The 139403-nt window shown below is 49.1% G+C and overlaps 5 protein-coding genes across 8 annotated transcripts; 4 read left to right on the forward strand and 1 right to left on the reverse strand.

The window, feature by feature from the left end:
• The first annotated feature begins 6538 nt into the window (after positions 1-6538).
• On the forward strand, positions 6539-34331 carry RGS8 (regulator of G protein signaling 8). 3 transcript variants are annotated; one of them, XM_054286303.1, is made up of 6 exons: positions 6539-6625; positions 8147-8673; positions 10390-10491; positions 11382-11446; positions 23872-24038; positions 26701-34331. In XM_054286303.1, the coding sequence occupies exons 2-6, from the start codon at positions 8648-8650 to the stop codon at positions 26881-26883; spliced, it is 543 nt and encodes a 180-aa protein (XP_054142278.1). In that variant the 5' UTR covers positions 6539-6625; positions 8147-8647; the 3' UTR covers positions 26884-34331. The 3 variants fall into 3 exon arrangements, with proteins under 3 accessions (XP_054142278.1, XP_054142277.1, XP_054142279.1); XM_054286302.1 differs by having other exon boundaries at positions 8147-8316; XM_054286304.1 differs by lacking the exon at positions 10390-10491.
• Positions 34332-42056: 7725 nt separating this feature from the next.
• On the forward strand, positions 42057-50160 carry RGS16 (regulator of G protein signaling 16). Of its 2 annotated transcripts, XM_054286299.1 has the most exons (5): positions 42057-42234; positions 43570-43671; positions 44420-44481; positions 46333-46499; positions 47919-50160. In XM_054286299.1, exons 1-5 carry the CDS (start codon positions 42155-42157, stop codon positions 48117-48119), a joined length of 612 nt encoding a protein of 203 aa, XP_054142274.1. In that variant the 5' UTR covers positions 42057-42154; the 3' UTR covers positions 48120-50160. The 2 variants fall into 2 exon arrangements, with proteins under 2 accessions (XP_054142274.1, XP_054142275.1); XM_054286300.1 differs by lacking the exons at positions 42057-42234; positions 43570-43671 and adding an exon at positions 44131-44302.
• A 10273-nt stretch (positions 50161-60433) lies between these two features.
• RNASEL (ribonuclease L) lies at positions 60434-64974 on the forward strand. Its single transcript, XM_054286081.1, has 6 exons — positions 60434-61844; positions 62584-62672; positions 63626-63816; positions 63929-64049; positions 64349-64470; positions 64839-64974. The coding sequence occupies exons 1-6, from the start codon at positions 60434-60436 to the stop codon at positions 64972-64974; spliced, it is 2070 nt and encodes a 689-aa protein (XP_054142056.1).
• A 3856-nt stretch (positions 64975-68830) lies between these two features.
• Positions 68831-87691, reverse strand: RGSL1 (regulator of G protein signaling like 1). The gene is made up of 20 exons (XM_054286083.1): positions 87608-87691; positions 87058-87141; positions 86727-86801; positions 85961-86090; positions 85113-85217; positions 84333-84494; positions 83237-84183; positions 82743-82805; positions 80454-80685; positions 79702-79788; positions 78164-78177; positions 77793-77894; positions 76682-76914; positions 75914-76165; positions 74723-74861; positions 73332-73456; positions 72637-72773; positions 69873-69968; positions 69678-69735; positions 68831-68837 (listed from the first exon to the last, which is right to left on the reverse strand). The coding sequence occupies exons 1-20, from the start codon at positions 87689-87691 to the stop codon at positions 68831-68833; spliced, it is 3132 nt and encodes a 1043-aa protein (XP_054142058.1).
• On the forward strand, positions 86024-102568 carry GLUL (glutamate-ammonia ligase). Its single transcript, XM_054286297.1, has 9 exons — positions 86024-86152; positions 88873-89000; positions 92701-92917; positions 98114-98304; positions 99507-99668; positions 99934-100080; positions 100497-100624; positions 100786-100985; positions 101858-102568. Exons 3-9 carry the CDS (start codon positions 92784-92786, stop codon positions 102174-102176), a joined length of 1281 nt encoding a protein of 426 aa, XP_054142272.1. The 5' UTR covers positions 86024-86152; positions 88873-89000; positions 92701-92783; the 3' UTR covers positions 102177-102568.
• The last annotated feature ends 36835 nt before the right edge of the window (positions 102569-139403 follow it).

The following is a 139403-nucleotide window of genomic DNA, read 5'->3' on the forward strand; positions in this document are numbered from 1 at the left end:
GAGCTGTGCTGAGCCGAGGCTGGAGATAAAACTGCAGACAGCAGAGGCATGTGCACCCTTTGGGGAAGAACCAGCAGGACTGGGGGGTTTATTTTGCTCCTGTAAATTTGCTGCTGTAACACCCCCACAGCCGTGAGGGTCAGCTCCTTGCTCTCCCAAGGGTGGGGGAAACAAGCTGGTTATGTGGCACAGCTGGGAAACAAACTGGTATTTGGCACAGCTGAGAAACAAACCGGTTATTTGGCAAATCCAAGGGGCCCGTGGTGCTGGCATCCTCTCGGGCTGCTGTGCCCCATCCCAGCGGAATGCTGTGGAATTCCTCCCGCTGGGGAGCCCACAGGTTGCATAATGAGCGGGCTGAGCTTCCTCTGCCCTGCTGGGCTGCCCTTCTCTCATCCCTGCAGCCCCCAGAGCAGCGCTGTGACAATCCCGCCCTGTCCCCCTGCCACTCTGTGCCCCTGCCATGCGGCTCTGGGGACATTGCCCATCTGGGCTTTGGCATCTCCCTGCAGCCTGGCAGGGCACGGGCACTGCTGGCAGCCACTCTGCCGAGGAGAAGCTGCTGCTGGATGCATCAGACATTTTTATGAAAGAAAAATCTGCTGGAGGAAGAGGACGAGCTCATCTCGCCCGCCTCATTTATATTTCAGCTCAGGCTACAGCAGCAGCCTCCAGAGATGGATGAAAGAGAAATCCCAGCTCACCCTGGTGGCTAGCTGTGTTTGTATTTCATCCTGGGTGAGGTGTTTAAAGCTAAGCACGTGCTCAGGTGTTTTGCTGTGGTGGGAATGACCTCCCCTCGGCTCAGCTGTGTATCCCTGGAGCAGGGAACGGCCCCAGGAAATCCTTGCTCTGGGACCTGGATGCCCTGCAGGCCCCAGTCTGTGGAATACCAGCAGATAAGAGCAGAGCAGAAGCAGACCTTGTCCATCATAAATGGCTTTGGGGCTGCAACCCCGAGCTCTGGGGCTGGTTTTTAACGCTCAATAAACAGCTCGTTTACAATAGTCAGCTCACAGAACGCAGGCTGCTTGCGAGCACCTCGGATGATCCCCCAGCAGAAAATTAACCTTGTCTGTCAGCAGGGCTGGCTCCCTGCCCCGTGCTGAGCATCAGCTCTCCATCAAACCCTGCGAGGCACGGGGCAGTCCATGGCAGGGCATCGCTGTGGAGCTCTGTCTGTCTGTCTGTCCGGCGGGGTGGGTCTGTCCCAGCTCCCCAGCCGCGCACAGCCGCTGCCATATTGACAGCAGAGCAGTGATGCTCAGAGCTGGGAGGGCTCCAGGGCTGCACAGAGCATCTCTGTGTCAGCCCCAATCCCTTCTGCCTCCCTGATCCTCACTCTCAGCATCCTCCCCAGCGCTGCTTTCCGCGGAGCTGCCTCTGGCCACGGCAGCGTTTCCTCGGAGAGCAATTATGAAATTGTAATAAAAGTGCTTTAAAGGGGAAATTCTTCCCTTTGGTTCCTGCCTGCCCTTCTCGGCCTGGAGCTCCCTGCCCTGCTTTGCTGTTGGTTTTGTGTCCTGCCTGCCTGGAGGGGCTGGGAAGGAGCAGGGGAAGCATCTGCTGTGCTGCAGCAGCCACCGAGCCCAGGAGCCACAAGCAGGGCCAGGAGACACTTTTGTCATTGACACAGGGGACAATTCAAATAGCTGAGCCACAGACACATCTGCGGATCTCGCTTTATGTAACTCGTTTTTATTTCTATTTTTGAACGTGTGCTTTCATTTTCTAGGGGAGTTTGGCTCGGTGGGTGTCTCCCATCTCCTGCCCTGTCTCACAGAGCACATGTGAGATGCTCGCTCTCCTCACCTGTCCATGAAACTCTGGCTCTCCTTCTTTCGCCTTTTGGGATTTCCTGCCTGCCAGGCCTGACATGGAGAATGATTTGAGATTTAAGAGGAACAGATAAATCAACTCCTTAAAAACATTCTGAGCTTCATCTGTGGGTGAAGCATTCTGAGCTTCATCTGTGGACATTTCCTGCTGTCCACACATTACCTGAGATATTTTTGATATTTTTTAGAAGGGGGTTCTGTCTGCAATTAAGACAAGTGTGTGGTTTGTTTTGTGATCTACACCAATCATAATTCCATCCTTGCCAGGCAGTCACCTTGTGCTGGACCAAGTGTGCTTTCAGACAAGGCAGCCTAGCACAGTGAGCAGAGCTGGATGCAAGTTCCAAGTAATTTTTCCTTCCAGGTTTAATTGCAAACAGTGGTGGAGAAGAGCATTCTCTGGACAGTGATTAATTAATTACTAATCTGAATTCCCTTGGGGTTGGGCCCTTATCAGTGCCACTCTGGATAAATTTGGAATGACTATGAAGGAGAGCAAATGACATTTTATCTTTTCAGTAGTGCAGCCAGAGCCCAAATCCCTCCTGGGTTCCAGCTGCAGGTTTGTGGCTGAGCCTAAGGCAGGTTTTGCAGCTCACCTGAATTCCCAGAGCCAGGATTGCTGTGGGAGGCAGCCAGCCCCTGTGATTGGCATTCTGCAGCCTCAGAGCCCACACAGAATCCCAGAAGGGTTTGGATTGCAAGGAACCTTAAAGCTCATCGAGTTCCAGCCTCCTGCCATGGGCAGGGGCACCTTGCTGTGGCTGCTGAGCATCCTCTGGAAGGATCTCATGAAAACACACCAGGGAGTGACTTCACCTGCAGGGATGGAGCTGCCCAGCACCCCAGCAAAGGGAAAAGTGCTTTTCTTGGCAGGAGGGAAAATCCTCTTGGACCAAGAGGTCGTGAAACTTGAACAAGGCCGTTGGAGCACGACCATGGAACCGATATTTTAGTATAATATTATACTAATATTATACTAAGCTATATTAAAGAATACAGAAAGGATATTTACAGAATATGAGAACAGCCAGGAGAGATGCTGCCAGAGAAGAAAAATCACAAAGTAAAAGCAGCTGAAGCTGGTGGAACTGTTTGGTCTGGATGAGATTTTTTGGATAAAACCCATTTGAGCCGTGATCAATGCTCAGAACACCTGGAATAGGCAGGGAGGCACTGAAAATAAAAGAGATCCTGGAGAGGGAGATGACAATGTAGGGAAGAGGCTGGGAAATGCACGTGGTCACTGCTGGTGTTTGCTGCTGCCAGGTTAGGAGGAAATTGCTTTGGAGTAATTTTTGGAGAGATTTAAATTTCTGGATGGGATTCAAGCCTAATATCAAAATGAGTTATTTTATTAAATGCATTTAAATAGAAACTAAAGAGTGGTCGGAAGCAGGGGGGCTGTTTTAGAAGGAATTTGCTATAAACCTGCTACACAGAAGCTTTCTAAAATATTACCCTGTAAAAACCCCGTAATTCTCTTTATCTGCAATTTAATTACATTTCCTGTAGTGCCTGTGTCAGAACAGTTCACTTACTCTTGTTCTCTATTAACTCACACCTGCCCCAGGAAACCAGAAGGAAAAATTGTTGGCATTCTGAGTCATTTGTGTGTTTTTCAGGATCTCATTGAGCTCACAAAAAGGGTCTAAGGAGGTGCTGGAGAAGTAGGAATTGGGGTTCTCATCGTGGTGATGGCTGTGAGATGGCAATATCTAAATATGTATATTTATAGAAATGTATAAAAGATATATTTATATATAAAACAGATATTTAGATAAAGACATAAAATATGTATTTATATATTCATATTTATAGTTATAGTTATATACACATAAAATACATAAAATAGATAAATATGCATAATATATATCTTTATGTTATATAAATTAGAAAATATATAAAAATATAAGTATATAAGTATAGAAATATAGACATATATTAGAATTAGATATAAAATTATATATAAAATATTTATATATAAATAGAGAAATAATTATATATTATATATTATATAGCTTTATATATGTTTTATATCTATACATACACATAAATATTAAATATGAATATATTAAATAGGTATATATAAAAATATATAACTTATAAAAAGATATAAATATATAGAATATAAATATATATAAAATATATACAAATATGTAAAAATATATAAAAGCAGAGGGAGAAATGGGAGCACTCTCATGATCCAGGAATTTCTCCCATTCAGTGTTGATGGACCAGAGTTTGATCTGTTTGGGACGGCAACAAAAAAAATCTCAAAAAATCTGAATCCTGGAGCAGAATCACCCCGAGCTGTGTGGGTTGAACACTTGAGTGACCTCCTCCAGCCCACCATGCGCCTGAGAGTGAGAGCTCAGGGATGTCCTGGCACTGTTATGAAAACCTTGTCACTCGTGACCCCTGCAGTGCCCAGAGGGCACCTGGGGGCATGGAAATGCTGTATTAAACCAAAAATGACAGGTTAGAAGTTAAATTTGGCCTGGGTTTTGGGGCAAGGGCTGCAGCTGACTGTTATTTAACTCGGCCAAACCAGCCTGTGGCAACAGAGGCAGAGGATGGACCTCAACCTTTGACTGTGCTCAGAGGAGATTTTGCTGGCCAGGGCATTTTTGCAATGCTTGTCTTCTGATAAGTGGAGATGTGAATAATCCCAGCCAGGACGAGCTGGGCTCTGCCAGGGGAGGATGAGCACAAGGCAAACATCTCCACACAGCCCCAGGCAGGGCAGGAGGCACCCAGGCTGATGGGGAGCCGGGATCTCTGCTGCCCTGCTGCTAATCCCTGTGTTTTTCCAGGAGGTTTTGCAGGACTCTGCCTCTCCCCAGGGATGGGGGATGCTGATAATGTGCTATCTCAAGGCATGTTTCCTGCTCACAGCACCAGGGTGCCAGGGCCAGCAGTGCTTGAGCAGACAGGAAGGTGACTACAAGTATCCAGGGAAAAGGCAGTTATTGTATTTGCAGGGATTTTTGTGGTAGGAAGGATTTTATTTTATGTTTTCAGAAGGTTAATTTATTATTTTATTACATTATATTGAAACATTATATTGAAACATTATACTGAAACATTATATTATATTATATCATATTATATTATATTATATTATATTATATTATATTATATTATACAAAACTATATTAAAGAATACAGAAAGGTATTTACAGAATGCTAAAAAGATAATAATGAAAATTCATGACTCTTTCTAGAGTCTTGGTGTAGCTTGGCACTGATTGGTTAATGAGTGAAAATACAGCAGAAACTAATGAAACAATCACTTGTTGGATAAATAATTTTTAAATACATTTTACATGAGCAAAACAGAGGAGAAGCAAATGAGATAATTGTTGTTTTCATTTTTCTCTGAGGCTTCTCAGCTTTCCAGGGCAAAAATCCTGGGTGAAGGAATTTTTCAGAAAATGTGAATGTGACAGGTGATGACTTGTTAAACTGCAGGGGACTTTTTTATTATGGTAATTCTTCTTCTTTCTGTGTTTTTTGCTTGTTTTAGTCAATCTAAAAAAAAATCAATGGAGATCCCACTGGCTGAGCTCTCAGTGAGGCTGTGTCCCTATCAGTGCTGCGTGACACGGGGCTGTGCTGAGCCCACACCTGGGGGATGTTGGTGCCAGGGGTGAGGTTGTTCGGGGTTTGTTACAGCCCCTGTAGTGCCCTGGACATCCCAAACCTGTTCTGTGGTGGGTGCAGGAGGAAAAGGAGGATTGCAGCCCATCCTTTGGGATCAGGGCACCGAGGATGCCCAGCCCAGGTGGGTGCAGGCTCCCTGCCACACCACTGGCTGCATTTTCCCTTCTGTCCTGCTGTGCCCAGCAATAAACCCTCCTTTGCTTTGTGCCCAAACCTCCTCCCTTGGCCCTGCTGGCACCTCCAGTGGAGCTCTCCCATCCCTCCTGCCTGTGGCAGCTCCTGGAAATGAATGATTTGGGGGGCCCCAAAGCCCCGGGAGCCGCTGGGATGGACTGGGATGTGCTGGGGTGAACTGGGGTGAGCTGGGATGCGTGGGGATGCACTGGGATGAACAGGGGTGTACTGGGATGTGCTGGGATGCGTTGAGGTGTGCTGGGATGCTCTGGGATGAGCTGGGATGTGCTGGGATGCGCTGGGCTGAGATGGGATGCTCTGGAATGAGCTTGGATCCACGAGGATCCGCGGGGAAGCGCTGGGCTGAGATGGGATGCTCTGGAATGAGCTTGGATCCACGAGGATCTGCCGGGAAGCGCTGGGATGAGCTGGGATGTGCTGGGATGCGCTGGGAAGCACTGAGATGTGCTGGGATGGGCTAGGTCGAGCTGGAATGTGCTGGGCTTCGCGGGGATGCTCTGAGATGTGCCGGGATGTGCTGGGATGAACTGGGGTGAGCTGGGATGTGCTGGGATGAGCTGGAATGTGCTGGGAAACGCTGGGATGGGCTAGGATGAGCTGGGATGCGCTGGGATGAACTGGGGTGTACTGGGAAGCGCTGGGATCCGCGGGGATGCTCTGGGATGCGCTGGGATGCGCCGGGAAACGCTGGAATCCTGAGCAGAGCCGGCTGCGCAGCCGGGCTGGGGCTGATGCGAGAGCGGCTGTGGCTGCGCTGCTGCCGCTGCCAGGGGAGGGAGGGGAGGGGAAGGGGAGGGGAGGGTGCCGAGGTGTGCCCGTCACCCCGAGCAGGGGGCTGGCCCTGAGCAAGCTCCGCTGTCTCCCCAGAGCCGCTCTGAGCACGCTGTCGGCACGGACCCACCGGCAGGGAGGACGGCTCAAAGGCAGTGAGTATCTTTATCTCGGTGTCTGTCCGTCTGTCTGTCTGTCTGCAGTGCCTCCGTGCTCGGTTTTCCCCCCTGGCTTTCTCTGCATGTGAATGGATGGTCTTAATCTCCCGAAGCCCCCCGAGAGATCTCACGGTTTGCTGTTCTGTTTATTTGCTTGGTTGGTTTTTTAACCTTTGTGCTGCTGGTCTGTTTTTTTTTTGTATTGGGATGGCTTCTTTATCTGTGCCCAGGTGGTTTGATAACCTGAACGTCCTAATCACAGCCCTCCCTTGCTGTCTGTCAAGGAGAAACCCCCAAAACTCATCCATGATGAGGCTGGTGGCTCTCCTTGACTGGATTCCTTCCATTGGAGGGGGAGGCAGGATGAAGGATGGAGCGGGGGGGGGCAAAACCCCTCACCAAGACCTTCATTGCAATTTGCCAGACACCACAGATTACATTTTAAAGCCAAAACTGACTGGATTTATTTGCAAACTGAGGGAGCATCCACGGGGATGGCAGCTGAGCATTGCCTCCATGGGGAATGCAGGTCCCTGCACCCCTGAAGTCAGACAGACTTTGGGGTCCCAGGGAAGTTGGGTGCTTGCTGTGGGGGTGAGTGGGGGCAGTGGGGGCCAGCAGGAGGCTCTTTCATAACAGAACCCCAAAATTCATGCTGCAAGGGAGAGGGAGGGCAGATGGCTCCGCTGGAGCAGCAGTGGGAAAGGGAAGCAGGAGCTGCTGGAGTCTAGGAAGTCATGTGCTGTGGCCCTACATGGGGGTGAGGCTGTTAATGAGGAAATTTAGAGGGGCTTAAGGAATTACAAGGATTGATTTCAGTCAGAGAAGCAGCCGGCCGGGGCGAGGATTAAGGGAATGCACTCACTGGCAGCGCAGCACAATCCCAGTTCCATTAATTTAGTGGGGAAGAGGCTTTGTGCCTTTTTAATGTAATCAGGGTTTAAGAGGGATGGTGCAGTGGGCAGCCCAAGCTCCAGGGTGTCCCCCAGCAGAGCAGGGTCCTGGCTCCTTGCACCCCCTCTCAGCTCTCATGGAGGGCACCTGGAGCCTGGCAAACCAGGAACGTTTGCCTCTGCTCTTTTAGAATCCTGTTCTCTGTCCCCTGGCTCTCCTGCCTGCTGCATCTCACCTTCACTCTCTGCTGATGGGAGAGTTGTCAGTCAGTGAGTGCCAAGGCTCACGAGGAACCCAGCATCTCCTCCCTCCCTTCCTTCCTTCCTTCCTTCCTTCCTTCCTTCCTTCCTTCCTTCCTTCCTTCCTTCCTTCCTTCCTTCCTTCCTTCCTTCCTTCCTTCCTTCCTTCCTTCCTTTCTTCCATTTCCTTCCATTTCCTTCCATTTCCTTCCATTTCCTTCCCTCTTTCCCTCCCCTTTTGCAGCCTCTGCACCTCCCTGGTGTCTCCCACCACCCCAACGAGGCCCTGCTTGCTCTGAGTGGTTTCTGTGTGAGTGCCTGAGCCCTGGTGGCGCAGGAGCAGCCCCTGCAGATGTGTGAAGTCCTGCTGTTGTTCTGTTTGCAGTGCCAGCTCTCCCGTGATGCCTGGCCACTGGCTCCAGCCATGACCTGCAGGGACAGACACAAGATGTAGTTTGTGACCCTTCCTAGCAAGGCCAGCCTGGAGCTCTGCCCCTTGAGGAGAGACCTTCAGAGGATGAGTGGGATAATCCAGCCAACTCCTGCTGCTCCCTGGTGAGCTGGGACACCAAACTCACCCTGCTTCACACCTGAAGCTGGACTTGGCCTGGTCCTAGAAGGAAATGCTGTCTCTGCTCTGTGGCCACCCCTCAGCTCTCAACGTCTTCCATTGAACAGTTGACTTTCCACTCTAGGAGGGAAGGATCAAATGGGTTGAGGACAACTGGCCCTTCTTGGCTTTGGCAAAGAGGATTCTTTGGAGCTTTTTAAAGTGCCAGGACATGAAACAGTAAATCCCTTCTTCTTGCCCTCCTGCCTCCTGCAAGCAGCCCTGACTGAGGTCCAAGCCAGCCAGTTAAAGGGTTAACCATAGCTGGATGCCTGCATGGCTGCCTTACTGATCCCACGGAGGTAACTGGAACAACCACAGTGCATCCCCACCCTGCCACCCTGTCCCTGTCCACCTCGTCCAGCAAGACCCTCTGCCCACTGCAGTGTCCCTGCTGCCCTTCCCTTGCCTCTCCACCTCCTGCACACCCAATTTCTCTCCCCTTTTCTCTCCCCTGTGTCCTGGCTTGGAAGTCCTGTCTGAGAGAAGTGTTTTCCATGAGGAACCAGCTCCCTGCTCTGATTCCCTGCTGCAGTCCCTTGATCTCAGGCATCCCAGGGGAACGGGAGCAGCGCTGCTGTGCTGACGCCTGTCACACCTCTTGCTGGGAAATTCGTGAGCAAACAGAGCAGGGCACAGAAAGGTGGGGGTAGGAGGCATCTGGAGAAGGATCCTGCAGTGGGTTTGGTGTCCAGCTGGGAAGGTGGCACTCCCTGTGCTCTCCTCTGGAGTTTGTGCAGTGCCCACGGCCGTGGGGCCGGAGTTGGAGGCTGTGCAACAATTCCTGTGGCTGAGGAGTTCCTGGGTTTTGTGCTTGTTAAACGCTGTGAGCTGCCTGTGCTGCACCAGGGAGACACTCGGTGCATTTAATTAACATTTAATTTGCTTGAAGATTACATTAAAATGTGCAATAATAGAAGCTCTCCGAAGGGCGGGAGGAGAAGGGGGAAACAGGCGCGCCACAGATTGGCTCAGGCACTGGTGCTGAAGTGTTCTGCAAGAATTACAGATGGAAGGGGAAAAATGCTCTACTTGTGCAGCCACAGAGAGTGTTGGGCATCTGTTTGGGAGCAGAGCTTTCAGCAGCTCCAAAGGAGGTCCAGCAGCTGGGAAGGGGAGATGGGGTCACTGAATGTTCCTCCCATGGTCCCGAGGAGGGAATGGCCCAGTTTGATATCCAGGGAATCTCCAAGAGGAGACACCCTCGGGCTGGAGAGGCAGATCACAGAGCCCATGCAAACCCAAGAAGCAGCCCCTACATGTTTTTGGGGAGAGGGTGGTGCCAGTCCCGTGCAATGCATGTGTTCCCTCTCCCTGTCCCTCTGTCCTGCCCATCCCGGGTTATGTAACGAAGGATGCTGCGGCTGCTGTCCTGGGAAGGGGCTGGGCAAGGACACCAGGGGCTGGCACGGGGCTGAAGGCTCTGGGGCTGGGCTGAAATGTAGAGGAAAAAAGCTATAAAGCCATTTTCTGCCTGGGTAAGCGTGTCAGGAAACAGCAGTTTGATCCTGCTTATGTAATCCTGAGTCTAAAGAACCGCTCGGGATCGATCCTGGCTGGGAGCTCAGGGGGCTGCAGCACAGGCTCACCTTGCAGGTGCCTTCCTACCCCTCTCCTTCCTCCAGCCCCCTCCACCTCAGGGATCTGTGCTGGTTTTGGTGCTGCTGGAACGTGGTGACAAATTTCTTGTACTGCTGCCCATTGCTCTCCTCCCACACCCAACCAGAGCAGGACTTTCCAAGAAACCATCCCAAAATGCAGCCCTTCAAAGCCTTTCTGCCAGCCTGGTGTGAGGGAGCCTTCAGCTGCTCTGGTGCTGTGTTCACCCATAACATCCGCCTGGAGATGTCTCAGGCTCCCTCTCACTCACGAGGGAACCAAGGACACAGATCTGGCACAGAGGTTTTTCTTTTTTTGGGTTTGTTCTTTTTCTTTTGCCAAGCTGGCTAGACTTATAATCATCCTTGTTCTTTGGTTTTCCCCCTGCTAACACCCCTGCTTCCCCACCTCGACCACAGGAGCAGAGGGATGAGGACTCGCCTGGGCTGCCTGTCTCACAAATCAGACTCATATAATGATTTCACAGCTATTCTTCCGGACAAGCCCAACCGGGCTTTGAAGTGAGTATAGCTGCAGCATCCCACCCAACCCCACTCCTGCCCTTCCCCACCCCACCCACCACCTCCCCCCTGCAGTATTGTCCTCCTTTTGTTGTGTTTTGTACCAGCTGTGAGTGCTTCCAGCAGGAAAACAAACTGATCCAGCAGGAACAGCTCGGGAAATTCCTGGATCTTTGGTTCTGTGAGAGAGGACGTGCTCCCAGTCCCCACTGCTGGGTGTGGGACACGTCTGCACCTCTTTTGGGATGTAATTTACACCTCTGCCATCACAAATCAAAGCCTGAGCAGTTGGCTTGGTGTAAGAGGTGACCTGAAATTTCAGGTCATCTTCAGCTCAGTCTTGTATTTGACACTGCAAAAATTCGGGTGATGGTTTGCAAAATGCTCGAGGGAGATGCTTCAACCCCTCCAGAGTCCTGATTTGAGAAATGTGGGATGGGACTTATCTGACCACAAGTCCCTACTTCCACCTGAGATAAGATCTGTCCTTCCCCTGAAAGGCAAGCAAGAGAAATAAACACTTCTGCAGGGCTGAGTTCCATTTCGCCTGACTTTTGGCTTTTACAATGTAAATGTCTGCATCTGAGCTCGTTTCCTGGGCCTCTGCTCAGAGTCAATGAGGAAAAATTGGTGCCTTTTTGGGCATGATTCATCTGGCCTATTTTACCTGCCTGCCTGGGGATGTGAGCTGAGCAGAGTCCCTGCAGGTCCCTTGGGATCTCCTCCCTGATTCTAAAGCAAGCCCAGGGTCACTTGGCTCAGTTCTACACCCTAGATCTCCAAAATCAGGTGAGAGGAATCCCAGCCTTCCTCGGTGTCCTCAGCAAACAGCTCCAGAGGGGATGAGCAGCTGTGGTTTGTCTGTAACTTGCTCCTTCCTTTCCTTACAGAAGACTGTCAACAGAAGAAGCTACAAGATGGGCAGACTCTTTTGATGTCCTTTTGTCCCATAAATGTGAGTAGAGATCAAATTCTATCTTTTTTTTCCCTCCATTTCCCTTAACCCCTGTCCAGGGGCATGGTCCCTCGGAGCCACCATCCTTTAGGTAGGAAAAACGAGAATTTTGTGTGTTCCCTTCACATCTTTGCTCCTGCCAACAAGGAAAACCACACCTGCTAAAGCCATCAGCCCAAGGTGCTGCTTTTTCCAGCTCAGCACCCTTGACCAGCTTGCCCTGGCACAGAGGAATCCCCCTTGGTCCCCCTGAGCTGCAGTTACCACAGCAAACCCAAAAATTTCACATCCAGAGCCCTCATGCCAACCTATAATCAGCAACCCCTGCTCTGTTCAGTCCTGTGAGGTCTGTTCTGCAAATATTGCTCTGCTTCAGCAGCATTTTCACACTGAGAAATTATAAACAAAGCAAAGTTCCCAGTATGGGTTCATTCATGGGCTTCTATTGAAGCAAAAAACCCAAATGAGTTGAGGTTGGGGAAAAGCCACCGTGGGTGCTGAACTCTTTCATGGCAATAAGGAGCTGTCTGGCTTGCTTAGAGACTCAGGTTTTCCTTACATTGTAAAATGTAAGTGTAAATTATGTTATTAAGCTAATTTGAAGGTAATTTTGCCAGGTTTCTACTGAGATGACAACAGTTTTGGCAGGGAATTAAGTGACAACTTTAAACAGGCAGGCTGACCAAGGCAGGAAAAAAGCAGGATGTAATTTTAGCAGCAGTATCTAGTTGAGATCATTGCTCTTGCAGCCAATAGGGGAAAAAAATATATGGTGTAGCTGGGTATGGCTAAAAAGGAACGTTTCTTTTGTGGAAATTCAGAACAAGAAGGGGAAAATACAGCAAGGAGATTACAGGGTACCTGGGGGATGGAGAAAGGGGAGGGCAGGATTGTCACACCCCTGTTATAATCCTGAACTCAAACCCATTTCTTCTTCACTGGTGTAAAAGTAGAAATTTTCTTTATTAGACTGCAGAAGAAGGGCTTGGATTGCAAACCCCGGTGAATTTACCCACCTGTGTCCTGATGTTACACAGATTCTTCCCTCTTCAGCTGACTAGTGCAAAAAATGCAAAATCAAATCTCAGTTCAATGATTTTGTCCCGCAGCCTCCACGAGGCTGTCTGGTTTTATTAATAAATTAGCCTTAGAGAGTGATAAATGAATTATCAAGACCTTTCCCATCTCTTGGAATGGAAAGTAATTCTGATAACTCTCTGGCACTAATGAAAAATATTCAGTTTCTAATGAAAAATATTCAGTTCCTAATGGCAACAGAAGGTGATCTTTAAAATTTAAATTAATCTATTTTTATCAGCAGTCACGGTGACATTGCCTGGTGATTGGTTGGTGACAAAATTTTGTTGTTTAATAAACTACTTTCTAAAGGAATATTTTATAACTGCTCTGCACCTGAAGTTTCTGGAATTGCCAGCCTGGCAGTCAAGGGTTATAATGATGCAAATACAAAAAGTTCTGTTGAAACAGAAGTGTTATTTCAGTTACACGGGTTTAAAGGAGAGAACAGCACATACTCATGGAATTAATTATATTGTACAAGTTGCATTTTTGCTGTTAGGATGTGCTGATGTTACACAGGTAAGGGAGCCTTGTGCCTTAACTGGCCAAAATCTGGGATTAAATAAAGCTGTGCCTGGCCTGCTGGCATCTGTCTGTGAGGGAAGCTGCCAGCAAAAATTCTGCTTTGAGTGCCAAGAGAAGGACAGAACTGCTCCAGTCTAATTTTCCCAGCATTAGCCAGGGAAAATTGGAATTCATGCTCGGGGGCATGGGCTCAGCACCAGCTGGGCTCGGGGAAAATTCCCCCTGGGGCTCACAGCATCAGCAGGTAGAGCACTTGTGCTTGACACATCTGTCAGAAAGTGTCTTCACTAGATGGACAGCTCATTTATTTTGGGAAGGGGATTGTGATTTCAGGGGGTTGTGTGGTGCTTTTGCTGCAGGCAGATGGATTCAGTGCCTTCCAGGCAAACTGTTCTCCAGGGAAAATAAACCCCAAAGTGCTGGAGCAGGGCTCAGGAGCTGATGGGGCAGCTGAAAACGGGGTAGATCTTGTGGGAAATATTGCCAGGGGTGGGACTGAAATAGGGCTCTCCCAGAGCCAGGTCTCATGAGCTCTTGGAGATCTGTTTCACACCCAAGATAGTTCAGCTACTTTAGAAAGCATAAAATCAGTAGGATGGCTTCTGTGGTAGTGCTGGAAACAAAAAGGTTTAATAAAAGGCAAAATAATAAACTCTTTATAGAAAAAAACTGATTAGGTGCCAGAGGTTCTTGCTCCTCGTAGAACACCGGACAAAAGCAATTAGTTTCTTTGTTCTCTTCTTTTTCTAGTAAATTGTTCAGGTGGGACTTTTGGCTCCTGTCCAATTGGCTATCCTTAAGTTTGAGGTAAAGTTCCCTAGGCTATGAGATGCTTTTTCACCTAATTGAGGAGAGAAACTTCTGAGTTTATTTCCTTTCTAAAAGGCCTTATTTCCTTTCTCCATCAACAAGAGGCACATTCCTATATTGGACTAGTGGCAAAATTACTCCAAGGAGCAAGAACGTGGATCAGAGCTCCCCAGGAGGGCTCCAAAGTGCCCAGCTGAGCAGGTTCCCTCGTACACAGAGCAGGTTCAGAGACCTGCAGTACTCTGGGAGATGGGAAAAACACTTTCTATTCCCTTCCTATTTCCATGAGTCTCCAAAAGCCTTCCTGTTGGATTATACTGATTTAGAGATGGGGTGACTTAGAGGCATTTTAAAAACTTTTATTCCATTTTCAGTCTCATGTGAAGGGTGAGACAATGCAGGTGTTATAATTCACACCATCACAATCAGAAGCCAATTATGTCTTAGAAGGAAATGCTGTCTCTGTGGCCATCCCTCAACTCTCAACATCTTCCTCTGAATAACTGACTTTCCACTCTAGGAGGCAAGGACCAAATGAGTTGAAGACAACTGGCCCTTCTTGGCTTATAAACTTATATATAAGCTTATAATGCTTATACATTATAAGCATTTCTTGGCCTATCAGCCTTAGCTATACCATGCTGTAAATGCCTTAAAGCAAATCATCTAAAATTACCCCTTGTGGGTCCTACTACAATGCATCTTTCATAGTTCTATTTCTTCAAAGTATCCAGTCTTATTTACAAAACCATCCTTTGAAACTTGTTCCTAGTTCCATTTTTCTCTCAACAATATCTATCTTATTCTATAGCATTTCTAAATCAGCATTTCTTCTCTCAAGGTTTGCATTCAGATGCACACTATGTGAGCTTTCTGTCAGACGTTGAGAATTCTTTACAAATCCATTTCCCACAGTTTCTAACAGAAGTGACCTGAGCAGTGTCATGCGTTACACAGATTCCATGGAGAGTCTGTGGGGATTTGAGCCACCTGGTCTAGTGGGAGGTGCCCCTGCCCATGGCAGAGGGGCTGGAATGAGATGATTTTTAAGGTCCTTCTCAGCCCAAACCATTGTGTGATTCCATCATCACCTTTGCCAGACATCCCTTGAAGTGTGACAGCCCTGGGGAACCCCCTTGATCTCCCCTCACCCTCCTGAAGAAGGAATGACTGTGCAGGTAATGTTTGATCCTGTTGTGAGAAGAGGATTGAAATCCCTTGGGATCTGAAGCAGTTGTTTTCTCCCATGGCAGAAGGGTTGGAATGAGATGACTTTTAAGGTCCCTACCAGCCCAAACCATTCTGTGATTCCATGATCACCTTTGCCAGACAGGCAATGGTGTGCAGGTAATGTTTGATCCTGTTGTGGGAGGAGGATTGAAATCCCTTGGGATTTGAAGCAGTTGTTTTCCCCCATGGCAGAGGTGCTGGAATGAGATGATTTTTAAGGTCCCTCTCAACCCAAACCATTGTGTGATTCCATCATCACCTTTGCCAGACATCCCTTGAAGGGCTGATGGCCCTGGGGAGCTCCCCCTGCTCTCCCTTCTCTCTTCTGAAGAATGAATGACTGACTGCAGGTAATGTTTGATCCTGTTGTGAGAAGAGGACTGAAATCCCTTGGGATCTGAAGCAGTTGTTTTCTCCTGGGTGATTCCAGGCTGGGTGATGCCCTTGTCTCTGCACAGACTGGTCTGATTTGAATTTCTTCCCCGAGCCATTCAAAGGATAATTTGAGCTGACAAGTTGAGTTAACAAGAGATTGTGAGTAGGAAATGCAGGAGGGCTCTCCCCACCTCCCTTTTGTGCTGGCCCTGGGACTGAATTCCCTCATCCCTCCTGGAGTGAGCAGCGCTGAGCAGCAGGATGCAGCAGCTCCACATCCATAGGTCAGTGCAATAAAATCCTAATTGTTAATGGGCAGAGCAAATAAACTCAGAAACCCTGGGGTCAAGCAGACAATCCCTATTCTACATCTATTTTACACTGTCTGAGCTCACTGACACGTTCCCTGGGGTCAGGGCTTCGGAGCAAGCAACAGGAGAGGGGAACCTGATGCTGTTCTTGCCAGGGAAAATAAACCCCAGAGTAAGAGACAGAGGCAGAGTAAGAGGCAAACCATGTGCAGCATTTCCTTGGGTGCCCAGGGAGGAAAAGCAGTGGTTTTAACACGCTGGATTTTGGCAACTTTCCCCATTTTGTGCCAGGGAAGTGAGCTCAGCGTGGTCCCCATGTGTGAGTGCATGCCTGTGAGTAAGTGAGGAGTAATCCCCTCCCTGTGCCCGTGCCCAGGAGGCTGGCCAGATGAGGATTTATCCTGACAGCCTGCTGGAGGGAAATACAAGCCACAGCATGTGTCATTCTGCATCCCCCACAGGGTTGGACACACAGATTTTTGTTCCTCCAGCATCCAGCAGGACAGTCTGTCCTCAACCCTTGGTCAGCTTCTCACCCCACACCAAAAACATTCATCCTGAATTGTCACTTTTATCTCATGGGTGATTTTTCTCCGGATTTTTTTGAAATCTGGAGGAAAAGGTGATTTTTCTCTGGATTTTTTTTTGTGATCTCCGTGCTCTTCCTCCCAAACTTTATTGTTGTTCTCCTCCTCCTGTTGTCTACACATTCCTTCACTTCCTACACAGCACAGGAATATCCCAACCTACTCCCAGCTCCTTCTGAGCCAGAAGAGCATTAGCATTGTGCTGCTGACAGGCAGCTGAGATGAAGGGAAGCTCTGCTCAGCAGCAGTGGGAGCACATTTGTGTGCTGTGCAGAGCAATTGTGACCTTGTCCCTCCAGCCCTGCACCCAACACCTTCCAGGGAGCCAATCCATCCCTCCACCAGCCACAGGGACCCTGCCTTTACTCCCTGCTTGCTCAAGGAGTGAAACACATGCATTAAATAAATTACTGGAGATTGCTTTCTTGCTCTGACAGTGGCAGGTGCTTGGTTATTAAACTGCCTGAATGATTTAGGCCACTAATCTGGGCTTTTCCTCATGCTGATGAAGCTTAGCTAAGCCCTGTCTTGTGTTTTCTGCTCCCCATCTCAGTCCCTTCTTGCTGAAAGGATCCACTTTCCATCTTCTGAATGGGATTTCAGGTTCCCTGTCCTCACATGGTCATTGACCTGCCTGGCACTGCCCATTCATAAACCAGAAATTCCTGTCACTGCCTAACTCTGCAGTATGGGGGTTGTTGAAGGAGTTTTGAGTTAGATCTCTGAGGTTTTTAGATGATGCCATTTATTTTTCTTATCTTCTACACAGACAGGATGGGTGAGTTCAGCTCACATCTTCACGGCATGGTTCAGAAGGTCACACGACCCCTAGTTACAAGCCCTTTTAAAGATTTATTGACCAATAAATCACTGCCAACAAGGATATTTATGTTTTTGATCCAATCCTTCAATATTTTGTCTTATGGACTCGTGCTACAATGTAAACTTTCAAAGCCAGTCATGTTATGACACACAAACCTACAGCACTGCATCCTAAACTCCTTGTTTACCTTTGTTTTTTCTATATCTTAAACTCTAAAGCTGTAAACTTTCCTCTTCTTAATTTAATGTGTCTCTGCTTTAAAATCCACATTCTCACTTCTGGCACCTAAGTTTAGAAGCCTTTCCCAAGGTCTCAGATCAAATCCCGTGTTTAATTCTAAGCTTTGGCTTACAGGCTCTGAGAATTCCCTGCATTTCAGATTCCAGCAGTGCAGGATCCTGAGCAATGTCTGCGCACTTGCACAATCCCCTCTGCACGTTCCTCAGTCAGTCTGAAAGGAGAGCAGGGCATTTTGAAGCTTAGATTAATACTGCAAAAGTAAAATATCAAATGTCTGCTGTATTCTCCCTCAGACTCTCAACACCCAGTAAAGAGCTCTGCTTCTTTGCCTTCCAATTTATCTGCTCCACCAGCATCAATTTCCTCTTTTGGCTTCAAGCAAAGGACTCTTGAGGCAAATTCCTGAATAATTGTCCAATAGTTGTCCTGAAGGGCTGTGCAGCCACAGCAGCACATCCTGTCCTCCTGAGTGGCCATGCCTTTGGGGCTCACGTTGGGGATTATTTTGTGCAGCTGCCTCTGCAGAATTCTGATCCTGCTTTTAATTTCTGTGCTTTCTAAAGCATCCCCCTGGAACTGGAAATTGGGATTTTTCAGGAGGTGAAATCTCTCTCCTGCTCATAGTACAATGCACTCCAGTGGTCGTTGTCCTGGCAAAAAGATGTCCAGTTAATGAAAAAGTTAAAAGTTGTCCAGTTAATTTCTCTGCTTTATCTGTAAAGCATCTCCCTGGAATTGCACACTGGGATATTTCAGGAGGTGAAATCTCTCTCCTGCTGGTATCACACTGCACTCCAGTGATGATTTCTCTAGAAAAAAAAAAGATGTCCAGTTGTCCAGTTAATAGAAAAGTTAAAATTTCTGTGCTTTCTCTGTAAAGGATCCCTCTGGAATTGCACAGTGGGATATTTCAGGAGGTGAAATCTCTCTCCTGCTTGTATCACATTGCACTCCAGTGGTGGTTGTCCTGGGAAAAATGATGTCCAGTATATTAAAAAGTTAAAAGTTGTCCAGGTAATTTCTGTGCTTTCTAAAGCATCCCTCTGGAATTGCACATTGAGATTTTTCAGGAGGTGGAATCTCTCTCCTACTTGTGTCACACTGAACTCCAGTGGTGGTTGTTCTGGAAAAAAGATGTCCAGTTGTCCAGTTAATTGAAAAGATAAAAGTTGTCCAGTTAATTTCTCTGCTTTAGCTGGACTTGCACACTGGGATTTTTCAGGAGGTGAAATCTCTCCTGCTTGTATCACACTGCACTCCAGTGGTGATTGTCCTGGCAAAAAGATGTCCAGTTGTCCAGTTAATTGAAAAGTTAAAATAACTGTGCTTTCTCTGTAAAGCATCCCCCTGGAATTGCACATTGGGATTCTTCAGGAGGTGAAATCTCTCTCTTGCTTGTATCACACTGCATTCCAGTGGTGGCTGTCCTGGAAAGAAAAGATGTCCAGTTGGGTGGGATGAGCTTTGAAATGCTGATCATTCGTGAGTGCTCATTCCTTGAAAGCCTTGAAGGAGAGAAGCAGGTTGAAGTCAACATCCAGGTCAAATCCCAGCTTAGGTGGTGGCAGCTCCCACGTCCAATTGTCCTCCTGCCCTTCCAGTCACACTTGTCATTGCTCCATGACAAACTTCAGGCAGTGATTGCCCAAACCTGGCTGTCAGGCACAGCTGGGAAGGCTGGCAGGCAGTTAAGGGTTAAAGATGAAAACCATGGCAAACCAGGCAGTCAGGGCTGAGCTCTCCTGCACCCAGAGTGTCCCAGCAAGGCCCTTGCAGGTTCAGCCTCACCATCTGCAGCTCCTCCAAGGTTCTGGGGACTGCATGACAGGAGTGGATAAAAAAAGCAGAGAACAGCCAGACACTATTATTTATCCATTCACTGTCTAAACTTATTTCAGGATCAAAAGGAGCTGATTGACAAGAGAGCAGGAGGCAGAGCTCATGGAAACCTCCTGGTCCCAGGGGAACCTGCTGCAGCTGCTCTCTGGGGCAGGGCTGTAGCAAATGCCTTTCTCTCCTTGTCACTCATGACATTCCCTTCTTTTAGCAGTTATTACATTTGTCAGGTATTTTATTTTTTAGGTATTATATTTTTCAGGTATTGTATTTTTCAGATATGATATTTTTCCAGGTATTTTATTTTTCAGGTATCATATTTTTCAGATATATTTTTCAGGTATTATATTTGTCAGGTATTGTATTTTTCAGGTATGATATTTTACAGGTATTTTATTTTTCAAGTATTTTATTTTTCAGGTATTTTGTTTCTCAGGTATTACATTTTTCAGATATGATATTTTTCAGGTATTTTGTTCCTCAGATTGTTTTTTTTTTCTCAGGTATTATATTTTTCAGATATTATATTTTTTCAGGTATTTTATTTCTCAGATATTTTATTTCTCAGGTATTGTATTTTTCAGATATGATATTTTTTCAGGTATTTTATTTTTCAGGTATCATATTTTTCAGATATATTTTTCAGGTATTATATTTGTCAGGTATTGTATTTTTCAGATATGATATTTTTCAGGTATTTTATTTTTTCAGGATTTTGTTGCTCAGGTATCCTATTTTTTCAGGTATTCTATTCTGCATCAGTGTCCTCTTGCAGATGTGGTACTTTCATGCAACATTGCTATTCCTGCAAGTGCTCCTCTGTCAGTGCTGCACCTCTGGGGCTGTTGTAGAGGAAAAGGGGGGGAAAAAAAGACCAAGGCAGAGACAGGAGAGCAAGACCTCAGCAGAGACTGCAGAGACACAGCAGTGTGCTTGTGTGCTGGAATATTTAATGTCAGGCATGCTAGGAGCTGATGATTGATAAAATGACATAGACTTCGAGGAACTGGAACTTTCTGTTTTATTTCCTTCTTTCTGAAATACATCAGCATGCAAAGACTCCTTGCTCTGCTTTCCAGTCCTTCCCTTGCTCTCACGCAGGCCCTCTGAATTTTACAGGCACCAAGGGGGACACAGCTTTTGGGAAATGTTGCTGTGTCCCAGATTTCAGGAAGGGGAGCTGCTCTACCTTCACCATATTTACCTATCACCATATTTACCTGTCCGGGGTGGATAATAGCAGGTAGATAACAGCAGGACAGGTGCCCTGCTCCTTTGGCATTCTGCTCTGGGGCTGATGTCACAACGTTGCCCCAGGCTTGGACCCACAATGTGCAGTGTCACTTGGATGAGAGGCCCTTTCTTTGTCTGCCCTAGCAGTGCAAAGCCCTGATCTCCCCCTAAAATTGCTTGAAGGGAGAAGTGTCAGGAGGAGCTGGAATAATGCAGCTATTTCTGGGGCTGACAGCAGGAGGGAGCATGGCTGAGATGGGATGGATCCATTTTTATGCTGATAGCAGGCTGCTGATAAAAAAAAAACCCAAATGGAGGAGCTTTGAGGAAGGCAGAGAAGAGAGGTTTAGGCTGTACTTTGGGCTTGTCTGGCCTTTCATTTTCCCTCTGAGGATCTGGGCAGTCAGACATCTCCTCTGACTGACACACAGACAGAAATAGGATTGTTTGGTGCTGTTCAATACCCAGGCCCACTTCTTAGGGCTTGAGGTTTCAAAGGGAGCTGGAAAATATCTAAGTTATTAGCAGAAAGAAGGGGAGCAGGAAGAAGTTTAGGACATGCAAGGGAGATGCTGGGCAGTGTTACATTGCTATAGATCTGTAGCACAGATAGCAGATAGATATATACAGCATATAGAGAGCATATAAATAGCTTGTAATATATAAATTAATATATAATATAAATAATATAGAAATATCATATATACAATATGTGTATTATATATAATATATTCATATGTGTATTTATATTTTATATGCGTATTATATATATATGTTATATATAATATAGCATATAATATATCTCTTATATAGAGCACATTGTTAGCATATACAGCATATAGAAGGAACTCTCTGAACAGCCTGTTTGAGAAAATGTCAGGATTTTCCACAGGGATCTGGACAAGCTTGAGAAATGAGCTCATGGAAATCTCATGAGGCGTAGCAAGACCAAGTGCAGGGTGCTGCACCTGGATTAACCCCAAAATCAGTCCATATCTAAGTTATTAGCAGAAACAAGGGGAGCAGGAAGAAGTTTAGGACATGCAAGGGAGATGCAGGGCAGTGTTGCATTTCTATAGATCTGTAGCACACATATAATATAGATATATATATATATACAGCATATAGACAGCATATAAATAGCATACATATTGTATCTAGCATATAGTTAGCATATACAGCATATAGAAGGAACTGTCTAATAGCCTGTTTGAGAAAATGTTAGAATTTTCCACAGGGGTCTGGACAAGCTTGAGAAATGAGCCCATGGAAAACTCACGAGGTTTAACAAGACCAAGTGCAAGGTGCTGCATTTGGATTAACCCCAAAATCAATTCAGGATGGAGGATGAACAGATCAAGAGCAGCTCTGCCCAGAAGAACTTGAGGATGGTGGTGGAGGAGAGGTTGGACATGCCTTGTCCTTGCTCCCTTCATCCTTCCAAGGAGTCTGACCTCGCCAGACTCATCCCCAGTTCCATCAATATTTTTAGACAGCTGCTTGGAAGTAGCCAAGAGCTTTCCAGTCATGAACTACAAAAACCTGGATGCTATTGCAAAAGACTAGAAAGAGTTAGAAGTACATTACTGGAAAAAAAAAAAAAAGGAGAATCTAAGTTTATCCTGAGGAGAAAGGGGATGTGTGAAGCCTTTAGCTGCATCAACTCCCCTGGTGCTGTTCGGGGAAAGGAAATAAAAAACAATGGCTGTGTCCATAAATAGGCCCAGGCAGGGGTTTAACACAGATTGCCTAATAAATCTTTCCATATTTCTAATCTGCCCTGGCTGACTCAGATTGCATTACTGAAATGTCACAATTGCTGAGCATTAGCAAGTGATAAGCACACTTTTACCAGTGACTAGACAAGCTGTAATTAGGCCAAGTCCTTTCCCTCTCCCCTTTACTGGAGCTGTAACAGACTCTCTGAGAGCTTTCTTCTGTTTAAATAAGAACTAAAAATGGCACAAGGCAATAAAGCAAAATGACAGAAAACATAGGGAACAAGTCCACATCAGCCATGTTTTATTGAAGGCTTTCTTAGTGGCAGATAAGGCCTTATAAAATGTGGCATTAAGATGACCTGAACCTTGATAATTCCATGAGTAATTTTCCAAAGGGTGGGTGATCCAGTCCCAAGGAAAGCTTTTTGCCACCTTAGCAAAGGAAAACATTTTTTCAGAGTTACATCAAGTCATGTTTGGCTTTGTGGCAGCTCACAGGAGCCTGGCTCATCAATGGTGTAAGCTGTGGATGCATCCTGGGATGGCAGAGCTTGGGAGAAATATCAAATTGTCTTTGGTAGGCTGGGGTACGTGGAAGGATGTCTGAGAATGGAACAGCTCCCTGCCTTCTCTTGATGCCTCAGGTTTTAGCTTTTTTATATTTTTCAGATTCTGTGCTGCTTTAGTGTATGGGTCTGGGCTTCCTATGAGGAGATGGTGAGCTCTGTGCACAGAGCAGGGAGACAAAACAATTCCTGCTCTAGCTGGGGACCAAGGACAAATGATCCAAATCTCAGCGCCAAGAGCACAAACACCGTGGGCTGAAGAGAGCAAAACAAGAAGGATGGGATTTCATGGGCTGGAGCTGTAATTAAACAATTAACTACAATATGCAAATGGACCAGAACTTATAAAAATGTGAGATCTCATGACCAAGCCCTCTTTTGCTTCCATCTTGGAGCCATCCAGAGCCATGGCTCCAATACTGCCAAAGTGTGGCCTTTGAAGGCTCTTCAATAAAAATCCATTTTATTTCTGCCCAACCTCTGCTCCAGCTCCTCAAGGCATCACTTTTATCACCAGCCAGGGGCTCTGTACAAATCACAAACAGGAGGGGAGTGCTGGGAACGTGCCTTGAGCTGTTTGATTTTCCAGCATCAGTCTCATTCCATGGTTATGACAATGGGAAGATGCCACCAGCTCACATCCCAGGCAGCAGACTGAGAACAATGTTACAACTTCCTTTCAAAGTTTTTTGACCAATCACACAAAGCAAAAGCACATTGACAGTAGTTCCATCCAACCATTATAATAAGCACAGGTACCTTTGGTTAAACAATGCTTGCTTATTTTGAATGCAATACCTGCTTGCAAGCAGGTAAAACGCAATGCACAGAGCTTCATTATTAAGGTTAGAACTTCCTAATATCTTGCTAGATAAACTTTTCTGCAGCTTAAACAAGCATTAATATACAGACCATTGTTCTATTTTGTCCTTACTTTTCTACTTCCTACATAATTTTTCTGCTGACCAATCTCATGACTGCTGCATAGCTCTAATCACAGTTCTGCTGTCTCTGAGGCCTGCCTTTTGCAGCCTTCCCAAACCCTCTGGTTTTATGGATTCCCTCTCCTGCCTGTGTGTCTCTGGCAGATGGGCTGGCAGCTTTCCGTGCTTTCCTGAAGACCGAGTTCAGCGAGGAGAACCTGGAGTTCTGGCTGGCCTGCGAGGACTTCAAGAAGACGCGCTCGGCGGCCAAGCTGGCCTCCAAGGCCCAGCGCATCTTCGAGGAGTTCATTGACGTGCAGGCCCCTCGGGAGGTGGGTAAGGGGTGCCACAGCGCGCCAGGGCACCCAGCAGTATTGGAATTTTATACCAATGTAGCCAGATGGAACGTGCCTGGGCTCGTCTGGCCCTTGCTGCTTGACCAAAGGCGGCAGCTGTGGTGGTTTCACCTCAGAGACACCTTTGGCTGGCTGGATGCTGCAGAGGGGCACTTGGGACAAGTCCAGGCATGCAGGAGATCAGGTTTACCTCTGGTAGAGTAGCTTCAAGGTGAGATGAAGGAAAGGAATCAGGTTCTGATGGAGGGTTTTGATCCAGAGTTGTATTCCTGGCCCACAGGCCTCTGAATGCAGCAACAGCTCCCAACACAACCACAGCGTGGTTGCTGAGTCTTTTAACCCCGGGGAGATGGGCAGGGAAGGGGTAGGGAGCCACCAGCCAGGTATGGGGGGAAGTCTCAGGGGACAAATGACACCTGGATGGCTCAATGTCCCTCAAGGGGTGTAAGGCATCTTTTGAACTTTGCCAATTCCTGGCACTCCAGAAGGGCCTCGAGTGAACTCTGCCAATCACTTGAGGCCCTTCTGGAATGCCAAGATTGAAGGACAGCACTGAGCAGGGCCAAGGGAGGGAAAGGGAGAGGTGATTGGCACACCTGGGGAAGGAACTGGGATAGCTGAGACAGGCTATTACATCTCACTGCCACACAGCAGGGCTGTCACCCCCAGCTGGGTGCCCTCCCTCTGTCCCTTCCCTCTCAGAGAGTGGCTAAGGATGGTGGCCATGCCATCCTGGCTGCTCCAGCTGCCTCTGCTCGCCCTGACTCATCCCTGATGAGGGCAATGATTTGATGGTACTGAATTAGTCACAGCCAGGGAGTTCACTGGCAACCTCAGCCTACATTTCCTAACCTCACTGAGCTCCCCAGGAGCATTTCACAGTGCTCCTGTCATTTCTATCAGCCTTCAGCAGGCTGTTGGGCTCTTCCCTGGCAGGACCCTTTGCCCAGAACCATCCCACCCATGAGTGGAACAAAGCCCTGAGAGAGCTGGGGGTGTTTATCCTGGAGAAAAGGAGACTCAGGGGTGACCTTATCACTCTACAACCCCCTGAAAAGTGCCTGTGCTCAGCTGGGGCTGGGCTCTTTCTCCAGGCAGCACTGACAGAACCAGAGCACACAGCCTCAAGCTGCACCAAGGGAAATACAGGTTGGATATTAGGAAGAAGTTTTTTACAGAAAGGGTGATAAAGTTCTGGAATGGCTGCCCAGGGAGGTGGTGCAGTCCCCATCCCTGGGTGTGTTTAACAAAGCCTGGATGTGGCACTGGGTGCCGGGTTGGGTTGGACTCGATGATCTTGGAGGTCTCTTCCAACCCTGTGATTCTGTGATTCTGTGAGTAACTTGTTGACTCCCAAGGGGGGAGAGCTTCTGACTAACTCCCCCCTCACCCAGACCTCCTGAGAGATGCAAACAATAACTCTGAGCTGAACAGAAAATGCAGTCACACCCTGGAGCCTGGGATTGTTAAATCCCCTTTCAAGCACTCCACAGGCTGATGGCACTGCCAGGTCCTGCCTGGTGACCACGCTGGGTTGTGTCACTGCAATCACAGCACAGCCAGAGGTGCTCTCACTGCCCCCAGCCTCTCCCACTCATGCATGGGTGCCTGTCAGGGACCCAAAAAGGGCTAATTTTCCTCATTTTCCTCCCTCTCCCAGCTGGGAAGGCCATTGCAAGGCCACTGGGAAGGACCCAGGTTCACACTGAGATGTGTGGGGATCTCAGTGCTCTCCTTGAGCATTTTCCAACAGTTACTCAGGAAGCCAAATGAGATTTTAAGGACTGGAAGGCTGATTTTTGATTAGAAATGGGAATGCAGGTAGGATGGGGGTCCTTCCTACAATTTGGTCCTGTGGTGATGTGCTAAGAAGCACTGTTACATAATTTTGGCATGTTTAAAATATGAAATTATAGAGCTAATCCATACTGCTGACATCCACATTGAGGCAGACAGCTTTACTTTCCAGGCTCCTTCCAGTTTGGACACTGAATTAATAACAACAAATAACATTTTTTTCAGCCTTTTTTTTTTTTTCTTCCAGACAATAACCCTAAAAAAATGCTGATTACCCTGCTAGGGAAGGAGAGCAGGAAAACTCCACTGGCTGCCTTTGCAAACAAATGGCAGTCATAACATTTATTTTTCCAAGCCTCTCCTCCCGATATTATAACATGAAGCTGCTATGGGAAAAATCAAACAGTTTATTTTAGGTCAGCCGAGTTTGGAGACATTTAATAAGAATGTACCAGTGGTTTAAACCCAGTTGAAAGTTTATTCACCCATTTATTAGGCATGTGGTGAAGAGGAGAGGGAGCAGGAGAGAGGTTGGGCTGAGTCAGGAGCTTTAGGTGATGTGCTGCCTAAGAGTCTGAATGAAAGTAATTTCAAAAGTGATTTTAGTAAAAGTAAAGTGATTTCAGTAAAAGTAAAATTATTTCAGAAGTGCTCAGATCACTATAAACCCAACTTTTCCAGGCTTGGGGCAGAACTCACAGCCCTGATTCACTGTGTGGGCTGTTCAGGCATGGGCAGGGGTAGGACCTTGGTTCTGCTGCCATGGCAGAGAGGGAATGAGCCATTTGAGGGAGGCTAGCTGGACACTCAGTGCCAAACTCTCTTCTGCTGCTTTCCCCAGGTGAACATAGACTTCCAGACACGGGAGCTGACCAGAAGAAATGTGCAGGAGCCCTCCCTGTCTTGCTTTGACCAAGCCCAGGGGAAGGTGCACAGCCTGATGGAGAAAGACTCGTACCCCAGGTTCCTGAGATCCAAAATTTACACAGACCTGCTGTCTCAGACCCAGAGGAGGCTCAGCTAGGACAGCCACGGGGCCCTCAGAAACCACGTGCTTCCCTCAACAGCCAAACCCCATCTCTAAATGTGAAACTTTCTTGGTGTTCAAAGCAGTGGGAGTGAGAAAAGAGGGACAAGGGACAGAGGAAGCTTCCAGAGAGTGACTCTTTGACTATTTGTGCTTTTTTTTTGTTAGCAGTAGCACCTTGCAGTTGTTCCCTCTGTCTAGCACAAACCCACAACCCTCTCAGGGTCACCTGTGGGCAAGGCAGGTTCCCTTTGAAATGGCTGGGTTGGTTTGTGTGTAAATAACACCTTTCCATCCTTCCACACATCTCTCCCTGTCTCTCACCTCTCCCTTGTGTTCAGGAGGGCCCCAAGGGCAGTGCTGACACTTGTGAAGCCGCAGCCAGCCCACCTCTCACCCTGCTGGGCTCTGGGACTGAGGGGAGGGAGACAAGAGACAAAGGCACAGGGTTCAATTTCTTTTTTGAAGTGGGAACCATCAGCAAACTCAGCTCTCACCCTGCTGGGGTCTGGGACTGAGGGGAGGGAGACAGGAGACAAAGAAACAGGATTCAATCTCTCTTTTGAAGTGGGAACCATCAGCAAACTCAGCTCACCTCCCCATTTATTTTGCACACCTTATGGCTTGGCTGCCACACTGTCACTGCCCCCTTTCCTTCAGGGATGGAGGCTCAGAGTATTCCCAAGGAGCTGAGTTTTCCTCATGAGGAAGTTAATCCCAAAAGCTCTCACTAGGCCTGGGCAGGCAAGTCTTCTAATGTGAATGATTGTTTTTTGTGGCTGTTATTTATTTGTGTGGTAGCTCAGTCTCAGCCATCATTCAGGCTCTGTTGTGCTGGGCACTGGACCAAAGCCCAGCACAAAGGGGCTCCTGGCTGCCACAGGCTTGGTGGCTCCTCAGGAAGGACCTGTTGGAACCCTCTGGCCCTTGCTGGGGTGTAGGAAAAGCACAAAGCCCGTCTGCCACAGCAGATGGCATTTTTCATGGGGTACCTGGCCAGTGGCAATGTGAAAAATCCCATTTCTATTTTTGTTATTTCCCTTTTACTGACTGTTCCCACTCTCTGAGTGGGTTCAGTGCCCTGCAAAGAGCTCCCCAGCACACAGACCCTGATGCAGGGTGCTTTTCCCCAGTGGGACACAAAGCATGGAGTGAGCAGGATGGGTGTTGGGGCATGCAGGGGGGTGTGAGGCGCTCTTTGGCCCTGTTCCCATAGCCTGGATGGCCCCTGCAAGAGAATTCTCTGTGCCCATGCACCTCCTCTGGGCTGGGCAATAATTCCTCCCATCTGATGGCCCCATTTCCATGGCACTGCTGCTCCAGCTTGGCAGATTCCTGCAATATTTTTGAGGGGAGAAGCAGACAGCCTGTCTGTGGATTTGAGCCGGCAGACCAGAGGTCTCTTTTCTTAATTTAATGAAGGCCTGGAAAGTGACCCCATGGATCTTTTTCTTCTCTCAGTCATCCCCAGACTAGAGGCTGTAAACCCCTGCTCCAGCCAAGGGTGGTGGGTGGCTTTGATACATCAGAAAGCTGCTGATATAGACTTTGTGTAATGTGGTGTAAATGAGGTACAATGAATTCTAAAGCCAAACAAAATGTTTTTGGAAGAAGATAAAAAAATATCTGTCTGGATATTAAAAATTACTGTCCATCAATTAAGTAGGAAACAGCTTTTTGAGGCTTTTTGCAAGGATGATGTGCAGGACAGTAGGACAAACAGGATCAAGACAGAGGTGGTAACCATGCTGGATTTATTTTGGAGGTGCATTCCTGTGGTCTCCAAGACACTGAAATCTAAATACATTACAGCTTTATGTTCAGTAGGGAAAGCTGTTTTTCAGTGTCTGGTTGGCCAGCAGGAGAATCCTCCAGGTTTTTGGAAGGCAAATCCCATCTCCAGTTAAATTTCTGTGAGGAATTTCCAGAAAGAGCAGCAGTGACCCAGCATTCCTGGCTGTCCCCTGTCCCTGCAGGGACACCTGAGGAGCTGGGGCTGGACTGTGGTGACAGAGATGACATTCTGCATTCACACCAGGCTCAGTGACACAGCTCCTGGGGCTGTTGAGGCCCCTCATGGGACACGAGACACAAAGCTCAGGGTCTGGACGTGGCACAGTTTGACACAAACTTTTTGCTGCTTGCTTGAAAGCGGGAGCAGTGAGGGACATCTGGAAAATGCTCCAGATTTGCCATGATTTCTCCAAGGGAGCCAGATCCTGCAGGAGCTCAGTGTCCCAAAGCTTTATGGCAAGCAAGGCAGAGTGAGACAGGTCTGGTGAACCTGAGCAATGCATGGAAGGAATCAGAGGTGGAAGCAAAGGACACAGAGCCACACATCAGTGCCTGTCCCTGGTGCTGCCTGGGCTGTAGGAAGGTGTCTTGGTTTGGAAAGCCAGGTGTCTGCTAAGGAAGGCGGGAGCCTCGCTTGAAATGGAAAATGTAAACCCCCTCCCTCTGAATTATTGTAATTTTAAATTAAGGGGCTCTCAGGCAAAGATATGGGAATAGGAATAACAATTCTTTAATAGGAAAATTAAAAATACAAATGTAATAGGTACAAAAAAAGAAAACAAACCACTGTCAGAGTCAGACCATGCCCTGGACCCCTGTGTGTCAGGGAGGTGTCCCAGCCCCATCCCATGGGGGCTCAGCCCTCCTGCAGTGCCAGCTGTGGCTCTGCTGCAGCAGGGATCCTGCACAAGGGGGGAGTTTTCCTCTGCAGCTCCAGGGCTGCTGGAGATGGGCCTGGGCTCCCTCTGGCAATGCAGGGCAGCAGAAAGCTGCTCCTCTGGGAATGCAGGGGGCAAAGGCTGCTGGGGTGTCCCAAAGCTCAGATTGGATCCAGGCAGGAATGCTTGGCTCCTCCCCTGGGCGGAGCATCTCCCCATGGGATGATGGGATTTGATCAGCCATGCAGGGACACTCACTGGCCCATGGACAGAAGATAATTGATAATTAATGGCCCCTGAACCGAAGAGATCTCCTGGAGGGAAGACTGGTTGTGGGAGAGATAAAGAAAACTGCCCAAAGAACAGAAGAGAACTGCCCCACCTCTGACAGATGGGAATTGAACACACACCCCCAGCCACATTTTCTAACCTCAGAAAGAAGGGGTCATGTCACCCCCACAGCCCCTGGGGTAGGACAAGAAGGACAAACCCAACCCTCCTGCAGTGACACACTCAGGGCTTGACCTGCAAGGGGGATGGAAATCTTCCCTCTCTGGCTGTGAGCAGAGGCTGGGGGAGCTCCCCTTTCCCAGAAACGCTGCCTGCCATCCCTGTGTGACACAGCACAGACTGGGATCCCCAGGGGCAAAGGCTGCTTTTGCAGTTTCCTCTCCCATCTGGGCCACCAAAAACTGATGCCTTGGAGTGGCTGCCTAGAACAGAGGCTAGAGGTTAAGAGAATAATATGGGTATTTATTGAAGGCCTTCAATAGGCATACCTTGGGCAGTCAAAACCTCCCCAAGGGGTTACACCTAGGATAGACAATGGTCATGAGTTTTTCAGACAATTATAAGTTTGTTCTTTTACATATCAGGAGTTAATCTTCAATTACAGCTTCAGGTAATGAAGTTATTTATCCCCAGTTCCCCCCCCCCCCCCCAATTCACTTTTCTTTATCCTTTTTGGGGCCTGAGGCTGTAGGGTGTCTTTGGATCACAGGCCCAGAGGGATTGCTTTGTCTGACCAAAATGTGGAGAGAGTTAACTACACTTTCCATTGAGTTTAGAGCTATGCACTAATACAGTCTAGGATTTGAAAAACACAAAAATTAAAATCTTATAAGGCATCAGCCTGTGGTCCCAGTTTTACTCCCTGCCACCAAAGAGCAGCTCAGCTTCCCAGCACTGTGGCATCAAACAAATGTTTCAAGTGGTGAAGGGAGGCCACCTTTTCTGGCCCTGTCTTCCTCCTTTCCACCCTGCTCTTGCCTGTACATGCAAAAAAACATCCCAGAGCTGCCCAGGATGTGAGAGTCAGCAGAAGGAGGCTGAAGCAGTCACTGCTTTTAAAGAGAAGGCACAAAGCCATGATAGCTCTCCAGACAGACCTTCTGAGTGGGCTTGAGTGCTGCTGACCTCTGGCCAACTGAGGTCAGCACCTTGGGGAGGGTCACAGAGACAGCCAGGCCAGGGGACACAGCAGGAACCAGAGGTTTGTGTCCAGGAATGTGAGTGGGACAATCCCCAGGCTATCCTGGTCCTGTCCAGTGTGACTCCATCTCTCCACAAGACCCTCCAGCAGTGTTGGTGCTGGAATTCCTTTCATTTTACATCAGAACTCAAAAAAAATTTCGAAGTGTCCCACACCCTGTAAATCCAAGCTCCCTTCTCTGCTCCATCCACCTGGGGAATTGCTTGGAGCAGGGCACACCTGGAGATGTCGTTGCTGCAGTGGTGACAGGAGCTGGAATCAGGCTGACTGATGTAGGAGAAGTGTTTTTCCCAGTAAATTGTTCCCTCCACTGGGAACAGCATCCTAGAACACAGAGTGGAGCAAAAGTATTGTCTGAGGCACTTGAGTCTGCCTCTTGTTATTTTTGTTGCTGCTCTTGCAGTTTGTCTCTCTGGAAGGAAAGCAGACTAGTTATTTAAAGTAAAATTCTATTTTTCTTAAACAAGAAATGGCACCAGCTGCTTCTTTTATGACAAATGCTGTTCTGAATTGAATCAAAATAAGCAGCTTGTAGCTCTACCCCTTAAACCAGGGGCTGATCAAGGAAATCATGACTGAGCCAAAGCTTTGGAAAGAGCTGAGTGGTGACTAATTCCCACCAAGGGCAAATATCCTATCCTTGATTCATCTCTTCCTGCTGTGAAAAGGATACTCACAACCTACAAACCCATTTCCCCTCTCCACAAGCACACACCTCCAAAATGTTCCTCCTGTTTGGAGCAATGTTAAAATGTGCCATCGCATGAAGAGAGGGGGAAAAGATTGGTTCACTCAGTTCTTTTTATTCTGTTTGCTGGCCCATACCCAGTCAGCTCCCAGGTAGATTGATGGCAGAAGGGAAAAAGAGTTTACAAATTTCATTTTCTATGAGCTTCAGGTGGTGTTAACTGCAGGGTCAGATGCAGAACTCGAATCTGTCTGAAGTTTCTCCTGCTTTGGTCCATCAGCCAGGCTTGGGATGATTTCCACCACTTTTAGTGGACTCATTAATGCACCTTTAGTCCATGCTGGGAGGGTGTGAAGGGCAAAGGGGAGGGGGAAATTGCTGTGTGTGTCTGGGGGTGTGGGTGGATGAGAGTGCATGTGACTTCATCTGTATCTTATTTAGTGTCCTCTACTACAGAAGCTTTTCTGAGACATAGATGTGCATGTTAAAATAGGAGAATTAGGCACAAATGACATAAACAGAGACCTTTAGCCAGTGTTGTGTTTGCCTCGTGTGTAAGTCCAAGTAGTAGTAGGAGATGTAAAACTCTGCTAGGTTCCCAGTTACCCCTAAGAGCACATGTATCAAACTGAACTGAATGTTCACTGATGATAGACACAAAACCAAAATGTTTACAGCATTCAGAGCAATAGCAAAGCATACCTCATGCCAGTCCTGGAGTGCCTCTCACCTGTCAGTGCAAGCTCTCCCCTCCCTGGGGGCCTCTGGCTTCTTCTCCCTCCAAACTCTTCTCTCCTTCTCTCTCCTGTCCTGGTTGTCTTCCCTCCTCCTGCTCCTCCAAGCACTCCAAACCTTCCTGTCCACCAGCACTGTTTGTCCTCATCTGTCTGAGCCTGGGACTACCCTAACCTCCCCCTGCTTGCCTCTCCTCCATGCCCATCCCTCCCTCCTCTCTTCTTTGCCTTTTCCTTCCCCAGGCACTCATCTCTGGTCATGCCATCTCCCCCCTACATGCCTCCTACTGCCACTGTAAAGCTCCTAGGAGCTCTTCCCTGCCCATTATATAAGAACAAAACGTTTCACATAATTTTCTGCATTATCGTCCATCCCTGGGGCTGCTGCAGTCATCTCCTTCCTTGGTGCTGTGCTCTCTCTGGCATCGTAGCATTATATCCCAGAACTGGAATTAAAGTTCATTTTGCTGCTAGACCAGAATGCTTCTGTCTACCACGCACCCCTTGGGCTTTGCAGAGAGTCATCTTGTCCCCAAGTCTTTTGTCTTCCTTGTTTTTCTCCTCCTTCCATGCAGGCTGCACGTGCAGTGCTTGTGGCAGGGGCTGGCTGGGGTGGAGGGTGTCCGTGCTGAGGTCAATCACAGCTGGTCACCCCCGTGGCTCTCTGGTTTATAAAAGTAGTCTCAATAAAGGTGTGTGGGTTGTATTTGCTCAGCAAACTCAGTCACTGTGCTCTGTGCCTCCTGCAGGAGGATGTGTGTCTAATCTGAGGCTGCGGTGAACTCAGCGCGAGTTCAGTGAGCCGAGGCCGTGGGAGGGAGGTGGCACAGGGGGACGAGATTGTTACCAAAAACATCCAACACTCCTGGCAAAAAGGCACAGGAGAAAAGGCAGTGCCTGCTTCTGGAGGCACCAGGGAGCTCTGGGGACCAGCTGTGCTGTGAATTGTTTGTCTGAAGCAGCCCCACAGCTCCCAGTTTGCCTCACGTGCTGCATGCCCCAGGCTGGCTCTAAAGCATGATGGATGAGAAGCTGCTCAGCTTTGCATTTCCAGTGTGGGTAACAGCTTTATCCTAAGAGAAATGTCTTCATGTTGCTCTATCAGTGCCTGCAGCCACCAGCTGAAAAGCAGGGAGGGGAAGGAGGCACCTTCTGCTTTGTTTACTCCTGCAGACCTCTGCAGGAACTCCTGGCAATGAAGAGAGCAGGGTATGAGCACACCCTGGGGTAGATCCCCCTTCTTTAAGAGCCACCACTGAAGATGTCATCTCCTCATAACCTCTCCCCCAACTCCTCTGTGAGTTGCCCAAATCAGAGCTCAGATTTGTCCTTAAGCTCTTTAGCACCTCCACCTTGGTGGGACAGCAGTGTCCCCTTGAGGACCTGACTACAAACTCCACGCCCAGCAAGGCTGCTTAAAATAACAAAGATACCTGGTTCTTCTGCAAATCAGCTCGTGGGTGGCTCAGAAGAGACTGAGGATGGCTCTGCTGCACTCAGTGAACTCAGAAGTGAGCCACCAGGCAGAAAGAACAGCTCAAAAGTGCTTCCCTGGGCAATGCTTTTATTTTCAGGAGATCCTGCTGCTGCAGCTGCCACCCCTGCAGTGCTGCTGGTGTTGGGGCAGGCCAGGCAGGCTGTTCAGTCTGACCCCTTCCTGCTCAAGGAGAGGCATGGGCTCAGCTCCCCGGGTCCCCCTGCATTAGCTGCTTGTTTGCTAGGCTCCCCTTGCTCCCTGGGAGGCTGGAGAAGCTCCTCAGCCACGCCACAAATCCCCGCCGAGCCGTGTCACCACGCTGTGCAGTGTTACACCCCTGCTGTATAGACACCCTGAGGATGTAATAAACAGCCTGAGACTATTTGCTCTCTGCCTGAGTGTCTGAAAAGCTGCAATCCTGGGCATGGAGGGGTGAATCCCAGCCAAATTGCTGAGGAGGAAGAGGAGGGAAGAAACTGGTGCAGACATGCTGGATGGGGCAGCAGAGTGAGGATGGGTTGGCTCCAAGCTGTGGATGCCTCAGTAGAAGCAATTTAGAACCAGGCTCCCCAGAGGTCCAGTTTGGGGAAATGAGTCTGAAAAGAGTCAGTAGGACCTGCAAGGAAGGAAAATCCCAGGAGCCTTCCAGCAGCACATTGCTGTCCTTCTCTGAGTACACCTCCCTGCTGCTGCCAGTGATGGACTCCCTGCCCCAAATCCCAAAACCAGCATGGACAGAGGTGGGAACAAGTGCTGAGCCTGCTCCCTGCACCAGGAGCAGCAGTGGGGGACACACAAGCTCCTGGGAAAGGCAGGAGTGTGGATGGATGGATGGATGGATGGATGGATGGATGGATGGATGGATGGATGGAGCTCGGTGAGGTCACAAAGAGCAAACAGCAAATGAAGAGCTTTCTCCAGACCAGAAAAAGCCACTCTGTGCTCCAGCAGGGAGCTCACACCTGGGCCTCAACTTGCTCCATCCTGGTGGGATAAACCAGGGTGGGATGAGCAGGAGTAGGAGGAGAGTCACCAGTCATGGGCCAGTCTGGGGAGTCTGGGATTGCTGGGGAAGGCTCAGGCAGCAGCTGAGAGCAATCCTGGGCAGCAAGCGGGGAAGGGGAAGCATTAGCAGGAGCAGGGAGCAGGGCACTTGAGGTGAGGTTAGGTCTTAGTGGGAAATTGCATGGTGAGAGATTGGCTTGGTTTGAAAAGACAGGTGTCTGCTAAGGAAGGCAGGAGCCTCCCCTGAAATGGAAAATGTAAACCCCCTCCCTCTGAATTATTGTATTTTTTAAATTAAGGGGCTCTCAGGCAAAGATATGGGAATAGGAATAGCAGTTATTTATCAGGAAAAATAAAAATACAAATGCAATAATACAAAAAAAATTTAAAATTTAAAAAAGAAAACAAACCACTGTCAGAGTGAGAGCAGTCCCTGCCCCCTGTGTGCCAGGGTGGTGTCCCAGCCCCATCCCATGGGGGCTCAGCCCTCCTGCAGTGCCAGCTGTGGCTCTGCTGCAGCAGGGATCCTGCACAAGGGGGGAGTTTTCCTCTGCAGCTCCAGGGCTGCTGCAGATGGGCCTGGGCTCCCTCTGGCAATGCAGGGCAGCAGAAAGCTGCTCCTCTGGGAATGCAGGGGGCAAAGGCTGCTGGGGTGTCCCAAACCTCAGATTGGATCCAGGCAGGAATGCTTGGCTCCTCCCCTGGACGGAGCATCTCCCCATGGGATGATGGGATTTGATCAGCCATGCAGGGACACTCACTGGCCATGGACAGAAGATAATTGATAATTAATGGGCCATGAACCGAAGAGATCTCCTGGAGGGAAGACTGGTTGTGGGAGAGATAAAGAAAACTGCCCAAAGAACAGAAGAGAACTGCCCCACCTCTGACAGATGGCAAATAAATACACACCCCCAAGCCATATCTTACAACCCAGGACAGAGATTTACTGCAGGAACCGTGTGGGGCTTCAGTGAGGAAGGGCTGAGCACCTCCTGAGCAGGTCTGGCAGCAGGAAGAGCAGTGACCTGGATCTCAGCTGCTCCTGGGCACACCGAGGGCTCCCACCCTGCCTGGTGCCCCTCTCTCTCCCTGTGAAAGGTGAGTGTTTGCTCTGTGCTCTGCACGCACACGTGTTGCATTTAAAACCAAACATTAAATTTTCCTCTGGAAATGGGTCTAGTGGAATATATCAGTCCCTCTGGCTTCTTTCTATCCCCCTTTTATTTTTGCCCCTAAATATTTTCTTCTGCTGTTTTTCCTTTTCATCTGCTGCTTCTTCCCTCAGCCTGTCGCCGAGCCAAACCCATCTGAATGCATCCAAGGAGGGATCGGCCATTAGTGCTGCTCTGTCTCTCCTCTTAGTTAGGATATATTTAGCCATCATCTTTTAGCTTTTTTTTTGCTGGCTGTTCAGTGGCTTTAAAAAGCAGGTGCTGGGAACGGAAAGAGAAGATTAAAAGTACCTGCTGTCAGCTACCTCTCCTTGTGCAGCTGTGCAAAGCGAGCACGTGGGCAGAGTGGGTAACAGCTGCCCCTTGAAAACCTCATTTGTAATTCTAATTATTCTTTTTTATTGTTATTATTATTTCAATAATCTCTTTCTGCACTGCTACAAATTTCCAGAGCAGCTATTTCCTCCCGTGCCTCATGTGAATGTGGAGTGTTGGGAATCCATCAAACTCCCCGTGGGTGAGGGTGAGGGATCCTTCATGGGCAGCTGGGATATCCTGGATGGGCTGGGCAGGCCCAGGGGGAGCCAGGCTCACCTGCAGCCACATGGACAAGGTGTCTCACAGCCACCCCTGACTGTCCCTGTCCCACAAGCTGTGCCCATGGCCCAGCCCCAGCTGCAATGTGGCTACTCAGGGGCAATTTGCAAATTCTTGGCTGCTGTCTCAGCCTTGGCAGATTCCCTGCTCCTCCCTGGCACCATCAGAGAATTTCTCAGGTTGGGAAAGATCTCTAAGATTATCAGGTCTAAGCCAAGCCCATCACCAAACTCCATCCCATCCCCATCTCCTTGGCTTACTTCCCTCCTTAAACACATCCAGAGCTCATCAACAGCTTGCAGGTGGAGGAAGGGGCTATGCAACATGAGCAGGGCCTTTAAACATCCCATTTCTGCTCCTTTGCAGTCAGCACCTCCCTGATTTCATGGCAGGAGTGCCTCCAGGTTTCACCATCCCTGAGAAGAGATGGCCAAAGAAGAAAGGAGAAACTGGAGACAGATTCCTTGGGGAGCCTGCCTGCAGTGAGACCCCAAAACAGCACAGCTCAGCCTGGCTCTTCCCCTTTTCCTTCTCCCTGCCTCCCCTTCCAAAAATCTTTCTGCATCTTCCCCTTACTCCACTTGAACAGTACAAAACCAAAAAAATACCCCTGCCAGAAACTCTCCTCAGAGCTTGGCTGTGCACTGGGGCACATACACAGGGCACTTTGCACCCTGTCACCAAATCCTTGTTTTCCCATTCCTCACCCCATTTCTGAGGCTGAAAACTTTAGTTTTATGTTTTCCAAAATTGCTAGCATTTTGCAAATAACCCAGAAACACCAATCCCTGGGGCTGATGGGTGTTTGTGTTTTGCTGCTGAGGATAAAGCCAGCCAGTGGTTGTACCCCCTCAAATTTTGCCAAAGGCTGGCTGTGGGTGTCTTCTCAGCCCAGCCAACCTCCCAACCCTGTCACCAAACCCTTGTTTTCCCAATTCCCCACACCATTTCTGTAGTTTGGGGATGAAAATTTTGGTTTAGTGTTTTCCAAAGTTGCTGGCATTTTGCAAACACTAACCCAGAAATGCCAGCAGGAATCACTGGGGCTGATGGAGTGTGTATTTTGCTGCTGGGGCTGGACCCCCCCAAATTCTGGCAAAGGGTGGCTGTGGGTGCCTTCTCAGCCCAGCCAACTTCCCAGCCCTGTCACCAAACCCTTGTTTTGCCATTTCCCACCCCATTTCTGGGGTTGAGACCTTTGGTTTTTGTATTTTCCAAAGTTGCCGGCATTTTGCAAATAACCCAGAAACACCAGTCCCTGGGGCTGATGGGGCGTTTGTGTTTTGCTGCTGGGGTGGCTGTACCCCCCAAAATGCTGCCTGTGGATGCCTTCTCAGCCCAACCTGGACCTTCCTGGTGCAGATGAAACCCGACCCTATGGCTGGGAGGTGGATTGATGCTGGCAGGGCTCTGGGAAGGCAGCCTGGCCCCAGGCGTTGCGACACAGAAGAGTTTTTTGTATTCCAAAACAAGAGCTGATAATGGAGGGCACGGGGCCGGAGCCGCGGGAGGCTGCTAAGCTAAATGAGACAGGAAGCACGTAATTCAATTAGATACAGAGCAGCATGAAGACATCTGAGTACACACGCGGGCTCAGAGGCTGTTGCATAACCCTGGGAAGGGCTGTGCAATATGAAATATCTCACCTAGAGCAGCCCATGCCCATCCTGGAGCAGCCCCATGGCTTGGGAGAGGCAGAAAAGCTGCTCCAGGGAGCACAGGGGTCAGCTGGTGGCTGTGGCACAGTGGGCTCAGGGGCTGTCCCAGCCTTGGTGAGGGGGATTTTGCTGGAACAGCCCAATCCTGCTCCCAATCCAGGGCTCAGAGCTGCTCACGTGGATCTGGCACTGCCCAGTCTTGGGTTGCTGTTGATATTTGCTGCCCTGAGATGTGCAGGATGTCTCTGCTTCAGCCCATGCAACTGAAGAAGGAGTTTGGACTCTTCACTATTGGGTCTAGAGGTTGTTTATTAATTCTTACCTGTAAAATTTTCTTTCTGCCCAGTCGAGATCTGCTCAGCAGGGCAGCCACAGGCACTCTGTGTTGTCCTTTTATACTGCAAACTATGTATAACATATTTACAGTTAATTCTCAACACCTATCACCTATGTTAGACAGTGCACTTCTACTCCAAACCAATCCCAAAGTGCCAACATCACACCAGAAAATGAAGAACAAGAAGAAGAAGGAGAAAGGCTGGACACACCCAGATTCCTCCATCTTGTCCCCATAACCCCCATACCAAAAATCCTGAAATCTGCATTTTCACCCTGTGATCATTTTGTTATTACACTATTCAGACCTGTGTGACTTTCAGGTCCTCATACAAAGCTGGTAACTTGCTCCAAGGGTCAAAATCAAATCCCCAGGTGCTCTGGGCAGCATGCCAGGGTCTCTGAGCCCCCTGGTGGGGTCCTCAGCAACTCTGGACACCCAGAGGGATGCACTGAGCTCCAACAGCCCTGAGCCCCAGAGCCAGCTCTGCAACAGCAAACACCTTTGTGCCTGTTGTGGTGCCCAAAAAGAAACACCTTTAACCGACCCCTTCCCTAAGCGCTCTCTCTCTCACCATGGGCAGCTTCACTGTCACCTTGGCCTCACCTGAGCCCAGAGCTCCAAAAGCTGCCACAGGGGACAAGGTAAAACCTCACACACACACACGCTTGTCCAATGCACTTTATTTCTCTGGGGAAAAGCAGCAGGGAAACAGGGCCTGGAGCCAAGAGAGGGGCTCAGCAGGCTGTAATCTCAAGGCAGAGATGTGCAGAGTTTCTCTGCTCTGGCTCACATCCCCCAGGCTGCTCACCAGTTGCAGTTGCTGCCATGCCAGCTGTGTGTTTGCCATAGTTACATTTGCTGTGAGCAGCACGTGGTTGCCAGCACAGTGGCTGTGCCAGGCTCCGGGGAGTTGCAGCCAGAAATCATCTGTCCCGTGTGCTTGGAACACGTGTCCAGCCTCCAGGAGCTTTTCCTCTCAGCGTGGCCTGCTCAGACCATGCCTTAAACACCAGGCAGAGCTACCAGAGCATCCTGTGACCTGCTCAGACCATGCCACAAACACCAGGCAGAGCTACCAGAGCATCCTGTGACTCTGCAGATCTGCAGCTGGGAGGATGGGCTGCAGCTCTACAGGAGAAAGGGATAGAGGTGAACATTCCCACAGCATTTATATGGAAAAACCAGGGAGGAGATGGAGATGTAGGGGATGAGGAGAAGGAGCATTGCCACCCTAAACCCTCTGGTCACCTGCTGCAGCTGGGAGATAAGTGCCAAGCTGCTTTGGCATGATATCCAGCTCTCCTTTCCAACCCTGAGCATTGAGTGGCTCTGTGGAAGAGCTGAGTGTGGGTGCCAGGAGCCTGTGCCCATCCCCATGTGCCACTGCTGCTGGGACACCAGTGCTCCCAGTGTGGTGCTGAACTGGGGTGGAGCTCCGGGTTGGGGTGACGCTTCCAAAACTGCTGCCAAGCACATCCTGTGGCTGTGCACAGACATTCTCAGCAGCTGTACAGGCAAAGGCAACCTTCCAGCCCTCTCTCCTTTACCCTTACATTTCTTCCCTGGAATCACAGCAAGGATCACAGCTCAAATCTTGGTTTTAAGGCACAGAGAAGACATGAATAAAAGCTTGGTGTAGCTCCAGCCATTTATCTGTAGCTGAGTATCTGCTAACCAAGATTAACTTGATTATTTGAGTGAAAATCCCCAGAGCCATCAGGAGAGAGGCTGCTCTTCCATGAAGAGCTAAAAGTGTGTGTTCAGTCATTAGTCCTGATGTGATGCATCCTTCCTGTCTGTCCATGAGCAAGACCATTCTGTGCCTTCCTGTAAGTGATGAGAGAAAGACAGGACTCTCCTCTACTGCTCAGTGGGGCTGAGGGGTCTCATGCTCCTCCTGAAGTCTCCCACCCAGGTATCCTCATGCTCCTGCTCCCAAAGGCAGCTTGAGAGGAGCCTTTCCCCCTTGCCCAGGGCCCAGATGGCTTCGTGCTGCCATTCTCCTGGCACAGTTCATCTCTCCTGGGAAAGCTGCTCTGGCAAAGGGAAAGCTGCTCTGGCAATGGGCTGTGGGTGATGAATGCAGGCAGCAATGGGAGGAGACAACCTGAGCTCTGGAAAAATGTCTGAGCTGGGAATAGCAGGGAGGAAGGGAGAGGATGAGGAGTGGAAGTGGCAGCTGGGGCCTTGTGCTTGGCTGGCCATGAGCAGGGGGGTTTTAAGGTCACTCCCTCCCCTACTGCTGCTGAGCTGGGGAATTGCAGGGAGGGCAGGTCTGGGATCCTGTGTGAGCCTGACCTCACCATAGGGCCTGCTGGTTCTCATGGACCTCTTCTTGTAGCCCAAGACCCTGGGGTTTGCTGCTGTGCACTGCTTTAACCCTTTATCTTCATTTTTCTCTTTTGCTGGCTCAGTCCTTCCCCTCCAGTTTCCAACCTCTCCCTGGCTTTTAATCCCCTTTCAACTTCCGGGTCTCATCAGGATCCTCCATTATCAGATGCTTTCTCAGGTTTTGGCTCCTTTGATGTGCATCCCTTCCCTCCTCCTCCCCACCACACACCCAGCAGGGAATTTGTGATGAAGTGCAACTTCAGCCAGCACATTACATATATTATATGCTATATGTTATATATCATATATGATATATCATTTATTATATATTGTATATTATACATTATATATCATATATCAATCATATATTATATATAATCTATTATATAATCTCTAGTATTATATAATCTATAATATATATTATAAAAATATGATATGCTATATGCTATATGCTATATGCTATATGCTATATTATATATTATATATTATATATTATATATTATATATTATATATTATATATATACATTCCAGCTGTGAACTGGCAGAGCCATTAAAGAGAAGTGGAAACATTAAACCCTGCTGCTCCATCTGCATCCCCCAGGAAGCCCAAACCCTCCTGACCCTGCTGGGGGCTGCCACCCCCTGCTTTAACCACTGGGGCACAGCTCTGGAAGCCCTGGGGCAGCGGGGTGGAGCAGCAGGATGGAGCTGACGGCTCTCTGCGAGGGCTGCAGCGTCTGTCCTGTCCCTGCTCTCCCACCCGCAGGCGCTTCATCAGCAGGCTCCACACGTCGCTGGAAAACGAGCCTGTTTTTTCCTGTTCCCGAGGAAGCGGCGATGACTGTGATGCTCAAGGACGAGCCTGGGCCTCCCACTCCCCCCTCCCTTAGCAGCACACACAAACTTACCTAAGCTCTCCTCTTCAGGGGCGCTGCCTGAGCAGCTTTTGGTTGGCTGGAGGCTGCGGTGATGCTGGGTCCCCCTCCCCTCTCCCGGCCCATATAAAGCGCGGCTCCGCTCCGCTGCCGCAGCCGCCAGCCCGGGACCGCGGGGCAGGTGGTGCCCGCATCCCCCTGCTGCAGCCCCCGGGAGGAGCCGATGAGTTGCTGGATGCCTGGGTGCCCAGCTCTCAGCATGTGCCGGGGCTTAGCCGCGCTGCCCATCACTTGCCTGGAAAGGTAAGGCGCTTTGGGAGGCAGAGGGGTCGCACCTGGACCAGCCTCTGCCGCCGCCGATGTGATGGTAGGGTAGAAACCGGGATGCACCAAGTGATTCCTTGCGGCTGAATCCCTTCTGCTCCCCCAGAGGGGAACACGGAGGTCAAACCAGCGCAGGGAGAGAGAGAGGAGGATGGCCAGGGCTGTACAAACACACCAGGGCTCTGCCAACTTGCTCCGAGCTGACAGCAGCAGGAGTATTTTTGTCAACACCGCCGAACTGTTCAGTGACATGTTGCTCCTCCTGCCAAGCCCCCACGCTGCCGGCTTGACATTTAAACCCTGATTTTTTTTGTATGGGCGCCTGGGGACGCCCGAGCGAGCCGCGGGCACGCCAATAGCAGCTGGGCCACAGCACCTCGGGGCCATCCTGGGGACAGACAGGAGCCGCTGCCTCGGGGCCACCCTGGGGACAGGCAGGAGCCGCTTCTCCTGCCCTGCTGCTGCCGCCGACACCTCCCGGCAGGGAGGTGCCTCCTCCGTGCTTTCGCCGCGGGGACAGGCAGGAGCATCCCAGCCTCTGGCACGGGAGCATCCCAGCCTCTGGTACAGGAGCATCCCAGCCCCTGGCACCGGAGCGTCCCAGCCTCTGGCACAGGAGCATCCCAGCCTCTGGCACGGGAGCATCCCAGCCTCTGGTACAGGAGCATCCCAGCCTCTGGCCCGGGAGCATCCCAGCTTCTGGCTCAGGAGCATCCCAGCCTCTGGCACAGCAGCATCCCAGCCTCGGGCGCGGGAGCATCGCAGCCTCTGGCACATGAGCATCAGTGCTGCCGCCCAAAGCCATGGGGTAGGTGGATGGCGCTGCCCTGCCCATGGCCTGCTGACAGGCTCCTGGGAGCCCAGGGGCACCCCAAAAATCAGAGCAGGGAAGCAGCATCTGGCAGGCAGCAGTGGGATGCTCCCGCTGTGCCGAGAGGAAAGACATCGCTGTGTTTTTCCAGGGATTTAGGAGCAGCGGAGTGATGCTGGCAGAGTAGGGTGGGGAAAGGAACCAGGATAGCTCCGGGGAGCTCGGGGGGGCTCCAGCAGCTTTTACCTGCCCCAGAGGAAAGATCTGGCTTTATATTCCATGTGTCTCTGCCTGGGAAGCGAGCAGGAGAAAACGGTCCCCCAGGCTTAATGCGCGGTTGCCAGGGAGCAGGAAAAGCAAGAAGGGAGCGTTTATTTCACACACCAGAGAGCCAAGAAGTGGCTGAAGCCGGGGGCGAAGCAGGGGTGCAACCCTTGCAGGGGTGGGGGCAGCCGACTGATGGTCCAAAGATCCCATCGGACCCCTCCCTCCCTCCTTTCCAGAGCCAAGGATCTGAAGAGCCGCTTGGGCATCCTGCTTCACAAACCCGAGCTGGGACACAGGAGTGGGAGCTCCAGCAAGCTGCAGCTGGGCTCCAGGCGCAGGTAAGCCAAGCACAGCTCTGTGCCATTCCCAAGGGATGCTCCTGCCCATCTGCAGCACAGAGCACAGAGCGCAGCTCCCCCTCCGTGTAGTCCCACCCAGGCGGGCCGGGAAGGCGGATCACTCCCCTGCTCCAGCGGCTATAAAACCCGGCAGGGAACGGATGCTGTGGCATTAGGCACAGAGAGCAGGGCCCGGGTGAGAGGCAGGGATCCCGCAGGGCTCCTGCCCTTCCTGGTGCCTCACACCAGCGCTGGCATCCCCGGGGAATGCAGGCAGCATTAAACACAGAACACTGAATATCAGTGCTGAGGGCAGGGGGTTTTCCTGCAGAGGAGACTCTAATAGGCCAGCAGAAAAGGGCTCTTCTGAGCATCCCCTAAAGAACCTGCTGGACTTGTGTCGGCAGAACAGGGCTCTTCTGAGCAGCCCCTAGAGAACCTGCTGGACTTGCACCGGCAGAACAGGGCTCTTCTGAGCATCTCCTAAAGAACCTGCTGGACTCGTGTCAGCAGAAAAGAGCTTTTCTGAGCATCCCCTAGAGAACCTCCTGGCCAACAGCATGGAGATGAGGTCGGGTGAGCCATCAGGGAAGGTGAAAGAAAGGGAGGAGAGAGGAAAGAGAGCCCACAGGTAATGGATGTTGGTCCCTAGCTTTGGTTTCCTGCTGAATGCTGCTGTCTCCCAGCTGAAGTGCTCCCGTCCCTCACCGCTGGACAGAGAGCCTCACATCCTTTTTGTCTTTTCCAGAAACTCCTCCCAAGAGGTGCTGGAATGGAGGGAGTCCTTTGACCAGCTCCTCAAGAGCAAAAGTGAGTAGCATCTTGTTTTCTTCTCTGGGTGAGAGCGTGTAGGACAAATGTACTCACAGTGAGCTGTATGACTGGAGTCAGTGTAGGATGCAATTTTGCCTCCTCCTCAAATGAGGTGTTTGAGGGTTTAGAAAGAGGTCTCTTTTCTGCCCAGATCTGAGGCACAGGGCTCGTTGCCTACCCTTTCCTCCTGGCTAGGTCTGTTTGGGGGGCAGAAGTGTTGTCTCACTGCTGCCCTGGGACAGGAGCACTGTCACGGGCATCCCCTGAGGAGCAGCCCACCAGGGGGAATGTCATGATATTCCCAAAGCACCCCTTTCCCCACACTGGGGAGAAGGCAGTGTCTGCTTTGGGTGGCTGGTGGAAACAGCCGTGCAGCCACATCCCCTCAGGCTTGTTCAGACAACTGCATTGCTGCCCTCTGTCTGTCTGTCCTGTGCCTCCGGGGATGGCTCTTCCACAGGGAGCAGGAATTCGGCTGTTTGAGTGGATAACCTTGCCCTTTTCCTACTCTGGTATTAGCTGTGTGTCTGTGATGCACAGGGCTCCTGTGAGATGCTGTCTCCCTCTCCCTGTGCAGGCAGCTCCTCCAGACCCAGAGATGGGACCTCTCTTTTAGTCCCACACCTCATCCTCTCCTTACACTGGGCTCTGCACAATGGCAGTCTCCAAAAACAGTTTTTACAATTACAGATTTTATAACTCAAATTATAATGAGAGCCAAAATGAGATTGTTTGACTATAACAAGCCAAGACCTTGTAATTATCTCTTTACCTTTAAAAACCAATTACCTTGATTGAGCTTTGCAAAATTCAAATGGCAGAAGTGCCAAATTTTAATCCAAAAGTAGCTGTCTACCTTAAAAGCTCTTCCCCAGCCAAATTTTAATCCTTTTAAGGGAGAAAAAAGTGGTTGTCTACCTTAAAAGATCTTCCCAAGCCAAAGTCCTTCCATAGCACTAGTCTGGGGCCAATTGTATTTTTTTCTGGTCTGCCTTTTGCAGCTTTCCCAAAACCCTCTGATTTCATGGATTCCCACAATCATCCCCTCCTTACACTGGGCTCTGCACAATGGCAGTCTCCAAAAACAGTTTTTACAATTTTTTACAATTGTTTTTACAATTTTACAATAGTTAGAGAGGATAACTCAAATTATGAGAGCCAAAACGAGATTGCTTGACTATAACAAGCCAAGATTTTGTAATTATCTATTTACCTTTGAAAACCGATTACCTTGATTGAGCTTTGCAAAATTCAAATGGCAGAAGCACCAAATTTTAATCCAAAAGTAGCTGTCTACCTTAAAAGATCTTCCCCAGCCAGACAAAGTCCTTCCACAGCCAAAATCTGGGGCCAACTGTATTTTTTTCCATCTCCCTCACGTGCTGTGACGGCTAATGAGCATCTCTAAGCTTTGTAACTTAATCCACCCTCCCAGCACAGCTTTGAAATCCTTGCTGCAATTACTCTCCCATCCTCAGCATCTCATTCCCCCCAGATCTGGGCTGAGAAATCAGAACCAAGGCTCCTGCAGTGTTCCGATGCGTCAGCGCGCTTCTCCTTAGGTAGAATTAGCTCTTTCCCGAAGCTGTAAAGAAAATACTCTGAAGCCTCATTACAGAAAGGTCAGATAAATAAAACCAGAGGATTACTTGTCTGTGGGAAAGGATTTTATTGGAGTCCAGAGGCCAATTAGCGGTGTCTCAGAGGGTGGAATTTGCCTGGAAGGAAAGGAAATCTGTGGATGTCACAGTTTGAGCTCCCAGGGCAACGCTCCCCAGGCAGTGTCTGCTGCTGGTCCTCTTCCCTCCACCTCCTTTCCCATTAACTGCTCTTCTCTCCCCTCCATAGGTGGGGTAAATGCATTCCACACCTTCCTGAAGACTGAATTCAGCGAGGAGAATCTTGACTTCTGGCTGGCATGCGAGGATTTCAAAAAGACACGCTCGAAAACCAAGCTGGCCTCCAAAGCCAACAGGATCTTCGAGGAATTTGTCCAAAATGAGGCACCCAGAGAGGTGAGATCATTTTCTGTCCCATGAAATAGGGCGGGAAAGGAATAAAATATCCTGGTGGGTTTTATGAAAGTGCTGTTGGGTCAGTGGGAAGGTGTGCTCTTGTTCATGATCTAACATTGTGTGGTCCATCACATAATGTTGGAACAGAAATCGAGTCTAACTGTGAAGTGTAGCAGGCACAGGGGCCTGCAAGGCCTCCTTGGCAGTCAGTTGTCTAAGATAAGAAATGCCTAGTCATGATTACTGCACCAAAAGAAGCCCCTCTTCCACCTTTGGACCCTTGTTATCTCTCTGTAAGATGATAGGTCACTTTCACCTTGACCCTTACTATTGGACTGATTCCCAAAACCCCTATATCCTATAAAAACCCCTATTTCTGCCCAGTTTAAGAGATGTCACTGAGACCCTTGGCAGAAGCTGCCAATAAAGACATCTCTGTGGAACCTCATACAGCCTTCTCCTCTCTCTCCCTGCATCTGGCAAAGGCACTTAGAAAGCAAAGAGCTGAAAATCACAATTGAGCTGAGAATCACTAAAGAGCTGATCTCATGGGGTGTTTGGGATGTTTGTGTCTCACCCCAGGATGCAGCGAGAGATGAGAATTTGACTCCATGTTCTCAGAAGGCTGATTTATTACTTTGTGATATTATATCATATTAAAAATGCTATACTAAAATTATACTAAAGAAAGAGAAAAGAGACATCAAAAGGCTTAATAAGAATGATAATGAAAGCTCGTGACTGACTCCTCAGAGTTTCCGACACGGCGTGCTGAGATTGGTCATTAATTAAAAGCAATTCACATGGAACCAATCAAACATTCACCTCTTGGTAAACAATCTCCAGACCACATTCTAAAGCAATCAGATAATTATTGTTTTCATTGTTTTCTGAGGCTTTTTATCTTCCCAGGAGAAGAAATCCTAGCGGAGGGATTTTTTCAGTAAATATGACAGTTACAATCTCACTTAAGAGCTGAGCTTGCTAAAGTTGCCTGTGGCCCTGGAGCCTGCCTGAGGGGCCTGGACAGGTTGAGCTTAACTGGACTTCACTGTCTGGGACACCCATGGCAGCCAGGCCTGGGGAGACCCCAAAAACCCTGAAGCCACATTAGTGAAGGGATAGAAAGGTTTGTGACCATCTTCATCTACATCTGAAGACCAATTAAAACCAGGTTTTGTCCTCACATAGAAGAGGAGCTAACGTTTGTGCCCGGACAGGTTGTGCTTAGCTGGACTTCACTGTCTGGGATACCCATGGCAGCCAGGCCTGGGGAGACCCCAAAAACCCTGAAGCCACATTAGTGAAGGGATAGAAAGATTTGTGACCATCTTCATCTACATCTGAAGACCAATTAAAACCAGGTTTTGTCCTCACATAGAAGAGAAGCTAATGTTTGTGGGCGCTGCTGCCTTGCAGGTGAACATCGACCACGAAACCAGGGAGATCACCCGCAAGAACCTCTCGGGGGCCACCTCGGCCTGCTTCAACGAGGCGCAGGCCAAGACGCGCACGCTGATGGAGAAGGACTCCTACCCCCGCTTCCTGAAATCCGCCTCCTACCAGGACATGAGCAGGCAGGCCGCCAGCCGTGGCACCAGCAAGCGCTCACACACCTGACCTGAGCCAGAAGACGAGCCAGGGGGCCAGGAACAGGGTGGGACATGGATTGTGAGGGCTGAGGCCTGTGTGGCAGGGATCCAGCTGAAGCTGTGGGGTTTTAGCAGGATCCCCAGCACGCTGAGCGCTTCAGGAGCTGCTGGACATGGCATTCCTCCCTCCCTGGGGGTGGTAGCCCTCACAGCTGGAGACCTTTGCCACTGCAAACATGGAAAGAAATGGGGTTTGAGCTGTGAGTGCACCTCAGCTCATTCAGAGAGGGGATTCCCCTGAGCACCCACAACCCAAGAGCTCCCACCTGCCCTCTGACCGGCGCAAGCAGCACGGGACCTGCCACTCCCTGCTCATAGGAAATGGCCAGGATAAAAACCCTGAGACTACATGGCAATTTCAGCTGGAGCGATCCTGAGCCTGCCTTCTCCTGACCCCAAGATCCCCAGCACCCTGAGCACTTCAGGAGCTGCCAGGCCACATTCCTCCCTCCCTGGGGGGTGGGAGCCCTCACAGCTCAGCTGGAGACTTTTGCCACTGCAGACATGGAAAGAAATGGGGTTTGAGCTGCGAGCCCAGCTCAAACTCACCTCATTCAGAGATGGGAATCCCCTGAGCACCCACAACCCAAGAGCTCCCACCTGCTCTCTGACCACCACAAGCAGCACAGGACCTGCCACTCCTGCCCGCAGGGAATGGCCAGGATAAAAACCCTGAGACTTTGTGGCAATTTCCACTGGAGGAATCCTGAGCCTGCCTTCTCCTAACCCCAAGATCCTCCAGCTGTGTCCTATGCATGCTCTGCATCGAAGTTTCCACCTCCTTCCAGTGCAGTGACGTTTTCATCCCTCGCTTGAGCTCCACGACCTTCAGATTGCACCTAATCTTAAGTCACGTGCGTGACGTTTTATCCCTGTTATTGTTATTTATTTCATCATTATTGTTATTATTATTATAGCTATATTTATTAGAGCAGCACTGCTGAAAGCACACACGTGTATACCTTGCTCTGAGGAGCTTGAAAATTAAATTATTTTAGCTGTTGTAGCACTTAGCATGCCTCCCACCTTTTCTGTATAATAATTTGAGAGGACCAGACAGATTTGTAGCACAATTTTGGAGCAAGGTACACCAGTAGCAGCAGGGAGAGCTGCTAGAGAGTTTGGATGGCAGTGCAAGGATGCTTTGCAGGTCATGCTGTTCCCTCTCTCCCCTTAAAGGTGTGGACGGCATCTCAGCAGCTTGTCCCAGGCAGGGAACAGAGAGGTCAAACAGGCACTTTGGTGAGCATCTCTATGGGAAACTTGATTTTCACACATGGGAGAGAAAAACCAGGGCTTTGCCTGGGTTTATAATTGGGCTTGGTGTTCCCTTGGATGGTGAAACCAGTCTGGAGCCACAGCACTTTACCAGAAACCCATGGAGTGAGCGAAACCATCCTGTGAATTCTGTGACTCAGGGGGTGGCAGGACACATCACCAGCCCAGACCTGGGGGCAGCTCTTCAGAAAGTCCCTCTCAGCAAGAATTTTGGGGTCCTGGAGAGGTGAGGGTCCCACTTGGCAGCAATGGTGGGTGATGTGGAGCCTGTGCTGGGTCCTGGGGAATGTGCCAGCAGCACTGCTCCCTGCTGAGAGCTGCTTTCCAGGGCTCTGTTTATCCCCAAAGACCAAACCTGGAGATCCTTATCCCACTGGTACTCACTCCTTGCCAAGGGAAGTCTCTTTTGCCCCCCGTCTCAGCACAGCATCCTTTGGGCTTTTCACAGCTGCTTGAGCAGAGCAAGGGACCAAAGACCAGTTTGGGGATGTTACTCTGAGTCCTCTTCCACCACCCCCATCCTGGTCCCATCTCTGAGCCTCTGGCTGTTGTCCTGGCTGTGTTTACAGGGAGATATCAGCTGCTTTCTTATTTATTATTTATTTTTACAACTGGAACCACCTTTGCTGTGTAACTGAAGCGAGCGATGCACAATGGTCTGTTCTCATTGCCGACGTAACGTTGTCATTACAAAATAAAATAAAATGAAATAAAATGTAAACAGCAAAATATCCTGACAACATGGGCTGGGTCTTTATTTTTCTGGTTGTGGACTTTCAATTAAATTTTACTTTCTAATTCTGGATGCTTTGCAAAGCTGCTTGTGTTGGGTGACTCAGGGGGCATTTCCAGTCACTTTAAAAGTGACAGTGTCAGGAGCAGAAGAGGAGGGGGGGAAGACTTTTGAGGCATAAAGCTTTGTGGTATTTGGTTTATCAAAGAAACCTGAGTGATTCATAGAAAGCATGAAAGCAGAAGTGAAGCTTTGAATATATGAACTGCCAGGGTATTCAGTGCTGCTTATATTGCTCATCATTTCTGAGCCCTTTACAGGACTGCAGTTCCCAATATCTGCTCAGTATTAGTAAAAACACAAATGTCATAAAATTGAGAGGATGCTGGGAAAAAACCCCTGCTTTTGGGTCACTGACATAAAAAATACTTGATTTTTGTCAGTAACACACCTGATGATTGAATCGATTGACAAGGGGGGAACTCTCTGGTATCAGAGGGGTTAAAAAATATCTTATTCTTGCGCAGAGTGAGGTCTGAGCAGTCCCCTCAAATGCTCTGGGAGGGGAGGGGAAGTTTGCATGGAAAGAGCTTTCCATGGAAGCACCCAGGACTGGAGAGGAGCAGCCCAGTGCAGCTCGAAGAAGTGCTTGGAATAAAAACCCAGCAAAAATATGGTTTTATTTCAGTTGCCTTCTTTCTATTTATTGCATGTTCTGGAAGCCAAAATTAACTGGCCTGCGTCAGCAGAGTGTGAGAGGGCTGGTGAGGAGGAGCTGGAATCCCAGGGAATAACTCAGAATGTGCATGTTCCAAGGTGTCACTAGGAGCATGTGGAAAATGCCAATCACTTGTTTTTAAAATTTTAGAAGTTTAATAGTTATAAAATGGTTGTAAAAACATCAATATAATTAGAGTAATAACAATTTGGACAATTTGGATTAGGACAATATGAGACAATAGAAACAAAGAGTTACAGAAAGTCCGGGTACCTCTTTCTGGGCAAAATAAGCCCAAAAAAGGACCCACCTTAACAGAGAATTAACCCTTAAAAGCAACAGCCTGTTGCATATTCATACACCTCATACATGATGCATAAATTCCATTCAAGCACAGGATTCTGTCTGGGCAGTGTCAGCTTCTTCCTCTGAATCCTGACAGTGTCTTCAGGCTGAGGAGGCAGGAAGAAGTTCATTTCTGATAATGGAGCAATAAATTCTCTTTCTCTGAAAGATTCAGGTGTCCTGTGGCTGCTATCTCAGTGTGAGTCCTTTCTTTAGAAAAATCTTACATAGCACAGTTTCTATTTTAACCTTATGTTATACCCTAAAACTATATTTAACACACTAATTAAGAAAATTAATCCAGCATCACTTTCTAACACAACACATATAATATTCATTTGAATATTTGCAAAAAGCCAGTAATAAAATACGCATTTTTCACAAGCACAAGCAACCCCCTGCCAGTCAAATGCAGCAGAAGCTCCTGAGCCCTGTGACAGCCATGCAGGGGCCAAGGACCAGCAGGCACTGTAAAACACATGGACTCTGCTCCATCCCCACCCATCCAGAGGAAAGCAGCTTCCCCTCACCTCTCATTTCCTTTTAAATTAAGCATGGCCTTACAAGCCAGGTGATTTAGGATTATAGCAGTTTGCATCTCTGTCTGATCTTTGTCCGTGTCAAAGGGAAGAAATGAGCTGGAAAGTAGCCAGGAAATATTTAAATTACTTGTCAGGAAAGAGAGCAGTAAAGCAGACTAGAAGCAGCCAGAATAAAAAAATAATGTTGTTGTGGCCTTTTTTTTTTTAACTGCAGCCTCTGAATGAAAAATATGAATACTTTGTCTTGCACACCTTGAAGTTAATTTTAAACTGATTCTCCATTTAAAAGTCAATAAAATTAATTAAAAAGAAATTATGTATAAATAAAAATAAGAAAATAAGAAAAAAAATTTAAAGTTATATTATTTAAAAATAAAACCAAGAAAATAAGAAAATAAATTTAAAAATAAATTATTGTAAAATAAAAATAAAAATAAAAAAGATTTAATTAAAATTAAATTATTAAAAAAGAAAATTTAAATTTAAATTAAAAAAAAGAAGCAATAAAAATATAGAATTAAAACCTTTTTGAGGTTTTTTAGAAGGAAATGTGAGGCTCTGTCCATTTTTGTTGCATCTTGTTGTATGGCCCAAGCTGAGCCTCAGCCTCGGCAGCTCTCAGACCTCACAGCTGATTCTGCACAATCCCATTTGCAGCCCAGTTTCCTCTGAGATGCTTCCCAAAGAGAAAACCCAGTCACTAAAAGCCAGCCTTGCCTCCAGCTGTGCCTGCTGCCAAAACCCAGTGGTCATACAACAAAACCTTAAAGCCTCATGGGGGGATAAAAAAAAAAATCCCGACCCACAAAACCACATTTGAGACAGAGGAGCCAAAGCTTCCCTCGGGCAGCTGTGGTCACTCAAATAAAGCCAGGCTGAAGTTTCCCAGGGAGGAGGCTGCAAATTTGGAAGCAGCTGAGGGGATTTGAGCTCCACCATGGGGCTGGCACTGCCCTGCCCCAGGCTGTGAACGTGAACTTGCTCCTGGGCCAGCTTTCCATGAGCCAGGATGGGGAGGGGTGGATTTATTTGGTGGAAAAAAGAAATTAAAAAAAAAAAAGAAAAAAAGCTGTTTCCCCATGCCCTGGGAGCTGGAGCATTCCCAGCAGCAGCTCAGGGGCTCCTGCAGCCAAAGGATTCCTGCTCCAGAGGGACCAGGCAGCTTTGGGGTGCTCTTAGGGCATGGATGGGGACGCAGGAGTGCACTAGGACAAGGGTTTAGGCTGGTGGATGTGCAGATATTTCAGTGTAGGAATTCTGAGCTTTTCATTTTCCGTGGATACACACGTGTGACAGCAGGCTGCATGTGTGTACATCTGTGATTTTTTCGCTTTATAAAGAAAGGCTGTGAAGGAACACTGTAAAATGTTTTTTGGATATGGTTTTGGAGGGAGCTCAGCTGCATGTGTGTACATCCATGATTTACATCTCTTTTTAGAGAAAGGCCATGAAGGAATGCTCTAAAATGTTACCTGGATATGTTTTTTTGAGGAAGCTCAGCTGCATGTGTGTAAATTCATTATTTATTTCTCATTTTAAAGAAGGGCCATGAAGGAAGGCTATAAAATGTTATCTGGATATGTTTTTGGAGGCAGTTGAGCTGCATGCATGTACATCCGTGTTTAACTTCCCATTTTAAAGAAAGGTTGTGAAGGGAGACTTTAAAATGTTTTCTGGACATGATTTTTTGAGGAAGCTCAGCTGCATGTGTGTACATCCGTTATTTATTTACCTTTTTAAAGAAAGGCCTGCTGTAAGATGTTATCTGGGTGTGTTTTTGGAGGGAGCTCAGCTGCATGCGTGTAAATTCATTTTTTACTTCTCATTTTAAAGAAAGGCTGTGAAGGGAAGCTGTAAGATGTTATCTGGGTATGTTTTTGGAGGGAGCTCAGCTGCATGTGTGTACATTCATGATTTACTTCTCCTTTTAAAGAAAGGCCTGCTGTAAGATGTTATCTGGGTATGTTTTTGGAGGGGGCTCAGCAGCAGAGGGGATGCACTGAGCCATTCCAAACACGCCAAACGCCTCTCCCGTGTCCTGCAGAGCTCTGCCAGCCCCAGGGCAGGGAGCAGCTGGATGCCATCCTCTGCAGCTCCCTCTGCAAGGCCTTTGCCTGAACGAGGTGCCAGCACTCACAGCTGATGAGTGATGTGCTCCCCCTGCCCTGGGCTGGCAGCTGAATGCCAAGGCTGCCAATCTACCCCAGCTGCACTCAAGGATTTGTGCCCTTGGGCTGAGGAAGAATGAGAGGTGATTTTCAAGCTTTCTGCTGCTGCTGGGGCGCCAAGGGCAGTGCTGGGGTCTGCAGCCAATTGTAGAAAATTCTTGAGAGAAAGCTCACATAGTGTGCGTCTGAATGCAAACCTTGAGATAAAAAAATGCTGATTTAGAAATGCCAGGGAATAGCACAGACATTGTTAAGAGAGAAATGGAACTAGAAACAAGTTTTAAAGGATGGGTTTGTAAATAAGACTGGATACTTTGGAGAAATAGAGCTATGAAAGATGCATTGTAGTAGGACTTACAAAGGGTAATTTTAGGTGATTGGCTTTAAGGCATTTACAGCATGGTAAAAATAGCAATACAATTAGAGTGATAATATATTATATATTATATATTGTATATTATATATTGTATATTTTATGTTATATATTATATATTATATATATTTTTATTATAAAAGCCTCAAGGGAGATAAAATTATTATATATTATGTATAATATATAATATATAATATATTATATATATTAGTATATATTAGTATAAAATAATATATATTATTTATATATAAAATATATTATATATTTTTATATATTATTATATATTAATACAGTAATTATACATATTGTATATAATTATAGATATTAATATATAATTATATAATGCTCTAATATAATAATATATTACTCTAATATATTACTCCTTGGAGACCCTAAAGCTGATAGGCCAAGAAACGCTTATAGTGTATTGTAATTAAGAAATAATTGGCTTCTGATCGTGACGGTGTGAATTACAACACCTGTATTGTCTCACCCTTCTCATGAGACTGAAAATGGAAAAAACCTGCTTGGTGAGGTCCCTGACTGCCTCATTGTTGCCCTCACCTCTCCTTCCCTGTTGGCAAAATTTTCTTTTTTGGTGGCAATGAAGACTGAGCAGCAGTCCAAAAAACTAAAAAATGAAGTTTAAAAATGGTAAAAATGCTCCAGAAAAGGCATAGATATGGGGGATACGGTTCAGTGCTGGACTTGGCAGTGATGGATGATGGTTGGACTCAATGCCCTTGGAGGTCTTTCCAGACCTCAATGGTTCTGTGAGAAGTGGCTGATGCTCCTCCATGGATAGCATCACCTGCCATCCTTCTGTGGATTATTTTCCAGGGTTGTGTTCCAGCACTAAGAGTCACATGAGCATGACCAAGCACATAAACCCTGGGATATTCCCACTTGGAAATATAATAGGAAAGCACGTGAAGGGAACATGAAGAAAAAAAACCCTCATCCTACTATTCATAGCTCCTTTAAAAAATGATTTTGCCCTTGGCAGGCAGTTTTTGTTGCCACATTTTGCTCTGTGTCTATATGTGGCTGCTGGCAGGACAAGGATTCTCGGGAGATGTCCTCTCAGGGGAAGGGATGCAAAAATGGGTGTGAGTCCATCAGAATGGAGGAGAAGGGAGATTTGCTTAGCTGTGCCCTTGATTTCCCTGCTGTCCGTGTCTCAGCAGCTCATCTCCTGAGTCCCTGGGTGCGTGGGGGCAAATAATGGCTCTGCATATGTACAAATACAGCAGGAACTCCATAACCCAGAGACTACAGAATGGTGATGGTGGAGAGGAGCTCTGTTACTCCTTGGAGAGCCTATCATTCCCTGGAAACTGCCTGTTGCAGGGGCTCAGAGCTCAAACTTATGGCTCTGTGAAAAACAATTTGGATCAGGAAAGCACTGGTGGCAAACCCTTCTTCCCTGGATGCAGGCACAGGACCCTCCTGCCACAGCCCTGCTGGTTGCAAACACCTCATTCCCACCACCAGGTTTGGATTCCTACCATCCTAGGGATTTTCATCTTGCCACTATAAGATAATAAATGACTTTAATTAAACCAGCAAGCTGAAGAAGGCTCTTGCACTTGGGTGGGTGGGTGATGTGATGTTATTATACTGGCTTATTTTTTATGCATTTTGGCGCTTTTTTGATGTCTTTACTGGCTTTGAAGCTGAGATGTGCCCTTGCTCTGGTTGTTTATCTGTTTTGCAGCCTGCAAATGGGTATTTGAACACCAGCAGCTGCAGCCACAGCCCTGGTCAAACTGGGAGAGATTCTTGCTGTGAATTAAAAATGAGATGCAGAGAGGCGTGGGACAGACTGGAGATTGCCCCTGAGCTTTCACAGTCTCTGTCCCTCTGGGGCTGTGTCAAGGCCTCCTGTGGCAGCACAAACTCTGCAGAATTCCATGCAGAGACCGTGGGATGTTCCCAGAGCCTGTGGCTGCTGTGGGAAGCAGGATGCCCATTGAGGTACAGGGATGGGACTCCTGCAGAGGCAGAGTTTGGTGAGAGCTGGCGTGGAGATGTGAGCAAGGGAGTGGGATATCCACAGAAAACACACACAGGGCTGCACCCAGAGATGGGACCTCTCTTTTAGTCCCACACATCATCCCCTCCTTCCACTGGGCTCTGCACAATGGCAGTCTCCAAAAACAGTTTTTACAATTATAGAGATGATAAATTATAATGAGAGCCAAAACGAGATTGCTGACTACAAATAGCCAAAGACCCTATAATTATCTATTTACCTTTAAAAAAATATTACCTTGGCTGAGCTTTGCAAAATTCAAATGGCAGAAATGCCAAATTTTAGTTATCTACTCTAAAAGCCCTTCCCCAGCCAAACAAAATCCACCCTGCATCCACCCCACCCCTTTTCAGGGCTTTTCCCTGCCCTTGTGCCTGTATCAGGCCATGTCTCCGTGTCCAAATGCAGATTCCCAGTTTGTGCATGTGCCCAGGCCCCAGGGAAAGTCAGGGATGATTTGATGGATACAATTCCAGCCCCATTTCAGATGCGAGCTGCGTCCTGCTGCTGGCACAGTGCAGTGGAGGTGCCTGGGGGAGCTGCACAGGCTCTGCTGAGCTCATCTCACCTCACAGGGCAGTGAAGGATGTGGGAACCCAGGGCACCACAGGGAATATTTCTCTGTCTGCTCTGGGGTGCCCTGACACCCTGGGCAGCACTGACTTTGACCCTCAGTCATGGAGAAAGTTTCCTAAACTCCAGAATAGACTACAATCCACTAAGGTGTAAAGTAGATTGTAGAGAGCAGTGTAGGTGTATCACTTGTTGAGAAACTGAGGGTTTGGGATTTTTAGTATGTTGTGGATGGAAGCAAGATGGAGGGCACAGGGTGTCATCCTGGGTTTCTTCTTCATGGGTTTGGGTGGCATTTTGTAATTGGGCAGAAAAGTCCACATCAGGGGCTCTTTGGGATCAGTTATTGGGTTAAAAGGGAAAATAATCCAGGTGTCAGTTCTTAATGGGATAGTTTAGTCTTAAAAGACCTTGTAACAAGAGATTGTTGGCTATTTTGTGCCTTCTAATGAAAAGCTGCAGAACTCACAGTAGTGAGACTGTTTTACTGATAAGAAATAATAAACACCTGAGTCCAAACATGAAATACTATCTCAAGTGCCTTCAACCAAGACACAGAGAAACCCACAACTGGTAGAACCACAAAGGAAACTGGGTGGGACATCCCCAGAGCCTGTGTGTTTCCTGCACAGGCTTTCCAGGCAGATAAGGAGGGCCTGGAGGAGCAGGCTGGGTGTTTACACAGAGCTGCCTACCAGGGGCAGGGTGCCAGGGTGATGCCAGGGAGGAACCCACAGATCTGCAGCTCAGCAGATGTGGAATTTAGCTGGGTGGAATTTAGTAGCATTCAGTCCCCTCACGCGGATGGATTTGACAAAAAGGTGAGTGTGAAAAACGCCAATCACTTGTTTTTAAAATTTTAAAACTTTAAGAATGATAAAATGGTTATAAAAATAGTAATATATTTAGAGTAATAACAATTTGGACAATTTGGATTAGGGCAATATGAGACAATAGAAACAAAGAGTTACAGACAGTCCGGGTACCTCTTTCTGGGCAAAATAAGCCCCAAAAAAGGACCCACGTTAACAGAGGTTTAACCCTTAAAACAACAGCCTGTTGCATATTCATACACCTCATACATGATGCATAAATTCCATTCAAGCACAGGATTCCGTCTGGGCAGTGTCAGCTTCTTCCTCTGAATCCTGACGGCGTCTTCAGGGCTGACTGAGGCAGGAAAAAGTTCATTTCCCCTGATAATGGAGCAATAAATTTTCTTTCTCTGAAAGATTCAGATGTCCTGTGGCTGCTATCTTAGTGTGAGTCCTTTCTTTAAAAAAATATCTTACATATGACAGTTTCTATTTTAACCTTATATTATAACCTAAAACTATATTTAACATATATTAACCTAAAAATAAAAAAAAGTTACTTTCCTGCATGCACCTCCCCCAGCACCCCAGCACCCTCCTGGCCAGGCCAGCGCATATCTGGGAACACCTTGGTGGCTGTGTCATTGTGGGTAGGGCTGGGTGATACGTGGGGACACCCAGGCATGGTCAAAAGTCAGTGGGGCGGGGATTAAACATTTCCTGGATTGCAGGTCTTGTGACTCTGCTGCTCGGAGGAGGAGGAGGAGGAGGAGGAAGGTGCTCAGCCCCTCTCTTCCTCCTCCCCAGGGTTCTGCTGTCCTGACAGAGGTGAGGAACTTGAGCCCCACTGTGACCAGAGGACGCCGTGCTGCTTTTCTGGCCAGGAAAGTAACTTTTTTGGTTTTTTTAATGTGTGGCAAAAGGTATAGAAATTAATACAAGGAAATGAAATGCATTAAAATCAATGCAATACTGTGTTTATTTCTTGAAATTCTTGAAATTCAAGAAACAAACACAGTTTGTTTATTTCCTGTTGAGCAGGGAAATAAACCATCCAAAACCCAATCTTTGGCTTTCCTGAGGGTAAATTCATGTAAATTTATACTTTGCTTTTATACCTTAAGACTTCTCTGTCCCTTTCCTGATTTGCTTAGGTAATTTATTTCCAGTTCGGGCTTGTCAGGCAGTAACTCCTGAAAGTGCTGATCAGAAAATGGGTATTGGAGCCCCACTTTTTCTAGATATCAGATAGATAAAGGCAAATTAAGTCCTTCCTGATAAATCTCCTAACATGGTGAAAAGCTTAGGAGAGGCTTCCTGTCAGGAAAGGTCTCCTCTCGGCCTGTAGAAGCAGGAGGGATTAAGGATTTCTGTCTCACTGCAGGTGTTGGATCAGGGGCAGTCAGGACTGTGTGTGGTTGCCATCCGAAACTGAAGGGGAATGTCCATCTCCACCTACCACTGATGGCTTATCAGGTAACCTGGGATGAGTCTGAGGTGATATTTACAGCAAAAGCAGCAGGGACACCTGTGGGAGAGGGGCTGGAGGGAATGTGCTTTTCCCTGAGTTAAATCCTCATCAGCTTCTACCTGGATAAACAGGAACCAAGTTAAAGAAAGCTGCACTTACAAGAACACCTTGTGCTAAAGCTCAGTGAAAACCATCCTGACCTTGACTAATGGGCTTTATTCTCTCATAAAATACTCTCCTCAAATTAAAAAGAGGGGAAAAAAGTAGTCAGCACAGCAAATTCTCCAAGTCAGAAAATCTCTAACTGGGAATTCTTATACTGATGTTCTCCCCTCTCTGAAATCATAGGAAAATGTGTGCAGGAGGGGCTGGATTTGAAATGGGTTGGATGAAAGGCATGTCAGTTCTCTTGAATACAGGAAAATTCAAAAAGCCAAACAAATCAGGATTAGAGGAGAAGCAGGGGTAAAATCCATGTGTGTGGCAGCATGTGGGTATTGCTGAAGGAGTAGGAGGCTATAAAGGCATGAGAAAACAATAATTATGCCTCTTCTAAACAACATCTTTAGAGGATTTGGGTCTTTCCCTTCTATTGGCATTGTAGCAGCTCCGTGGAGAAAAGTGGGAGGGAAAGCACTGGTTAAATGGCAAAAATCCAAATTAAATTTAGGTACAAAGACTTTGGTGGAACATATTTGTTCACAGTTTGGATGATTCTCCCCAGTCACTCACACACCATCACCTGAGGGGCTGGGGCCAGGCAAGGAAACAAGGGGTCCATGAGTGCTGAAGCTGTGCTTCTCTCCAGGCCTTGGCTCTCCCAGCTGGCACTGGCACTGCTGTCCTCAGCTGCCCCTCTCACAGGACATATGGAGTGTAAATGGTGAGCATTCACAGCCTAATGAAACAATATTTTCTGTTCATTAATCAGGTGAAGACCACAGAGCCCTCAAAAGTGCCCCCAATGTGTTTGACGGGCCTCGCCTGGCACATGCCCCACTCTGAAAGCACTGAGCACTGCACCTCTCCCATCCTTCAGGAGATACACTGCATCCTTCAGATCCTTCAGAGAGCACTGCACCTCGCCCTCCTTCTGGTGGTGAACACAGAACCCTCCCTGTGACCATCACACCTCTCCCATCCTTCTGGTGGTGAACACAGAACCCTCCCTGTGACCATCACAGCTCTCCGTCCTTCTGGTGGTGAACCCAGAGCCCTCCCACTGACTACCATGGAGCCCCCAGCTCACAACCAGGAGGCAGCAGAAGTCCTTAACTCAGAGCTAAATGATGCTGTGTACAGCAAGAACAAAGCAGCTGTGCTGGAGCTGCTGGAGCGAGGGGCAGATGTGAATTCCAAGGTGGGCAGTGGCTGGACACCCCTGCAGACCGCAGTGAGGATCGATGAGGAGGAGCTGGTCCGGCTTCTGCTGGCCAGGGGAGCCTCTGTGCATGCCAGGAAGGACAATGGGGGCACTGCCTTTACTGAGGCAGGGATTGCAGGGAACGTGGAGGTCCTGGAGCTCCTCCTGGAGCGTGGCTCAGACATCCACGGGCAGGACATCAATGGCTTCACAGCCTTCATGGAGGCTGCGTGGTACGGGAGGGAGGAGGCCTTGAGGTTCCTCTACAGCAGAGGGGCAAAGGTGAATTTGAGGAGGGAGCCCAGCCAGGAGAAAGCCAAGCTGCACAAAGGAGGGGCCACAGCGCTGATGGACGCTTGCAGGGAGCGCCACTTCTCAGCTGTGAAAATCCTGGTCCAGGAGATGGGGGCTGACGTGAACATCCGTGACAACAGAGACAGGAATGCCCTGATCCATGCCCTAAAGGAGGGTTCAGGCAAAAGAAAGCACGTGTCACCTGTGCCCATAGTTCGTTTCCTGCTGGAGCACGGTGTGGATGTGAAGAGCAAAGATGAATGTGGGAAAACTGCCCTCATCCTGGCTGTTGAAATGGAGAGCCCGGAGCTGGTGACAGCTTTGCTGGAGAAGGATGAGATAGATATTGATGATGCAGATGAGGAAGGCAACACAGCCCTGATGGTGGCTGTGGAGAAAGATGATTGCAGAATAGCAAAGTTGTTGTGTGAAAAAGGAGCGAGGACGGATCGTGGGAACCTGATTGCAGTTGCCAGGAGGAATCGTTCTCCCAGCATGGAAAATCTTCTTCGTGAGCACAAGGTCAGGTTTGTTCCAGAAACCCCCAGAGCATGGGAGCCACACAGCAAACGCTGGAGGGGTCAGCTGAAAAGCCTCGATCAAATGTATCGCCCCATGATTGGCAAACTGAAGACATTTCCATACATCCAGCAGAAAATTCAGGATGGCATCTACCTCGGGCTCCATGGGGGGACAGAGGTGGCAGTGCAAATAACTCACAGTGCAGAGGGCGACAGAGAGAAAGAGTTCCTTGAAAAATGTTCTCACAGCGAACATCTACTGAAGCTCTTCCAGTCTGAGAAGGAAAAAGGCTGCATGTACTTGTGCTTCCCACTCTGGGAGAAAAACCTCCAGGAGCACCTGCAGGACCCTGAAGGCCAGAAGGATTACAAAGCTGCTCTGAAGACCATCTTCCAGGCACTGAGAGAGCTACACTCCCTTGGGTTTGCTCACCAGGATCTACAACCCGGGAACTTTGTAATAGGTTACGTTTTGATTTCCTTACACTTTCATTTTGCTTTCTTTATGTTTTCATTTTGCTCTCCCTGAAGTTTAGAGAAGAAGGTGCCTCACAGCTGTCTGTAAAAGTAGAGATGTCTTTGTGCTGAATGGGGTGGCTTTAGATCTCTGTGGTGCTGTTCGCAGGGGTCCCAGGACGAGGGAAGAGAGGAGAATCTTGACTCCATGTTTCAGAAGGCTGATTTATTATTTTATGATGTATATTATATTAAAATATACTAAAAGAATAGAAGAAAGGATTTCATCAGAAGGCTCGAAAGGAAAGGAATGGAATGAAAATAAAATCTTGTGACAGACCAGAGTCTGAGCCAGCTGGACAGTGATTGGCCATGAATTTAAAACAACCACATGAGACCAATCACAGATCCATCTGTTGCATTCCACAGCAGCAGATAACCATTGTTTACATTTTGTTTCCGAGGCCTCTCAGCTTCTCAGGAGAAAAGATCCTAATGAGAGGATTTTTCATAAAATATGTCTGTGACAGATCTGCTCTTTAAATAAGTACAGATAAGTTCACAGAGAGAACAAGCTTACACATCCCCTTAGCTCTGCCCACCGCTCCAGGGCTCTGCAGGCAGACCAACCCACCACAGGTGCTGCCAGAGAACTGTGTTTTAAAGAAGGGGCCATCCAGAAGTCAGCAATGGACCATATGAAGGTTTGCCACCTTTATTTGCTAACAATTTCTCTTATTTCCCCAGATTTAGGTGGCAAAATTTACTTGGCGGACTTTGGTAAGGAAAGAAGGTCGATTGAAGGCCAAGAAGAACTTGTAAAGTCAGATTTAAAGGTAAGTTCTCTGTGAACCAACCTGTGGTTTAAAATGTTGGGTGCTCTGTAGCTGTGGGTCCTAGGGAAAGGCTTTTTGAATTTCCAGCTAGAAAATGTTTTTGATTTGTGGGGAAATCGGTGTAGTGACAGGTGTTGCATAAGAGGGATGTTGGTTTGGATGCCCATCTCCTCTGTCCTGGTGCACACAGCTTCGAGGTTTGTGTTGGGTGTGTTGAGTCTTAACTTCTTTTTGCCAGGGTCAGGATTAAATGCATATAGATGGTATTTCTTGTTGGGACTCAGATGTTCAGTAGTTCTTATCTACATTACAGTCTCACAAACTCTGAGTTCTACAGCACTTCACTCTAACAAACTAATAATGGAGCCATGTCTCTCTCGGTGTACAAGGCCTTTTAAGGATAAACTGTCCAATTGAGAAATAACACCTAAATTATTTTTACTTTTAACCCAATGACCCAACCCACTTTTAATTATTTTTACTTTTAACCCAACCACCTGTAGCCCACAACATGGTCTTTTTTATCCAATTACACAAAACCACCCAAACCCATGGAGAAGAAGGTGAAGAAGAAGGACCAGCCTCTGCCCTAAAACCTCCATCTTGCTTTATATTTATTACTATAGTCTAAACCCTTAAACTCTAAGTTTTCCACCATGTGATATTACACACTTTTAATCAAACTACACACCCATAATTTCAGTTTTATCATTCAATTTTGGAAGCCTTCTCTGTGGCTTCAGGTGAAACGCAGTGTTCTCTTGAGGGTCAGTGCCTTTCAGGACAGAAAGGGTAATGAGATGGGATAAAAGTCTAAAATTCTCAGTGACCAGGGTTCCAACAGGTGTGTGTTTTATACTTCTGAGCCCTGCAGGGTTTGGGGATATGAGTCCTCTTCCATAGGGCTGGAGGCTGGGTGCCAGTGGCACGGGAGCAGTGATGTCTCTTTGCAGGCCCTGGGCAGGCTCGTGCTCTACATTTTAACAGGGGGTAGGAAAACCCTCCAGCAAGTTGGAATTGAGGATTTGGCTCCCAATTCCCCAGATTACACAGAGGCTCGGGACCTGGTACAAAGCCTGTCCTCTCCTGATGAACGAGGCTTGGAAGGGTTGAGCAAACATCCCTATTTCTGGAGCATTCAGAGGTAAGGCCTGGGAGTACAAAGGAGGTGGAATTTTGCTGTGGGAATTGCCTGTAGTGCTGGGAAATCCCACTGGGAGATCCCACTGCAGCTAATGAAGCTTCTCATCCCACAGCAGGTTCAACTTCCTGAAGAGTATACGGAATAAAATCAAATATTACCCAAACCAAAAAAGTATTTTTCAAGATCCTAATGTCACTAAGAAAGCTTTTCCTTATCCACAGTGGACCAAGACGGTAATCCTCTTGAATTTGGGTTGGTATCAGGCTTGAGCTGGACATTCAGGTAGAAGATTTTCTGAGTGTTTAAAAATGGAACTGGAAAAAGTAGCCCCACACAAAATACAGACAACTGGAAATAACAATTCAGTCGAATTGTTTTGCATGTAGTCAGAGGATGTTGATACTAAAGGGAGCTCTGCTAACTGGGGTGATAAAAGGGGTTGATCATTCTCAAGTTGGCTGACAAATCTTCGAAGTCTATTGGGTTTTGTGGGGTGTGAAAGGCAGGGAATAATCTGTGTGCTTTCTTTCAGATTGACAAAGATATTTTACATGTCATGGAAAACCCCAGGAATGCAAAACCTACCAAATACGGAAATAATGTCACCGAACTGCTGAGGCTCATGAGAAACATGGATGAACACAAAGATGAAAAGTAAGTGTTCTCATCCTTGCCCCTGCCATAGAGAATATCCTGAGAATATCCTGAGTTGGAGAGGACCCTCAAGGATCACCAAGTCCTGTCTTTGCCAGGACAAGCCCAAGAATCCCCACCACATGCTTGAGAGATCTACCCAAGATGAAAGTGAAAGACAGATATGGAGGTGTTGGAGCATTGGCCAGAAAAAAAAAAAAAAAAAAAAAAAGGAAAAAGGATTGAGGAGTAGAAAAGTTGCAGCTCTGGGATTTCTAGGAAACCTCTCCAAGTTATCAGAAAGCCTCTCTGGAATGGCTTTTTTTCTGCAAGGGCATCCTCCCCTTGGACACTCTTTAAAAATCCTGTTTGCTTTTGTTCTCTTTCAGGATCACCAACAAAATAGGAGACTATGCTGAGTATTTCCTGGAGACTTTCCCAGAACTCACCATGTATGTGTACAACAGCTTACGGCAGAACCCCAGGTACAGCCACCTCGCAGACTTCCAGGAGCCTTCTCTATAGCATGGCACTGCCTCCTGCCCCATGTCTGATCCACCATCACTCCTTTTATTTCTTATTTATTCACCTCAAAAAGAGCTGAAGAGGTGGGGGTAAGGAGATGGGATAAAGCACATCCAGGGACAGAGTATGGAGGACTTGAATTAGGAAAAATTCCAAAGAGTCTGGTCTAACAACCACGAGCTTTGGATGCTGTGATTTGCACTGTGATTGTATGTTGCTTATGGAAATATTTTTCAGGTGTTGAAAAGGTTGGTTTTTGTGGGGTTTTTTTGGTGTTTCTTTTTTTTTTTTTAGAGTTTTTTTTGTTGGTTTTTTGTTTTGGTTTTTTTTTCGGTGTGGTTTTGTTTGTTTGTTTGTGGTTTTTTTGTTTGGTGGTTTGTTCATTTTTGGGCAGGCTTTTTGTTTGTTTGTTTGTTTGTTTTTTCTTTGTTGGTTTGGTTTCTTTGTTTTTTGGGGCATTTTTTTGTTTGTTTGTTTTTTGTTTTTTGTGAGTTTTTTTTTCCCAAACTCCGATCATTGATCTTTCAATGACCCCATGCAGAAACAAACTTGAAATAAACTCAAATAAAAAACTGACTCTACGCTCCTTTAGGAACGAGGTTCCCCCATCCCCTCTGCACATGAAGAGAGGTTCTGCAGCACTGTCAAACCACCAGTGCTGCATCAGTGCTCCTGCCTTGGAGCAAAGATCCTTCTGAGGGTCCTGCGAACCTCTTGAATACATTACGAAAGTTTGACTACACAGCTGTTGATGAGAAAATGCAACCTGGAGAACGCTGGCTCCTCTTGCACCAATATTTTTGGGTTTTTTACCCTTCCTCCCTGCTCTTTTTTTTGTTTGTTTTCTTGCTCATTGTGTGTTTCTCATGCCCAGAAGGCAGGAGGACACGCCGGGATGGGTGCCCAGGTCTCAGCAGTGGGGGGAGCAGGGGGCTATGGGGTGCCCTGGGCCATGGCAGCATTTCTGCTCTTGAATGAAGAGAGGTGAGGCCATGGGCTGGGCTCCTCCAGCCTCCTGTAAAATGCCACATTTCCTGCTTTCTGTGACCTTTGCAACTTCTACCATCACTGTGCTGTTCCAGTGAAGGGCTGGGTCAGGATAAGCATATGAGCCTGCACTGTGGCTGAGGCACTTACCTTAATGGTGAGAAATGAGTGAGTTTTCTATTATGACTTCTTCTTGTCATTCTCATCTACAAAATATGCTGTGTTTAAAAGAGATCCATACAAATACTTCATTGACGTGCTTTAAACATCACTGCATATTGTCCCAGTGTGAAGAAATAATGTCAGGGCTCTGTTTTGATCAGCATTTTCCCTTGTGGGAAAATCTACTTTTTATTTTGGTCCTACGTAGAATCCATCCCAACTGAAACCCTTCAAGAAAGCACCTGAGCTATATTTTAAGGGATATGGTGATTTCATTGCTGTCCTCATGTCATTGAGGGGAGAATCCTGCTGTGGCAGGTGCAAAAGGGCACCCTGGCTGGGGAGGCACTAGGAGCTGGCACAAGATTTTGTTGTTCTGCTGTTACAGAACAGAGCAGTGACTAAACCCAGCCAGGCTGGGATTTATCTCTCTGGGGTGATCTGGCTGCTGGGAAGAATTTCCAGGGATTGTTCCTGTGCTCTGTTCTGGTGTCAGAGAAGAGAGCTGATCCATGCACAGCATCTGCAGAGCAGACTGCTCCTGGAGCATCAGTGACACAGCTTTCCTGAAGAAGCTTCTTGAAAAACACACCTCGGCGGCACAGACACATCTGTGCTCACACTGGATCATTTCAGCTCTTCCTGTGGGGTTCCAAAGAGAGCTTTATGAAGCTTTTTCATCATAAGAGTCCAGAAATGAAGAGCTACTCAAAAGATGGAAAGCAGGAGTTTATATATGGATTTTGAGGGGCGGAGCAGAACACCGGGGCCAATGGGATGAGGGCACAGGGGTGGAAGGACCAATGGGATACATGAAATCTGCATCTCACAGCAAGGCATGCTGGGAGAAGCCTTTTCCTCACCCAAACAAGGTGGTTATGGGTTGAGGGGTTTTCCTGGGTTGTGGATTTTTTTGCACATCAACCCATGGGAGGGATGGATGCAGGACTGGGAGCAAAGCTGTTGGGCTCCTTCTCCAGGCAGCACTGACAGAACCACAGGACACAGCCTCAAGCTGCACCAAAGGAAATCCAGGCTGGATATTGCAGAAAGGGTGATAAAGTTCTGGAATGGCTGCCCAGGGAGGTGGTGGAGTCCCCATCCCTGGGTGTGTTTAACAAAGCCTGGATGTGGCACCCAGTGCCACAGGGTTTAGTTGAGGTGCTGGGGCTGAGTTGGATTTGATGACCTTGGAAGTCTTTTCCAGCTCATTAATTCTGTGAATTCTGTGGAAAACACCAGGCTGCCTCTCCCAGGAGGATGGGCCAGTGAGACACCAGGCAGGATGGAAACTGCTGGGCAGTGCTGCAGCTGGTGGTGTGGCAATGTCTGGGGCACAGCCCAAGGATGGAGGTGTCCTGAGGAGCTGGGGGCAGAACCAGCTGCCAAAATTAGTGCTGTGGTCTGTCCCAGCATCAATCTGAGAGGTGCTGCCTTTGCCTCGGGGGTGTGATTTGACCCCACACACTCCATTGCCCTGCCGTCCTGCCTGCATTTGCTCTTCCTCTGCCTTTCTCCTCTGCTGGGGCTCCCCAGGACAGCTGGCTGAGCCCAGTGGGGGGCTCAGGTGCTGCCTGTCCTGGCTCTGGCATGCTGAGGATGCACATGCTTGTGTGCACAGGGATGCTCCCAGCTCCCCGTGGCTCATCTGCTGCTCTTAGGATTTGGTTTTGCTGTGCTGAGCTTCAGGCACATCTGTGAGGCCTTAGAGAGCCTGGGCTCAGCTGAGCTTGGTGAAAAGCTCACAAAAACAGAGCAAGGTTTTGGGGCTGGAAGCTTTCATGGCAAAATCAACTTCCAGCACAGCAGTTTGAGAGTTGGTCACATTTTGTGTTGTAGGAATGGTATCAGCTTCCCAGGCCCTTCAGTTAAATAAATGTTCTTGGGTTTGGATATTTTTGATCCTCCAGAGGCAAAGTGTTGATAATCAGGACTGATAAATATGAAACATGTTGTCCTCTGCCTTCAAATGCACCTGGTGTTATTCCCAGGATGGATTCTTCTAGGATCTGGGATTAAAAAGTGGATAAAAATAGCTCAGAATGACAAAGCTGAGAGCTTGCCTCTGACAAACTGATAAAGGTTGTGGTCTTTTCTTCACGAGGTCCAAGGAATATTTGTGGTTTCTGCAGCTTCCTGGTGACTTGGCAAAGTCACTTTGACTCAGTTTCAGCTGGGTAGAATTAAGACCTTTGCTATGATTTGGGTAGTGCTTTGTAAACACACACTGGCTTAAAAAAAACCCCAAAAACCAAAAACAAACCCACCCCAAAACCCCAAACCTCACAAAAAAAAGCATGCTGAAGCCCCAGTCAGACAGGAGCTGATTTTTGCTGGAAATTCAGAAAGGCTTTTGCAAAGCAGGCCCCATCTCAGCACCCAGCTAAGTGAACCAAATGGGCTCTCTCAGCCTTGCTACCCACAGGAAGTATTTCACTTGTGTGGGAAGGTGAGGAGCTGAGGTGCATTTCCCAGATCCACGTGAGGAGGGAGATTTGTGTGGTGTTTCAGCTGCAAACGTTTGTCACAGCACCTCCCTGCCAGGGCTGTGAGCTGTGAGCTGCTGTGCTGCCACCAGGTAAGCTGGAGGATGCTGTCAGTTGCTTTATTTTTAGGTTTCTTCTTGCTGGGTGCAAACAATTCCCTGTGTCCAGGCTTCCTTGGATCACACCTGTGTGGGTGTTGTTTTGGGAGGGCTGAGCTTCCCTTAGGGCCTGCAGGGAAGGGAGAGATGCTGCATCAGTGGCTGCTGGTGCTGAAGGCAGGTGAGGGTGATCAGGGAGCAGCACAGGGCCCTGTGTGTGCCCAGGGAGAGTTCTGGGGATGGAGAGGGATCAGGAAGGTTCCCAGGGTGGAGTTCTGGGCATAGGGGAGCATCAGGGATGCTCCCAGGGAGGAGTTCTGGCCATGGAGAAGGATCAGGGATGCTTCCAAGGAGGAGTTTTGGCATGGAGAGGGATCAGGGATGTTCCTAAGGAGGAGTTTTGGCATGGAGGGGGATCAGGGATGCTCCCAAGGAGGAGTTTTGGCATGGAGGGGGATCAGGGATGCTCCCAGGGAGGAGTTCTGGCCATGGAGAGGGATCAGGGAGGCTCTCAAGGAGTTCTGGGCATGGAGAAGGAATAGGGATGTTCCTAAGGAGGAGTTCTGGCCATGGAGAGGGATCAGGGATGCTCCCAGGGAGGAGTTCTGGGCATGGAGAAGGATCAGGAAGGTTCCCAGGGAGGAGTTCTGGGCATGGAGAGGGATCAGGGATGTTCCCAGGGAGGAGTTCTGGCCATGGAGAGGGACCAGGGAGGCTCTCAAGGAGTTCTGGGCATGGAGAAGGATCAGGAAGGTTCCCAGGGAGGAGTTCTGGCCATGGAGAGGGATCAGGGATGGTCCCAGGGAGGAGTTCTGGGCACAGAGACTCTGTGCAGCATCTGGGAGTTTGAGAGGCTGTTTCTCGAGCTGGTGGGGCTGCCCAGCATCCTGCACCATCCCCTGTGATTCAAGGGAACCACAGGCTGTGCTGCTGGGCTCTGGAGGAGGAGAGCACCCCTGGGAGCACCTACCCAGCCTGCAGGGCGGGCTCAGTGAGCGAGGGCCTCTTCTCCCCACTGGCATCTGCAGCTGAGGGAAAGAACAGCACAAAGTTCTCACCAGGGCTGCTGCAGGGAGCCCTCCAGCCCAGCTGCCATCCCCACAGCCCTCAGGAGCAGGAGGGCTCCATTCAGTGCTCTATTCAGCTCCATTCAGTGCTTCCTCACCTTTTTGCTCCTCTGGAGGCTCAGTTTTCTTTGGGGGCCGTGGTAGCAGGAGCCCAAGGCCATCTGACATGTTGTAGGAAAGGAGAGCCTTTTTACCTGGTGAGGGGAGAAACATGCAGTGCTCTGGTGGCAAAAGAGGGGGGACAGCACTGGTGTCCCCCTCAAATTATTTGAGGTTACCCAGAGCACAAGGAAGGATGGCTGAGCAAGGACTTGACATTGAAACAATTTGGGGGTGACATGTCCCACCCTGGCTCTGTGGCAAGGCTGGGTGGCAGAAATGGGAGATTTTAAATTATTTTAATTATTAAAAAAATATTATTTAAAAAAATAATATTTTTAATTTTTTTCTTTTAAATACAGGCTCATTAGGAGGTTTGTCCTCAAATTTTCTTTGGACACTGTTTACTAATTCAGCTTATGCATTTCTCAGCTGCCAAGCTGAAGCATTCTGAACCACATCCGTGGATGACTGAGAAAACAAAGTGGAAAAAGAATTTTTCTACAAATAGAAAGGTGTGCCAGGCTTTGTGCCTGCCTGGGAAGTTTGTCCCAGGAGTGCCCTGAGGACAGTGATGTTGGTGATGGCAGATGGGTCCCTGCCTGTCACCACCCAGCCCTGCTCAAACCATGTCTGCACAACCCTCAAAATAAGAGGAGAGGAGGTTTTCTCTGCATTTACAGGTGTTTTCCCCAGCAATTTCAGTGCTTTTTAAAAGGCAACAAAGGCAACTTTAATTTTTTTTAATGACAGCTCAAAAGCAAGTTTTTACCTAAAGGTAATGTTTTTACCTCAAGGTAAAGTTTTACCTAAAGGAAAAATTTTTACCTAAAGGTTAGAAAACCAAGACCCTTAAAGAAAGGTCATTGGTGGAAGCATAATGTGCAGAAAAGTGTCTGGACATCAGCACAGTCAGACACAGCAGCTATTTTGGGTCACACATCTTGTCCCCTACATGCCAGGCAAGCTGAGGGGTTTTTTCCTGCCTGGCTGCTGTTAAAAATGTTCCTGTTTTTTCTGACCCCAAGTCTCACTTATCCCTGTGAGATGCAGCAAGGAGAGGTGGCTTGGGGAGTGTTGTCCCTGTGGGATTGATGTCCATCCTGGATGGATCAGAGTCTTTTCTGTGTGTCCAGTGCAGTCACTCTGTGGCTGTTGTTAAACATGGGCTGTGCTGCTTGGCACTGCCCCAAGCCTTGCACTGATTTAAACACAGAATAATTTGTGTTGGAAGGGACCTTTCAAGGCCATCTCGTGCAGCCCCCAACACCTCCCACTAGATCAGGTTGCTCAGAGCCCCATCCAACCTGATCCTGAATATTCCCAGGGATGGGGCTGCCACAGCTTCTCTGGACAACCTAAACCAGTGTTTTACCACCCTCTAGTGTAAAAACCAACTCCCTATCTCTGATCTGAATCTGTTTGAATGTCACTCTCTCTGCTCCCTGGAGAACCTGCAAACACTGGATAACTGCACTGTAACACAAGGTTTCTGCCTTGGAATACATCTGTGATACATGAGGTTTTTCTTTGTGACTTTGGCATTAAAACAACGACTTTTGAGAAGGTCCTGGAAGACCTCTGTAACAAGGTGGAGACCCAAGCTGAAGAGTGGATGTTTTCCATGGGAATAGCCAGGGGGTGAGGTGGTGGGAGCTATGGACATGGCCTGGCATTCCTGGGGCACAGGGCTGTGTCACCTCAGCCCTGCTGGGGAGCAGGAGCTCAAACACCTGCCTGGAGCCATCCAAATCCTCGAACTCTGCTGCTTTTTAGCCAGAACTCGACAGTGATAAATGACAGGGGAGCAGAGCAGCAGCTTGCTGACGCCCACTCATCCGTCAAAGCAGGATTAGTATGTGCCTATTTTGGTTTCCCCTTTAATCAAAAATCAATTAGACAATTTCCAAATGAATATTCAAGCCAAGGAGAGGGCTGTCAGGCAGACTGACAGCGCTCAGCATCACTTTGTGTTTTCCAGTTTAGAGTTATTCAGTGTATCAAAACTAAACAAGGGGATGAGGAAGGAAAAAACATTTCTTTCCCTGGAGATGTCACCTGAAACCCTGATGGAGCTTATTCTCCACTCCAGATATTCCAAGCACCCTCTATGGAATGCCTGGTGTTTGGCTGCACAGTTGTTCTCCTTTTCCTGCTCCCTGCATTTGACTTGCAGCCCAAAAAGATTGGGGGTTTTTATTTCTGTTGCAGGGGGTGTGCCTGACTATTTTTAACTTGGCTATTGAAATAAATAGGAATTATGCAACAGCTCTTTGCACAGGAAGTCTCTGTGCTCACTTCCCTATTCACCAAAGAAAATTTCTAAAATCCCACTGGACAGTTTTGACTGATTTTGACGGGGAAAAAAAAATAAAAATATTCTATTCCATTTCCCCAGCAGGCCTGCAGCACATACACCCTCAAAGCTGTGTGAAGGAGGGGGTCAACCTAAAAGATGTCAGGTCTGGGTGTTTCTGCACTGGAAGAACAAACCTGGAGCATGTTGTGTAGTAGAGGCAATGGCCTCCAGCTTCTTGGGACCAGGGCTCTTGGCTGCTTTGGAGGGGCTTTTTGCAGGTGAAGAGGCTGGAACCTTGCCTTCCTTGCGGCCACGGGAGCTCCTGCCTCCCTTGGGCTCCTGAGAGCTCTTCTCCTGTTGGACCTTGGAGCTCCTGCCTCCCTTGGGCTCCTGAGAGCTCCTGTCCTGCTGCTGGGCCTTGGAGCTCCTGTCCTGCTGCTGGGCCTTGGCCTTGGAGCTCCTGCCTCCCTTGGCCTCCTGAGAGCTCCTGTCCCCCTCATCAGGGAGCTCAGAGTTCTCCTCCTCCTCCTCCTCAAGGGTCCCAAACCTGCTCAGCTCCTGGTAGGCCTGAAAGGTCCTCATCACCTTCCAGGTGCAGAACCTGTGTGAGAAACAGCGGGGGCAGTGAAGCTCCAAGGAGACAATTCCAGCTGAGCTCCCGGGGAGGTTCTTGTTTGCATTTTCAGCTCACCCTTGGTCACCCTTTCCATGCCCAGAATTCTTCCCTGGGAGCATCCCTGATCCTTCTCCGTGCCCAGAACTTCCCCTTGGGAGCATCCCTGGTCCCTTTCCATGTCCAGAACTCTTCCCTGGGAGCATCCCAAATCCCTCTCCATGCCCAGAATTACTCCCTGGGAGTATCCCTGATTCTTCTCCATGCCCAGAACTCCTCCCTGAAAACCTCCCTGATCCCTCTCCATGGCCAAAACTCCACCTTGGGAACCTCCCTGATCCCTCTCTGTGGCCAGAACTCCTCCCTGGGGCATCCCTGGTTCTTCTCCATGCCCAGAATTCTTCCCTGGGAGCCTCCCTGATCCCTCTCCACACCCAGAACTCCTCCCTGGGAACCTCCCTGGTGGCAGAGGAAGAAGTGGCTGGAGATACAGGGTGGCATGCCCAGAGCCTCCTCCCCCTGGGCAGAGAGGGGATGGACAGGTACCTTCTCCAGAAGAACATCAGGATGGGGAAGAGGGTGACCTTGGCGTTGTGGTAGATGGCCCGGGTCAGCGGCCCCTTGGAGGATGAACGCCAGATGAAATCCCTGTCTTTCTGAGAGATGTTCACCTGGGCACAGAGGAGAGCAAAGCACTTTGCAGCACTCCTGATGTGATTTATTAGAAATATGGATATTGATCTAGTACCGATGTCCAATTGTGACAGAAAAAAACTCTCTAACAGTTTAAAGTTGGAAAGTGGATGTTTATTGTGGGATAGGTCCCAAATATACGCCTCAATTTACAGGTGATTACAGAGTCCTTTTATCTATACAAGTATTGAATACCCAAAATACAAATAAATGTTCATGACTTTGGTACATCCCATTCCCCACTCCGTATGGTAATTAGTTCAAAAGCTATTAAGCATGAGTAGTTTGTTCCTTGAAATGGGTTGGTGGTCCCTTTCATGGGGAGGGATCCCAAAATGAGGAAGTAAATGAAGTCTTCCTCATTCTGACCTTTCCACCTTTTCAATGCAAATATGACAAATGAACCCTTGGTAGAACTCCTATTCCCCATCTTCAATTGGTTTCAGAACAGAGGAGGCCACAATTGTCTTATGCTCCTAAAACCAATTGTCTTATGTTCCTAAAAACAATAGTCTTATGTTCCTAAAAGTTATTTATCAGTTTCTATATTCTTCATTATAAACCCAGCTAACCAAACATTATGCTGACAAGCAATCAATTATTAGTTAACTACTCACTCTTAACTTCATCAAGACCTACCCATTGATTTTGATTAACTCCAGTAAAGCTTCTCTCTAATTAAAACCTCAGCTCCTATAAAATCCCTAAATTCTTTGAAGTTTATGTCTCAGATGGGGCCAGGTTTCTCTGCCTGACCCCACCTCAGCAGTCTCTAAGCACAGACCCAAATTCCATCCTGGAATGCCAGCACAAGGGCAGGATCCCACCTGGATTTCTGTGGGAACCATTGTGCCTTCCAAAGGGGAGATGGCAGAGCTACTGGGGTGGGTGCAATGGGAGGGGATAGTGATGACAGTGGCCTCTGAGGAGTGAAAGGATTGGATTGGTGATGTGCAGCACCATCCTGGCACTCCAGGCCTGGCATTTCTCCAGCAGGTAATGCTGGAGAACCATCCCCATCTTCCCCATCCTTATCCACATGCCTGTTTTCAATTTATCAGGGCCTGCTGGGGGACTGCTTCCCGCCCCTCCCAGCCCATGTGGAAGCCCCAAGCTCCAGAGCACGCCCCAAATCCCCCCCAGCAGATCCAGACCCTCCTCCTCTTTCCCCACCACTGTTCCCAGCTGTGCTGCCCTGGCCTTGAGCAATGAGCAGCCTTCCTGGGCAGGTCCTGATGTCTCACCCTCAGCTTGGGGGGGATGTCAGAGTTGAGGAAAAGTTTGCTGATGATCTCAAGTTTCTTTTTGAGAAAGGAACTGTAGTTTCCTGACTCCGTGTTCTGGGGTTCTGCATCTTCCATGCCGTCAGCCAGCTTGGAAAACCTGCAAAGGCACGTGGGGTCTTGCTCTGAGACAAGAGCTGCTTAACTGCTAGGCTAGACACTCCTGTTCTTGCCTTATTTGGTGTGGGAAGTGGATTTGTAGAAAATTCTTAAATTCCTTTGGCTTTGCAAAAAATACTAAGTACTTTAGAGAAATAGAACTATGAAAGATGCATTGTAGTGGGACCCACAAGGGGTAATTTTAGATGATTGGCTTTAAGGCATTTACAGCATGGTGTGGCTAAAGCTGATAGGGCAAGAAATTCTTAAATAATTGGCTTCTGATTGTGATGGCATGAATTATAACATCTGTATGGTCTTCCCTTCACTTGAGACTGAAGATGTAATAACAGTTTTTAAAATGCCTCTCAGTTGCCCCATCTCTGGGTCAGAAAAGTGCTTAATCTGACAATTTGGTATTTTCTTGGCCAGGAAAAGCAATCCTCAACCCTCAGTGCTCAATCCTCAAAGCAATCCCATGGAGCAGTGACACAGGAGGTATGGAAAGCCACCTCCCTCTTCTGCTACCCTCGTGGTCAGAGGGTTCACCCAGGGCAGGTGATGTTCTCCCTTTTTGGGAAAAGAGGAGGAATAAAAGATGGGGATTTGCCTGTTGTGGGGCTATTGGCTGCTTAGAGGTTTGCAGGGCCATGGATTGGGCTGAGAGGTTTGTTGGGAACATGGACAAAGTCAAGGAAGAAATGCCACCACTGCTGGGACATCCAGAATGGTGTAGCCAAATGCTGAATTGCTTGGGACTTCCAAAGCAAAAGGATTTCAGACAGGAATCCTGAGCCAGGGGATGGCTGCAGGCTGAAATGGGGGCTTTGGACGTCTCCATCAGAGATGGGTTTGGGCCAGAGCCAAGGCAGGCTGGTGCCAAGGCCAAGTTGGATGGAACTCTGAGCAACCTTGTCCAGAGGGACACATCCCTGCCCAAGGCAGGGAGCTGGAACAAGAATGACCTTTAAGCTCCCTTCCAACCCAAACCATTCTGGGATTCTGTACCACCAGGTGCCCAAGCACCTAGAAGAAGGTGGAAGGAGAACTTACCTGTCCATCTCCAGGTAAAAGCGGAGGTCATCCACGAGGAAGTTGACAACGATGATCTGTTTGTCCAAAATGCGGCGTTTGATCAGCGTCACCTGCTGCTGCTGGCCCTTGCCCTTGCCCTTGCGGGGGCTCTTGGCAGGACTCTTGGCAGGACTTTTGCTCTTCTTCTCCTTGACAGGCAAGTCTGAGGCAGGGGAAGAGATGCTGTGTGCTGCTGCCCAGCGCTGGGTTTGCTCCTTCACCCCATCTGGGCTTCCCTTAGCTGCATGCAATTTCCTGGGGCCCTTTCTACTCCTGTGAGCTACACCTTCCCTCTGGCCTGGTGATCTCCTTCCCTCCTCCTCTTTGCATCCACAGAGTGTTTATGTTCACTGTTTCCATAGGGAATGGCCTGTTGGTAAAGCCTGCTGGTCTGTCTAGCTGTTAGCCCTGACAAAGCCCACAAGCAGATAATGAGTGAGGATGAAAGGGAAAAAATCTATTTCTTCCATATACAAAATTCTCTTGATCTAAATAGGGTTTCTGTGTGTTTAGTAGATTACTTTTCTAGTTGCTTTTCCTGCCTCCTCTCAAACCTGTGTGTAAACTTTCTGTGCAGGCCAGCTCCCTATTGCCCAGAAAACAATTTCCTTTTGTTTGTTTTTCTGGCCTGTCTCACCTTAGCTCCATTTACTGTTTCCTGATTTGGTTGTTTTTTTTTTTTAGGCAGGGATGCAAACTTGCATATACAACATTACTTGAGAGAGATGCAACAGCATAACAGGGCACTAAGTGATGGTGGTGGGAGGTAAGGGACAGGTTTCCTGGTCTTCTCCATTTTCTTCTCTACCTAAACCCAGGGGAGGGAGGGGTGGAGGGACACTGGACATACTTTCCCTCTTGTTTCTTCGCTCCTGACGGAGAAAATGCTGAAATTCTGCACAGCGTGTTTGATTCTTCATGTCCCTCCTGAACTTGCAGTAGCTCCTGACAAGCTCCCGGATGGCATCCCAGGCCCATGCCTGTGGGGACACAGCACAGGTGGCATCAGCCAGTGTCACTGTCATATTTTCTGGAAAAATCCCCTTTGCCCAGGGGAAAGCTGGGCAGCTGAGAAGCCTCAGAGAAAAATGAAAACAATAATTATCTGATTCGCTTCTCCTGTGTTTTGCTGCTTTGGAATGTGGTTTGGACATTGTTTACCAACTGGTCATAGTTTGATTGGTTTCATGTGAATTGTTTTAACTTAATGACAAATTACAGCCAGCTGTGTCAAGGCTCTGCAGAGAGTCACAAGTTTTCCATTAGTATCTTGTTAAGCCTTCTGTCTGTATCCTTTCTCTATTCTTTAGCATAGTTTTAGTATAGAGTCTTTAATATAATAAATATAATGTAATAAATACAATACAATAATCAATTAGCCTTCTAAGAACATGGAGTCAAATTTAAGGATGGCCAATTGGACAGGAGCCAAAAAGTCCCACCTGAGCAATTTACTAGAAAAAGAAGAGAACAAAGAAGCCAATGGCTTTTGTGGGGTATTTTACCAGGAGCAAGAACCTCTGGAATCTGGCTCGCTTTTTCTCTGTAAAAAGTTTTGTTATTTTACCTTTTAAAATTTTTTTTTGTTTCCAACACTACCACAGAAGCCATCCTGCTGATTTTATGCCTCAAAAGGTAGCTGAGCTATCTTGGGTGGGAAATAGATCTCCAAGAGCTCATGAGACCTGGCTCAAGGAGAGCCCTATTTCAGGGAGCCTTTCCCTGCTGCCTTTCTGCAGCTCTCCAAGTCTGACCCCCTCACCCCATTTATGTGGCAACCCTTGTCTCCCAGCACCTCCTCTCTGCCTTGCCTGGCAAACACCCTCAGCCTGGAGCACACAGGAATGTCTTTCCTCACCATCCTCGGTGTCTTGAGGTCCCTTGTCCCATCCTGCACAAACCGAGGACGCCTCGACCTGGGCTTTTTGTTCCAGGGCAACAAATCCTGCTGCTGCTCCTGCTGCTGTCCCTTCCTCCTCTGCCTCTGTTTTTTCTCCTTCTCTGTCTTTTTCTCCTTCTCTGTCTTTTTCTCCTTCTCTGTCTTTTTCTCCTTCTCTGTCCTTTTCTCCTTCCCTGTCTTTTCCTGCTTCTCTGTCTTTTTCTGCTTCCCTGACTTTTTCTGCTTCTCCATCTGTTTCTGCTTCTTCTTCTTCTGATAGTAGGGTCCTTCCTTCTCTTCTTCATCCTCATCCTCATCCTCATCCTCCTCGTCCTCGTCATACTCCTCACCCTCCTCCTCCAGCCTGCCAGATGGGAGAGCAGAGAGAGCATCAGGGCAGCCAGAGGCATGAGGAGGGCACTGGTTTGATGGAAGGGGGGCTAAGGTGGGAGCAGCTGATAGGGGATGGCCATGGGGTTGGGGTCCCACTGGATTTCTGGTCCTGGAGGAGGTTGGACAATGGTAGAGGGCACTAGGTACCCTCCCCTGCACTCTCTTCTTGCACATGGGAGTGTCTGTCCTGCTTATCTGCAGTGTTTTCCTCCTCCAGTCCAGCAGCCTGCAGGCCCAGTAGTGATTTGGTAGGTTTGGGGTGAGGGTGTGGATGGAATATCAATACTGATGGGCCATAGAAAAATTAATTAATAGCAGTTGTTAGAGTGGGATGGATGTTGGGCAGGGTGCATTTGCATAACTGAGCTGAAGAAATCAGCTCAGCCCAGGTGCTCAGCATCATTTTCCCATTTGCTTTATATCCCAGTGCTGGAGTAGTCCCAGGAGGTGAAATGTGAGTATGAGATTTAAGTATGGCCACAGTGTGGTTTTAAGTGATTTTTCTGGGAATCTAAGCACTGCTCAGGTGGCATTCTGGGGGTTGATTGAGGATGAAGTGCACAAGATTTGCACAAGGTGTGAAGAGTAAATCTGAGCTGGGGGTGGGGAGTGTTATTTTTTCTCCTTTCCCTGCTAATTCTGCAGTTTAAACCCACAGGCCACCCTACATCTGAGAGGTCCAAATGAGCAAACAGAGACCAGTGGCACTACAGGGGAGCACTGGGAAACACCTGAAAGAGTGGAAGGAGCAAAGCTGTGTGCTGTGACATGCCAGACCTGCATTTTCTAGCTTCCCTCTTCCTTGCAGCAGCAGCAGCATTCTCTCGAGCAATCCTCTCAGATGCAACAGCTGTGGGGACAGAAACAGGGCTGGCCTCTTCCCCAGGGGACAGCCAGAGGTGACACCTGGACCCTGGAGCCTCCACAGGGTGTGTCTGTGGTGACTCTGGCCCAGGAGACACCAAGGGAGCTCTTCACTACTGGGATACTGGGACACACAGGACAGATGATGGACTTTGGACCTGGCTAGCTTAAGAGATTTGATAACAGGATGCCTTGGCAAGAGCAAACAGAACTTTGAGGATTAAATCAAGATTGCAGGAAGATTCAATCAGACGGGTTTACTGGAAAAAGAAAATTACATCAGACTTCTGCAGGCAAGAGAGGTTTAAAATGTGTAAGTTTGTTTATATGATTTTTAACCCAATCATTGCAGTAAAACATTATAAGCCTTCCTAAAGCAGTCTATAAGCATTTGTCGTCCACAATAAAATTGGATTCTTTGATCACTTTACAGTCTCCCCATCTCTCACATCATCACCGATACTTCATATCTCAGCATCTGTTTCAGAGAAAACCCCCAGTGCCACCCTCCCTGGCTGGGTTAATGCCCCAGAGCACAGCCTGTGGTGGGTGGAGAGGCCTTTCCTTCTGGAGAAGCTCCCCAAGGGTGCTGGATGTGTGGGAGCCCACTTGGGCTCTTGCCTGGACTCACCGAGTGCTGCCTTTGTGAGCTGCAGGAGCTCCTCTTCCCTGCTGGGGCTGCTCACAGCCAGCTCATCTGCTATCATCCTCTGGGATTCTGCAGCAGAGAGGGGAGAGGGGACAGAGCCCATGAACATTACCTCTGGTTACAGCAGCCCTTCAGCACTGGCTCTGAGGAATGGGTTTTGTCACTTTTCCTGTCCCCTTGTGTGTCCTGCTCAATGAGCTACCTGTAACACTGCATTTCTTGGGTAAAACTGAGGGCCCACAGGCTACAGGTGACTGCTGCACCCTCAGTGCAGCTCAGAAAATCGGTGTCATACCCAAAGGATTGCATGACAGAACAAAGCTGAAGGGTTACACCAGTGGCACCAGCATGGGCAGTCCCAGCATCCTCAGAAGGCCAAAATGTGGAGCTGAGGTGACAGGAGCCACTGCTGGCTTTGGGCTTCAGCCACTTTGCTGCAGCTTTCATTTGCTCTGGTGATCCAGGACAATACAGGGATTTGGTATTTGGTGCCCCTGGTACTGGCAGGAGGGAATCTGGCCCTTGTCTAAAATCCCAGTGGACAGTTTTGACTGATTTTGACAGGAAATAAAAAGCTGTCAAAGCCTTCCTTACAAATGAAGGCTCCCAGACCCACTGTACCAACCCACCCCATGATGTCCATCACCTGTTTGGCGCTACCACCGGAGCATAAACCACGTTTTACTGGCTTCAGCCAACATGAGCCCCACCAGGGATGGAGAGTCCCCTCTTACCAGCGCTGCCCAGGAGCAGCTCCATCTCTGCCTGGATGGAGCCCCCTTTCTGCAGGTCCCGAGCAGCAAGCAATTGCCAGTCCTTGGAGGAGACCCCCTCCAAGCTCCTCGTGCCATGCAGGGCCTGGCTCAGCTGCAGGGCCTGGTTCATCCTCTGGGACAGGTGGGAATGTCCCCATCTGCCAGCAGCACGACCTGGCACCTTGGCCATGGGGACATCCATGCCTGGAGCCTGTGGTGAGAACAGGGCAGGGTGATGGCACAGAGCACCTTCCCCATCTCCAGCACTGGGCCCAGGATGCCTCAGGTTTGAACTTTTGTGTTTTTCAGATTCTGGGCTGCTTTAGTGTGTGGGTCTCGGCTTCCTATGAGCTCTCTGCACAGAGTAGGGAGACAAAACAATTCCTGCTCTAGCTGGGGACCAAGGACAAAGGATCCAAATCTCAGGCCCAAGAGCACAAACACCGTGGACTGAAGAGAGAAAAACAAGAAGGATGGGACTTCATGGGCTGGAGCTGGAATTGGACAATTAACTCCAATATGCAAACGGACCAGAACTTATAAAAGTGAGAGACTCCATGACCTGTTGTCCATTTTTGTGATCATTTTGGTTCATCTTGGGTGCAGCCCTGGCTGGGCTCTTGTGCTGCCCAAGGTGGATCCATTGAGGCCTTTTAATAAATCCCTGCTTTATTATTTAGCTCTGTCCAGCCTCTGTTCTAGGTCAGCCTTCCCAAGGCATCACCCACGTGTTTTACTGCACCTCAGACTCCAGACCTGCCTGGTTCAGACCTCTGCTCGAGCTTTAAGCAGTCTGGAAGGAATCTGTGAGAGCACAAAGCTCAGCTCAAGCTGGCTGGGACGTACAGGCAGCCAGAGTTAGGCCAGACACGGCCTTGCAGCTTTTCTGAAGGGCTCAAAATCCCCTCAGGAGGGCTGGAAACAACCCTGAAGGTGTCCCCAGCAGCCTGGCAGCCTCGTGTGCTGTTTTCTTGGCTGTCGTCACCAGTTGGTGCCCTGGGAGTGCCTCCCTCATTCCCCCAAACCTTCCTGCAGGCTTTGCCTCTCCCCAAAGACAAACAGTTTGCACAGCTCGCCAAGCCTAAGGGGTAGAGTGGCTGATTTCTGGCTGGGAGCTGAGAGCAGGCACCAAAAATAACCCTGCTAAGCTGGCAGCAGCTCCCCTGACAGAGCAGCAGCAGCGCCGGGAGGGGTTTGGCTCAGGGGATGGTGCCCACAGAGAGCAGGGCCCGACCCTGCTGAAGTGCTAATTGCACTCCCAGAGCAGCTCTGGCCTCACAGGGGAGATTTCCTCCACAAGAGGTGCTTAAAAAACCTGGGCAGATAATTAACTCCCCACTAAGAGCAGGTGGGAGCTGCCAGCTGACTTTGCTGACTTTTCCAAAATGCTCAGCTCTCCCTGGCTGAGGCTCTGGGAGCCAGGTCTTTGAAGACACCAAGCCCTGACAGCCTCTCCTTAACATACCCAGGATCAGCTGTTGATTTTACATTTCAGTTTGGGAAAACAGTTGGTCTGAAGAACACCATCTGCAGTGAGAAGAATTGCCTGCACAGGTACCAGTGCAGGTGGGATGCTCAGGGGGTTCTGCCTGCAAGGAGGTTTCTGGGTGTAATGCTGGAATTTGGAGAGGTTTTATGGGATTTCTGATGCCAGGAGGAATAATAGTCTGGGAAGAGGGCTTGTGTGACTCTGATGTTGTATATCATCCTTTTTGGTGGAAAAAAAGAAGTGGAAAATTTGAGGGTGGTTGAGTCATGGGCTAAAAGGCTGCATGGCCTCTTCCCCCCTGTGCTGGCCAGGCACTGGTGCTGGGGCAGGGTCATCCCATGTGTGTCATGCACATGAGTCGCATTAATAGCAGGAATAATTACACATTAATAGTGCAGGCAAGGAAAAAAAAGGGCATATCAATTCCCAGAAGTGCTGGGCTCACCCATGCCTACACTAAAAGCCTGTAATTACATTTCTCCCAGCTCTTAGGCAGGGTCACAGCTTGTCCCAGGGGAGCTCTCACAGGTTGTGCCTGCAGTGCTGACAGCTGAAGGGGATGCTGTGCTGGAAGAGCTGAGGATCATTGCTGTGGCAGCTGGAGCAGGGTAGGATCTGCTGTGTCACCCTGTGGCAGCACTGGCTGGGGATATTGTGAGATGCCAGACCACTGCAGCTAATGCTGGGCTTCTCCTCCCTCCCTCACTCCCTCTCCACCTTTTCACATCCCCACTGGTGCCTGCACACCCCCCAAGGATGCCCCTGCACATCCCCCTTACCATAAACTGGAGGAATGTTCTGTCGTCAGCAGCCAGAAATTCCTCATAGAGGCCACAGAGCACCTGAGGAGGAGCAAAGGGGGATTGTCCTCAGGCAGGGTGACAGTGCTGGTGCCACGGGTGGCTCACACCTTGCTGACATGCCCAGGACACGCCTGCACATCCAGCTTGGTCCATGGGGCTGCCCAGAAGGGCTGGGGTTCTAAATGGGTTTTACTGGAGTTGTGCTGGAACCATGATGGGTGCAGAAGGATGGTCCTGGAATGTGCACCCAGCCAGGGTCACCAGAGATGTTCAGTGATTGCTCAGCCCAACCAGTGAGGAAGCTCCTTTCCACTGGCCTGGTTCATTGCAAGGTGACTGCAACTTATTCCCTTCCTAATCCCTTTTCCTCTTCATTTTCCAAAGGCTTCACTTCCTAAACACCCCCAGAGCCCTCACACCACCACAGGGGTGCCAATGCCAGCTGTGCCTCCCAGCCTGACCCTGTGTACCTTGCAAATCTCCTTCTGGGCTCTGAATATCCAGGGGGAGAATTCTCCATATGTCAGACGGTTCCACAAACTCACGAGGGTCCTGGTCTCCAAGGGCAGCTTCTCAATGCTGCTGTCCTCCAGGTAGGTCTTGCAGATCTTCTCCCCAATCAGATGGCGCAGGGAGAAGCTGTTTTCTCTGCTGGAGTCCAGAACCACGGGCAGAAACTCCTCCAGGTCATGCCACAGGTCCAGGAGAAGAGTCTCCATGGGCCTGTTCTGGTGCTGCAGGAAATCTCTGAAGGGTCTTCCAGCACAAGCCTCGGCACTCAGGGCCCAGGGAAGGAAATCCAGGGTCTTGACTGGCTTTTTCAGGGATGGCAGCCGGGCAAGGGATGCAGAGGGAAGCAGGTCAGGGAGCATTTTCACCTTACAGAGGTTTTGCAGATCCTGCTTTGCACTGGACTGTGGTCTGCCAGGAAATGCTGCTCTTCCTCTGCCTCCAAAGGCAGGATGCTGTGACTGCTGGGGAGTTGATCCCACAGCATTCTTATCCAGCCACAATTCCTCCCTGCTCCCAGCTGGCCCTGGCTGCTTCTCTGCTTTCACCTGAAAAGTGGCCATTTTCAATTCTTTGCTGTCTCTCCCTTCCTTGACCATAGCCCAGACCTCTGCTTTGGCCTTCTGGCTGCAGTAGGGCCCTGGCACACCCTGGCTCCTTTTGATGTGCATGGTGGGGAGGGGCTCTGCAAGGCCTGGGGGCTGCCAGCCAGCCTGTGACAAACGTTCCTGATACTCCTGCAGCAAAGGCCAGCACAATTCCTCTTCCTCCATCCCCATCTTGCAGTGCATGAGGAATTTAGGGAGCCAGTAACTCTGAATCACGAACAGGACCTGTTCCTGCATCTTGCTTAGGATCTCCCTCCTGGTGCTGATGGACTGGATGTGCTTGGCTTTTGGAAGAGATCCTGAGATGGATGCAGGGAATTACAACAGGGAGATGGCTCCGTGCAGGCTGTTCCCCAGAGAGAGGATGGCATCCCATCCCCCTGGGAGCAGCCAGGAAAGATCCACTCTCTGGAAGGGTGGTGCTCATCCCAACTCCCATGTCTCTTACCCACGATGGTGGTGCAGAAGGTGAGGACACTGGAGCCTTCACGCAGGTGGGTGGCTCTCAGCCTGTGCTCCAGGGACAAGAACAGCTCCCTCTGACTCCCATCCGACTCATCCAGACCCAGGAGCCTCTCAGTGATGAGCCAGAAGTCCATCAGTTCTTCCCCTACAGATCAGACAAGGGATGGGAGGTGTGACCGTGTTCACAGGGGTCTGAGGATGAGGGAAGAGATGAGGATCTGACTCCATGTTTCAGAAGGCTTGATTTATTATTTTATCATATATATTATATCAAAACTATACTAAAAGAAAAAATTTCATCAGAAAGCTAGCTAAAAATAATAAAAAAAAAAACCACCAAAAACTTGTGGCTCAAAGAGTCTGAGCCAGCTGACTGTGATTGGCCATTAATTAAAAACAACCACATGAGACCAATCACAAATCCACCTGCTGCATTCCACAGCAACAAATAATCATTGTTTACATTTTGTCCCTAAAACCTCTCAGCTTCTCAAGAAGAAAAATCTTAAAGAAAAGATTTTTCATAAAAAAATGTCTGTAACAGGGAGGAGCCCCTGGAAACCCCAAGGGTGGATGAAGAAGAACTGAGAGGAACAGAGCACAGCAAAGCCACGGTTGTGCATCTCCCTCCCATCTCTGCTGCTGGCCCACCTTCCAAAGCTTTCTCTGGCATCTTACCCATGCCCCCAGCTCTGTGCCAGCCTCCTGGCAGGCAGGTGGGCCTGGCTGGCAGGGAGGCGGCTGTGGAGCATCCCGTGCCCACCTGCAGTTCCTCGGAGGAAGGCGCAGAGGTGCCGCATGCCCTGGCTCCCGCTGATGCACCTCTCCAGCAGCCACTGGTCAGCGCTGTGCCAGTTCAGCAGCTCTGCTGTGGGACACACAGCACAGATGGCATCAGGGCCTGCCTGCCAGATCCCAAGGAAACTCTCCAGCTCCCACCTTGGAAGAGGCTGCTGGAGCAAATCACCCTGAGCTGGGAGTTTCAGGCAGGCTGTGGGATGCACATAGGGTGTTTGCAAGGATAACTTGCTCCTGTCAGGGACAGCTTGTCCTGCTCTTGTGCCTTTCTTCCTTGCAAACGTCCATCTTTTCTGTCCTGAGTTGGGGGCTCGCCCTCAGTTTCCTCCAGCTTTGAGTTTCAACCCGACTGGAGGAGCAGCAGCAATGTACTTAGGAAAAGCCTTGGTGAATTGCTTATTTTTCTGAAATGAGAATCGGCACTCTTGCTGCCAGAGCTTTCTTTTCAGTAGCAGTTGACATGCAGGCTGAGGAGCTGGACTGAGAAGGCTCATTTTAGGGGCAAAGTGAGCAAAATCCCGAGTTGTGGCCAGTAAGAGAGATCATAGCCAGTCTTCCCAAAGCATCCCTGCTCAGCAGCAAACCCAGGATGCTCTCCACCCCTGGACCCCTCGGTAAACCCTGCTAGGCAGGTACTTATAACAGCGCGGTGGGGTAAATCCCTGCAAAATGGGATGTAAATCCTAAAAACGGGATGTGCAACGCCTTCCCAGCCCGGAGCAGAGGCACGACCCAGTGGGCAGGCACTGGCAGCGCCAGCCCCGCAGCGAGAGGAGCAGCGGCTCCGGTTTCCTCCGTGCCGCGATGACTCACCTGCTTCCCCCGAGCGAATGAACGCCAGCAGCCTCTGGCAGAGGACGAGGTGCAGGCACAGGCTGGATTTGCAGAAGTGAGGCAGACGCTGCTTTTCCAACCAAGCCAGCAAAGCCGCGGGGCTGGCATCCTGCGCTGCCCAAGGAGAGGATTAGCTGCGAGCAAGGAGCCGGATCCTGCCTGGCTTTTAGGGTGAGTAACAGGTCCTTGCTACGGGGAAAGGAGGTGGGGAAGGAGCCCTGTTGCTTTATGGCGATGGTGGTGCTGAGGCACAAGGGGGATACTCGAGTTTCAGCCGCTGCCCGTGCCCAAAACGAGCTCCTGCAGGGCTTCCTTCCTCCTCCTCACAGAGCCCAGGCATGGCAGCTCCCCGGGGGCTTCCAGAGGAGCGGGGGCTCCTGTTTGCTTTGGGATCTGAGCGCTGCAAGGGCTGTGGGGAACGGGCACGAGTGGGGAGGGAGGGCTGAGCCACCCTGGCTCCTGTTGAATTCAGGAGGAATCCGGGACAAGGGGATGATGTTTGTGTCCTTCTGTGCCGCCACACGTGCTCTCGGTGTTTATGGCTAGACCCCAAACTGCAGCAGGACTTTAAATGGATCGTGCTCCGCCCAGGGCTTTACAGCGAAACGACGGCCGGGGTTGAAATGATCGCTCACAGCTGCACGAACAGAGAGCCAGAGAGGGGCCCTGGCAGTGCCAAAGCGGCTCCTTCCCGCCCCTGCCCTGTGCCCTTCCTCCCTGTTCCTCCCTTCTAACAAGTTCTCACCAGGTGGCTCGGCAGCTCTGGCCACAGGCACCACCGGCCCATGCCGCTGATGTAAAGGGGTGTCTGCCCAAAAATCTGCATTAAAACAGAAAGGGAGAGCTGAAAGAGATGGCAGAGGAACCCAGAGTTCTAGTTAGTTCCCACTACACAGAAGGGCAACAAATTCCCTTTTAGACCCTTTATCTCCAAGCTGAGATCCTCAGGTTTCCCTCATTTTCCAGCCTGAATGTAGTGAACCCCCAATTTTCCTGCAGCCTCTAAAATGCCACACAAAGTTCACCTGAGGAGAGCTCTGAAAGGCTCTAGGTTTGATGGTGCAGAGTGGACTTACAGGAAGGCTCAGAAAGATGTTGAAAAAGTCAACAAAAACATCATCTTGCAGCAGCAGCCCCATGTCCGTGGAGGCTATGGATGCTACAGGGGGAAAAGAGAGAGTTACCTGGGCTTTGTGTGGCCAGCTGTGAGCCAGAGGAGGAGTTTTGGGGGGAATCAGCTTTAGGGGATGTGTGGTACGAGATTGTCCTTTGTGCAGGGGGAGGATTTGGAGCTGGGACATTGTGTGAAATGTGATTTGGGATGGGTGGCACAGGCTGTTTGCAAAGCACCAGGTTCAGGAGCATGCAGGAGCTGGGGAGTGTGAATGGCAGCCTCCCAAACAGCAAAGGCTGGGCACAAATGTGGTGGCATCCACAGGGCAGGAGAAGGGAGGTGGCTGCAGGGCACAAGTTGTGCTCCTCTGCCTTACCCTAACACTGGGCATAACACAGCTCATCCACCCAGGACTCAGTGCAAGTGTCAGTGGCCAACACCTCCCGCCACCCTGTGAAGTTTTATTCATTTCTGGAAGATCTGGATGCAGGAAGGTGGGCTGGCATCAGCCTGCTGGTGGGTGGGTGCCCCTGGAAATGCCCTCTTCCGTCAAGGCACAGTGGTTTTACAGGGAGGACCAAATTTCCAAGCTTCATACAGCTTTTTTCCCCCCATTTTTCCACTTTTTGGGGTGTGTTTAGAAGGGCTGAAGCCCCCAGCAAAGGGGAACTCACCAGGAGTCATCGTGATGGTGCAGTGTTCCGGTGCTGGGTTCCGAAGTGCCACCCTGATTGTGACACGCTCCTTTGGGTGACTCCTGGGGGGCTGCAGCTCCCTCCAGGCCTGCTTATCCTGCAGAGGAGAGCACTGAGAGAGGATCTGAGCAGTGTCTCTATGGGCCTGCAGGGGGGATGTGCAGAGGGTGGAAGCCAGGCTGCTCTCCGTGGTGTCACGAAATGGGATGAGCAGAAACAGGAACAGAGGAATTCCCACCTGAACATGAGGAAAAACTTATTCACTGTGATGGTAACTGAGCACTGGAACAGGTTGCTCTGAGAGGTTGTGGAGCCTCCCTTAGTGGAGCTATTTGAGAATCATCTGGGCACAATCCTCAGTACTGGGCTCAGGGGACCCTGCTTGAGCTGAGGTGTTGGACCAGGTGGTGCCTTGTGACCTTGCCCATCCTGCGATGCTGTGAAATGTCACTTTTTAAATCTCCAGCCCTGCAGGCACACTCAGGCAGTCCTGAAATGAAACCCCATTGGATTTGTTGGGAAACTGCTCCAACAAAGGCAGGAATTATGCATTTTATTCTATCTTTTCAGAAGGTTAATTTATTACTTTATGATACTATATTATATTAAAGAATACTATACTAAAACTAAAGAATATAGAAAAGATACTGAAGGCTAAAAAGATAATAATGAAAATTTGTGACTCTTTTTAGAGTTTTGACACAACTTGGCCCTGATTGGCTAATGAATTAAAACAACTCACACTGGAGACTAAAGAAATAATCACTTGTGACTAAACAATTTTCAAACACATGAGCACAACACAGGAGACGCAAATGAGATAAGATTTTTTTTTTTAAGCTTCTTAGCTTGTCAAGAGAAAAATCTTAAACAGAAGAACTTTTTCAGAGAATATAAATGCCACAAAACCCTTCCCCTCTCCCTGCTGGGGCAAATTTCTTGCCTTCAGAGCGGGTCCCTGGTGGCACCTCAGAGCTGAGCGTGGTCGCTCAGCTCGGGATGGGAATTTCACAGGAGACCCCTCTGTGTCTGCCCTAAACAGACCAAGCCGACATTTCCTATCTGCTGTCTTTCTTCACCAGATCTGGGGCTGAGACCCACCCTTGGACACCCTGCAGCTGGAAGAGGAGAAGGAGGAGAAAAAGAGGGAGCTCCGTCCTGCAGCAGGAGTGAGCTGTTCCCCTGGCAGGGGGCGGAATCTGCTCCCCAGGTGGGTGTTTGATGCTGCTCTGGTCTTTGTGCCAGGCCTGGGGGCAGGACAGTGTCCCCCAGTGTCCCCAGCAGCGGGGCCACCTCACGAGGTGGCGCTGTCAAACCAGGAATGCGGAGCTGCTCCCAGCAGCAGCAGGGCTCTGCGTCTCAGACAGAGCACAGCTCCGAGCCGATTGTGGGGCTGGTCACTGTGCCAAAACCCACAGGGATGTGGGGAAGGGGCAGCTGTGAGCCACAGAACACCTGCTCGTCCCAGCGGTGCCAGGCAGAGCTGTGGGAAGGAGTTATGGGGAGGAGCAGCAGCTCCCATCATGGATCCGTAAAGATTTCTGCAGCTGAGCCCCAGAGATGAGAGGGGGGATAGGAACGAACCGGAGTGGTGGCTGTCTCACACCTAAAAGACTCAAAAATCCTCAGAGAAAAGTCAAAACTCAAAAAACCCCCCCCACATTTTCCAGCTGGACACTGAGCAGATGCCCAGTAGGATCCTCAGAGGATGGGGTGGCTCCTTGGGTGCTCATCCAGCTCTGGGACTGTGAGGGCTTCTGCCAGGAAAAAAAATAAGGTTGTGAGCAGGAATTGTCCAGCATGGTCACTTTGAGAGGGCACAGGGCCATTTCCATGGAGTTTCTCCCCAAGAGGTCTGGCAGGATGGAGCTCTCCTCTCCTGGCTTCCCAGGGCACATAGTGTCCTCACAAGAGGAGCACACGTGAGCTGTGTGGCTATCTAGGAAAAAAAAAAAAACCAAAAAAGTTTGAAAAAAAGAGGTGGGCACAGGAGCAGAGCCCAGATTTAGAAGGAAGCTCGGAGTGGCTGGGCTCCATAAAAAGATAAGGGCAGGATTGCAACATGAAACACGTCAGGAGGGCTTTGCTGCCCCTCTGCCCCAGCCCAAATCACCCACCCTGGCGTGGGGAGCAGCCCTGGGGTGATGAGGGGCAGAGCCTCACGTTCCCAGAGGGGATGGGCTGGGGTTTTTCTCCTTGCCCAACATCAGCTGGCACTGCTCCCTAGCGTGGCAAAGTCCAAGGCTGCCCAAACACAATGTCAGCCTCACTGCCTGGGGTCACTGGGCACTCACAGCCCCCCCAGCAGCCCAGCCTGGCCCTTTTGGTGCCATCAGGAGGGTAGGGGGTGTTTCCCACACACCCCAAACGTCTCAGCATTGCTCTGGCTCTGGGTGATGGTCTGCAGAGCCAGAAATCTGGGGAGCTCCAGCCTGAGTGCACAAACCTGCTCTCCCCCTTAGCATAAGTATTAAATATAAGTATATAAGTATGTCCCCACCACAAGCTTTTGGGGGAAAATTTGGAATTTTCCCCCCCTGTACAGCCTCATGCTCTTTTCATTTAAATAGTTTATAGGACATTAGGCCCACAGAGCCTTAAAAGTGGAGTTTCTCTAGGCTGAGGAATTCCAGCTCAGCCTTAAATATGAATTCTTTTCTTGAACACACTACAATGATTTTTACAATGAATTCCAGCTCACCCTTAAATATGAATTTCTTTCTTGAACACCCTACAGTGATTTTTCTCATGTGATTTCCCCGCTCAGTCTCCTGAGTGGATGAGATCTGTTTGCTCGGCAAGCACCCCACTGGTGTTTCCTTGGGGAGTATTTCTGAGCCTGTTGCCATCTGTCTGTGGTTTCCTTGCTTGGGACTGTTCCCTTACAGCTGACAGCCCCTGTGGCAGGCTCTGCCTTCACTTGTCTCCCCTCCAGCTGAAGCAGAACCACTGGTGTAACCTTACCCCAGCCTCTGGGGCTGTTGACTTCAGCAGCCTGGGTTAAATATGTGTTGTGGCAGGACAGGGACCTAATTCAGCCATGAGGGAGGGACATGGGCAGCGGCACCTTGCTGTTATAATTAATAATTTATCATTTTTATAATTAATATTATTTTTTTTTGTTGTGTAATTTACAATGTCAGGCCCAGATTCACCCCTTCATCCACTCAGGCAGCAGTTTGAGGATTTCTGCACTCATGGAGATGTGAGGTGTGTTCGGCTGAGATTAACAGCTAACACAGCCCCCAACCTGGCTGGGAGGGCTTTTAAACAGTGTGAACTCAAAATAGGGGGGAAAAAAATCCCAACAAAAACAACCCTGACCAATTTCCAGCAGCGGGGAAAGGCATGTGCTGAGAGCTCTCCCTGGGCTATTCTCCACCCTTGTACAGAACGAACTGAGCCAAGCAATTCCTGGGTCTCAAATCCCGCCTGTCCCTGACGTTCTCATCTTCCAGCTTCCCCCCTGGCTGCTGCTGGAGGCAAACACGTGCTCGGGGAAGGTGCTGGCCCCCGGGCAAGCTCTGCAAGCACAGCAGGTAGGGGCTGGCAGCCGGGAGTGCCCCTGGATCTGGGCAGGGGGCTGCTGGGGCATGGGGCAGTGCCAGGGGCTCCTGGGAGGGGTGCCAAGCCGAGCGGTGCTGTCAGAAACGCCAATCACTTGCTTTTAAAAGTTTAATACTAATAAAATGGTTATAAAAATAGCAATATAATTAGAGGAATAAAAATTTTGGACAATTTGGATTAGGTGTCCTGTGGCTGCTATCTCGCTGCGAGTCCTTTCTTTAAAATAAGTATCTTATATAGCATAGTTTATATTTTAACATTATGTTATAACCTAAAACTATATTTAACACACTACTTAAGAAAATTAATACATAATTTATATATATATATATATATAATAGCACATATTTATAACACACTTTCTAACATAACACATATAATATTCATTTTAATATTTGCAAAAAGCCCATCATAAAATATGCATTTTTATGCATTTTTCACAGGTGGGCATGGGGACAGGTGGCTCAGAGAGGGGTGGGGAGGGAAGTGGCTGTAGGAATTTGCTTCTTGTTACTATTTTTTGTCTTTTTAAAAAGGAAAAAAAAGCTTAGAAGTTTTTTGGTTTGGTGGGGTTTTTTTTGTTTTTTTTTGTTTTTTTTTTTTAGTGTTGGAAGCAGAAAAGTTTTAATAAAAGGCAAAATAACAAAACTCCTTACAGAGAAAACCTGAGCCAGGTGCAAGAGGTTCTTGCTCCTGGTAAAACACTCCACAAAAGCAATTAGTTCCTTGGTTCTCTTCTTTTTCTAGTAAATTGCTTAGGCAAGACTTTTTGGCTCCTGTCCAATTGGCTATCCTCAAGTTGGAGGTGAAGTCCCCAAAGTCCTATGAGGTGGCTTTTTGCCTAATTGAAGAGAGAAACTGGTGCCAGCACCTGGGCTGTCCTGGGGACCATGCCCCAAGGTTCCTCTTCCCTTTGTGCATAGTCCAGGGAGCTGAATGAGGAGGGAAGGGTTTTTTTCTCTCACTCTGAGTGTGTCTCTGCAAGTTTGCACTGATTAATTTGCTTTCCTAAACTGCCCTTTAGGGCAGCCCAGGTGATCTGCTCTGGAAAGGCTGAAAGCCCAAGGTCCCTCTTCTTTCTGTGCATGGTCCAGGGAGCTGAATGAAGAGGAAGGGTTCTTTTTATTTTCATTCTGCATGTGCCTCTGCAAATTTGCACTGGTTAATTTGCTTTCCTAAACTGGCCCAGGTGATCTGCTTTGGAAAGGCTGAAAGCCCAAGGTTCCTCTTCCCCTTGAGCAGGGTCCAGGGAGCTGAATGAGGAGGGAGGGGTTCTTTTCTTTCACTCTGAATGTGCCTCTGTAAGTTTGCACTGATTAATTTGCTTTCCTAAACTGGCCCAGGTGATCTGCTCTGGAAAGGCTGAAAGCCCGCTGGCCACCAGCCCACGGCCACCCTTGACCCTGGCAGCACCTTCAAAGGGAGCATGGGGCTGCTGCGGAGCCTGCAATGTTTGCTCACAGCCAGGGCCAGCAGCTGCTGCCTGCCTGCCCTGGGGGGTTTCGTCAGCGTCCTGCAGCGCTCCGGGGGACACTGCTCGGCCACTGCTGCTTGCACAAGGTCAGTGTCCCCAGGGCCCTCATCCCCCACACCCCACGGGGGCTCGGTCACTTCTGAGCTAAGCGCTGGCTCGGGTGCTGGGTTGGGTTTTCCAGCCCTGGGTGAAACGTGCTGCATGTCCAGGTATGCCAGGCTGGGAGCACCTCAGGAGCTGCTGGTGTGGGTCCAGGCAGAGGCAGCTGTGCCCAGGGGTGGGCAGGGGTGGAGGTGATGCAATATCAGGACAGGCAGCCCGTGGCTGAGGTCACCTGGGTGCAGTTCAGTTGCTCATGCAGGGCCTCCCAGCACGAAGCACTTCCCTGGATGCATCTGAAAGTGGTATAGCTCACAGAATTCACAGAAGCACAGAATTACTGGAAAAGACCTCCAAGATCATCAAGCCCAACCCAGCCCCAACCCCTCAGCTAAACCCTGGCACCCAGTGCCACATCCAGGCTTTGTTAAACACACCCAGGGATGGTGACTCCACCACTTCCCTGGGCAGCCATTCCAGAACTTTGTCACTCTTTCTGTGAAAAACTTTATCCTAATATCCAGCCTGTATTTCCCTTGGTGCAGCTTGAGGCTGCGTTCTCTGGTTGTGTCAGTGCTGCCTGGAGAAAGAGACCAACCTGAGCACAGCCGCTTTATTTAGCTCAGTTTAGGAGTGTGTTGAGTGTGGGGAGAGGAGAGATGCTGAAGATGTTCCTGCTCATTGCAGGGGGTTGGACTTGATGACCTCCAGGTCCCTTCCACACCAAACCAAAGCATTCTGTGATTCCATGATGTTATGCCCATCCCTCCTCCCTCCCAGCTGTGCCACTGCTGGAGGCTGGGGCATTTTGGGTGTGTTCAGCCTCCTCCTGGGACTTGGCATCACAACAAAATGGGCAATTCCTCCTCCCTGTGTGACATCTCTGTTGGGAAAAAAAAAAACCAAAATAACATTTCCTTTCTAGTTCAGAATTTTTCTTTAGTGCTGGTGAAAGACCAGTGGGTCTTAGCAGTCTGGGGCTGCAATCTGTTGGGCTTGAGATCCCAGGGTCTGGGGTGAGGATCACAGTGCTGGGAAAGTCCCCAAAAGCCATCAGCCACTGCCCCAGGGTCTGAGCCACATGGAAATTTCATATCCTGTCTATTTAACCCTCAAGTTGCCACCCCCCCAATGGTGTGACATTTCTGCAGTTTAAGGCATTCCCAAATGGAAGACAGGGATGGAGGGGGACACACGGACAAGGGATGAGTCACAGCAGCCCCAGCAAGGCACAGTGTAGAGGGAAGCCTTGATCCTTTACTGCCTGGCCGCTGGCTGGAGCTGGAAAAGGGGAGGAATTCCTCATGCTACCTGAGAGAAACTCATCCTGCTCCCTTGGAGGGTGCAGGGACACGGCTGTTCCCTGTCCCTGAGGGCTTGCCTTGGAGGCAGGAGGCTGCAAAGTCCAGCCTGCCCAACCCTCCTAACTCAGCAGCCACTTCCCAACCTTGGCACTTGTCTCAGGATATCAAACTGTGCCGGCGGGAAGCGCCGGACCGGGCCAATAAAGGCCAATAAAGGCAATAAAGGTGTTCCCACGAATTAACAGCAGGAAGAAGGAAAAACCTGAGCCAGTTGGGCCTCACCCCTGGCAGGGGACATTGTCTCACTCTCTGGCTCTGCCTGTGGCCCTTTGAAGGTGGATTTCAATCCACTCCTGGGTGGTGTCACCGTGGGCACCGAGCCCTCCCCAGCTGCCCCCTGGGAGGGTTTTGTTGGTGACACTGGGGGTCACTGGAGCACGCAGCTGGGCCAAAGCACAGCCCGAGCAGGCTTTCCCAAAAACATAATTAATTTTTTTTAAAAGAAAATAAATCATATTTTTAAAAAGTGCAGCCTGAGTAGGCTTTCCCCGAAAAATAATTTAAAAATTATTCAGTGACACCGAGGGTCACTGGAACACACAACTGGGCCAAAGCACAGCCCGAGCAGGCTTTCCCCAAAAAATAATTTAAAATTAAAAAAAAAAAAAATTAGAAAAAAAGACACTAAATTAAATTTTTTGAAAGCCTGAGAAGGCTTTCCCAAAAAAATTAAAAAATAAAAAAAAATTAAAAGAAACGAAATAAATTTTTTTTAAAAATATAATTTTTAGAAAGAAAATTAATTAAAAAAAGTTTTAAAAAAGGCGGTCTGGAAGGGGAGAAGGGGAAGGAAGGCAGGCGGTAAACAAGCCGGGTGAGTCCATTGAGGAGGCCCGGGAACGCTTCCCGGGAGAGGGCGCTGGGTCCGCGGCTGCCGCTTCTCTCCAGCTCCCAAACTCGTGCAGGGCGAGCACAGGGCCTTGGGCATGAGCCAGCCAGCAAATCGTCCGGGACTGGCAGCTCCATCCTGCCACCACAGCCCTGCCCACCCTGGGGGGCTCTGCCAGGCTGGGGGTTGCGGCCCGGTGTGGATTTCTGGGATGGGGAGATGATGTTTGCATTGTGCAGCTGCCTTTGCTCCCCCTCTGCCTTCAGGCTTGGCTGGAGCTGCTCAGCCCCGAGGCTTGCAGGGCACGGGGGTCACCCCCCTGCTCAGGGGCCTCCTCTTGTAAACATCTGGGTGTGTTCGAAGCCAAAGGTGGACAGAGTTACTGGGAAATGTGCAGGTAGAACTGTAATTCCAAGAATTTGGAGCTGTCAGAGCTCTCAGATTAAAGAAACCCTCCACAAACCTAGGGAAGAGGGCTGGACACTGCTTTACATTGCCTGTGGCTTGACAGCTCCCCTTTATGGGAGCTATTTTGGGCTCCTGCTCCTGCTCTGCTTCCTTTTACTCCAGCTGAGCTGTTAGATTTGGGTGACCACAGCTGAACTTGGGCTGAACGTGAGTTGCTGAGCTCATTTCCCAGGGTAAAACACCACGTTCGTTGGTTTGTTTGTGTGCTGGAGCCATTTCTGTGTGCTCAGGGTGCAGGAGCAGGGGTGGTGCTGGCAGGAGGCACTTTCTGGAGTGCTCAGGGCAGGCTGTTGCAATGCTCGGTGGCTCTGCCTTGCTCAAGCAATTCCAGGAGGAGAGAAGCACCCGAATTTCACCTCGTTCTGGACAGCCCCGGGGGATTGCCACACACCCATGGCTGCTCCAAGGTGCTGCTGAGGACTGAGCCAAGTTGTCCCTGCAGGGAGGGTGGGGATCTGGCTCTTGAGATGGGTGATAAATCAAAGCCTGGTGTTGGCCAGCACTTCCACCTCCTCCCTCCTGAGGATCCGGCTCTCCCTGGCCACTTTCCCTCTGGATTCTGGCTGTACAGTGGCAGTGTCCGAGGCAGGGTGGCTTGGGATGGCGGGGAGGCTCCAGCTTCTCGAGGAATGGCAGTTCTGGTGCCATTTCCTGAGGCTGGCACGGGGCACAGCAGGCTCGTGTGGCTCCGTGGCAGGCGTGTGGGTGGCGTGTGCTCGCCCTGGGACCTGCGTGTGCCCTGGTGTGTGCACACACGGCTGCCAGCTCCGTCTGCTCCTGCTGGCGTAGCTCTCCCGCCCCGTGGATCCGGAGTCTCTTGTCCCATCTCCTGGAGCTGCAGGAGATGCGACAAGCGATCCTGTGGGGTGGAGACCCGGACATGGTGGAAAAACACTGGGCACTGCCTGCGGTTTGCTGGGCGCTCCCATGGTGGGGCTGGAGGATTTCTCCCCCCTCGAGTGATCCTTGCAGCGAGGCTCTGCAGGTCCAGCTGCTGGAGGCTGTCACCTGCTCCAAGGAGGGCACCGAGGCTTTTGTCCCCCTCCCAAGAGCGGGCACCAAGCCAAAGGGGCTCGGTGGAGCTCCATGCCTCCCTCTCTCCCTGTTTTCCCGGGGCGGCCGGTTTCCATCCCTGCCAGCTCTGCCAAGGCAGCCTAGTGTAAACGCTGCCGAAAGCCTTGGATCCGCTCCCGCCCGCCCGGGGACGAGGGGTTGTTTTTCCAGTCGGGAGCGCTGTTAAAAACACCCCAAACCCACCCAACCTCTCCGCTCTCCGCCCTCTGTTCCCTCACTTTCCCGCACCCGCCCGAGTGCCCCTTTGCCGGGGGCGGCCGGGCCGGAGCGGGCGGAGGAGGAGGAGGAGGAGGAGGAGGGAGGCGGGGTGGTGGCGGCCCTGTCCCCCCTGCCGTGTCCCTCCCGTCCCGCCGCGCTGCCCAATCCGTGCGGCGGGGCCGGCGCTGCTCCGCCATAAAGGGGCGGCGGGCACGGCCCTGGGAGCCGAGCGTGGGAGTCCCGCGCCCGCCCGCCCGCCCGCAGCCGCCGAGCGCAGGTACCGGCCCGGGGGGACACGGGGACACGGGGACACCGCTGCCCGCCACCCGCCGGGCTCGGCAGGGCCGGGGAGGCAGCCCCGGGGAGATCTTCCAAGGGAAAATTCCTCCTTTGGGGGAAGGGGAGGATAGGAGGGAGGGGGGAGGAGGAGGAAGCGGCAGCTTGAGTTTTCTGTTGAAGACATTCCCTTTGCAGCTTTTGTGGTTTTATTTTTGGCCCCCACGAGGCTGCCTGGAGAGGCACGCGTGGGAGATGCTTCTGGCAGGGCAGCGGGGCGGTGGGAGCCGCGGCGGGGTGGGCTGGGGACGGCTCATCCCGCAGGGATGTTGGAGCGGCTTCCCCAGTCGGTCCGCATTCCCAAAGTGCCGGCATTCCCGGCATTTCCCTGGAAAACAGCCGCTGCTGTGGGTCGGACACGAGTGGGCTGGCTGGCGATAGAGCCCGGCCCGCAGAGCTCTGGGGATTCCAGAGCCACCCTGGCCCATCCCGCTCCCCACTGCTGCTGGGGTGCTCAGGGCTCCTGTGTGCTGCCTGTTGCTTTTCCTGCTGCCCTGGCACCGGGCTTGGATAACCTCAGCCGGGCTGAGAAGGCAGCTGGGGCAGAAGAGCCCTCCTCGATGATGCAGATTTATTAAGAAAGCCCCAGCTAAGCTTTCCCTGCATTAGCCTTGCTCTTGAGCAGAGTGTGGAGGTGAAAAGTTCATGTGGGGCTAAGGAGCCTTTTGGAAGCCTGTTGCTCTGGTTTATTAGCAGGAGTTTGGTGTTTTGAAGGGTTTCTGGAGCAGGGCTAGCCTGAGCTGCTGTGTGTTCTCCCTGAGGAATGACAGGGAACCGCTGGAGATGGCAGCCAGCCCTGCGGCCGAGCTGCCTCCTGCTCCTCCCTGGCCTTGGGTGGGGAAGGGGGGTGCTGAAAAACGTGGGCACGCAGGAAAGGGCTCTCAGCTGGGGCTGTCTGTGATTCCCCTCTGCAGGAACCCCCTCGTCAGGACTGCAGCCATGGCCACCTCAGCGAGCTCCCACCTGAGCAAAGCCATCAAGCACATGTACATGAAGCTGCCGCAGGGGGAGAAGGTGCAGGCCATGTACATCTGGATCGACGGCACGGGGGAGCACCTCCGCTGCAAAACCCGCACGCTGGACCACGAGCCCAAGAGCCTGGAAGGTGAGAGGGCAGGTGCAGCACTCGTAGCCCCTCACTGGGTGGATGAAGGATGCCATTTCTCTCTTCCCGTGGCAGAAGGATGGTTTTTAGGGAGGATGTTCCTCCTCGTGCCCTTCCAGCTACCTCTTTCCCCTTATACCTTATATACCTTAGGGGGATGTTCCCAGCTCTCCAGATGTGGAGTTTCAGGGAGATGCCCGGGGCTGGGAGCCCGTCCTTGGTGCTGTCCCTGCCGTGGAGGGGCTGCTGGCAGGGGCTGGGGGCTGTTGGCAGGGGCTGGGCTGCCCATTGACTCTTGAGTACTCCTTTTGGCCGGAAGTAGTTTGGCAGAAGAAAGTGCAGGGGAAAGAATGGAGCTATCCGGTGTAATTAAGAGCTTGTGTCCCTCAGAACAAACAGTCCCAGCTTACACAATAATAGCATTAGGATTTTCCCCAGGTTGCCATGGAGCTGGCTGGAGACAGTTATGAAATGAAAATACTGTGTGTGACTGAGCAGAATTTTCTTTTTTCTTTTCTTTCCTTTTTTTTTTTTTTAATTTTTTTCTTTTCCCCTCTCTCCTTTCCCCTTTTCCCTCTGAGGGAGTGGTTGGCACAGCTCCTGTTCTCCTGTTGGAAATCTTTGTGCTTCCCATCCTCCCTCTTTCCCTCTGGGACATGGAGGAGATAACATTGCCTGGGTAGAGTTCTGGGCTTTGACCTGGAGGGCAGTGGTCAGGATGGAGGGTGGGCAAAGGGCCACACTCCCCTTCCATGTGAGATTCCACCTCTCTGATTTGCCTTCCCACCTTCTTAAGGCCTTGGTAGTGTTACTGAGGGTATTCCATGGCTCCCCTCATTCCCACAGCTGGAAGGTGGCTCATGGTCTGCCCTCTCCCAGCTGAGGGGACCGGGTGCTTTGCTCATCCCTGTGGTTGTTGTGACATGGGAAATGTCCTCAGTGCTACTCTGTTCACTCAGGCTTGGCCAACAGCCCAGCAACTTGTTATTTTCCAGGGTGGCCAGGGACTTGCACTCCTGTGATTTTTTTTGCTTGTTTTGGGTTTGTTGGTTGTTTTTTTTTTTTTTTTGCTTCCCCCACTTGGAACAAAATCAGCTGAACTGGGACTAAGCCTGTTCTCTATGAGCATCTTCACATCTGTCTTCCTGGAGAGCAGCAGGGATCCCATGGGTCACTGTGGCTGGTTCCTCTCTTTGCTCCAGATCTCCCCGAGTGGAATTTCGATGGCTCCAGCACCTACCAGTCCGAAGGCTCCAACAGTGACATGTACCTGCGACCTGCTGCCATGTTTCGGGACCCTTTCCGCAAGGACCCCAATAAACTCGTTCTCTGTGAGGTCTTCAAGTACAACCGCCAGTCTGCAGGTGAATGAATGGACCTTCTCCTTCCTTCCCTTCTCCTGGTGTTCCTGGGAAGGGGAATGGGAACTCTGCCCAATGCTGTCTGTGCCCTTAGCATGACACAGAAATAACGTGAAAGTATCAGTATCACCAACGAAGTGCTGGTGATGGACTAAAGGGCTGGGCTTGGGATTCTTCAATGCTGCTTGGGACTCAAAGTGTTAAATAAATAGAAATGGGGAGTGGAGGTGGCATCGCTCATGAGCCTCGTGTTGCTTTTCCATTTCAGAGTCAAATCTCCGGCACACCTGCAGGAGGATTATGGACATGGTGTCCAACCAGCACCCCTGGTTTGGGATGGAGCAGGAGTACACTCTCCTGGGGACAGATGGACATCCATTTGGCTGGCCTTCCAATGGCTTCCCTGGACCCCAAGGTAATAATCTTCTGGGAGCCTGGAGCAAGTCAGGAGTGTTTGAACTGAAATCTGTGTGGCACAGCTTCAGGCGAGTTGAGGGCTTCAAGGTGCTCCTAGAACTGAAGGTGGACGGTAGAAAGCGGAATATTGGCAAAAACCAAGCAACCAGCAAGATTAAATTTGTCACAGAAAGGCTGAGGTGGGGATTGGCCACATCCAAATTTGCTGCTGGGTTTGTTGGTCTGCAGTGGACTTAAACTCAGAGGCAGACTTAAACTCGGGCCGAACTTGCTCTCCGTCAGTGTTCTACCCTGCCAGTTCTTCCATGAAAAACACACCTTGGGGCTTTTGAAGAGTTCTCTGTGCATGCTGGGTGTTCACTGGATGTCAGGGTTTTTCCCTGTGGAGGCTGATGTTGCCCTGTGCTGTTGCAGGTCCGTATTACTGTGGTGTGGGGGCAGACAAAGCCTATGGCAGGGACATTGTGGAGGCCCACTACCGAGCGTGCCTTTATGCCGGCGTGAAAATTGGAGGAACCAACGCAGAAGTGATGCCAGCCCAGGTAAATCATTCTAAGATGCTTCATGGAGTGAGAGAGTAGCGTGGAAAAACCCCAGGCAGGGGGAGCTGCGTGTGCCGGCTCTGAGCTGTGTGGCTGTCAGCATCAGCGGGTGGGAGGTGCCTGTCTCCACCCCGCTGAGCCCCTGACCCTCCTCCTTGCAGTGGGAGTTCCAGGTGGGACCATGCGAGGGGATTGAGATGGGTGATCACCTCTGGATCGCGCGCTTCATCCTGCACCGGGTGTGCGAGGACTTCGGGGTCGTGGTGTCCTTCGATCCCAAACCCATCCCTGGGAACTGGAACGGTGCTGGCTGCCACACCAACTTCAGCACCAAGAGCATGAGGGAAGAAGGAGGTCTCAAGTAAGTTTTTGGGTTGTTTACTGGGCAGCAGGATTTTGGATGATTTTGGTGCTTGGCATGACATCTGAGTCTTCTGGATAGGATTTTTTTGGTCGTTTTGTTTTTGTGGTTTCTTTTTTTTTCTTAGTATGTATTTTTTTTTATAATGACACATTCTTGTCTTGATGCTTGGTGGGCAATTCAGCCAGCAGTACAGCTCCACCAGTACAGGATGCAGCTATCTCTAACAGCCTGTCCAGCTCCTGACCTCCCAGTGCTGGGAACAAACAAACAAACCCACTCAGCACAGGGCTTTTTAAATGATATTTTTATAGCCATGATGAAAGAGAAAGACCATTTGCTTCATCTGGGCAAGGCTGCCATGTTTTCTTAAGAGATGAACATCCTAAAAATGCAAACTGTGAGTTCCTGCACATGACTGCTGTGCAGTCAGGACACTGTGCCAGTGGAGCTGTGTGGAGGGATGCATCCTGGCAGCTCTGGTTTTTTGCCTTAATCTTAGTGCTGCCCTGAGATAACGTGACTCTGTGAGCTTCATTAATAGCAACGCCAGTGTTGAGAGCTCTCCTGTCTGAGAAGTGGGAAGTTTAACTGGTGGTGTCTCACAGGTGGCACTCCCTGGGAACCTGTGGGGTTTGGCCATGAGGACTTTTCTGGGCCAGCAACAAAAGTGGAGAGAAACCCCGTGTTGGGATGAACAGCCATGTGGGCCGTGGGGCACAAGGCATCATCACAAAGTGCCTTGGGGACTCTGATTAATCTCGCTGTCACTTTGACACGACAGTCCAGAGGCGTTCAGCTCCAGAGGCGTTCAGCTCGTCCCACCCCTCACTGTGCCACCCCTGTCCCTCTCTCCCTCCCTCCCTCTGCAGGCACATCGAGGAGGCCATCGAGAAGCTGAGCAAGCGCCACCAGTACCACATCCGCGCCTACGACCCCAAGGGGGGGCTGGACAATGCCCGGCGCCTGACGGGCTTCCACGAGACCTCCAACATCAACGAGTTCTCGGCCGGCGTGGCCAACCGCGGCGCCAGCATCCGCATCCCGCGCAACGTGGGCCACGAGAAGAAGGGCTACTTCGAGGACCGCCGGCCCTCGGCCAACTGCGACCCCTACGCCGTGACAGAGGCGCTGGTCCGCACGTGTCTCCTCAACGAAACCGGGGATGAGCCTTTTGAGTACAAGAACTGAGCAGACTGCGCCCCGCGGCCGCCGCCGCCGCCGCCTCCCCCCGCGCTCCCCGCGCCCCTAAAGTTCCCTTCTAGCTGTAATCCCGAGGGTACAAGATAACATGTTTCGTGTCTCAGTAACTCTTGTTGTCTTGAGGTGGGGGAGGAGGGCAGGTTTAGTTTTATCCGTGTCTGTTTGTCATTGACTCTTCGGAAGACGAGAGGAGGACGGGGTGTTAGAGAACTTTTAACCACTGTTTTATTTTTTTTTTTTTGTCTAATTCATGTGTACATCCGATGGGATCCTGTGGCTTCCAGGGACAGACTGCACACACAGAAGGCGTGTAGGAGAGGAGAAAGCTTAAAACAGAGCCATATTTGGGGGGCCAGCCCCACTGCTGACTGATGGCTGTCTGAGGTTGGTGCCTCTCTGTGGAGAAGGGAAGATGGGAGCTGTGGTGACGGGAGCTGTGCGTGTGCTCCTGCCTATTTGGGGACGTGACAGGGACATCGTCGCCCTCCGGCCACTCTGAGGTTTCTGGGAATCTTCTGGCATTGAGGAGAACTCTTGGTTCTGTCACTGGAAGTCAACCCATCTCTGGCTCATAACACAGAGTGAAGTAGTATTTTTCTATTTAAATATAAAAAGAGAAAAAAAATATATATGAAAGTGTTTTTTTCTTGGAAGAGATGACGTTCCAACGCCTCATCCAGCCAGAGCGGGCAGAGCTCTTGCGGATGCAGTCGGATGCAGGTGGGACTGAGGGTGAGCTCAGAGGGAGACTGGGATGAGATTTGTTCCAGCATAGAGTGGAGCTTGCAGAAGGGGGTTCCCAGAGCAGGAAGCCTGCAGAAGTATTTGTTACTGTAATTCAGGTGGCCGTGACACGCTCAGAGCGGGAGGAAGGTGTCCTGAACCAAGAGTTGACTGGTCAACAGTGTTCTGGACAGAGCTGTGGCTGTGTCACCTGTCCAGCAGGGCTAGCATGTCACTAAAGCAGGGCTTTGGGTAAAGGTTAAAACAAAAAACAAAAAAAGAGAAAAAAATAAAGAAGAGAAGTTTTAGATTTTTTTTTTTTTCATAATTAATGTTCTTAGTTTCTCCGACTGAATGGTTTTACAGAGACCGCTGATGCCACTGTTGTGTCCTGGCTCTCTCGGGCTGCCTGCCATCCAGCCAGGATGATGGGGGCTAGGAGAAGGGAAGGGAGAGGCCACCTGGCCCTCCCAGCCAGCCCTGGCACTCCCAGCTGCTGCTGGGGGGTTCCGACGTTCTGGGATTTTTCACTTGGGTATCTTAGATGGTGCCAGTTATATTCTGTTGCATATGGACTTCTTCCCAATAGGTTTCTTTTTTTTTTCTTTTTTTTTTTTTTTTTTTTGTAATAAAAAAAGAAAACAAGAACAAACCCTTCAATCTGACCTCTGCAGCCTCTTTTTTGTACATGTATTGCCTTCACCATTTGAAAGGATTTTGAGTCATAGTGGGTAGATGTGGCTTTAATTTGGAGGGGAAGAGGTTTGGGAGGGTCAGGGGTCTTTCAGTCCATGTGTGCTCTCCAGAAAATGGGAATTTGTCAGCAGTGGTGCGTTCTGTGATGAGGGATGGTCCAGCTCTGGCTTGCATGGGATTCTTTTGGGATGGGAAAGGGCCTGGGCTTGTGAATGTCCATAGGGAGGGTTATGGGTTTGCTAGGTCTTTGTGCATTTCCCAGCCTCCTCCTCCTCACAAGTTCTACAGGATAGAGAAATCCTACAGAAAACAAAACCCCAGCAAACTTAATTTAAAAGGGAGCTCTGTGGAAGAAGAACCTTTCCCATTCTCCCTGAGAGAGAAATGAGAAAATGCTGCTCGTCCTCCTTTGGCATAAGCCCAGTCATTCGGGAAAATAACCCAGGCAGTAGAAATGTGGCACTTTGCTCCCATGGTCCTTTATTTAGCCCATGATGCCATTCCCCGGTTCCCCAGGAGGTGCTTCCATCAGGAGAGGATGCTTTAACCATCCCCACCTTTAAATCTGGAATAACTGCACCTGAGCCTCCTGCCGGGCTGATGAGGCCATTCCTGCCGTCATGTTTTTTGTGGATCAGCTGTTTTCCTGCATCTCCCTCCTGGGGAACATTGGAGGCAGCACTTTCCTCAGCACAGTCCTGAAATTACCCTGTCCCTGTGCCTGGTGTGACAGGAACAGAGGCAAAGTGAACACCTTTCCTCCCATCCTGACATGGCCACAAGGACTTGGAAGCTGGGGTGCTGCAGCCAAAACAAACCCAGGGGTAACTCAGGAGCCTGGAAATCTTTGTTTTGTTCTGATTTGGGCTCAGGGCAAGGCAGCTGCTGTTTTTGATGCATTCCAAGAAAATGTTACGGAGGAAAGAACTGGATTTCACCTGAAGTAAGAGAACTTTTCTAAAGGCATTGGCACAGAAGGAAGGAAAAACATGGTTTGGTTTTCTGTTTGTTTTTCTTAAAGATCCTGTGCTTCCAAACACTGTGAATCATTGAAGCTGAATCTCCCTTCAGACACCCTTTCCTCCTGGGGAATAAAAAAAATTGGGAAAAGGGGACATGGCTCAATTTTGGCCACTAAGCATCAGCAAGGCAGGAGGAGCTGATGGGCAGCAGGTTTTGTGTTTTGCCATAGAATCATGGAATGGTTTGGGCAGGAGGAGCTGACGGGCAGCAGGTTTTGTGTTTTGCATTGGAATCATGGAATGGGGCAGCAGGTTTTGTGTTTTGCATTGGAATCATGGAATGGGGCAGCAGGTTTTGTGTTTTGCACTGGAATCGTGGAATGGTTTGGGCAGGAGGAGCTGATGGGCAGCAGGTTTTGTGTTTTGCATTGGAATCGTGGAATGGTTTGGTTTGGAAGGGACCTTGAATATCATCTCGTTCCAACCCCCTGGTATGGGCAGGGACACCTTCCTTGGGTTGCTTTGGGACAAACAGCATCTCCTTGTGCCATTGGGGTGTCCCTGAGGAAGATGCCATCTACAGGGTGTCCCTCAGGCTGATAAGGGGTGCAGGCATCAGTCCTTTGCTCCTCCAGCTGCCCTGAATGTAAATTTAGGTCAGGAGCTTGATGCTTAATGGTTCCTCTTGTTCTCAGCTGAGAAAGCATTTATCCACTCACTGCACAATTACCCGGCTGAAAACAAGGTCAGAACAACATTGTGCAGGGAAATGGCTTTTCAGATCATTATTAAGATTATTGGAGGGAAAAGAAAATGATTATAATGAATTAGAAGGGGGGAAGAAAATAATTTATTCCCCCTAGACATTGTTTTCTGACTTTTTTTGCCTAAAGCTTGCTTGCTGAATCTACTTTGTAGCTACCTAAACACCATTTCCCAGCTCTGTAGGGTAGGGAGGGCTCCTCTTAAGGCCACGGGGCTCTTACAAATTGAGACTGAAACCCTCAGAAGCTGAATTTATGTCTTGTGCATTCATTGAAAACATTTTGACTTTTGATCTGAGCCTCTCAGGAGGAAGCGAATCTCTTTTCTCTGTACTCACACATCCTTAAAATATGAATAATGATATAGCAAGGATCGGTCCCAAAGGGTTTGCTGGGCACATCCAAGCATCAGGAACTGCTCCAAATGAAGCAGCCAAAAATAGCAGCAGCTTTTTGAAGTGCCTGTTGGTTATTCTCCCTCTTAATCAAATACCAGCTTAGGAGACAAGGCTGCCCCTAACCCATTAATATATCTGATCACATGCCAGGCTTTCCCCCACAGCTGGATTTTAAGGCAATCAAAAGAAGATTAGCCACAGCTCCCTTCAAACACAGCCTGGAGCACATGAGCTAATCAAGATCACACTTGAAGCATCTTTTTGTGCCAGGCTGTGCCAGCCCAGTTATTGCCTGGACACAAGGGATTTTCCCTTTCTGCAGAGCCTGCTGCATCAGGTGTGGCTGTTTGGATTTCTCCTGCCCTTTCCCACTCCCACTGATGCTGCTCCAGTATCTCCATCCCTCTTCAATTACCATTTTTTGGGAGTTTTCCAGTGCTATTTGATCTTCCTTGATTACCTTTTATTGGTAGGTCAGCCTTCACAGGCTGGCACAGCCTCTGGCTGAACACATCTGGAGGAGGAGGAGGAGGAATCAGCCAGCCTTAGCTGGGCCAGGATTTTCTGAGCTGACTTTTGGATGCCCTTACCTGGGAGAGAATAGAGGCAGGGAGGGAGAAGTTGCTGGGTGAAAGTGTTTTTATTTCTCCAATCTGTGTTTTCCCCTCTTCCTGGAGTGCTGATGCTGGGAGTGTCCTGCATCTCCTTCTGCCCCCAGGCACAGACTGCTGAGAGGGTGATTTGCTCTGCAAGAGCCTCTGTTTGGGCTTGAAGCTGCTGTTATCAGAGCAGCTTTGTTCTCTTGAAAAGCCCTTTGGAGCTCCAGCAGCTCCTCTGGTGCGGGGCCCGGCTGAGATCTACACTTGCAGTTCATCAGCTGATAAAAGTGATGAACTTTCCACCTTAGGAGAAGAGGCTGGAGGTTCTCTGTGCCCTCTGAGGAGGCCAGGGCATGCTCTAGAAGCGTGCTGGAGAAAGGTCAGGTGTGATAATTTCTTGTGTGAGCTGGCAGAGCTGGGAGGTGACTCCTGCCATCACACACATCCATAACCCAGCTCCAGCTGAGGCAGCATCTCATCCCACTTGTTCAGTTACTGATTAAACTGAGGACAGCTGCTTAGAGAACAAGTGGGAGCTCTTGAAAGGGAAGATCTCCTCAGGCCTGCCTGGCTTCCCCAGCCAGCTGGCTGCAGAGTCAGACCTGGGCTGCCTCCTGAGTGGGTCCTCCACCCACGAGTGCTTCTTCAGGCTCTCCAGCTGGGACTGATGACCTATTTGCAGTTTCAACACGTCTGATGTGGATGTAAATTGAGCCCTGACTCTTTGCTTGCTGACAAAGGGGCCAGGCCATTAGTAGGATCTGCTTTTCCCAAGGCCATTCAGGTTGTGGGGGATATCAGTCACTGAGGGATGACTAAAGATGTCACTTGTGAATGGCCTGGCTCATGAGTGGTGATCTGAGTCTGAGCCTCGTGACTCCACCCTGAGCTGGGTGTTTGGGGGCTGTTCCTCCTTTTTGTGCACTGATCTCTGGTGGGAACACGTGGAGAAGGGTTCAGGGCAGACACAATCCCACTGCTCTCCACACTGGAGCATCATCTCCAGGGCCTCCATTCCCAGTGGGACATGATGTGGGTCTGAGCATTTCTGAGCTGCCTCTGGAGGTGTTAGTGCTCAGAAGGAATGGAATCTGGGGCTGGGTGCTTCTTGCACGTTAGGGCCCCAAAACCTGCAGTGGTGGACCTCAATGTGAACTTGCCTGACTGAGGAGAAACCCAGGGTGAGAGAGGCAAACTGGGGAGGAAAATCCACATCCTGTGACTCCAGACTGAGCACCAGGACTGCGGATCTTCAGAGCCTTGCAGGAGAACTGGGCCATTCTCCCTCAGTGCAGGAGAACTGAACTGGGCCCTTTTCCTCATTGCAGGAGAACTGAACTGGGCCCTTCTCCCTCATTGCAGCAGAACTGAACTGGGGCCTTCTCCCTCATTGCAGCAGAACTGAACTGGGGCCTTCTCCCTCAGTGCAGGAGAACTGAACTGGGCCCTTCTCCTCATTGCAGGAGAACTGAACTGGGCCCTTCTCCCTCATTGCAGGAGAACTGGGCCCTTCTCCCTCACTGCAGCAGAACTGGGCCCTTCTCCCTCATTGCAGGAGAACTGAACTGGGCCCTTCTCCCTCACTGCAGGAGAACTGAGCTGGGCCCTTCTCCCTCACTGCTCCCTTCCTCTCCTTCCCCACATGACAGGGAAAATATTTTCCTCCCATCACTGTAGCCTTTTTTCTGTATTCAGTTTTCAGTTGTATTTTTGATAAGGTTTAATAAACCTTCCTTAACTATGAAAAGTGAGCAGCTATTTCTCACAATCCACATTCTGTGACTCCAGACTGAGCACCAGGACTGCAGATCTTCACAGCCTTGCAGGAGAACTTGCAGGGCCCTTCTCCCTCAGTGCAGCAGAACTGAGCTGGGCCCTTCTCCCTCATTTCAGCAGAACTGGGCCCTTCTCCCTCCCTGCTCCCTTCCTCTCCCTCCCCAGCAACACCGCACTGTAGAGGGGGCAGCCAGGCTTCACCTCAGCCAAAAAACGCCTTTCTTTCCCTTTCTTTGCTCCCATCCTGGCCTGCCCACAGGCTGGCATGGCCGTGCTATTTTGCTTTCATAAGCTGCATTATGTAAGCCGAGTCTTGAGTGGCGATGCGGTGCCAACTTGGACTCCGCAGCGGGAAGGAGCCACATTCCTGAGCACGGGCTTTAATCCCTGCCTCCAGCCACAGTCGGTTTGCTGGGAGGAATCCGAGGGCTGTGCCGAGCTTTTATAATCCCTTGCCCCAGGTGGAGCCAGCTTGTTTGTTCGGGAGCTCCTTTGTCAGCAGGCTGTGCCCAGGTCTCCTCCCAGCAAGCCCTTTGCAGCAGGCTTGGCACAGCTCACCTCGGCACCCTCCTCTCCTTGCCCTTCTTTGCTGAACTCTCTGCCCTCCTTGGCTTCGCTTTTGCTTCCTCAAAACTGCTGGGAAGACAGGAAAATGGAAATGGGAGCTCCCACAATCCTAGCACCGGAAAACTGGCGTGGAAAACACAGCCTGGGTGACACCACGTTGGTGGCAAGAAACTTCTCACCTGTCCCAGCACTGGCGGCCCTCCCAGTGTCCCATCTGTAGGATGTGATTCCTCTCCCACCAAAGATCTTTTTATTGATGCCACGAGAGGAAACAGCAAAGCTGGAACTCTACCTCCTCCCTGGCAAATAATAGTTAATATTCTAAGTAATTCATTCTCCACATTCACAAATATAAGCCTGCAGTGCTATATGATAACAAGAGATCTGGAGATCCTGCACCCAGGGGTGCAGGGCAGCAATGGGTGCTTGGCAGGGTATTTGGTGGCTCCCCAGCAGCCTCAGCCCTCTGCTCTAACCCCCTGCACCTGGGGCTGATGATCTTCAGGACCCCATTTGGCCGGGCATGAGGGTTCAGAAGGAAAGGTCCTCACCCTCCAGGCAGGTTTGAAGCTGACAGCACTCTTGTTGTCATGTTTTGTGGGTGGGTGAGGCACCAGACTCCACAGTTTTTGCTGGCAGCTTCTCCACAGTGCCAAACATGTTGTTAAAATGAGAAATATTAATCAGAGCCAGGGTTAGGCTGTTATTTCTCATCACAGAGCTGTGTGGCTCCAACCCATCCATGGCTTGTGGAGATGCTGAGCAGCTGCTAGATTGCCCAGCTGCCTCTGTCCTGTGCCAGAGCCTGGCCAAAATGCCTAAAAAACTGGGAAAGGAGGAAATAGGAGCTTCCTGCCCTACTGAGATGGATTTTGGCAAGCAGGGTGGCCAGCAGGTATTTGGAAAAATTCTGGGACCATTTCTTTCAACCACAAATACCAATCTGCCCAATGCCTCTCCATTGTCGTTCATTGCACTGTTAAGGATGGTTTCCTTTCCTTTCCCTTTCCTTTCCCTTTCCTTTCCCTTTCCTTTCCTTTCCTTTCCTTTCCTTTCCTTTCCTTTTTTATCACCTGTAAATATCTTGTTTATTTACAGGTGTCTTTTCTACTCTGCTTAAATACTGTTTGTAAAATTGTAGACTAATCTGTGGTTGGGTTATAAGTACGGTTTTATTGAAACTAGTGTAAAACGTTGCTTATTTGTGTTAAAAGGTCACAGTGTCTGGACTCTGGATTTTATGCAAGCAGGAAAATATAATTTCAGTTAAGGTACCACTTCAGTCCTCAAATGATCCTTTGGTGTTGTTCTAAAGTCACTACATACTGGCTGATTTAAATGCTAAATTGTAATGCTCTGATGAACTTCAAAGTCAGAAGCTCAAAAGTGAAAGAATAAGCTTCAGGTGGTTTTGTTTTTAGGGGATTTTTAGTGAGCAAGCCCCCAGGTTTGAGATGAGAATAGCTGTGCCCAGGGCCGTGTTGTCCTTTTCTATTTCCATTTAGGAAGTTACCTGGGAACAGCTGGGCTTAATCTGAAAGCTGGAGGCCAAGGCTTCAGGTGGCTGAATCATCATGCACTTGCTCTGAAATACAGGGTATTTTCAGACCATTTTCCACCCAGACAGATAACACATGCTGGGTGATTAACTGGCTCCCTCTTTTCCACCTCTCCTTGTGGCTGGCTCTCCTGGCAAGTTCTCGCTCGGCTTCCTGGTGATCTCCAGCCATGGAACTTGTAAGATGGGAGCTTCTGCTGGAAGAGATGGTCTTGGCAAACCAAGAATCTCTAAGCAAAGTTCGGGGTAGGGGGATGGCAGTGATACCCTACGGGTTCTGCAGGAGAATGGGATGTTTTGGGTGGGAGCTTGTGGCAGCTTTGTCCAAAGAGCCCTTTGAGATCCGCAGCTCCCCCTGCTCATCTCCCCCTGCCCATGGAGCAGTGGGAACTGCTCCCATGAAATCTAAAGCAAGCACAGCAATGCTTGTCTTTTTGTTGTGAATAATGTCAGGCTTTTTTTCAGCAGTGCTATTGAGGCAGCAGCTGTATTTCACCCAGCTGGCAGCGCTCGGGGAGGAGATCAAGTGTTCCCAGCAGAGCTGGGCCAGATCTAGGGCTGGGGGAAGGTGGTGCAATCCTGAGCTGGGCTCCCAGAGTGGGGCTTGGGGGGATTTTGGGGAAGTGAAACAGTCCTGTGTGCTCAGGGGTCTGTGGGAGCAGCAGGATGAGGAGATCAGCTGCTGCTGGGTGGGATTTTAGTCGTGTGTGTCACTTGTTGTTGGACAGTCCTCTTCTAAGCCAAAAAACCAGAGGCACCTGGAGCTGTGTGTGTGTATTTCTGTACTCTGCCTGAGCTTGCTGCAAGAGCTGCAGCCCTGCCAAAACATCCTGCAGTTCTGGGAAGTGTCCTGGGCACCGCGCACCCATCCCGTGGGGCACGCCGTGCCTCCCTCTGCCAGGTACCCCTGGGCAGGTGCCAGCCCTTCCTCTGGGCTTGGGAACAGCTTGTTTTCAACAACCTCAGTGCCATGGGAAGCAGAGCAAGCAGGAGCAGATGTGCCCCTGGGCGCTGCTGGCCCATCTCCCTGGCACGGGCAGGATTCGTTCCTCGGTCCCCGTGCTGAGGGATCCCCCTGCCAGAGCCCTGAACTTTGCACAGAAGGACTGGGAAGAAAAGTTGTGTTAATTGGAGTTGCAGCTCCTCTGGATCCTCAGCTCAAGGCTCCTGTCCATCTGCTGTTTGCCCACTAATGGGAAGCTCAGTGTGGGAGATGGATGGGAAGGATGCTGGGGACAGGAGAAGGCTGGAAGGCAAGGAATATGCTCAGATGAGAGGGTTTGGTTCGTTTGTTTGTAATATTTCTTTGGGCCATTCATTATATTCCAGTCATGAGGAAACATGTGATTTCTCTCTGTAAGAAAAATCTGGGATTTTTTAGTGTGATTTTTTTGTGGGTTTTTTTTTTGGGGGGGGGGGGTGTTTGATTTTGTTTTTTGTTGGGTTTTGTTTGTTGGTTGTTTTTTTAGGTTTTGTTTTGTTTTGTTTTGTTTTCTCTCCCCTCCAGAAATCTGGTTCTTAGTCCTGAGGGGACCTTTGCTGTCAGAGCACCATCCTCCCTCTACCTATCAGCGATTTCCCTTTGCTTTGCACCTCCCTCCACTCTTCACTGAATCAACAAAAGCCTCTGCCCTGTGCTGTTCCCAGTACCTGTGCTGGCTGTTTCCAGCTTGCCAAATCTGCAGGGACTGATGTGGCTCCTCCAGAGATGTGCCCCCAGCACAGGAGCAAACAGGAGCAGTGGGAGCATGGAATAAATTACACCCCTGCGTGGTTTTTGCTGCCTGACTTGGTTGCTCTCACCCAGGGTTTATTGCCTTGCACATTTCTGCCCCATCCCCAGGTTCATTTGGGTGTGCTGGGCTTGTGGCTCCCTGGCATCCTTTCCAACCATTAAACCCAAGACAGAATGGGAGGAGGGGAAGACACCTCATTACTTTTCACTCCTCCCTGCATCCTTCCCAACTTTCTCCCCTGGAGGAGATTGGGAGAAACATGGTTTTGCACACCCCCTGCTTCCCACTGCCATCCCAAAAATCACCGTTGCTACAGCAAGGCTGGGCCCCTCAGGTCTGCATTTTTGGGGGGTTGTTTTTTGGCATTTTGGTTTAGTCTGGTGCTGTGCTGCAGGTGGTGAGGCAGAACATTGTGCTGCACAGCAGCTCTGTATTTAGAAGCAGAAGCAAGGCACAGGATGCACGTTTTTAGCATCCCAAATACATCAGGATCCAAAAGAGTTTGCATGGAAAATCCAATTATTCCTATTCCAGAGTGCCAAAGAAGCCTGGCACCCAACAGCCACTGAGTGGATGAGCCTGGTGGGTCCTGGCTTGGTCCTGCTGCTCTCCTGGGACAGGGATTGCCAAGGGCAGGAGCTGTGAGTCCATTTTGCTGGGACAGGCTTGAGCTTCCATCCCAGCCCAGCTCGTTGTGCTCAAACCACCCAACAGTGCTGGGAGCAGCCAGGTGAGACTCAGGCAGCAAATTCCTCATTAAAAAGGCTCCACTTCCCTTTTCTCTGATCCCAGCTGATGTTTGATAGGAGCTGCAGGTGCTTAATACCCAAGGGCATTTTTGTCTTTTTGGGTTTTTTTCCCCAGGTGTTTTTTTTCCTAAGCAGGGAGTTGAGAGCATGGACAAAGAACAGGATGATATTCTAAAAGTGGTCATATTTTACCATCCCTAAATGTAGCTCCTGTGCCAAATGGAGATTCATTTGCACAGGGATTGTAGCAGTGCTGCCTGCTGGGCTGGTTTTGGGTGATGGGCAAGGCAGTGTTTTTCAGGAGAGGTAAAACATTGTTAGACACTGGGAAATAAACAGTTCACCTGTTGGCACAAGGGAAAGAAAACAAGAAATGTGTGAGCAGAGACGTGGCCAGCTTCAAACAAGCAATCAGAGCTGGCTCTGCTCCTGGCCAGGCCCTGATTTGGAGACCTCTTTCCCCATCTCAAACCTGAGGTGGGTTTGGGCCAGCACCTCTTTGGGGTTTTCCCCAGCTGTTCTGCTAGAGAATAATTCCTTTCCCTACAGATTTAAGGACTTGACACCTGTAGTTTATCCACCTTCACTTTCTTGGGTAAGCAGGGCTGAAAGATCCTGTGACTCTGAAAGAGAAGATGTGTGAGGTGCTTTTCACAGCTCTTCATGGGATGGGAGGTCAGTCCTAGGGAGACAGGCAGAGGAATCTGAGAGGGATTAATGCAAAATCCTGGTTGAGCAGAACAATCCCCACCTGGATTATTCCTGGCCTGGAATTTTCCTGGGGAAAGGCAGGAGGGGGACAAGGCCAATCCCACTGTGGTTTCCAGCACCTGGGAAACGCTGCTGGAGATCTTTAGTGGAAAGATGACTCCACCTCGTAGGTGCCACAGCAGGGCTGGGGTGAAGCAGCAGGCAGGCAGGAGGAACAAAGGCACCTTTGTGGCCCTTCCCCTGCCCTGCAGAGCTGGCCCCAAGCCAGGGAGGTGCCTGGCTCGCTCCTGGGAAAAACGCCAATCACTTGTTTTTGAAATTTCCAAAGTTTAATAGTAATAAAATGGTTAGGAAAATAGCAGTATTATTAGAGTAATAAAAATTGAACAATTAGGATTAGGGCAACATGAGACAATAAAAACAGAGAGTTACAAACAGTCTGGGTACCTCTTTCTGGGCAAAATAAGCCTGAAAAAGGACCCACGTTAACAGAGGATTAACCCTTAAAAGCAACAGCCTGTTGTATATTCATACAACTCATACATGATGCATAAATTCCATTCAAGCACAGGATTCTGTCTGGTCAGTGTCAGCTTCTTCCTCTTAATCCTGACGGTGTCTCCAGGGCTGAGCAAGGCAGGAAGAAGTTCATTTCTGATAATGGAACAATAAATTCTCTGAAAGATTCGGGTGTCCTGTAGCTGCCATCTCAGAGTCCTCTCTTTAAAAAAAGCATCTTACATAGCATAGTTTCTATTTTAACCTTATGCTATAACCTAAAACTATATTTAACACAGTACTTAAGTGAATTAATACAGCTTCACTTTCTAACATAACACATATAATATTCATTTTAATGTTTGTGAAAAGCAATCGTAAAATACGCATTTTTCACACTCTCAAGGCCTGGGCATGGCTGGCTGAGCAGCCAGGAGCTGGGATTTGGGGCAGTTGCTCTCTCTCCTGGCAGCAGCACAAAAGGGGCTGGGATGGGGTAACTCTGGAAGTGCTCCCAGCCCAGCTCAGGGTGCTGGAGATGCTCCTGTACCCCTCAAGGCACCTCCACCACCTGGTGGGCAGGAGGGTGCAGGAATGGCCACAAATTCAAAATTAAATTTATGAGTGCTGCCACACCAAGCAGGGCTGGAAGGATATAAGACAACGGAAACATCAAAACAGCCCAGATAACACTGTGCAACTAGGGAAGCAAAGCAGCATCTTTACACAAACACTGAAATAAGGCTCTCAGCCCCTTCAGTCTCTTGTAATGGTGAGACATCACAACGTCTCTTGTAATCTTTCCCATCAGGAGGATTTTCCCCTTTCATGATTTGAAATGCTGGAGATGTGTGACACAACAGAAGGAAGGAATTTCACCAAGGTTTAGTAGAAGCATGAGGGATAAAAGAATGAGTTTTCCCTGTCCTGAAGGTTTCACAGAGATATCAATGTTGCCAAGAGTTTTGCTCACACAAAACTGACACAGAGGGAGGATTCCTGTGGGAATGGCACTGTGGGGGTCCCTGGTGGGTGGGGACAGTGCCAGCTCAGCATCACCTCTCTCTGTGGTAAACCAAGCTGTGCCATGCCAGGGCATCTCTGGAATGGGAGGAGATGGATCTCTCCAGGTCTAGCACCCTTAAAAAATGTCAAGTTCTACCAAGGAAGTGAAAAAATCCTCTGGAATGGGATGAGATATGTTTCTCTGGGTCTAGTACCCTTAAAAATGTCAAATTCTGCCCAGGGAATGGGAAAAATCCTCTGGAATGGCAGGAGATGGCTTTCTCTGGATGTAGCACCCTTAAAAACATCAAGTTCTATCCAGAAAGTATAAAATCCTCCGGAATGGGAGGAGATGGATCTCTGTGGGTCTAGCACCCATAAAAATGTCAAATTCCACCCAGGGAATGGAAAAACTCCCATCATTTGTGATCTCCCACTTGTTGCACCAGCATGAAACCCACTTTCAATCCCTGTCCTTGCTGGGGGAGGAGAGGATGAATCCCTCCAGGAATGGGATGGATCCCTTCATGAATCCCTGTGGTGTTCCATCACCCCAGGAAAGGTGGGAATGGCTCTGCTGGCACTTCCCCCTCCCCTGGGACACCGTTCCAGTCTCACATCCCTGCTCCAGACTGGAAAACCCCTGGGACTTCGAGAGTTAATCCCTCATCCCAGCTGCTTTCCTCAGCAGGAAGAGGGATTGTGCTAGGCAAGGGGCACCACTGCAGAGGGGGAGGAGGCAAAAAATAAAAAAAAAAAAAAAAGAAAAGTTTTGTGTTTAGACCTTTTACCTAATTTCCAGAGTTGCAGACCTGAGGGCCATAGCAACGAGAGCTGCCAGGGGTGTGATTGGAGGCAGCAGGCAGGGCTGGGCTGCCCTCCCCAGCTTCCCCCAGCAGCATCCCCTGATGGAACACAGCAGTGCTGAGGCCACTGTTGGCTTTCTGCCTCCCCTTCCCCACGGGAAGAGCTCGAGGCATGTGGCTCTGTGTGCAGTGTGATTTTATTTTTATTTCTTTCTTCCCCCCCCCCCCACCCCCACCCCCACCCAGATGATTGCCTTTTGCTCGTTTCAATTCCATTTTCCCTGGTTTCTGGGAGTTGTTTAGAAAGTCCTTGGGCACTTGTGAAACCAGAGGAGGGCTGTTCTGGAAATCAGCAGGGTGGTACAAACCCAGCGAGGTGTTGCTGTATTTGTATAAACACAGATAAGTGACAGGGGCTGGCACTTTGCTTGAGTCCAGCAACACTTTCCTTTTTCTGTCAAATAAGTCCTTGCAAAAAATACCAGGGGTTCCTGCAAAACAACAGCAAAGACGTGATTTGGGGCAATAAAAACTGCAAATGGTTGTTGTTTATGCTTACAGCTTGCTGATTCTCCTTTTGGGTTTATCACAGGGGTTCAACGATCACATTCCTCTCTGAGCACAGCCCATCCTGGGGAAATACTGTGGTTGTGCCAGTTGTGGGTTTCTCTGGGTCTGGATTGAAGGCACCTGAGACAGTAATTCATGTTCAGATCAAGTGTTTCTTATTTCTTATCAGTAAAACAGTCTCACAACCATGAATTCTGCAGCTTTTCATTAGAAGGCACAAAATGGCCAGCAATCTCTTATTACAAGGTCTTTTAAGACTAAACTATCCAAATAAGAACTGACACCTACATTATTGTCACTGTCATATTTTCTGGAAAAATCTCCTTGCCCAGGATTTTCTCCTGGGAAGCTGAGAAGCCTCAGAGAAAAAGGAAAACAATAATTATCTCATTTGCTTCTCCTGTGTGTTGCTGCTTTGGAATGTGTTTGGACATTGTTTACCAACAGGTGATTGTTTCATTGGTTTCATGTGAATTGTTTTTACTTAATGACCAATCACAGCCAGCTGGGCTCTGGAAAGTGTAATGAGTTTTTCATTATTGTCTTTTGGCCTTCTGTCTGTATATTTTCTGTATTCTTTAGTAATAATAAATATAATATAATATAATATAATATAATATAATATAATATAATATAATATAATATAATATAATATAATATAATATAATATAATATAATATAATAATATCCTTCCAAGAACATGGAGTCAGATCCATCATTCCTCCCATCCATCCCCCCTCCCAGGGGACCCTGAAAACATCACACCCCCCCCAACTATCCCAGGGCTGCTTTTTTGGAGAAGAATTCCTTTTCAACCTGCAGATGTGAGCATTTCTGGATCTAGTGTGAATTTCCCCTTTTTTGGTGCTCTTTGAATGTCAGGCTGTCTCTTCAGCCAGTGATTCCTCAGCACCCCTCTCCCTTCCACCTGATTTACAGGGTGTAAATATATATATATATATATATATAAAAAAATTCTGGATATATATATAAATTCTGGAGGTTTTATATATATATTTAATTTTGATATACATATATAATATATATATATTTAATTCTATATTTTATTTATTATTATATATTTTTATTTATTTATTTATTTTAATATATTTTATATACAATCTATTTTATTTTTATATAAATATATTAATAGATAAATAGATAATATATTATTATACATTATGTTTCCTATATATAATATAAATTATATTCTATTTATAATATAAATATGTAATATATAATAAATATATATATGTTATTTTTATATTATACTTTTATAATACATATATATAATTTTGGTTTGGTTTGGTTTTTTGGGGTTTTTTTGTGCAGAAAACCCTCAGGAGCTTGGAACACCTCTCTTTTCCCAGGGCTCTGAGCCAGCAGATATATTTGATGTATTTCCCTGGCAGACAAGAGCAGGATGGCTCCCTTGCACTCAACTTTCTGGTCTCCAGGAATCACTGGAATATGAATAGGATCCTTATCAAAGCAGGTTCATCTGGGGGACAAGGCCACATGAATTGTTTGCAGAGCTCTAGCACATAAACAGCATTATTCCTGATTCCTCATTTGCCCATTCTGATCCAGTGGCCAGCTCAGGCAGGGCTCAGCTGGACAGCTTTTGGCACTTTTGGCACCTTCTGGACCATTCCCCACTTCCCAGGTGGTGTGATGGAGCATCATGGCAGGAACTTCCATCTGGGCCCTTTCAATTGTGGATTTGGGAGGTAAAAACCCAGTGCCTCTCCCATATAGGGGTCTAAAAGTCGAGGGGGGAGCTGCTGTGAGCATTTTTCAGCATTTTACCTTGGGGCTGTTTGCTGTGCTCTGCACTGGGGTGGGGGTGATGGGTCCTGGTGATGAAATGGAAGCCAGGGCTCGGCTCCTTCCCAGGCTAGGACGGGCATCCCAAAATATGAGAGGCCACAAGTCACAGAGACTTTCTCTGCCCCAGGAAAGACACAGGTGACACAGGGCATGGCCAGAGCTTCCAACAATTCTCTTTGTCATCTACTTAATGAGGAGACAAAAACTTGCAAGCCTCCTCCTTTGTCTTGCTGCATTTTGGATGGCCAAAAGAGCTGTTATTGCATCCAGGCTGCCTTGCCCTGCTCTCCAGAGCACTCTGGGGTGTTTCTCTGCCAGGAATCTGCCCCTGGAGCACATTTAGGGGCTGCAGCTTGGGGGCTGAGCTTGCATAGAAGGAAGGGTGTAGCAGGCAGAATTGATGCTGGCATAGTTCAGGGTAGGGAAGCAAAAAGGACTTTTGCATAATATCCCCAAATATTTTATTCAGCCATGCAGTGAGATATACAGGTCCCAGCTCCCACACCCAGAGGTTCTCATTTTGTCTCTCCAGGAGCCTGGAGGCTGACCCTGGTCTGGGGGCAGTACAAAGATCAGGGCTAATCAGGGCTACTAGGGAAAGTGTGGCTCAGGGACATAGGAACAGCCATAGGAACAGGAGAAGGAGCCCATGGCGTCTAAAAAAACTACTTTGAGATCATGGGGTCTCTAAAACCATTTTTGATGGAAGCTTCTTGTGTCTCCCTAGACCAGGGAATGCCCCCCCACCCAGGGTCTCCACAATTCCCCATTTTTGATGTTATTAAGAAAGCTTCTCTGAAGGATCAACTGAATCAACACAAAATGACAGAAACAATCGAAAGGACTCATAAGACAATTTTTCAAAATGCAAACAATTCTGAGTTCCCAATGTCCCAATGTCCAGATTTCTTGGAGTGTCTAAGAGCTGGCAGGAGGGATATGGGGTTTTCTTAGCACAGTTTATCAGGTTAATGAGGAGAAAAAAATCTTGCAAGGTTCTTCCTTTGTCTTGCTGCACTTTGGATGGCCAAAAGAGCTGTTATTGCATCCAGGCTGCCTTGCCCTGCTCTCCAGAGCACTCTGGGGTGTTTCTCTGCCAGGAATCTGCCCCTGGAGCACATCTGGGGGCTGCAGGATTGGGGCTGAGCTCGAAGCAAAGGAAGGGCACACACGAGGTTGATGTTGATGCTGGCCAGGCTCTCCAGAAGGGCTCATGTCTGCACAACTTCAGTCTAGGGCTAAATTTAAACACCAAAATGCAGCGTTCAGGAGCCCAGGGAATAGCCCAGCCCTCGTCTCCTGTGGCTGCCTGCAGCCAGAGCTCCCTTTGGCAAGGAAGGAGCTTTTGTTTCCCTTGGACTCCGGGCCAGCTTGGAATAATAACAGCAGCAAAACCCTGCCTGCCCCAGCACAATGAAGCAGGGCTGTCAATTCCCAGATGTGCAGAGGGGAAGTGCCCAGTGTGGCCCTTCCTGCTGCTTCCCTTCCAGATGTGGAGTGGTAGGCAGCTGGTTGCCAGCCAAGAGAGGAGTGAACAGTGGATTTTTGTCCTGGAGACCCTCTGGATCTCACTGCCCGTGGCTGAGGGAAGGGGTTTGGGTGCCCTGCCTGGTTTGAAACAGCTTGAGAGTGCTGTGTGCTGCAGGGAGGAAACGTGAGGATGCCCTGCCTTTCAGATGGGTCTGCATCCTCGAGAAACCCTCAGCCCCCATCTTTTCCCCCTCAAGCACCTCTTGCTCCTCATCATCTCCTCCTGAGCAGCCCCAGCAGGGCTGGACTCTGTTAGAAACCCTGCAGGGACAGAGTCCCATCCCCTGCCCAGGGACAGGGGCAGCAGGGAGCCACCCCATGCCCAAATCCTCCTGCCAAGGCCATGCTGAGTGAGCCTGTGGGGTGAATCTGGAGACTGGAGCCTGTCACCCTCAGAATGAAGTGGGAATATTTCAGATTCAGCCTCTTTTGGGCAATGCCCTGGGATTTGGGCAGCACCGGAGGGGCACAGCTGCCTCTCAGGGTGCTGGGGGTGATGCAAGCCAGGGCACTGCATCTTGTGACCCAGGCTGGCTGTACCCAGCCAGTGGAAAATTCCTCCTGCCCATGGACAACGTCCTCCTGCATTTGGTTTGAAGCAGCTCCTGAGGACAGGCAGGAGATAAGGGGTGCTGACAGGGCCTGGCTGCTGATTGGGGTTTTGCCAGGGCTTCCATGATGTTTGCAATTAAAGGAAGGTGGGAGAAGGAGGACAGCACACACGCGACAGAGAGACAGAGCCCATGGAGGAGCTGGGGGTGTCTGAGGAGGTCACAGGGAGGGATCCTCACCCCAAAGGCAGGGCTGGGATTGCTCACAGCCATGACATCAGCCTGGGGCCCTCCCAAGCTGTCCCTGTGCTGGGAAGGCTGGGACAGGGCTTTCCCCTGTGTGGGATGGGAATCCAGACCCTGCACGGGGTCAAGGCTGATCCATCCCCACGTGGCAGCAGTGCTGAGCACTGGGAGAGGTCACCTGAAATTTGGGGGTGCTCATGGCATGCCCTGCAGTCCTTCTCTTCCCTTTCTCCACTCATTTTCATGCAGCGCTACTGGCCATCCATATTCCAGAGCCCACCCCATGCTGCCCTAACCCTTTGCAAACCCAACCATTTATTTAAAAAGCTTTTTTTTTCCCCATTGCCCAGATTGAATTTTCCACTGGGTAGCAAAGGTGCTTTGTTTGGCTCTTTGTTTACAGGGGGAAAATGCACAGCAGAAAAAAAGCCCAGGAGGTTTCAGTGAGCTTGGAGCTTGGAGCTGTTTCATTTGCCATGGAGGAATCATGCAGGTGTCTCAACAAAACACTTCAGGGCAGCACAGGAAAAAAACTTCAGGGTTTTTTGCAAAATTCAATCTTCTAGTTTGTCTTCCTGAATGTGTAAAATTATCCCAGGGAGTCCTTTGCCCTAATGGCAGCTCAGGATAGCTTCCAGTCTATCTCAAAAAGAAATCTGGAATAAAAATAGAAAGCTTTGGACACACAAGACCCTCTGAAAGGTGTAAAAAATCTGTCTTGGGATGTATTTAAAGTGAATTAGGGAGAAAATAGCTCAGGAGTCCTGAGGAGGTGCTGGGCATGATGCTGGAGGTCATGGGGGAATTCAGATGGGCATCAGGTAAAGTTCCCAAAAGAGAGGGACAACAAATTATTTCCACCAGGCTGTGAAGACAGGGCTGGGCTGGGTCTGGCTGTGGAGTGATTCAGTTATGGCATCCCAGTTCAGAAAAATCTCTTTTACCCATCCCCTTAAACTGAGAGATGGGAAAAACCTCTTTTACTCATCCCCCTGAACTGAGAGATATTTAGGTATTTTTAGGTATATTAGGTATTTTTAGGTATATTATACCTAATATATAATATATTTATATAAAAATATATTTATATTTATTTTTCTTTTTTCGCCTTCCTTTTTATTTTTCTCTATTTTTCTATTTTTTCTATATTTATAAATATATGTTCTATTCTATTCTATTCTATTCTTCTTTAGTATACTTTTAATATATAATTGTCTTTTAATATAATATCATAACATAATAAATCAGCCTTCTGAGAACTTGGAGTCAAATTCTCATCTCTCACCTCATCCTGGGGACCCTCACAACACCACAACAGGGGCTTGTCTGAAGTGGCTGAGGACAAGGACCCCATGATCTTGGTGGGTGGGATGTGATCCCCGTGGCTGTGACCCTGCTCTGTCCCCTGGCTGAGTGTCTTGGTTTGGAAAGACAGGAGTCTGCTAAGGAAGGCAGGAGCCTCCCCTGAAATGGAGAATGTAAACCATCCCCTCTCTGAATTGCTATAAATTTTAAATTAAGGGGCTCTCAGGCAAAAATATGGGAACAGGAAATAACAGTTCTTCACTAGGGAAGAAAATAAAAGGATAAAATAAGCAATGCAGTACACTAGAACAACACTGACAGAGTCAGAACCCACCCTGACACCCTGTGGGTCAGGGTGTTGGTGGCAGTCCCATTGGAAATGTGGCTGCAGCCCTCCTGAAGTTTCAGGGGTGGTTCTGCTGGAGCAGGATCCTGTAGAAAGGTGTCATTTTCCTCTGAAGATCCAGTGGAAGAAGAGGCAGCTGCTGTTCCTCTGGGAAATCCAGTGGAGAAAGCTGTGCTGGTGTTTCAGAATCTCCAGATTATATCCGGGTAGGAATGCTTGGCTCCTCCCTCTGGGCTCACATCTCCCAATGGGATGCTGTAGTTCATATCAGTCATGCAGTGACATTCAATAGCTGTTATCAGCAGATGTTCCCCCCAGGAGGGAGGAGTGGGTGTGGAAGAGATAAGGCAAACTGCCCACTTGACAGCGGAAAACTGCCACACAGATGGCAAATAGAATAAATCTTGCCTTGCAATCTGGGACACAGACGCAGGATGAGAGGGGCAGCAGGGTGATCAGAGGCATGGGGAGATAGGACGAGCTTGGCTGAAGAAAAGCAGGGAGTGTGAGAGGCACACAGAACCTTCCTGCTCCTCACCCTACACCCAGATCTCCTAAAATTTGCCCTGATTTTCAGCCTTCAGCAGAATTCCTCTCAGCCAGGGAGGCAGGGCCTGCCTGAGCAGCCCTGTGTGGGACAGGGGGTGGGGTTGGGCTGCCCACTGCTTGATTTGTATTTTTAGAGCTCTGGGTCACTGCAGTGAGTGAAATTCCATCCTGGAGCCTGCAGCAAGTCCTCATCCCCATCCTTCTCCTCAGGGATGGACTGGAGTCAACAGCTGAGCTGGGGCTCAAGTGTCTCAGCCACCACAGTGCCACAGAGGGGTGGGTGGCAGCGCAAGGCAGGTCTGGGTGGCAGAGCAGCACAGGGGACAGGGGACAGCCCTGCCACTGCTGTCACTCCTGGAGACTCCCAGGGGAGGGAGGGTCTGCTGGGGCTGAGCTGGAGACCCCACTGGGGGCACAGGGGGGCTCTTGGTGTGACTGGAATTTGTTTGGTGGGACAACAGGCAATAGTTTGCAAATAGAAATTGGCAAACTTTGCTGGATTTCTCGAAAACTAAAGCTGCCAGCTAGTAGGAACCTGTAAGTCCTTAGATCCCCAAATGCCACCTCTGAGCTGATACCCAGACCCTGGGGAAAAGGACTTATTTTAACCACGGAAAATGGCCCCCATTTGCAGCCTCTTGCACTGGCAATAACGGGGTGGCAACCAAAAAATTGGGAAACTTTGCTGGATTTCTCCTTGTGCTGAGGGAGCTGAGGGCACTGGGATGCTGAGGTGAGACTGGGACAAACTGGAGAAGGGTGGGGAGGAGGCCAGCCCTGCCCTGCTTGCTCAGTGGAGAGATGAGCTGGCAACATGATGAGTCCAAAACTGGAAAAGGGGGGGGAAAACCTTGAAAATGAGAATGTGTGGGGGCTTAAAACAGCACAGCACATCTTGAAAGCACAGCTTGGGTCCCTTTATCATCTCCAGAGTGACTGATGCAAGGAAAGCTGCTCACCAGGGCTGGGGCTCACAGGGAGTGAGTCAGGAGGGCTGGAGTCCCACCTCTTGAGTCACTGCTGGCAGCACTGGAAGTTCCCCCTGCCCCTTTCACTTGTGAGTAGTGATGGAGTCACCGTTCCCTTGGGGGAAAATCATCAATTTATCATTGAAGCCTGAAATAAAGAGAGAAATTCTCCCCAGGGATGCTGACCCAGCCAGCACTGGTGGCAAGAGATGCTTCCTGGAAGGACAGTGAGTATCAGATCCCTGCTTCAAGGCATGAGGTTTTCCTGGAAATGAGGCCAAGCAAAATGTGCTGGGAGCTCTCATCTTCTGAGAACTCTGCTTCACGAGGTGTGAAACATCTGCCTTTTCTCCTCATCTTCTAGGAGATGATTTTCTCTGCTTGAGCCACCCAAATTCTTGGCCTCACCTGCTCCAGGTGGCCCGAGCAGCCAGCACGGATCAATCCTACACTGCTTTCATCCAGGGATGAAATCCCACTGATGGGATTTAGCAGGACCAACACTCCAACCTCCCTTGAACATGAAAGGCTGTCACAAACCCCACGAGCTGAGGATGCCAAGCACTGTTTTTATTGCTGCAAACAGCCAGACATGAGGACTGAGGGTTTTTTTCCTGAGCCATCACACAATTTTGGGATGATTTTTCCCCCCTATACACAACTCAGAGCGTGCCTGCACTTCCCTGTGTCCAGCTGCCAGCTCTCAGCTCTGCTCTGCCCCATCCCCTCTGGTGGTTTTTTTTTTTTTTCTCAGAGATCCACCCCTTTTTTTTTTCCCAAAACAGGCAGTTTCCCCTAACAGCAAGCACCCAGTGGCCGGCAGCTGATGGCTCAGTTGCTTTGCCTTATGCACAAAACTTTCCACTCGTGCTTTTCATCTGCCCAGCTCAGGAAGTGCCTGCCCTCTCCTGCAGGAGGGAAACGTCTGCCCTCCTGTGTCCAAAGTCCCCTGCAGAGAGCAGCCGAGGGTGCACTGACCTCACAGGGTAAATATTTTCCATGACAGCTCCTGCTGACATCTCCTGCCGGGCTCTGTACCTATAGCTGGCCCAGCTCTGCCTTTACAGCCAGCTCCTTTGCTTCCCTGTGTGTCCCCACGCAGTGTCACCCCCTGAAGGTCTCTGTGACCTCTCTGGACACTCTGCTGGCCAAGGAGGTGGCCTCTGGGCCAGGGCTGCTCCCCAGGGACACCAGATCCTCCTGGCTGGCTGTGATGGCATCTCCAATCTGTCCCCCAGCCTGCTCAGAGCTCTCCCATGGCCATGGGCTGATGCCAAGGGAAAGTGGAGCCAGCAGGCAGAAAGCAGCCTGAGGTGGGATGCAGGGAGGTTGTTTGGAAGTGGGAACAACTTGGGATTCAGGGAGGTTGTTTGGAAGTGGGAACAGCTTGTCAGCAGGCCTGGAAGGGGATGGGAGACACCCACTGACTCCATCCCTGCTGCTCACTCAGCTGGATGGGAAGGGGGATGATCCAAGAGGTCTTTTCCACCTCCAGCCCCTGGCTGTGTGAACACAGCCCTTCCCCAGACTGTCCTTCTCAAGGGGACAGTCACATCTGGTGCCTGGATTTCCTGCACAGTGCTGCAGAGCCCAGAGCTCTTCATGGGCCAGGTGTTTCATATGCAGCCATGAGGAGTGCTCCACCATCAGATTTCTGAGACAAGATGCTGTGGTCACCATGTTGGAGAGATGGTTTTTTATTTTTTTCACAAATGGAATGGGATTGTTAAAGTACATTCTTTGAGTTTTATTTGCAGCATCAGCCTCATTACATGGCTGAGACAATAATAAGATGGCAAAAGCTCATGTACAAGCAGCAGCAGCTAAAGATTTCTTTGTTACAGAGCATTTTAAAAATTTTCTAACCAATAGCACATTGCTAAAGCTTACAGACAATTGTTTTAGCCATTTACTAAAGGCACACATACACCTGCTTCACACAATGCTTGCTTGTCTGCTCTCTATTAAGACACAGCACACCATTATGAAGTTTAAAACCTTTTACTATCTTGCTAAGCATGTTTTCCTGCAGTCCTTAAATCTATCCTAACCAAACCTAAAACTCAAACTATTGCTTCGTCTTGTTTATATTGTTTTATTATTTTTTATCTTTGCTTACTATACTGTTATAACTTTTCCTACCTTTGAACTTTACAATTACATCTAATTCTAAGTTTCTCTACTCTTTTTGTTTCTAAAACTTACTTTCTAAAAAACTTCTTACCTTTCCTATTTCCCACAGTCATTCTGCTGCTGGGGCTTTTCAAATCATGTGCCAGGTCCCAGCTCCAGTGCAGTGTCATGAGGGGGAACAGTGTATTCCCTGAGCTGGATTCCTGAGGATTAGATCCCTTCTGGTAGCTCCTCCATAATTTGTAGAAGAGTGTTTCCCAGTTTTTCTGCATGGGAGAAGTTTTGTTCTTCTCTAGAGGGCTGTTAGTGCTAGAGGGAAAATCAACATGAAACATCGGTTAACCTGGGGGTAGGTTTAAGTCTCCTTTTTTTGGCTGCTCAGTAAGATTCTTCATTTTAAACATCTCTTTTTGGCAGACAGGGAAGGTTCTCCCACCTGCTCCTGGTGGTAGCTTCACAGGAATGCTTCAGGATGCAGTGGAGAGCTCGGCCTGGGATTCCAGGTATTGTCCTGCACCTGCTGCAGAGCAAGTCATGGACCTCCTCCCTCCATCCCGTGCTCCTGGAGCAATGTGGGTGTCCCTGGGAGATCCCAGCAGGGCTGTGAGTGCAGCACTCCCACCCTGGAGCACCCAAGGTGCTGTCCAGGAGCTCTTCCACAAGAGGCTGAGCTCTGAAAATCCACATTTTTGCTCCTGTTTTTGGCTTCTCCTCTGTAGCATTCACGTTCTCTGAAAAAATTCCTTCACCCAGGGTTTTTCTCCTGAGGACCTGAAAGGGAGCAAGAGAGGCCTCAGAGAAAAGGAAAACAATTCTTATCTCATTTGCTTCTCCTGTGTTTTGCTCATGTGGAATGTGTTTGGAGACTGTTTACCCACAGGTGATTGTTCCATTGGATTCTGCTGTGAGTTGTTTTGGCTCTTTGGCCAATCAGGGCCAAGCTGTGTTGGGACTCTGGAAAGAGTCACGAGTTTTCATTATTATCTTTTTAGCATTCTGTAAGTATCCTTTCTGTATTCTTTAGTATAGTTTGGTATAGCATTCTTTAATATAATATAGTATAATAAAGTAATAAATTAGCCTTCTGAGAACATGGAGTCAGATGAATCATTCTCTCCCCTTGTGGGTGGCCCTGCATTTCCAATACTTCCCTGTGGGAACCCAGGGCGCAGGGAATATTTCTCTGTCTGCTCTGGGGTGCCCTGACCCCCTGGGCAGCACTGACTCTGACCCTCATTCATGGAGAAAGTTTCCTAAATTCCAGAACAGACTAGAATCCACTAAGGTGTATAGTAGATTATAGAGAGCAGTGTAGGTGTATCACTGGGTGAGAAATTTAGGGTTTGGGATTTTTAGTATGTTGTGGATGGAAGCAAGATGGAGGGCACAGGGTGTCATCCTGGGTTTCTTCCCCGTGCTTCTTCTTTCTCCTTCTTCTTGGGTTTGGGTGGCATTTTGTAATTGGGCAGAAAAGTCCCCATTGCAGCTCTTTGGGATCAGTTTATTGGGTTAAAAGGAAAAATAATCTAGGTGTCAGCTCTTCATTGGATAGTTTAGCTTTAAAAGTCCTTGTAACAAGAGATTGTTGGCCATTTTGTGGTTCTTTTCCACTGTGCTGAGCCTGGTGTGGACAGCATGCAAAACTCTAGCTAAGATAACAATAAACAAGAACCTGAAGACTGAAAAAAATCCAATGAGTCTCTCTTTCCTGACGCAAAACCACTCCAGGAGGGTCTCCCCGGGCAGGGGAGCCCCCTGGGAGGGCCCAGCCAGAATCCCAGAAGTCAGGGAATCAGTAACAGAGATTCCAGATCCCTGCTCCTGGGAGGATGCAAGGGCCGTGCTGAAGGTGACAGCTCAGCCTTGAGGAAATGATTCTCTGCTGGAAGCACCTGCCTGTTAGACAGGGCAGAATTTTGCAGGTGGGGTCTTGGGTTTCTGTGGTTGAGATGATCTCCAAGGTATTAGAAAGTCTCTTTTTTCCCAGCCCTGTGACCGAAGAAGTCGAGATTTGTGGGTTCTGCTTTTCAGGGTTGTTTATTTTCTCTTATCTGTCCCATTCTTTCTCTGCCCTGCTGAGATCTGTCCAGCAGGTCGGGTTGTGGCACAGTCCCTGGCCTTGGGGTGATGTTGGCTTTTTATACTAAGAACTACATGTACTTTATTTACAATAATTTTCCAGTACCTATCACCTATGTTAGACACTCTGTCTCTACTCTAAACCAATCCAGAAGTGTCACCATCACAGCAGAAGATGGAGGACAAGAAGAAGGAGAAGAAGGACAGGACATGCCCAGATTCCTCCATCTTGCCTCTCGAACCCCCATTCTAAATCCCCAAAATTCTACTTTTTCACCCTGTGACAAATTAATTATTGTTCAGCTCAAACTCTTGTGGCTTGTAAATCTTCACACAGTTTCTATGGGCTAAATTCAAAGGCACAGGTGTCTGTGACTCCATGCCAAGGTCTCTGAGCCCCTTGCCAGGGTCTGGAATCACCATGGGCAGCCAGAGGAATGTCCTGGGTTCTGACAGTGGGGATGTAGAATTAAATATTGGATAGACAAACCTTGGCTTTTCCAGAGGCCTGGTCTCCCCTATAACTGCTGCTCTGCCTCCTTGTGTTTGTGCGGAGAGGAAACCACTGTCACATTCATGTTTTCTAAAAAATCCTCTTTGCTCAGGATTCTTCTCCTGGGAAGCTGAGAAGCCTCAGGAAAAAAGGAAAACAATAATTATCTCATTTGCTTCTCCTGTGTTTTGCTGCTTTGGAATGTGTTTGGAGATTGTTTATTCAACATGTGAATTGTTTTAACTTAATGACCAATCACAGTCAGGCTGTGTCAGACTCTGAGGAGACAGTCATGAGTTTTCATTAGTATCTTGTTAAATCTGTAAGTATCCTTTCTCTATTCTTTAGTATAGTTTAGTATAGCATTCTTCAATATAATATAGATAATAAAATAATAAATTAGCCTTTTAAGAACATGGAGTCACATTCATTCCTCCCTCCCAATGACGGGGACCCCTGCAAACACCACAAACCACAGCCAACCTCACCACAAACACAAATCAGTCCGGTTTTGTTGCTAATTTTTTTTGTTTAATTATTTTTTGGGTTCCGTGTGTTCAGCTGGAACAATAAAACATCTGTTCCCGAGCCCAGCAGCTGGACTGGAATGAAATGACGTTAGCATCAATTATCCTCCGGGATGGGGAGGCAGATTTCCTCACCGCTGAATAACAAATGAGAACAACAGCTTGGCTCCTGCCTCGTGTGCTCCCAGAGAGCTTCCAAGCCCCCCCTGCTCCAGCCCTGGGGTGTGGGGTGCCCCTGCTGTGTGCCCCTGCTCCGGGCACCACTCTGAGGCACAGCAAGGGAGCTGCCTTTGCAAGAACTGGGGGAAAAAAACCCAATTTTGGTGTCTTGCGTTTATGGCTGCTGTGGTGGGGGAGACTTTCTTCAATGCACAAAGTGATGTTTTGGGGCATGAGGTGGTGCTCAAGTGATTTTTGGAGGATGGAGTGGGGCTCAAATGATTTTTTGGGCGCATGGAGTGGGGCTCAAGTGATATTTTGGGGGGATAGGGTGGGGCTCAAGTGATTCTTTAGGGGCTCAAATGATTTTTTGGGTGAGATGAGGTGGGGCTCAAGTCATTTTTGGGGGCATGGAGTGGGGCTCAAATGATTTTTTGGGGGATGGGGTGGGGCTCAAATGATTTTTGGGGAGATGGGGTTGGACTCAAATGATTTTTTGGGGGGCATGGAGTGGGGCTTAAGTGATTTTTTTGGGGGATAGAGTGGGGCTCTATCACTTCTTGCAGAGCCAGCATGGAGAGCCCCAGCAGGGATGTGGCCAGTGATGGGTGCAGTTAGCCAGCCCGGAGCAGAGCTGGGGTTCACAGAGTGATGGGATGATGCAGAATCACGTTCCCTGGGGACAGAAAGGGGCCTTTAACGGGGAGAAGGGGGGGAGTGATGGAGCACAATGCCTGTGATTTGTTGGCAGGCGAGACCTCCAGTCCCTGGCAGCACCTCAAAGCAGCTGTGAAGTGCCAGTCGGTGGCGATGCTCGTGATGTGGGGCGCCTGACCCTGGCGTAAGGCTGGGACACGGGCAGGGACACGGGCTGGGACACGGACAGGGACATGGGCTGCCCGCTGGAGAGGGCACTGACCCGGCTGCTCTCCCCAGGATAAATCCCCAGGGATGTGGTGGCCTGGCTGCCATCCTGTGCCACCCCAAATGTTAAAAATAGGTTAAAAACTGTTGTAAAATAGTTGATAGATCGTTAAGCACGTACTGTTAGTTTGGTTGTTGTAGTGTAAAAGGGGTTAAAAGGGTAGTTGTAAGAAATTACACCTCAGTAAAGTGCAGCATCCCCAAGCGAAAGGAGCTAGCCTGGACAGAACTGTAATGGCAAATCAAGCACCTCAAACCTTCATGCAAATGAAGGATCTAAACAGAAATAAATCCAGAGGTACTAAAAACAGCATAAAAAGGGGGATCTGACCCAGGGAATCTTTGCTGTTCCCCTGGAACATCTGGGACTGAAAAGAAGCCCCAGTGCTGGCCCTGCAGCATCCTCGACAGGAACGCTCCTGCTCAGCCTGTAGCCCCCTTGCTTTAGGCCTTTCTTTTTATTATAATAAATGCTGAAATCACTTTAGCACCGGGAGCCTGGTCTCGTTTTTAACATGCCCTGTTAGTTTGGTTATGGTAAAAGGAGTTAAAAGGGTAGTTGTAAGAAATTACACCTCAGTAAAGTGCAGCACCCCCCAAGTGAAACGAGCCAGCCTGGACAGAACTGTAAGGCCCAATCAAGAGTCTTAAACCTTCATGCAAATGAAGGATCCAAACAGAAACCAATCCAAAGGGACAAAAAAAACAGGATAAAAAGGGGGCTTCTGACCCAGGGAAGCTGTGCCATTCCCCTCGAACATCTGGGACTGAAAAGAAGCCCCAGCACCGGCGCTGCAGCATCCTTGACAGGAACGCTCCTGCTCAGCCCCCTTGCTTTAGGCCCATCTTTTATTATAGTAAATGCTGAAATCACTGTAGTACCAGGAGCCTGGTCTCATTTTTAACATGTACTGTTAGTTTGGTTATGATAAAAGGAGTTAAAAGGGGAGTTGTAAGAAATTACACCTCAGTAAAGTGCAGCACCCCCCAAGTGAAACGAGCCAGCCTGGACAGAGCTGTAAGGGGCCAATCGAGCACCTTAAACTTTCATGTAAATGAAGGATCCAAAAACAAGCCAATCCAAAGGGACAAAATACAGCATAAAAAGGGGGATCTGACCCAGGGAATCTATGCTGTTCCCTGGAATATTGGGGACTGAAAAGAAGCCCAAGCACCAGTGCTGCAGCATCCTTGACAGGAACGCTCCTGCTCAGCCCCCTTGCTTTAGGCCTTTCTTTTTCTTATAATAAATGCTGAAATCCCTTTAGTCCAGGAGCCTGCTCTCGTTTTTATCACCAAACACACTCTCCAATGTTGTGGATGAATTCATAACTTGTGTCAGAAATAGGCCGATGCTTTTCCTTTAAGTTTTTAACAGAAAAGGGGGGTTGTCGTATTGCACTAAACAATTTAGTTGTTATTTAGTTATTTAGTTGTTATTTAGTTATTTCGTTGTTTGCACAGGGTGTTTTGGTAATTTGCACTGTTCAAGTGATTTGTATCCTATGACCACATGTTCTTCCCCTTTTTCCCTCCCCAAGTCACTGTTGGTGGTCTCTCCCTGGGTTACCCCTCCCCACTTATATCCCATTGGTTGTGGTTCTCCTCCATCCCCTATTTCCCCTGGGTATAAAAGTCTCCCACCATCAGGCCACACCCTCTTTTTCCATGTATTTGTCCATCTGATGTGTCTCTTGGAATAAAGAGAGAACATTACTACATGGAAAAGAGCTTCTGGTCTTTTGCTTTTGTCTATGTAAGATTTGTGGGGGCTGGAGTCAATATCCAGCCAGAGTGGACCCAAACAGCCTGCCCAGACACGATCTTACCCTCCAAAGTTGTTTCCCCAAATCCCAGCAGCACAGAGGAAAACGTGTCTGTGGGAAAACTGAAAGAAAAGCCAGCAGGGAAAAGCATTTTTTATCAGCGAGCTGCTTTTGTACCTGCACAGCGAGATGCTTAAATAACTTAATGCAGGAAATCATTTTGGCTGCTGCAATTTTGAAGGCTCTGAAATAGCTTTGCTGCTCCCTGGGGAGCTGGGAGCATTTTAGGCCTGGCAGCTTCCAGCACCCTGCAGGTGAGGTACAGCTGCTCTGGGGGAAATGGGGCTCCTGGGGATTGTGTGATGCTCATCATGATTTTTTTTTTTTTTGGCAGGAAAGTGTTTGGGGTGAGCAGCAGGGGAGAAAGCTTGTAAAGGAAATAGCAGCTTGCTCCAAAAAGCTGGGAGCACCAAGCAATCAGGGAGTTCTTTGTGTGGCTTCTTCCTTGAGTGTCACCCATGTGGAATGGTTTGGGTTGGAAGGGACAGTAAAGACCATCCAGTTCCACCTCCTGCCATGGGCAGGACAGCTTCCACCATCCCAGGTTGCTCCAAGCCTCATCCAGCCTGGCCCTGAACACTTCCAGGGATGGGGCAGCCACAGCTTCTCTGTGGAAAATCTGTGCCAGGGCCTGCCCACCCTCAAAAGGAAGAATTTCTTCCCATTATCCCCTCTAAACCTGCCCTCTGTCAAGCTGAAGCCATTCAACAGCACCCAGCACATGCCTCCTTTTTTCCTCTAATCAGTCCCCAAGCCACCCTGGGCCAGCCCTAGCCCAGGTGTCACATCTGATGTTTGTCACCTCTCTGCCCCCAGACAGGCACTCCTGGCCTCTCCTACCAGACATGGAGTCCAGCTGGGAAAATCCCCAGAACTTCACTCAGAAGAGACTTGGCACATCTAGAAGCAAAAGTAAAGGAAGCTTTGGCTTTATAAAAAAAATTTGAAACCGGATCACTTTGTCCCGAAGCAACTGAACTCAGCCCAGTACGTCTATTTTTTGTTACATTATGTACTGTACTCCAGCCTGTTTTCCCAAGCCTTACAAAAGCAAGTGGATCCTCATTTTGTTTGCCTGTCCCAACCCTCAGTAACATGCTGAACTGGCTGGTTTTGGGGAAGTCTGGCAAGGACATTAATTCCTCCCAATATTCTGGTCTTGCTGGCTGTATGAAAACAAGTGTCAGTGCCGGAGGTTGGCTCGATCCCAAGTAGTGAGGGAAAGGCTTGCTGGGTCCCTGGTTTCCCAAAAATCCCCATCTGGTGGGAATTTATCAGCTGGAGCACTGAGATGGGGCTGCCCTGACTGCAGGCACCTCCTCCCCTCCCAGCCTGCCAGCAAAAACAGCCTGGGAGGATTCTCTGGTGTACTGGGATCCAGGGAAGGGCTGAGGGCCCTGCACCCTGCCTGATTCTACAGTGATCTTTTCCTTCTTTCCATCCCTCTTGCAGTGGCCTGCTTTTCCCAGGTGGGTAATCTTAAAGAATAGGAGGCAACAGCCTAAAATTTCTCCTGAGCAGCTAGATTTTAGTCTCTCCCCATGGCACTGCTGCTCTGGCTCCCTGTAAATCGTCTCACCTCTGCCAGGACTGAGCCTTCAGTGCCTCATCCTCCCCCAGCCAGGGCAAAATGTGCCCTGAGGGTGCTGGAGTGGTGGGAAATGGGGATCTGTGCCAGCTGGGATATACAGCAGCCACCTCTGGCTCGTCACTGGAGAGCTGGATAAGGCTGAGCAAGGCTCAGGAGTGTGCAATGCGGCTAAAAGGAGGTGAGATAAGGGGGAGAAGGGAATAAAGCAAGGCAGGGGCAGCATTCTGACCACCACAAGGCATCTGAAACAGGGTGGGATGCTTTGTGTGGGCAGCCACCAGGCAAGGGACGCATGGCTCTGCTTTGTCCCAGCAGCTCAGGGGGGCAGCTCTGGAGCTGTTCCCCCTGCCAGGCCAAGGCACAGCCTGGGGCCTGGGCTAAAAATGTTGTAACAGCGTTTGCATCCCATCTCAGTGGGCGTTGGTGCTCTGGGAGGCTCCCATGGAGCCCCTCCCACCCCAAGGCAGAGTCAGCATCACTGCCTGGGGCACCTGGGCAAAAGGGAATGAGGCACCTGGGGAGCTGCTGGGGCCTCTCCTCCTGCCGGCCTCCTCACCCCTTCATTTCAACACACTCCTGCACTGCCAGCTTGTTTGCACAGCTCAGAATGTTCCGAGCATTATCAGTGTTTGCACTTTTGCCACTGTTTGTGCTGGTTGCACTTTAAAGGCAATAAAGTCAAGCTTTGTTTGCCTACAAGGAAGCCATGGGGTTTTTCCCCCCCAGCACGCCAGAGCTCGCCCTAAAACGTGGCACCAACCACCCCTGGAAGGGCTGGGCCTGGTTGGGAGGGTGTTCCTGGGCAAAAAGGGGCTTGGTGTGCACAAACATATGGGGTTCACATTGTGCACCACCCCAAGGCTCTGCCTGCCAAGCTTTGAGATTCATGGGGGAGTCTGACCCAGCATCCTCCCCCTTTCACCCCAGAGAAGCCAAGGAATGAGTCCTGGGGTGACTTTAGGATGTTTGTGCCCCCATTTGTCTGTTTAGCCCAGAAATAAGTTTAAGAATGGAGGAGATTCTGAAATGTTTTTCCCAAACCAGTTGGGGAAGGGGCCACTTGAATTTGCTTTCCAGAGGAAACCCCTTTGGAGGTTTTTTCCCCCAAATTGCCCTAACCCAGGACAGAACCCCACATCCCACAGCCCCAGCAGCCCCCTTCCTGCGTGGCAAAGCCACTCCCTTCTTGCCCTAGGGTTCAGGGGGCAGTGAGGAGCCAGGTGCTGCTGCTGGCACATGGGGGTCCCACGGGGCAGGCAGTGACCTCTCATGTGTGCCCAGCCACCACTGCTGTCCCCACAGCTGGCACCACCTCCCTGCTGGCTGCAACACGCTGTCCCTGGCCAGGGGGTTGAACATTAACACTGCAAGGCCAGGGGAGTCTCCAGAGTGTCTGGGGAAGGGTGTTATTTCTGGAGAAAGCTGTGCTGGGAAAGCTCCGCTGCGCTGCTCGGTGACCTCCCAACTCCAGAAAAGCTCCCTCCATCATCTTCCTCAGCTCCCCATCATCCTCCTCAGCTCCCCAGCTGCTTTCTCCACCTCTCAGGCAGCTCTGGGCTGCCCAGCACAGGGTATTTGCCACACTGCCCAAGTCTGAGCTGCTTGGCTTTGTGCTGACCCTTCGGGGTGATGTCAACTCTGCCCCTATTGTAAATCAAAGGTGATTCCAAGGAAGGGGAGAGAGTGATGCATCTGACTCCATGGATATCAGAAGGCTAATTAATTACTTTATTACACTATATTAATTACTTTATTACACTATATTAGTCTATGCATCTAAAACTGAATCTGCCAAGCACTCACCGTGCACACACTGCCCAGAATCTTGTGACTGTCACCCAACAGTCCCCACACATACCTGGCCCTGACAGGCCAAGGAAACAAAACACACATATAATAATTATTCTATTCTATTCTATTCTATTCTATTCTATTCTATTCTATTCTATTCTATTCTACTCTACTCCATTCTATTCTGGTCTCTGACAGGCCAAGGAAACAAAACACACATATAATAATTATTCTATTCTATTCTATTCTATTCTATTCTATTCTATTCTATTCTATTCTATTCTATATTCCCTGACAGGCCAAGGAAACAAAACATCCTTACTTTGGATAAACAATCTCCATCATTGCATTCTACTTTGGCACAAACACAGGCACAGCAAGTGGTAAGAATTGTGTTTTCCTTTTCTCTGAGATTCAGAGAATGCGAAACCCAGAAATCCTTGGGAAGAATTGTGCCTTGCTTTCCTCTGGGAAGAGAAATGTGGGGCTACAGACCGTTCTCCCCTGAGCTCCTGGTGCCGCTGCAGAGCCCGGGGATGGGGCAGAGCCCGAGCCAGGCTGTGGCTGGAGGAGCTGCCTGTGTTTCCTGGAAGGGCAATGTTGGTTGTAAGTGATCCCTGATGGAGCAGGGCACTGTCCCTGCCCTGCCCAGCACATGGCACCGCTGGCACCGCTCAGGAGAGCACCATAAACACGGTGCCTGCTGGCCGGGGCTGGGAGAGAGGGAGCAGGAAAGGCACAAACCTCGGAGCTTTGGTCAGGTTTAAGCTCATAAAAAATAAAAAAAAACCCCACACAACAAAAAAACCCACCCCACAAACAAAACCAAAAATCCTCAAACAAGCAAAACAAAACCAAACAAACAAACAAAAAAAACCCCAAAACCAAAAAAAAAAAACCATAAACAAGGTGCCTGCTGGCCAGGGGCTGAAAGGGACCAAGAAAGGCACAAACCTCGGAGCTTGACTGGGGTTTAAGCTCGCAAAAAACCAACAACAAACAAACAAACAAAACCAACCCCCCCCCCCCCCCAAAAAAAAACCAAACCCAAATCTGTAAACAAGGTGTCTGCTAGCCTGGAAGGGATCAGGAAAAGGACAAACCGTGGAGCTTTAGTGGGGTTTAAACTCTCACAAAACAAAACAAAACAAAACACTAAAAAAAACCCCAAACCCAAAAATGAAACCAAAACCCAAAAAAACCTAAACAAACAAAAAACCCAAAACAAACAAAAAATCCCCCCCCAAAAAAACAAAACAAAAACCCCTAAAACCCTCAAAACAAAAAAAAACCCCAAAAACAAACTAAACCCCCAAAACCCCAAAAATCCCCAAAATGAAACAAAAAAAACCTCAAACAAAAAAACCCAAAAAAACCCTAAAAACAAAAAAACAGCAAAAAACCCCCCAAAAACCCCAAAAAACAAACAAAAAAACCCCCCAAAAACCCAAAAAGGAAAAAAACCCCAAAAAACCCAAAAAGGAAAAAAAAAAAGAAAAAAACCTAAAAGAAAACAAAGCAAAAAAGAAAAACAAAAAAACCCCCCAAATTAAAAAACAAAACAAAACAAAACAAAACAAAACAAAAAAAACCAACAACAAAAAAAAACCAACAAAAAAAACCACCCGAAAACCTGAATTTAAAAAAATGACCAAAGTTGTGTCTGTGTTTGAAATAATGCCTCGGCAGGACCCAAAAGGCAGGTGCTGTGCTGGCTCGCCCTGCCCTCTCCTGGACACGGCTCGCTGGCAAGGCGCTCCCTTGGGGAAATATTTGGGATTTTTCACGGCCCTCCCTGCAGAAATCATCCCGAGCCGGCTCAGGGGAGCGGCTCCACGGGGCTCTTGGGCCAGGGAAGGGTTGTGCCATGAAATCATGGATTTATGGAACGGCTTGGAGTAAAATTCAGCTTAAACACCATCGAGTTCCAGCCCAGGGAAAATTGCATCATTTGCTGTGGGCTGGTGCCTCCTTGGCCAGTCAGCACCGAAGGCTCCTTGAATTCCCCATTTTATTGGTGGGGAATTTTCCATTTTGCAGGCTGCAGTGCTGCCTCCATCTCAGAGGAGGATGCAGACGCAGCACTGAGGGCTCTTGGCAGGCCAGGGTGGCTGTGCCCTGCTCTGGGGAGGAGCTGCTCATTCCAGCTGAAATCTGGAAAAGCTGAAAAGCAGCCTGGGATGTGCCTGGTGCTGCCTGCTGCACACGCTGGGCAGCTCAGCCCTGCCCAGCACAGCCTTGGCTGCAGCTCATGTCCTCCTGCTTCCATCCTCTGGAGCATCCCTCCTCCTGCTGCTGCTGCTGCCAGCAGCTCTGCCCTGCTCACATCCACACCGATGCTCCCTGGAGGCACCCAGGTGCTGTTTTCCCTGAGGAAATGCGATGCCAACGTGATCCTGCCTTGGCTCAAACGCAGGGATTGAGCATGGGGTGAGCTTGGGCTGGAGGCACAATCCAGCCCCCAGTTTTATCCCAAACCTTGCAGTCAGGGAGCACAGGGTGACAGGGACATTCCCCTGGTGCTAATTGCTGCCTGGAACCCCAGGATTAGGTTTTACTGCTGGTTATATCCCTACCCCTGGCCAAACCAGAGCACAGCAGGCCTTGGGAATCCTCCTAATTAAATGCTATTTTTCAAAATATATATCACATTTTTAGTGCAATTTAAAAAACTCAACATAAAGACACAGCTCAGCTCAGAAAGCCTCCAAACACACCCAGCACGTCCCCAGGGATTAGAGGCTGAGCAGAGACCTGAGCAAGTGCCACTGGGGTCACAGCTGATCCCCAGCCCCTTCCCAAATTAGAGCACAGCAAGCATTGGGATCCTCCTAATTAAATACCATTAAAGAAAATATATCACAGTTTTTAGTGCAATTTAAAACACTTGACATAAAGACAGCTCAGCTCAGAGACCCACATCCCTCCCAGCCTCCAAAAACACCCAGAGATTAGAGGCCAAGCAGAGACCTAAGCAAGTGCCACTAAGATCACAGGTGATCCCTCAGCCCCTTCTCAAACTAGCAGGCCTTGGGATCCTCCTAATTAGAATAATCCTTCTAATTATATAGAATATATATATGTATATAGAAATATTTTTTTTTATATTTTTACTGCCATTTAAAACACCTGACATAAAGAAACAGCTCAACTCAGAGACCCACATCCCTCCCAGCCCCCAAACACACCCAGCATGTCTCCAGGATTTAGAGGCCAAGGAGACACCTGAGCAAGTGCCACTGGTGTCACAGTTGATCCTCAGCCCCTTCCCTTGGCCTGGGGATAAAGAAAGGGCCCATTTTGGGCACTGCTCACCCCGGAGGGAGCAGCTGTCTGAGGCATCCATCCATCCATCCATCCATCCATCCATCCATCCATCCATCCGTCCATCCATCCATCCATTCCCCCTTGGGAATGGCTCTGTTGGACCTGGAGCTGTTTATGGGATTACCAGGGCCAGATGAATGGTGATTTTTGTTGCAGCAGGCAGGCTGCACCCTGGGAACCTTGCAGGAGATAAATCACTGCCCCAGTAATTCTATTTCTGCACCTTCCTCCCTCCTTGGCTTCAAATTAATGGCTTTAAACTGGTCCCAGGAGAGGGAAGGGGCAGCAGGAGGCTCTCCCAGCCCAGGGTCTGGAAGGTCCTGGGGGTCTCCTCACCATGAACCCAGGTGCCTCCTCCTGTGCAAGGAATCCCATCTGTTCATGCTCTTCCCTCCCTCCCAGCTCCAGGACAGAGCACAAGCAAGAGGATCTGCTGAGGCTGGGGAGGTGGGACTGGAGAAAACCTCTCAGCAGCTCTTGCTGCAGTTCTGCAGAGCTCTTCTGCCTGTAGCTTTTTTTTACTTTATTTGGTTTCCCCATGTCTGATTTTATTGGATATTTCTGCCTTTTTTGTGGCCCAGTACTCAGAACAGTCCATCTGGGAGGAGGCTTGATCCACACACACATCTCCATGTATAAAAGCAGGGAATAAGGAGACTCAGGGCACATAAGTGAGAGAGAAGAGGGGGATTTGATTTATACTCCCACAGTGGGGCACCAGGAGTAGGATTTTAGGATTTGCTCAATAAAAGATTCGAGGTTTCTAAAAGACACAGAACCCTGGAGCCCTTTCAAGCTCAGCCCCTGAAATAATAACCAATAAAAGATTTGAGGTTTCTAAAAGACACACAACCCCAGATGCCTGAAATAATAACCATTTTGGAAAACGCTGTTCTAAAAAAAAAATCCATACATTTATGCC

Source organism: Melozone crissalis, unplaced genomic scaffold, assembly GCF_028551555.1.
Source record: "Melozone crissalis strain CALT ecotype California unplaced genomic scaffold, PUWL_Pcris_2 ptg000045l_1, whole genome shotgun sequence".
Taxonomy (NCBI): Eukaryota; Metazoa; Chordata; class Aves; order Passeriformes; family Passerellidae; genus Melozone; species Melozone crissalis.

What these genes read in the sequence shown, in the direction of transcription:
- RGS8 (XM_054286302.1), top strand. Translation starts at nt 8,279, where the DNA reads ATGAGTGGGATAATCCAGCCAACTCCTGCTGCTCCCTG. An exon ending in CCAACTCCTGCTGCTCCCTG is followed by an intron (nt 8,317 to 10,389) that starts GTGAGCTGGGAC and finishes CCTCGACCACAG; the next exon opens with GAGCAGAGGGATGAGGACTC. An exon ending in ACGTGCAGGCCCCTCGGGAG is followed by an intron (nt 24,039 to 26,700) that starts GTGGGTAAGGGG and finishes TGCTTTCCCCAG; the next exon opens with GTGAACATAGACTTCCAGAC.
- RNASEL (XM_054286081.1), top strand. Translation starts at nt 60,434, where the DNA reads ATGGAGCCCCCAGCTCACAACCAGGAGGCAGCAGAAGTCCTTAACTCA. An exon ending in ATCCACAGTGGACCAAGACG is followed by an intron (nt 64,050 to 64,348) that starts GTAATCCTCTTG and finishes GCTTTCTTTCAG; the next exon opens with ATTGACAAAGATATTTTACA. An exon ending in GATGAACACAAAGATGAAAA is followed by an intron (nt 64,471 to 64,838) that starts GTAAGTGTTCTC and finishes GTTCTCTTTCAG; the next exon opens with GATCACCAACAAAATAGGAG.
- RGS16 (XM_054286299.1), top strand. Translation starts at nt 42,155, where the DNA reads ATGAGTTGCTGGATGCCTGGGTGCCCAGCTCTCAGCATGTGCCGGGGC. An exon ending in CAGCTGGGCTCCAGGCGCAG is followed by an intron (nt 43,672 to 44,419) that starts GTAAGCCAAGCA and finishes TGTCTTTTCCAG; the next exon opens with AAACTCCTCCCAAGAGGTGC. An exon ending in AAAATGAGGCACCCAGAGAG is followed by an intron (nt 46,500 to 47,918) that starts GTGAGATCATTT and finishes GCTGCCTTGCAG; the next exon opens with GTGAACATCGACCACGAAAC.
- RGSL1 (XM_054286083.1), bottom strand. Translation starts at nt 87,691, where the DNA reads ATGAAGCTTGGAAATTTGGTCCTCCCTGTAAAACCACTGTGCCTTGAC. An exon ending in CTCTCAGGAGGCCAAGGGAG is followed by an intron (nt 69,969 to 72,636) that starts GCAGGAGCTCCA and finishes TCCCCTCACCAG; the next exon opens with GTAAAAAGGCTCTCCTTTCC. An exon ending in GCCTCCAGAGGAGCAAAAAG is followed by an intron (nt 69,736 to 69,872) that starts GTGAGGAAGCAC and finishes TCTTTCCCTCAG; the next exon opens with CTGCAGATGCCAGTGGGGAG.
- GLUL (XM_054286297.1), top strand. Translation starts at nt 92,784, where the DNA reads ATGGGGCTGCTGCGGAGCCTGCAATGTTTGCTCACAGCCAGGGCCAGC. An exon ending in CAGAAGTGATGCCAGCCCAG is followed by an intron (nt 100,625 to 100,785) that starts GTAAATCATTCT and finishes TCCTCCTTGCAG; the next exon opens with TGGGAGTTCCAGGTGGGACC. An exon ending in AGGGAAGAAGGAGGTCTCAA is followed by an intron (nt 100,986 to 101,857) that starts GTAAGTTTTTGG and finishes CTCCCTCTGCAG; the next exon opens with GCACATCGAGGAGGCCATCG.